General features: G+C 37.1%; 4 protein-coding genes and 1 pseudogene across 12 annotated transcripts in view; 2 read left to right on the top strand and 3 right to left on the bottom strand.

Annotated features, from left to right (window-relative positions):
- GPAT3 (glycerol-3-phosphate acyltransferase 3) overlaps window positions 1–41,380 on the bottom strand; it is a 54,760-nt gene extending 13,380 nt beyond the window's left edge. Inside the window, exons 1-6 of one of the 2 annotated variants that reach the window (XM_019731307.3) lie at window positions 41,257–41,380; window positions 40,151–40,440; window positions 32,766–32,832; window positions 5,648–5,918; window positions 1,551–1,625; window positions 930–1,019 (exon numbers count right to left, since the gene is read on the bottom strand). In XM_019731307.3, coding sequence (XP_019586866.2) covers window positions 930–1,019; window positions 1,551–1,625; window positions 5,648–5,918; window positions 32,766–32,832; window positions 40,151–40,291 — 644 coding nt within the window. In that variant the 5' untranslated portion in view covers window positions 40,292–40,440; window positions 41,257–41,380. Of the gene's footprint in view, window positions 1–929; window positions 1,020–1,550; window positions 1,626–5,647; window positions 5,919–32,765; window positions 32,833–40,150; window positions 40,441–41,036; window positions 41,176–41,256 lie in introns of those variants that run through there. The other variant, XM_019731306.3, reaches the window with a different exon arrangement.
- Window positions 41,381–54,197: 12,817 nt separating this feature from the next.
- On the bottom strand, window positions 54,198–54,594 carry LOC109447186 (guanine nucleotide-binding protein G(I)/G(S)/G(O) subunit gamma-5 pseudogene; annotated as a pseudogene).
- Window positions 54,595–62,931: 8,337 nt separating this feature from the next.
- Window positions 62,932–81,357, top strand: ABRAXAS1 (abraxas 1, BRCA1 A complex subunit). 2 transcript variants are annotated; one of them, XM_019731318.3, is made up of 9 exons: window positions 62,932–63,085; window positions 64,986–65,076; window positions 66,805–66,841; window positions 69,292–69,358; window positions 70,656–70,849; window positions 71,602–71,721; window positions 72,467–72,551; window positions 74,824–74,938; window positions 75,320–81,357. In XM_019731318.3, the coding sequence occupies exons 1-9, from the start codon at window positions 62,999–63,001 to the stop codon at window positions 75,751–75,753; spliced, it is 1,230 nt and encodes a 409-aa protein (XP_019586877.3). In that variant the 5' UTR covers window positions 62,932–62,998; the 3' UTR covers window positions 75,754–81,357. The 2 variants fall into 2 exon arrangements, with proteins under 2 accessions (XP_019586877.3, XP_019586878.3); XM_019731319.3 differs by having other exon boundaries at window positions 62,959–63,085; window positions 64,990–65,076.
- Window positions 77,874–82,455, bottom strand: MRPS18C (mitochondrial ribosomal protein S18C). Of its 2 annotated transcripts, XM_019731320.3 has the most exons (6): window positions 82,223–82,441; window positions 81,381–81,433; window positions 79,728–79,811; window positions 78,657–78,714; window positions 78,074–78,133; window positions 77,874–77,989 (listed from the first exon to the last, which is right to left on the bottom strand). In XM_019731320.3, exons 1-6 carry the CDS (start codon window positions 82,320–82,322, stop codon window positions 77,913–77,915), a joined length of 432 nt encoding a protein of 143 aa, XP_019586879.2. In that variant the 5' UTR covers window positions 82,323–82,441; the 3' UTR covers window positions 77,874–77,912. The 2 variants fall into 2 exon arrangements, with proteins under 2 accessions (XP_019586879.2, XP_019586881.2); XM_019731322.3 differs by lacking the exon at window positions 79,728–79,811 and having other exon boundaries at window positions 82,223–82,455.
- Window positions 82,456–82,484: 29 nt separating this feature from the next.
- HELQ (helicase, POLQ like) lies at window positions 82,485–132,753 on the top strand. Of its 6 annotated transcripts, none has more exons than XM_074324035.2 (19): window positions 82,486–82,915; window positions 84,004–84,718; window positions 86,679–86,857; window positions 87,414–87,614; window positions 88,034–88,106; window positions 91,089–91,186; window positions 92,329–92,427; window positions 93,699–93,844; window positions 97,223–97,462; window positions 100,629–100,770; window positions 101,125–101,229; window positions 108,434–108,692; window positions 109,954–110,111; window positions 111,088–111,186; window positions 119,169–119,342; window positions 121,961–122,074; window positions 122,948–123,082; window positions 126,468–126,543; window positions 131,039–132,745. In XM_074324035.2, exons 1-19 carry the CDS (start codon window positions 82,730–82,732, stop codon window positions 131,131–131,133), a joined length of 3,294 nt encoding a protein of 1,097 aa, XP_074180136.2. In that variant the 5' UTR covers window positions 82,486–82,729; the 3' UTR covers window positions 131,134–132,745. The 6 variants fall into 6 exon arrangements, with proteins under 6 accessions (XP_088647839.1, XP_074180136.2, XP_074180150.2 ...); XM_074324049.2 differs by lacking the exon at window positions 131,039–132,745 and adding an exon at window positions 129,067–131,031 and having other exon boundaries at window positions 82,487–82,915; XM_088791713.1 differs by lacking the exon at window positions 111,088–111,186 and having other exon boundaries at window positions 82,485–82,915; window positions 131,039–132,753.
- Window positions 132,754–144,179: the final 11,426 nt, after the last annotated feature.

The following is a 144,179-nucleotide window of genomic DNA, read 5'->3' as shown; positions in this document are numbered from 1 at the left end:
AAAAATGTGTAACAACTTTAGAACTATTCCTTAAAATTAGAAGCAATTCTATAAAAAGTTATGAATTCCTCTCTATGAAATTAAAGCACTTTTCTGTAAAAGGTATCTCCTCAGCTCACACTTCTACCAAAGCATTTTCTTCTACTCCTCACCCCCAAACTCATAGCTCAATCACAAAATCATATAATTTTAGAAACGTAAGGGGTCTTTGATGTTGGTAACACATGAGAAAGCCAAATGATAAAATGTTTGCCTTCTACAAATGAGACAGAAAGATCCAGGAAAAAATAGGCCTGTCCTATAACTTTTAAAACAATGATGTTAAATGTAAAAATAATAATAAATTTTTTTAACAGAAAATAATTCAAAAGCAATCAAAATTACTTAGGTAATAATTTCACTTAGCTACCTTTATCCTCTATGATTAGGGGTGAGGGAAGCAGAATGTCATGTTCTGTTTTAAGGCTCTGTTACAGAATTTCAGAAGTGGCAGGACTGAGACCAGAAACCAGGCCTCTAGTCTCTGGGGCTAGACCTCCTTCCACCACGCTACAGGCCTGTCACCTTCATCACTGTCTAAGCAAGATAGGCCCAGTTCAAAATCTGCTCCATGTTAGCTATGTGACCCTAGACAACCAATTCCAGAGCCTCCATTTCTTCATTTGTAAATCATCTCTTATAGGCCTGGCCTGCACACCATAAATGCCCAATGACTAAGTGTCATTTCATGTTTATTAGTATGTTCCTTCCCTAAATGGACTGTTTTCTAAAAGTTGTTTTTGTACATTGCTATGTCTATGACGGTCTAAGCAGTAGAGATGAACACACAGGAAGTCCTCTTATTTCATCTGCTTCCTGCCACCCACTGCTGTTGATCACACACTGGATTTACCCAGAGAAAGGCAGGCATGAAGCCAGCAGACACTCACTTGTTATGATAATGAATGGTACCAGAGAGGGCTCGCACACAGATCCGGCAGCAAGTCAGGTGGACTAGTTCACTCAACCAGTTTTTGAGGCTAAAGGAAAGAAAACATTTTATTGTGCAGTTCTGGGCACTCCTAAGAAACAATACAATAAAAGCCTCAATGTGCTCCTTCACAGCAGCATATTGTGTTCTGAAACAAAGGCACAGTTCAAATCTTATAGTCTCACTGAGGCATTTAGGACAAAACTCTAATGGAAAATAGCTCCCACCCTACTAGACTATCATGATAAAATCCTGACCAAGACAAGCTGAAGCTTCTTTGATCTCAGCCTTAAGAGCTTGACAATCCTAGAAGACGCTCTTGCTTTCCTTGAGTTCCTCAGTTCATTTTCTTCCTACTCTTTCTTTCCCCTTTGAAAAACACAAATTCTTACAATTTATAAGAAAGTATGATGGAAAATCAAAGAAAGACTACGAATATGGAGTGAGCAGGATTTTAACAATTGTGTTCAGGCCATAAATTTGATGTAATACATAGGAATCAGACAAATGTTCTCTTTGTGGACACAGCTAAGAAAAGGGACAATCCGATTTACGGCTGGGTGGAAGGAAACATTTTCACCTGCTGTCTGGCAGCTGGCCAACCAGTGTAGTTCCAATAACCAACAAACTGATCCCAATGAAAGCCAAGGTAACCCTGAAAAAGAAAAGGTAATGCAAAAGTTTAGTTGACTAGTAGGGGTAAAGGAAAATAACTGAAAAGTTCATAAAGAATGAAACTGTAAGGAAGTTGTGGAGCCCCCATGCTATGGAATATGGGCCAACCATTAAAAGAATTGAGTAACTCTATATATTCTGACATGGAAGAATGGTCCTTGGTACATTTTAAGAGCAAACAAGCAATGTTTCAAAATAATATATAGAAAATGATACCGTTTTGTAAATAACACCAAGCACATAACTAGTCTATAGATGCATAGAGAACACCTGGAAATTGGTTCACAAAACGGTCAAGTTCAATCTATATAATCATCAAAGGGTTAAGTAGGCTAGTGAAGGGAATTAATTAAAAGTCTCGCCCTTCTGCCTTTCTGAATTATTTTAATTGTTAAAGTATTCTGAATTATTTTAAATTCATACATATTAACTTCTTGTATGATACAAGAAAAAGTTTTATGTTGTGTTGTATTATATAAAGGAGTCATTTCAGGTTGAAAGTCATCTTTTTTTGTTCAGGATACTCTGGTATGGATGATATGGTTGTAAAAGGAAATATCTTGAAAAGGTCTGAAAATAACTTGTTTCTCTGTGTTTTTTTTAATGACAGGGAACAATAAGGTACAATTCAAATTTTTCTCAAAGGAATTTAAAACTTATAGCAAATGGAAAGAAAATTAGACGTAAAGGCTCTTTTATAATAAGAACATCAAATTGCATCACCATGTAGGAATTCCTTAGTGTACATCTAATTTGTCCCTTTGTGTGGTTCAAGATAACTTGGAAGTTAGTACACAAGATGCCTGACCATACCGCTAATCTCCACATAGACACTTCCTCATTTTTGAAAAGTGCTTTTAATATACCTTTCAATCACTTCAGAAAGAAAACACTCTCGTTTTTAGAAATGTAAATAGAACTACTCAACAACAAAAAAAGAAAAAGTTGAGATTTTACATCTTTCCAAATCGATAGGGCATCCTTATAAAAATGTTGCTAAGATTTTAAATTCTTGGTTTAAAATCTTTTGACACAGGAATTTCAAGGTCAGACTCAGATTTCTTTAGATGCCATATTTTCATGTCGGTCACTGATGTAATAACTAAGTCATTGTTTTAGTCTCATCCATCAATTATGCAAAAGTTTTAATATGTTTTACTTTCTTGCCTTAATGAGAATCATTTGTTCCTACACATTAAATCAGAAGGAGTTACATTTTATCATGTTCAACAATTGTGTTCAAAATGACTGAAAGTTTTTATTTGTTAGATTAACAGGCCAGAAAATTCTGTTTCCTAGTTTAAGGGAGTCAACATGAGAGCTCTCGTAGATGACACGGGTTTCAACAATCTGTTTTGTTTGTTTTTTTGTTTGTTTGTTTGTTGTTGTTGTATTTTTTATTGGGGAACAAGACTTTATTGGGGAACAGTGTGTACTTCTAGGCCTTTTTTCCAAGTCAAGCTATTGTCCTTCCAATCTTAGTTGTGGAGGGTGCCGTTCAGCTTCAAGTTGTCCTTTCAATCTTAGTTGTGGAGGGCGCAGCTCAGCTCCAGGTCCAGTTGCCATTTTCTAGTTGCAGGGGTGCTGCCCACCATCCCTTGCGGGAGTCGAGAAATCGAACTGGCAGCCTTGTGGTTGAGAGCCCACTGGCCCATGTGGGAATCGAACCAGCAGCCTTCAGAGTTAGGAGCACGGAGCTCTAACTGCCTGAGCCACCGGGCCAGCCCAACAATCTGTTTTTTTAGGAGCTTTACTGAGCTACAATTCACATACCATAAAACTCGCCCATTTAAAATCTACAACTAAGTGATTTTTGTCATATTCACAGAGTTGTGCAACCATCAACACAATCAATTTTAGCACAATCTGTTTTTTAAATGCTCACTTTGTAGCAACTCCTTCTTTTAAAAACCATTTACAAAGCAATTCTTTCATAATGAAGAGTGTGTACGAAAAGTAGGACTCTCAACTCTGCCATCTTGTTCTTGGGTGCTTACATTACTGGATTATCTTAAATCTGTTGTTTCTTTGCAAAAATCTTTTATGTCACTTATCTATTTTGTGAACATTAGTTTAGTGTAAACTAGATAATAGAATCATAATACCTTTCACTGGGCACCCATGGCAGGTGAAAGTTAACCAACGAATGAAGGATCTCACGTACTCTGTGTTGTAAAATCCTCACTCTTCCCTCAGGTTGCCTTGGATAAGGTGCCTGACCCATGGATGAAGTGAAGGTATAAGAGCTAATCTATATATTCAACTTTACTGAAGTTTCATTTCTTTTTAAGAATAAAAACAATAAATGGGAGCTGGGCCGGTCCGCTGGCTCAGGCAGTTGGAGCTCCATGCTCCTAACTCCAAAGGCTGCCAGTTCGATTCCCACATGGGCCAGTGGGCTCTCAACCACAAGGTTGCCAGTTCAATCCCTCGAGTCCTGCAAGGGATGATGGGCAGCGCCCCCTGCAACTAAGATTGAACACGGCACCTTGAGCTGAGCTGCCGCTGAGCTCCCGGATGGTTCAGTTGGTTGGAGCACATCCTCTCAACCACAAGGTTGCCAGCTCGATTCCTCGACTCCTGCAAGGGATGGTGGGCAGCACCCCCTGCAACTAGAAAATGGCAACTGGACCTGGAGCTGAGCTGCGCCCTCCACGACTAAGACTGAAAGGACAACAACTTGAAGCTGAACGGCACCCTCCACAACTAAGATTGAAAGGACAACAACTTGACTTGGGGAAAAAAAAAAAAAAAAGGCCTGGAAATACACTCTGTTCCCCAATAAAGTCTTGTTCCCCTTCCCCAATAAAATCTTTTAAAAAAAAAAAAGAATAAATGGGAGCTTTAATTATACATAGACTAGACACAGCCCATAAATAAAAGCTCAAATATTTCCTTCCTGTACACCAACGGATAGTCTTGTGTATGCCCAGAGTACACGATCTCCACTTCGGGAAGACTGGCATAAGGTTCGAGCAAAAGTATATGTGAAACCTTGAATTTCACTTTGTTATCACAGCTGAAATGAGTCCCAAAAGATGTACCATGCCCCAACATCTAGACACTGGCCCCATGAGCACAAGGAAACACAAAGAGCTTCTTAGAAATGTGCCTTTGCCTATACTTAAGCAATCTCCTCCGTTGTAGTAAACCTGAATGAGGCAAGTATAGACCACCCTAGGGACGGTAAAGAGGTTTCAACTAATGTGCCAATTTTGTTGGCTGGTAGCCACTGCCTGGAAAGCTCTACTGAGAGGATGCCAAGTCCATGTCCAGGGAAATGAAGCAAGATAATCAACAGAAATGCTGTGATTGGCACACATACTTTTTACCTATTACCATGGTGCTAAAAAGACCTTGATCACTTGCACTTCATCCCACTGCCCAGTGTCACCTCTTCTAGTCTTGTGTTCCATACCACAGTTCCAGTCAACTGGGCTTAAGGGTACCTCCTCATCAAGTGGCACTCAAAGTTAGAACCAGAAGGAGACCCAGCTGTGGAACTTTTAATAAGAAAAGTGAATGATCATAATGGAATTGGATGAAACAAATTTACTCTTCTGAATGGTTCTCTCCCATGTGGTAAACACTCTCAGGAATGTTTTCTCTTCTCTGCAGCTATGAGCTGCTACAGACCAGCAAAGAGAGGCAGTTATAGTTTGGTTGACACACAAGTGAATGAAAAATTGTAAATCATCCTCTCTCTCCTTTTTTCTCACTTCTCTTTTCTATCCATCATCAAATTATCTGTGACTGAAAGAGTAACATAGTTCCAGACTGACATACATTGGATTCTGAATACTTATACACACCTTCATTTGGGGAAAAATGTGAAAGAACAGATACTCAATACTTTCGTATGGAGGTAACATTTGGTGGTGTTTTCTAAGTGGAAAGGAGTGCGATTAGTATCATAATAGTCTCATGTGGTGAATACATAACATGATTTTAAAAGAAAGGTGAACCAATTATACCTTCAAAAATACGGGGCAGGAGACATACCTCAGAGGTAGTAGGAAACAGTAGCGTACTATGACACCCAGCACCCACACCAAGGTGAGCCGCAGACTGATGTACTGGAAATTTATATTGGTCCTTGTAAGGAGATTCCATGATACTAGCTCCTCTGAGGAGAACCTCTGGGTCACTTCATCTTCCACAATGGCTTCCAATCCCTTCTTGGAGAAATAAAACACGTCAGACAGCTCAAAGTCCCTTCCTCGCAGACCAGAGAGCCCTTTTTCCATGGGTGACTCATCTCTTTGGATAATACCTTAAAAGAAAGCATCAGGATATGAGAAAATGCCACAGGACATAAGAACAACTGACCAAAAGGAAAACTGTGCAGAAGACATGTAAATAAATGTAATAGGTAGCATAAAGCAGAATTCAGAAATAAAAAACAAGCAACTATAGTGGGAAAGAGGTGAAATTATTGAGTCCGCATGAAATGGCCTCTACTCAATGATTTCAGTTCATTCCAGAGGAATTTGGATCCTCAATAACCCTCTTGCTTGTATTTCCTCCCTACACTCCATTAGGGAAAGAACTCACAGAAAGAAAAAACAAACTCTCCCCAAGTATAGATCTAGACTGTAAAAATAAAGAGTTCTGTTTTCCCCTGATAAAAACAATAAAGCCAAAAAGCAAGCAAAATGGCAAAAGATATGGCAAATGGCAAAAGGTACCACAAATGGCAAATGGTTGAAGTTTTTAGTATATAAAAATTATCTACTAAGAACAACACAGCCCCCTTAGAAAAGTAAGCAAAGTCAACTGAATTAATAGAAGCAACATAAATAGTTAATAAATATATTAAAATCTTTTTTCTAGTAATCAAAGAAATGTGAACTAGATAAAGACAGGCCTGTTTACATTATTAAATCAGCATTTTTCTTAATCATAAATTTCAATGACAGAAATAATACAAGTACTCTCATAATCAATTTGTATGAATATGGAACTATAAGAACTTTGTCAAAATCTGTTTGTCATGAAGAAACTATAGTTTTGCTGATTATTCAATAATTCCAATTCTAGGAATCTATCATAAGAAAATAATCAGAAATGTAGGCAAGAATATTCACTGTAGCATTTTCATTATTGTCAATCCAGACAATGAAATACAATACATCCATTAATAAATACTCTAATGTTAAGTGAAGAAGGCAGAATTTAAAACTATAGTTTAACTCTATGAAATATATATATTCATATATATATATGTATGCACACAGAAAAAATGTCAAGAAGGAAACATTCAGTGGTTATCTCCACAATTAGATTTTCCTCTTTATACTGTTATTCAATAAAGAAAATAATTCAAAGATTTTTAAAGTAGTATAAATTTTGTAAATTGAAAAATAACTACTGCCACCCAGTTCTAACTACTGAATAAGAATAATAGATGAGAAGAGCTTCGAAGAATAACTGAGTAGCTATATAAGGACTCTCCATTTGTCCCTCTGGGATCTGTCACAAAGGAATTCATTTCCTATATTAGAAAAGTCTTTTCTTTTAAGGTGACTAAAATGTTAAACTCCCTGACAAAAGATCCCCTTTGATTTTCTCACTTCCCAGTTTCCCAGGAAATGAATGAGGAAAGTGAAGAGTGCTATGTGATTTATTCTCTGGAGAACCTGTTTGTGCATCCATATAAGGAGCTGTAATATATCAGTTTTTTTAAGGAATTGGCAGCATAATGCACTGGAGTAGAAAGTTAAAGAGGACCTGGAGTCCAAAGTCAAGTTTTGTTTAGGACAACCACCAGCTCTATGACTGTGGCTAACAGATAAGTCACCTAATTTGGTGTCTTCCTTCATAAAATGGGGGAGTGGGGATGGGATAATCTCTATTTCCTCTCAGGGCTAAAGTTTTATGATGTTACTTTTCGGGTTTTGGGGTGGTTTTTGTTTGTTTTTGCCCATATACAAAGCTAATACCTAATAACCTTAAAAATTAGCGCAATAAAGGTCTTGAATGATCATTAGATTATCTTTTTCAGTAGTCAAGTCTAAGAGGTTTAATCTTTCTCCACAATCTCTGAAAAGGGTTTAATTTGTATTAGACAATGAACCAAGATAGTATCTCTACTGAAATACCATCTTGTTCTTAGGCACTGCCGTACCACTCAGAACAAGTTACTCAATCCAAGTAATGGTCAGTATTTAGCCGTGTACTTTCATTATTTAGCAATATAAGGATTTTTTTTTTTTTTTTTTTTTTTTTTTTTTTTTTTTAAGTCTAGACGAGGAGGGAAGAACAAGTTATTCAGCAAATCTCTGAATGAAATACACTTGAGATCTCGGACAGCCCTTCTAAAAATAACCTTTTTCAGAGGGGCCAGAGATAAAAATTCAAGTTCAAGTTGCCTCATATTATTTAACTGAGCCAGGAGAGAAAAGATCTCTAAATAGAATCCAGGCCCCTACCTCTTACACACTTGATGTGCAATATTTTCTCTGCCCCCTGACCTACTTTATTCTGGGTAACTCAAATAAAATATAGCTCAGTTTTATATTTTTGTTAAGCCTCTTTTAAAAGTATGGGGGTAACTGCAATGCATCTAATTGACAAAGGATTCATTTCCAGAACATATTAAGACATAGAAAAAATTAATAAGAAAAAGTCAAAGGACCCAGTAAAAAAATTAGCTAAGAATATGGCAAGCAATTCATAAAAAGAGTAAGCCTTAATGACTAAACATTTAAAAGATATTCAGCTTCACTATTATGAGAGAAATGTAAACTGAAACCTCAGTGAGATACTACTTCAGACCCATAAAGACTAATAAAAATATTAAATTGAATAATATCAAGTGTTGATAAAGATTTGGAGCAATGGGAATATAATTAGTACACCCACACTGGAAAACAATTTGGCACTGTCTAGTAAATTGAAAGATATCCATAGCCCAAGACCCAGCAATTCTACTCCCAGGTATACTTCAGGAAGATTTTTGTTCAGTAATTTCAAATATACAGAATGGCAACAATAGTCCACTTCACCCAGATTTACTAATTACCAACATTTTGACACATTTGCTTTATTGTTCTATCTCTATATGTATAAACAGATCCTTTTTTTCTGAAATACTTGAAAATAAATTACAAACATCATATCCTTTACCCCCAAATATTTCACCAGAGATTTCCTTAGGACACAGAACTTCACTTATTTAATCACAGTACAATGATCAAAATTAGGAAAATGTCAGTAAATGACAATACTGTAATACATGTATCATGATTGGTGACATTGAACTTATTCAGATTTTGACAATTAACCCAATAGTATCCCTCCATAGGATTTTTTTCTGGTCCAGGATTCAATCCTGGATCATACATTAATTACAGTTATAGATCAAGTCTCTGTAGTCTCTATAATATACAAAGGTTCCTCAGCCTTTCCTTGCTTTTCAAGATATTGGTATTATTTAAGAGTACAAGCCATTTATTTTGTAGAATGTCTCTTAATTTGGGTTAATTTTATGTCTCCTCATTATTAGAGGCAAGCTATATACACTTCTGACAGAAATAGTATGTAAGTGATGTTATATCCTTCTCAGTGCATCACATCGGGAGGCACATGATATCAGTCCCATGATTGGTGACATTGAACTTTGATCACTTGGTTTAAGGTAGTTAGTGCTTACCAGGTTTCCCCACTGTAAAGTTAGTGCTTTTCTCTTTTTGATTAATAAGTAGATACTTATTATCTACAACTATCTATAAAGGGGAGATGCTTTGAGATTATGGAAATATCCTGCTCCTCAAACTTTCACCCAATGGTATTAGGAACTATTGATTTTTGCCTGAATAAAGTGGGACTGTGTGTCTTTTAAAATAGTATTTTATCACTCCTTCATTCCTTTTTCATTTATTATTTTGCATTCCTAAGGAAGATCTTTTCCCCTTGTACTCTAGATTCTTATAAAATTGTGCACAAGTAGACATATATAAGAAAATTTTACTACATTGTTTGCAATAGCAAATTAATATAATCAAGTTAAAGATTCATTAGCGAGATGGACATATAACAATACATGCAAATATCCAATCATTATGTTGTACACTGAGACTAATTATGTTTATATCAATTATGTCTCAAATAATAAATGGCAGCTCATATGAAAAAAGATGGATATAGATAGTGCATACTACACAGGAGTTAAAAGAAATTAACTAGAACATTTATCAACTTAGATAATTTGTAAACATCAGAATGAACAAACAACTCAGAATGATAATATGAAAAGTGGTATTTTTACAGAGTTTGAATAATGCAAAACAATAAATACTATGTATTGTTTAAGGATACACACTTGTTTAGGGGAAGTGTGAAAATATGTACAAAAATAATAAACATCAAAATCAGAGTAATAGTTTGAGGGGTTGGCAGGGTAATGGAATCAGGGTGGGATACACAGGAGAATTTGATTGTTTCTGTCCAGTTTTATTTATTAAATTATGGGTGGGCAGCCAGATGGCTCAGTTGGTTAGAGCGTGAGCTCTGAATAACAGGGTTGCCGGTTCAATTCCCACATGTACCAGTGAGCTGCGCCCTCTACAACTAGATTGAAGACAATGAGCTGCTGCTACGCTTCGGAGGGGTGGCTGATGGCTCAGTTGGTTAGAGCTCGAGCTCTCAACAACAAGGTTTCTTGTTCAGTTACATGGGATGGTGGGCTGCACCCCCTGCAACTAAAGATTGAAAACGTCAACTGGACTTAGAGCTGAGCTGTGCCCTCCACAACTAGATTGAAGGACAATGACTTGGAGCTGATGGGCCTTGGAGAAACACACTGTTTCCCAATATTCCCCAATAAAATTTATTTAAAAAAAAAACAACCAAAAAAAACCTAAGGGATAGCTACGCATGTGCTATAAATAAATAAATAAATAAATAAATAAATAAATAAATAAATAAATAAATAACACAGAACTGAAAGTTGCCCCGAAGATGAAGATCTCTGTTGTGAGAAAGCAGGTACCATCTTAAGAGCTCTTTAATAAGGCATACGAAAATCTGAAAACGGGTATTATTATAAAATTAGATGTCAAAAGCGGCACTACTGACTATATAATGTTACTTCCTTCCTGAAATATATTGACTACTGAGGGTTAAAATGACTGATTCAATTCACCCTAAGTATAAACTTCTGATAGAAAACAAACATTCAATTCAATCACCATATACAGGACATATACCATGTTTTAGGCATCAAAGTGCAGGTTAGAAAGAGAGGAAATATTTCTTTTGGCCCCAAGAAATGTTCATAAGTGGCCAACAGTATTCAAAATGTAGATATAAATACATATCAGATTTAACTAGTACAGACACATTTTTATATTGGTTTTTATTGTCTTTAAGGAAACCCAATTATTAGCAGTTAATTAATCATGATCCTTCATGGTAAAACCCTGATTCTAGGAAACATTTCCTTTTGTTTCACAAGTCAGCTTAAAAAAGTAAAGCCATAATAAACATTTGAACTCTGTCCTTATACCAAATGCTCTGGCCAACATGACAAGGTCCATGCTTGGATGAAAATAAAATTAGAACAACCATCTCTATCTAATGCAAGAGATTAATTGCACAAGCTGCCCTGTGCCCCTGTGCCTTTAGCAAGTCACTGGTACATAAATAATACCAGCTATAAAAGTCCTGTTAAAAGAAATGGAGACTGAAGTTAAAACCATCTCAAATATAATTAACTCTAAATTAGCTGAGTGAACTCTGGGAGTAACTGCCCATTTATAAATCACACTAGTTTTTTCATACTCCAGTTATAAAAGCATGCTTTCTAGGTCAGCAATTAGGGAAAATCAGGGCCCACTACAGACCAAAAGTGGATATAATAGGCATATACAGAAGTTGCTCTTAAGCTACCAATGGGTTATATTCTAAAAGTCAAAAGCTCAGAGTTCAAAACACACTCTCTCATGGAAACTTTGTTTGAATTAGTCTGTTTGAGTTAGAATGTTATCTAGCCATAAGCCTGATTAACCCAAAACCATCGGTGATCTTAAAGTAGCAGTACTGTGAAATAGAAATCTTCTTCAGCACTTTTTCTATAGAGAATTTTAAAATTAAATCTAATTTGGAATTAACAAAAATATACTTCCTTGTCCTGTAGTGACTTAGATGGGGTATGAAGGGAACTTTCTGGAGTACTGGGAAATTTCACTTTAAGAAATTCATCAAGTTGTACATTTATAATTTTACACTCTTATCAATGTATGTTATGCTTCAATTCTTTAAAAAATTTTACTGTGCAATATTGCTTATAGTTAATAATACTGTATTGTACACTTAAAATGTGTTTAGAGGGTAGATCTCACATTGTGTTCTTATTACTTTTTTAAAAAAAAAGAATTGAAGTAGGCAATATCTGTGAATCTCCTATTTCAGTGATTTACCCATTACAGGATTCAATAAATACTACTTCCCTTTTTTTAAAAGAAGTTTACTTTATATCTCCGTACCCAATTTGTATTTTAATTTTTAAACATTTTGTTTTTTAATTTTATTGGGGAATATTGGGGAACAGTGTGTTTCTCCAGGGCCCATCAGCTACAAGTCATCATCCTTCAATCTAGCTGTAGGGGGGCACAACTCATTGGCTCATGTGGGAATCGAACCAGCAACCCTGTTGTACAGAGCTCACACTCTAACCAACCGAGCCATCCAGCCACCCTCCCTACCTAATTTTTAATTAAGTGATTGGTCAGGGGGAGTTCATCTCTCCCAGAACCTGCTCTTGATTGTGAGGGCTTTATCCTGGCATGAGGAGCTCTAGGAAGGAGTCTGGTCCTTTGCAAGGAAGCCAGGCCTACATTCTTCCCTCCCATGCCCCAATTACCTTTTTTATCCATACATGTGTTTGGCTGGATTAAAGAAGAGGCCAAGGTAAAATAGTTGTACAAATAAAAAATATGGTGATGGGGGCTGGGGAGTGAGGCAGACCAGTGCTGCTGGGATTAAAGAAGAGAAATATTCAATACCAAGCTCTGGAGATAATATTTAAGCAATTACTGGAGACCCATATTTAAGCAATTACTTAGTTGTAAATAGTTAAAGATTGGAAGGTCTTTATACAATTCCAATAAGCCAGAGCCAAGGACAGATCCCTGAAACATAGCACCAATCTCTGTCCACATTCTTCTCCAATTCATCACCACACACATTACGACATTAATCAGTACATCAACTACATAGTCACCCACTACACAGGTTTCCAGTCCACCTTTTGCCACAGTCATTTAGCTGTAACATTGCAAGGCTAAGCTCTCGATATACTACCAGTATGTCCAAAAACTTCCCTGGGCCATTAGTCAAGTTACAATTTCTAGCATATAAATTAGGCGATTTGACTATGCTTATGTCACAATGAATCCTTTGTGTTCCTAATTACCACTGTTTTCATTCCTATGTACTTTTTAAAAATCCATTTTATTGTTATTAACTTAGTTAAGTGTGATAATGGCATCAGGGTTGTGTTTTTTAAAAGTCCATTTTTTGAGATGCACACTGAAGTACTTAAAGTAAAATGACATAATATCTAGAATTAACTTTAAGATACTTCCATGAGAGGCCATACATGAAGGTGAGAATATGCTGTTTCTAATTGCTTACCTGTATTCTCTAATTTTCTACATTGCTCACATACTACATCTGTCATTAAAACTTTAATTTAAAAAATACTTCCACAAAGGTAAAACTGAAAAAAGGATACATGAAGCAAATTCTTGTTGAATTTGGGGGATGGGTATAAGGTGATTAATTGTACTCTTCTCTTTACTTTTAAAAAATGAATGCTATTTTTTAAAAAATCCATTTAAGAAATTCATTTGAAAAGTTAATTTAGTTGGGAATCAGTTTCTTCATCTAAATCAGAAACATTCATTCATTCAGTCAGTCATTCAGTCACCAGGCCAAGCACTAAAATATAAGGGGGTGGGGGAAAGGCATTGAAACAATTCGGTAGTTCTCAAGCATGGTTGTATATCAGAATATTTTTGGAATCTATAAAAATATAGATATCAGGGCCCAACTACTTAACTAAAATATCAACTACAGTTAAAAAATATATATGAATGGTAAAATACTTCAGAATATTAGGTCTTTTCTGGGTAATGCAATTTCATATGGATGACTTTTAATTTTCTTATTTATACTTCCTCAAACTCTAATTTTTCAATAAAGTATATATATTATTTTACATAGTAAGAAAAATGTACTTAAAATGCTATTTTTAAAACCAATATGAGGTACTATTACACACCCACCAGAATGGCTAAAAAGTCCCAAAACACCCAGTGTTGAAGAGGCTATGGAGCAAGCGAATGTAACTTGTACATGTTGCTCTGAGAGTGTACAATCATTTTGGAATGCCATTTAGTCATTTCTAACACACTTGCTTACCCTGTGACCTGGTAATCCCACTTCAAGGTATGTACCCAAGAAAACAAATAATTTCCCGAGAATCTGTTCAACAATGGTCATAGGAACTTTACTCCTAAAGGCTAAAAACTGGGAATAACTCAAATGTCAAACATAATAATGGATAAACAAATTGTTATGTATTTGTAAAAGGAATACTCCACAGCACTTTTTAAAAATCCACTGATTCACGCAACAGCATAAAGAAATCTCATAAACATTATACTGAGGGATAAAACAGATACAAAAAAACACATACTGTATGATTCCATTTATGTGAATTTCCAAGATAGGAAAAACCGTTCACGACAGAAATGAGAAGAGAGGTTACAACAGGGACTGAGGGATGTGTGATATACATTGGGCAGAGGCTTGAAAGAACTTTAAGATTGTGGATATGTTCTTTAGCTGGATCTGGGTGGTGGTCACATAGGTTTATAATATGGAAAAATTCATATAGTTGTGCATTTTAATGTATGTAAATTATACCACAATTTTTTTTTGTTTTGTTTTAGATACTGATTCTTTTAAAACCATTTGTATTTTACTATTGAAAGTTGAAACAGTACAGAAAATTTAACACCACCCAAATCAACAAATGTTAACGTGTTTTTGCTTAGTGTATTTTCTCATATCAAAGTTTGTATTTTAATATACTTGACTTAAGCCATGTATTTCAGATGTTTTCTTTTTCTCTTTTTTTTTTTTTTGTTTGGTATGCCACAATTTTTAAATATCAGAAAAATATTACTTTTAAAAATCTCCCCCAATTTCTACCTATAATCCCAATAAGAGGCTCTAGCCAACCTTCCTGTGAATATTTTTAAATCTTCCTTCCTAAAGTAGAAGCCAGTTGACATTTACTGAATGTTTCCTGATGCCAGACCGACTGTTAAACCCTTGACATATATACTTGTGTAATCCCCATAATCCTATTATCACATTTACAGATAAGGAAACAGTCTCCAGGGGTGGAGTCATTTGCCCAGGGCCACAAAGAAAATTAACAACAGAGCCAGGATTTGAAACTAAGTCTGGCTGTGACTCCAAAACTAAATGCTTCCTCATATCCTAAAGCCTCAAATTCCATGTCACTCTATCCAACACTTGCCCTTGGACAAACCCCAAATAACTCAGATCTTTCCCATCAACTCCACATCAGCTCCCATTCTTCCTTGCTAAACAGAAAGCACTAAATAGTAGGTCTTCCTAGTATTTCTCTTACCTTTGAGGGAAGACATGGAACTTTAATTGATGCAGGAAAACTTACATGTGGTCTCCATCTATCATTAATCTGTATGTGTACTTGTCACTAATTGACTTAGGCTTGATCATTCTTCCCAGAAAACTGTAACTCACGTCACTATATATGTATATTTTACCAGGGCAAGAATCTTTTTTTCTCATTTTATTGAGATAATTGACATATAATACTGTTTTAGTTTTAGGTTTACAATATAATGATTTGATATATGTATACATTGCCAAATGGTCACCACAGTAAGTTTAGTTAACGTCCATCACCTTACAGAGTTACAACTTTTTCCTGTGGGAAGAATGTTTAAGATCTACTCTCTTAGCAACTTCCAAATATATAAAACAGTATCATTAACTGTAGTCACCGTGTTGCACATTACATCGCCAGGACTTGTTAATCTTACAACTGGAATTTCACCCATTTCTCTGACACCCCCACCCGCATCCCCTGCTTCTGGCAACCACCAACCTATTCTTTGTTTCTATGAGTTTGACTTTTTTTAGATTCCACATAGAAATCAGACCATATATTTGTCTTTCTGCGTCTGACTTACTTTGTCTGACTGACTTAGCATAATGTGGGGCAGGAATCTTTTATAGCTTAGAACCCATCTGATTTCCATTTGGTAAGGTCTCTGGGCCTTCCCACAATAAGCCTAACAAAAAACAGCCGGTCCACTCAATGTTCTCCCAGTTCTGTAGTCCAGCCAAATCTGAGTTCTCCGAGGAGGCTGTTCTGTCCAACTTATGACTCTGCAACCTCAGCACACATATCCTGCTAGTGCCTTACGCATGCTTCCAAGTCCTCTCTGAGACAGAAGCAGCTTCCTCATGCATCTTGAGGTTACTCAAGATTTACAAAGGATAATCACTCTTGATGCTTTATTATTATTGCTATTAAGAAACATGGAGGAAAAACTGAGGGTTGCTAGAGGGGCGGGGGGTGGGGATAAGGGGAAGGTGAGAGGTTTAGAAAATAGTCGGTAACCACAAGATGACCACGGGGTTTTGAAAATTAATTTGGGGAACGTACAGAGGGATAGTGGATGGGGGGAGGGGGCTTCACACAGTATGAGGGATATAAATGATAAACGTGTAAGTTTTGCTTTGTCTTGTGCACCTGAAACTAATAATAAATAAATAAATAAATAAATAAATAAATAAATAAATAAATAAATAAGAAATATTCTAAAACCTTCTACCTCTTGTTGATCTTCATTAACCTGGACCACCACCCAGCCAAAGTTTGTAGAAAACAACCTCTATCTCTTTTGGACTCAAAGGCTGAGAAACCCTGCTACGTCCTCAGCCATGACTCCAGGTTTGAGTTCAAGTCTCTGAGCCAAAGATAGATTGATCATGAAGCTAATAAGGTTAAGCTTCAGTCTCCTCACCTGCACGGCCCCTTCCAAGGTCGCGCACTAATTTTGTGTATATGTTTTCTTAATGAAGGCCTCCAAATTAACTTCAGGCTCCCACAATACCTGAATTTGCCTGTACCTCTGAATCTCATTAATATTTTGTTGCTACAAGCAACAGATCTATGTTAAACTATTCACCTTACAAATAAAAATAATTTAGAAGGAAAAATACTTAGGATGAAAGAACCAATTATTACCAATAAGTAGTAGAACATTGAGAGTTCACAGACACTATTAACATCTGTTGGCTTATTTCACCTATTATTAATTATATTTTATCTATTTGATGGCCAAATTAGCAATGTACTCATAGGAGGAGTTTCTGATGGCCAAATCATTTTTTTTGTTTTGTTTTTAAGGTTTGAAGTTTCTCTATTCTTGGAAGTGGAGGGATTGGAGAGGATGAGAAACAAAGAATTAGAATATCATGCACGATGAAAACAATTCACTGCATAAAAGTTTCATGAGTGTCCCTGTAGCAGCAAAACTGCTTTAGAAGAACTAGATTATTATGCAGCATATAACAGGTCCAAAAAAGAAAAAGGGGCAAAATCATGACAATCACAACTTGTCATATACGTGAAATGTGCTCAAAATAAATGCTAACTTAGCATCTCCACTCGTTTTCCTAAGAGCTACTCAATCATGATTGCCTAGTTTTTTTTTAAAAAAGCATTAGAGTTATGAAACTGTTCCTCATATGAAACTACTCCTCAGTAGTTATGAAACTATTACTCATGCTCCCCACCCCACCAGTAATGTTTCCCCACTTGGCACATTTTAAGACTTACAACCAACTTTTTTATTTTATTTTTTTACATGAAAAAGGGTAAAGTTTACTTAAACATCTATATACCCCACTACAATCGGCACTCCATATCTGGCATCTACAGATTCAACCAACCGTGGATCAAAAATATTCGGAAAAAAATTGTTACATTGTTATTGATGAGTACTACGCAGTTAGGTCTATGATGGTTGTGTCTGTACTAAACATGTACAGACTTTTTTATTGTCATTATTCCCTTAACAATACAGTGTAACAGCTATTTATGCTGCATTTACATTGTTGTAAGTATTGTATATAATCTAGCGATGACTTAAAGTATACAGAGGATATGCGTAAATTATATGCAAGTACTATGCCATTAATTTATGTAAGGGACTTGAGCATCTGAAGATTTTGGTATCTGAGGGGGTTCCTGGAACCAATCCCCCAGGGATACTGAGAGTTTACTTAATCCAACTAAGAAAAAACAAAGGTGGGAGAAAGCCCGCATATAATAAAAATAAGAATTTACAAAAAAGAAATAACAAACAGAAAATTATAAGAATCCTAAGAAACAACTTTGCACGAAGTCCTGTGCAAATGAATTAAATAAAAATCTGGGGAAAATAGACAGTTTTCTACTAAAATAACTTTACTAATACTGACATCAAGAGATGAACGCTTTATAGAGATACATTGGCACAAATGAAATAATGTGGGGAGTAAAAAAACTTTACCCAAGGGAAGAAAGTAGGTAGGTAGATAATATACTAATCTCAAGTAAAAAGACCAATTGCAAAAAGCCTAACTCCAGCAGCACATTATAATCAGGCAATGTTCAATCCATAAATGCAAAGATGACTCAAATATTAAGCTATTAATGAATGCAATTTACCATAATTTGTCTAAGGGGAAAATACATATTCATCACCAATGATGCTGAAAATACATGAAAAATTCAACATTCTTTTTTTTTTTAAATTAAAGTTTATTGAAGTGACAATGGTTAGCAAAGTTACATAAGTTTCAGGTGTACAATTCAGTAATATATCATCTATATATCACATTGTGTGGTCACCACTCAGAGTCAGTTCTCCTTCCACCACCATATATTTGATCCCGTTTTGGTTTAAAATAACAAAACAAGAATCAACAATTATTTAACATAAGATGGAGAGCTAGATCAAATCCAACATGATGCTTCCTGGGAGGATACTGAAGGCACTATGGCTCATCCCCAACAGGAATGACAACTAGCATCACTGCCACTCAACACTGTACTGAAGTAGCAGCCAACATAATTAGACAAGTGAGAGAAATGAAGTAAAAACTAGAAAATAAAATACAAACAAAAGTTGACTAAGAAGTGATAAAACTATCACTATTTGAAATAAAATAATGGCATACCTGAAAAAAGAGAACCAAGGACATCTGAGAAAACCTACATACATTATGAGAATTCTTACTTCTATATCCTTCTACCTTATTAAAATCAAAAGTTTTCCAATATATGAACAACAATCAGTTACCAATATGATGGAAGAAGACACTCTATTTTAAAAAGCAACCGGAAATATAAACTTAAGAGGAAATGTACAAAACTTATCTGAGAAAAACTTTAAAACATCTCTGAAGGATATAAAAGAACACCTAAACAAATGGAAGGACAGAATGTCCTTGGAGAGTAAGACTCAACATAGGTAATATCAAGCCTCTCTCGGTATATTTACAAAGTTCATACAACTCCAATAAACATAGGTAGTTCTATTTCCTCTGGATCAGAGACAAGGTGAATGTCAAGATCATATGAAAAAATAAGCTGGCAAGAATAAAGAAGAAAATTTTGTAAGGGAAAAGCAAACAAGAACAACTATCCCCACCAGATATTAAAACAATGTACTAAGATGTCAATAACTAAAACAACATGAAACCCGTGCCTGAGAAGACAAGTAAACAAACGAAACAGAATAGAAAGTTCCGAAAGAGATCCAAACACATATACCAAAATTCAGGAAATTATTAAAGATGCACCGCAAACAAGTCTGGTGAAGATGAATGTTTTCATACAGAGTGCTGCAACAACTGGGTAGTCATACGGGCACATACACCAGAATAAATGAATCAAAGAATTAAATATAAAAAAAAAAACCATAAACGTAATCAAAGAAAACACTGAAGATTCCCCTAAAATGGGCAGAGGGAAAATCTTTCTACTACAAAACTCAAAATCCAGAAACTATAAAAAGAAAATATTGATAAATTTGACAACATAAAAACGAAAATTATCTGCATAGGAAGAAGCATGATAAGCAAAGGAAAAAAATACAAATCACAAACTGAAAGAAATATTTGTATCTCAGTACCGACAAAAGCTTATTAATTTAACACATGAAAAGGTCTTAGAAATCAAAGAGAAATGGACAAATGGTCAAAAGACATGAGTAGATAATTCCCAGAAAAAGAAATGCCCTTAAACATGAACCGTGTACAAATGCCCTTAAACACGAACTGTTTATAAGAGAAATGCAGATTAAGACTAAACTGAGTTTCAACTTCTCACCTATCAGACTGGCACAAATCCAAAAGTTTGACATATGTTTACACCACTGGTGAAGCAATGGGGAAATAGCCACTTGCATACACTCCAAATGGAAGTACAAATAGTACAATCATTAATGAAGGGCAATTTGGCAATGTCAATCAAAATTACAAATTCTCTTTTACAGAGCAATCCCATATAAGTCACAGATTATGTTATGTGGAATTCATGTTACAGATATATATATTTTGGCTTTTTTTTAATAGCAAAAGGTCGAGAACTACCGGTAAAAGTCACCATTTGCATTCAGACAATACAATTTCTTATTAGTTGTTTAAAAAGAAGAAATTTTTTAAGTAATAATTCAGAAAGGACTATAGGATATATTACAAGGGAAAAACACAAGGCTCAGAATAGTGTTTAGCGTACGTTATCTTTGGTGTTAGCAAGTCAAGGAAATAATAAGTATTTGCATTATAATACCATGTTTGTAATAGCTAACAAAATACTGGAAAGATCCATAAGAAACTAACATGGGTAGAGGTAGACAGTAACAGGGGTTGAAGCTACACTTATCAAAGCATATGTTTTTAAATTGCTACAAGTTTTGAACTATGAGAATGTATTACTTATGAAAAAACAAAAATGTTTGAAAGATGCATAAAGACAAATTTAAAATGTTCAAAAACTTGTACACATATGTCCTTTGTGAGTTCATCTGCTAGAACTCCAAGAATCACATTGGCCTGATGGCTCAGTATGTCGTCAGAATTGTAAAGATGGAACAATGTGAAACGGTGTTATGATCACTTTCCACATGACTAGTGACACCCTTGTACTTCCAGTCTTACCCAAAAATACTTAATTTCTTAAGTTAACTTTAGACGTCCCGAGTAATCCCTTATCTCATATGTGTATACACTCACAGAAAAGCAGTTTACAGATAAGGTATTCAATGTTTCTACTTCGGAAAAGGAGTTGATAGACAACGTCTATTATTCCTGGGAGAAAAACATAGCACAAAAGAGTATCAGTGGGCAGAGGAATGAGGAGAAAGAGAAAACATCAAGTTAGAACTCTCCTCTTAGTTTCCATTACCTCTGCTCTTATTCTCTTTCCTGGTTGATCTTTGTGTGGTTCATTTATCTCCTCCTTCCCCTTTCCTATGATGATTTTTCTATAGCCTTTGTAAATGTCTTTCACTCTCTGTGAGTTCATTAAATCCATCATTTCAACTTTCACCTTCTGCAAATAACTCCCAAATGTGTATCTATTGTCCTGAGCTCTTCCCCAAGGCTCACATTTTTACACGTCTGCCTGGATACTCCAGCTCTCCACCAACCCCACTGCTCTGAGTCAGGTCCCAATACCTTCCAGAATGCCTTCCTGTCTCCCATCACTACTTCCCTCAACCCCTTCCTGTCTTACCTCACTCCCCAAAGCTACCAGTTCGGTCTTCCCAAAATTTTGAGATCCCTTCATCTAAGAAAGTAATTTCATAGTCTGGCATTCAAAGCTTTTTAGGATTTGACTTAAAACTAAATATTCAATCTCAGTTGCTTCCACCTCAACTCACCTTCATTGATCCTGGCTCCCGCCACACCAAATCAGTTCTTGGGTCCCTAATATGTCCTAGGCTCTCCTGCACTCCTGCTTTTGCTTACAATTTCTTCCACATGACACCCCTTTTCCTAAAATCATTCAAAATTTTTCACATCAGCAGAACTCCATTGTTTCTTTTTTGTTGTTTTCCTTGAGCCCATGAACCACTAACTCCATTCATTATAAGATGCAGGGTATGTCTTAACTGATTATACGCAAATAAATAAATAAATAAATAAATAAATAAATAAGACCAAGTTACATCAAACTTATGAAATTCAAAGTTGCTAAAATTAAATCCGGCATGTGCTAAATGGCACAATGGCTGGCTTGTCCTATGGGGGTAAGGGGGGAATGGCAAGGGAACGTCCTCCCCCTTTTTTTTAACCCTAAAAGGGGGGTGGAAAGTTAGTTCCTTTTGCCGATTACAAAACGCCTGTTTTTCTCTCTCCTTGCACACATACCCTTACACGAATGCTTTATTGATTAGCAACCTTGAGCACATGCTTATCGTGTATGACAGATGAGCACTGTCACACGCTGGGGTTTTGCAATGCCTGCAGCATCACGTACTTGACATCTGTGTGAAGGCTTCATGTGGGTTGCCCACTGATTGGAAAGTAAACTGTGTTTGGACATGAGTCATTGAAAATGCGGATGTTCATTCATTTGAGTACATCTGTGCCAACGTCATTGCAGAGGCAGGAAGAGGAAGGGAAGTATACGAATATGCATGACACACTAATAGATGCTTAACACTAACTTAACACTAACTTAAACAAAAAGCTTACCACTCTTGGAAAAAAGGAACATGCACTTACCTTTGCAAAGACTTTTAAGTACTTTACATAGCCTACCAAGCAGGGGCATGTTATTAATTATGCAAACTCTGTACTCTCTGGTCTTCATCTTTTTTTTTTTTTTAAGGGATGGTCTCTGGAATTCATTATTAATGCCCTCTCTGCTTAAACCACGAGAACGCCACTGCTTGCAAAGGGGCACCACTGTTTCCTCTTTAACTTGCAGAAGGTTGTCATTTGCTACTCATATGCACTGTCTCCAAAGTACTTTAACGTTTTGAAAAGACCTGAAGCCAGTGTTCCTCCAAGTTGCTACCCTCTGCAAACAGTGTGTTTTTCCAGATACTAAGGTAACAGGGTCAAATTATCCTACCCACAAAGTTTGTCTGTGGTGTCCCCTGCATCCTCTGGCTCCAGGGTCCAATTAGCCCTATTTCCCAGGTGAAATGAGCAGGTGCGGGCTGCCCAGCGCTCAGCCCCAGAGAAGCATGGAGGCAAGGCCCATCAATTCCAGAGAGAAGCACCGACACTAGATACAGTGAAGGCTCTAACAGAAAAGCAGGCCACATCCCATTCTTTCCTGTTGTTCACCAGGTGTCCCCAAAAGTTACAGGAGACACATGGGGTCTACTGGTTCTGGTCCCAGAGGAACCTTCAGAAAACTGAATAGGATTTCAGGGAATTAAAGTTCTTCTGTAGACCGCCCAAGCTTCGGGAAAAACAGGGTTTTGAGGACGAGAAGCAGGGAAACCAAGCACCTGACCTAGAAAAGTTAGTGCAGAGGGGACAGAGTAGAACTTTCATTACGCTGTCTGAGGCTGGCACACAAAGGGGAAGGTCCCTGCCTAAAGGTTTTGCCCACATCCAGGGCCGCCAGACATTACTGGCTTCTTCTCACCCTAACCCAAGAATGGACACTAACCACAAGTCCAATGGGCTCTCTCCCTTCCCTGACCAAAAGAGCCTAGCTTCACCAAACATGGGACCACCACTATCTGCCCCCACCTCCCCAGCCTTCTGTGTACAAAGCGCCCTGGCTCCTCCCCTTCTTGTTCAGTGGAGAATTTATGCTGCCCCAGAGCTTCACACACACACACACACACACACACACACACACACATACACACAAAGGCAGACAAAATTGGGAAGTGCCTTTACAAAACCTCTCAGAGAAAGGAGAAAATGTGAAAAGGCCTTGAAAAGTTGTTGCTTCTTTGCTGGCAGAAAAAAAGAAATGAAGAATGTTACTGCTTTCTCTGCCTACAGAGCCAGTAGCCCACAAGCAGATACCATTTTTACAGAGACAAACACTACATAAAGACAGATTGAACACTGGATAGACACTCAGAATTATATAGGGAATTTATTACAGCCAAGATGACAAGCATTGCTAAAAAATGAAAAGACTTGTTGTATTATTTCATACCTCTCCCAGAATTCTGTCTATCCTAGTTGTCAAAAATCTCTCTGTAATCTACCTACTAGCCTGGTCCAGTTTTCTGATAATTTTTGCTAACAAGAAGTTTTTTCTTACATACAACTTAATTCTTTTACTTCAATTTAAGCCAATCTTTTTGTTCCATCTTTTATGGATATGGAGGAAAAAGTTTCTTTCCTAATAATTAACCATCTTTAATATGTCATCCTTCGGTATTTTTCTAAATTCAATAATCAACCTTCACAAATCTCATTTACCACTGTATTAACCCTTTTTACAGCCTTCAGAATTACAGTAAACCTGGGCTTATCTCTGCCTTTACATTCCATCTAAACTGCTCTGCTTTTGAGGCCCTTCATAACCTATTGTTACCCTCTTGGTCAACCTCATTTCTATCTTTTGTCCCATCTGTAAACTAAGATCACTCCTCTTGCTAATTAAGCTATTTCCTTATCCCCCCAGTTCAGAAAGTCCTGTCTGAATAGATAATCTCCATCTACCTCCACAAGGCCAGTTCAACACTATCCACAAAACAACACTTTCAGATGTCCCCTATCCAAATGATCTTTCATTCTACATTTTTTCACTTTTCTTTCTCAAATTAATTAAATGTATGTTTGTGGAATCCAATACCACTAACACTGTCTAGTTCTCAGTTGCCCCACAGGTATATGAATATTGGTGATATCTCCTTAACTAGGCTAAGAGTTATGTGCATAGTTCAGCATATAACCTAGGGACACAGAAGACAGTAAGTAACCCATGGCAGAGACCAGGGTTAGTGACTCAACGCAGCTTGTCACTGTGTAAGCTGAACATACTGGTTCTGTTATGCCCTGCCGTACCATGTTAGCTTCTACCCTTTGCTTTCTACTGCCTGGTTGTCTAATGAAATTCTGCCTCTCGCCTTTCTATTGCGGCAAGCCTTTTCCTATCATGTAACCAAGCCTGGTTTTTCTATCCCATTTCAGAGCATCCTCCTTAGGTAAAGGATGTTGAATGTCATCTCTCTCTCTCTGATGGTTCATTCATCAAAACCATCAAGATTACTTGAAATTCTATGTCTGTTTCCTAGGTAGTTTGTAAGAACATTCAATCAACTATACTGTCCTTTCAATTATGTCAAAGTCATCAATACAATCTCAATCAATAAAACCAAATCTGTGCCAAAACCCAGTTACACAGCAGGTTCCTCTCCTTTTAGTTAGTGATCCTCTGGTACACAGAGAAACCCTGTCTATTCTCTAGATCAGGGATGGTAACAAAATTTCATCAGGAAGGCCAACTCTAAATCAGTTGGTAGTGAGAAGCTATCTGTAGGAATGTGGTAAGGAATCTGAGGCCACATCTTGTGCAGATGTAGTTTTATTCTTTTGAGAAAAGCATATGAGAAAAATCTACCTGCTTTTTCAAATCTACTCTCTTATTGAATCTATGCCCGGTAGTTCCCCAGAAATTTATAAAATAATCAATGCTGATTATAAAATGAGAAGATTTTAACCCCCGATGTAAATATTAATCATGGAATTAACCATGTGTTTATACTTATTTTAAAGCATAAACGGGGTAGAAGTGTAGATACCGCAATCAGTTGTCAGTCAACACTTCAGAGAAACCAACAGGCATTTAGGATAACAGGCAGAATTTCATTTTAACAACTAATATTTTAACCTCTTATTCAATATACTGTTGACCCATATCTTGACTGACAGCCTATATTAATTTGTTGATTTGGACATAACTAATCTGATTTAACAAGAAATCACATAACACAGAAGCACCCATAAAACTCCATCATCAAATGAGTTACCAATTCAATTAAAATGTGAACCTTATGGTTTGACATTTATGCATGGTGTCTTTGATTGTAATGCTAAGCTAGATTTGTTTCTTCAGCAAAAATGGTTCTGGTGATGTGAGATTCAAATGTTATGTATTTCCTAGTATGTGACAAAGCCAACACTCAGCATAGAAGTTTCTGTTTGTGAGTCACCTCAGCCTTCAAAGGGAGAATTAGAAAGCACTGACCAGAGGAGCTGGTAAGGAAGACACGATTTAGGGCGGGAGACATCGACATGATCTGAAGCAAGTTACTTGACTTTCTTCACCTGTAGTTTCCTTACCAGTAAAATGAGGATTAACAAGACCTTCCTCATGTAAATAACTGCACAGTGGAGTCAGTGTTTAACAAATGGCGATGACGATGATTATTATTGATAGGTTCTTGTCTAAAAGGTACAAACAAATTAAGAAGCTCTGGAGTTTTGATTGGAGTTTTCTCTGGGGGGTAGGGTGGCCAGAAGGGGTGTGGTGGGTGGGGAGGTTGGTTTTGGGAACACTTCTAAAATAACAAGCTGGATTTTGTATTTGATGGGTCCCTGATGAGATGTCTGTTTCTCCCAACAGTAAAGAGAATGTCTCTAAGTAAACAGGGGACGTATTCTTAAGTTGACTGTCCTATCGTCCGATCCTATTATCTTCTCACTCTCAAAAAATCCTTAAGTATCAGTTTCACCAGCTGTTTCAAACTTCCATAATTCTAAGATGTCAGTACTCTCTTCTAAACTGCTGAGGGATTTGGGACTAAGAGAGCTAAATCTCCAACAAGATCTCCAAAGGCTAGGTAGCTAGAAAGGCTGGAGATAGAAAGACTTAAAAGCTGCTTGTATTAGTTATGCTTTAAAAAAAAAAAGCTAATATCACAAAATAGGGATAGGGCACTGGGCAAGTCATCCACTTTGTTACTGCTATGTGAAAAGAAAAACAATCTGAAAAACAAGAGAGAGTATGTTTTATGAACTTCTTAACTGGTTTCTTAAAATGGGAATGAACCTTCCTTTCTGTAATTTAGGGCTTAAATCACCCTTCCCACCCATCACTTCGCAATGCAGTTAAGCTCATAAGTCTGATCTGACCTCTACCTTCTCCTTCCTGCCAGAACCATTCCATTCTGCTTACTCATTGTTAGCCAGAATTAAATGCTAAGTCATCTACTTTAAGAGGTTAGAGCACAGGGTTATACGCAGGTCTCTAATCAACTCTAAAGGTCCTTCCAAAACAGACAGTATATTTTCATTGGATTATGAGGCGAAATTTGAAGGAAGATTCCCTTGGCTTGCCTCTACCTTTCCTGAGGAACACGCCTCCTCTCCCACCATCCCGGGTTCTCTGCTAACACTGTTGTTCATGCTATCACTCTCCAAACCAGCCAGCAGAAACTGCAGAAATCAAGTTCTGCTCTTTCAAGGGCCTATTCGTTAGAAAACTAAAATAAATTATGCTAATGTAGTGGAAACCAATAGATTAATGCATTATTCTCTAAGAGCAGTGGTTCACAAAGCAGTGGAAGGAGGGATGGGAGAGGGAAGAGGAGGAATTTACCCCCCAGGATTTGGCGATGTTTAGGGACACTGTTGGTTGTCACATTAGGGGTGTGCTACTGTCAGCTAGTGGGTAGCGGCCAGAGGTACTGCTACACATCTTACAATGCAAAGGACTGCTCCCCATGACAAAGAATTATTCAGCCCAAAATGTCAGTAGTGCTGAGGCTGAGAAACCTCAAGAGGTAATATATTTTGATTAACAATTCCTTTGTTCCACCAGTTTAAGTTTAAATTCCAGGCACTGGTAGGCTGAATGGAGATGTGTTTTGGAGCAGGTAACCATCAATCACATCCATGAGACAGGTACCTATTTTCTACTCATATAAAACTAGTTCCATTCATCAAACTCTAGCTGAATGATTATTTACTATTTTATTTGGTTGGGCTTTTTTTAATTTTTATGTTTAAAATATAATTTGAACAAAAAATACGAGAACAAAAAAACGACACCTATTGCTATATTTTTTTCAGATATTTTTTAAAGAAAAAAATTATAGATACAATTAAAACCTATCTCCCCATTTTTCTTCTCCCTCCCAGAAGATAACCATTATCCTGTAGTATATGTTTTTCCACATATTTTTATACTTATCTACAAATATCTACATAAACATATAATATCTGTTTATGGTACTAAATTTGAAGTAAATGTTATTATACTATACATTTTCTTTTCTCTCAACATTGCTTTACATTTGTCTGCTTTGTTCTCTTCATGTAAATCCATTTAATTCATTTTGACGCTGTACAGTATAAATAAACCAGAGTACATATTAATGTTCCTCCTGATGAGTGACTGGGTTGTCTTCACTCTTTCACTATTTGTGTACACTTGTAACTTGTCTCCTAATATACTAAGAGTTTGGGTAGGCTTGATATCTTAGGAAAGGTGGAATTGTGGGGTTATAGTATAATAGATCTTCAACTTTGTAGGAATTGCCAAATTGCTCTCCAAAGTGGTTGAACTAAGTTTTCATGATATTGCATTTAGAAACATAGATGACTAATCTCATGGCTTTAGAGCAAACAAGCAAAAGAATCAAATCGTTGTCGTCAGAGCTATATTAAGATGTGAGGATAAAAATGTATGGCATGCTTGTGAATATTTTCAGAATCACCTGCTATTAAGTTACTGCTATTAAGTTCTTAGAACAAAAATTATACTCCATATGTCCAATAAAGCAGTATCATTAAATAAACACACAAGCATATTTGTGGACCATGACTGAATCTTGATTCAAACAAATCAATTATAAAAACATTTTGAAATTGTCAAGAAAATTTTTATACAGGCTGTGTATTAGATGATATTAAGAAATTATTAAGTTTGTTAAAGGCATAATAGCACTATTGTTCTTTTTTAAAGTCCCTTTTTTAAAATGCATGGAAAGACATGAAATCTTGTGTCTGCATTGAATACATTAGCAAAAAATGAGGATTGAATCAAGTGTGGCAAAATCTTGACAAATGCTGGTTACATTATACTATTTCCCTATTTTTGTACATGTTTGAAAATTGTCGTTTTCATCATCATCATCACCAACAGGCATAAGACTTACCAATAAAGACTAGTAAAAGCAGGTAGACATTTAGCTGTCATAAAGAAAATCTCAACCTGTAATCCTTCCATATCCCATAAGTGGATTATTTTTCTCTCTACAAACAGCTAGACAAGTTGCAGTATTATATCAGTACGATAACCCCATTGATTGCATTATAGTCCATATTCTTGAGGACAACAGATACTGATTTGTATATTCAGAGAGTTTACACCAAGACAATAGTGCTAAATCAACTTAGCTGATTTAAACAGATTATCAGAAATGGTCTCCCCAAGATAAAAGAAGATAGAAAAATGATAACTCCTTACACATCTGTCACAAAATATTACCCCGCATTTTCTGTGACTTCAATATTTTTTATTAATGTTGATGTAACCAGTGTTGTACAGGTATCAACATGGTTAGTCAAGTCTCACAGAAAGAATTCCAAAAGTAAAATTAAAGGGAAATGATAGGCATCGTTTTCTCTCTGAATAGGTAAAACATCAGGTGCTTCACCATAGTATCTTGTCCTGTGGGAGGTGGGGAGGAAGCCAGGGCTGGGGGGCAAGAGATATAGGGCAGAAGAGAAATCTAGCACAGGGGCCTAATTAACAGTAGGCCACATAACCCAAAATCCTTACATGTGGTGCCTGCAGAGATAGGGCAACGGGAGGGCCTGAGGAGGCAGCATGCTTTGCCCACTGCCCACAGTGTTGAGTCAGACCAGCAAAACACTCCAGGGTACAGTGTCAAAATGACCAAGCCACAGCCTCTATTTATTTGTATTCTTTGTGACTCACACTCCCTCGGCAAGGGCAAATGCAGGCCTTTATTCGTGCCTGTTGACTTTTGGTTGGTAATCATTCAAAATGTCCTAGAATCATTATGCAATTATAGTGAAATGAATCTTGAGTCATGGAAAGGACATAATTATTAATAATTATACTAATTACAATTACAATCAAAATTACTAACTGATCAATTCTGATAGCATAATACGTCCTGGAAATCAGTCAGGTACCCAACGATTGAGGCTGGTGGCACTTAATAGTCAAATGGTCTCTGGCATGAATTACAATGGAGTAAAGTGAAAGTTGCTAAAATCTCAGTCAGACCATGTCCCAGGGTCAAAGGATATGCATTTGTCCTATGGCTGGAGTGGTGAAGGCATAACTGATGCAAAGAAGCAAAGGAGGCAATACCCTTCCGTACATCAGCTCTCCAGGAACAAAAACGAGGGTAGAGGGTAATTCTATAGTCTCCACTGAAGTTCTGCTCAGTATAAGATAGCTACTTGAAGTAGGGAAGTAGGGGGGATTTTCTTCATCATTGTATTAACAATGAGAAAAAGTCCTTAAACCTAGAAGAGGAAGGTGTAATAACTGAGCTTCTTAAAGAGATTTTACTCATGATCAAATTAGACAGTTTTTTAAAATAGGAGACACAGGAGAATACAGCTAAATACAGAAGAGAATTATTTAACCACAAAGATAATATTTCCCTAGGTTCAGCTTTCAGTTAGCTTATTCAATAAAAGCACAGAAGAAATACAATGTAAGAGGGGTTTAACTGGAGAGGGAGACTTGAAAATTGTTTCCAAAACTATGCTTCACCAAGTAAAAGAGCAGCAGAAGGAATAAATATAACTGTTTTCCCTGTTTAGCTAATCTCTCCCTCTCAGCTCCCCAAACCTATTGTCAGTGCTCTATCATTTAGACATCTCAAATTCACACCCTCACTCCCCGAAGCTTTGGTTGGCCTGCCTGTGACCCTGGTCTAAACTTTGACTGGCTCAACACAGCCTATGCTATTGTTGGCTGCAGTACAGAGACATGATGCTCTGAAGGCAGAAGATTGCACCAGCCCGCACACAAGTGCTCAGTGTGTTTCATCACCCTCTGCCAGTCTGTCTAGGATTGAGATAATACCTCTCTGCTGATTCCAAACACCAGAATGTATCAACAGGGCACACACCCTGCAACAGGGCTACCCAAGAGGGACTTAAGTCCGGATGGAATGGAGATGCATACCATGCACAGCTGTGGCATTACAAGAGATAAAAGCAGCACATATCAGAGCCTAAATTAGATCTCATATTGTCCTTTGCTTATGCACCTATTTTAGCATTTATCACAATGGCCTGTCAGATGCCTGTCTCGCCACAGGAACCATGTCTTAATCATCTTTGGTTCCCTTAAGATGACAGTGTAAGGATCCCCCCTACAGGGAGCAAATGCTTAACACTGCCACAGTCAATTCCCTATTTCACAGGCTAAAAGGAAGGGCAGCCACCCTGAATATGACAAATTTTAGGTACCAGATTTACTCTAAACCATTATGATTTATATTCCCTCCTCCTGTTCATTTCTATACTTCCCTGGAGGTACCATGGAAAAGACAAAGACCAAAAATAGAAAAGACAGACGTATGACAAAAAAAAAAAAAAAAAAAAAAAATCTAACAATTGAAAATATTCATTTCCACATAGGCTAAAAAAACTAAGCAAATGCTACTGGCCATCCTCACCTTGCAATTTTTTTAATCCTCTTCACCTACCAAATTGAAACACCTTGTGCCCTTTTAAATTCACAGCCCAAAACATGCATCATCATTATCATCACCATCATCATCACCACCACCACCACCACCACCACCCCAGTCTATAAGACCCCATAGACTGTCACTCAAGATCAATGACAGCCCCAAATCTCACCAAGTACAACAGAAAACAAGAAACAAAATTTGTTCTCTCCTTAAAACATAGACATGAAAGAGTGTGCCCAATCCAGAAAAATACAAAATTAATAGATCTGTTATAACTGAGAGAAAGGTATCCAGTACTAAAAAGAGGATCGAGTATAGCCAAAAATATCCAATCTTAGTAAAAATGTTATCGGTGATAATACTTTGGTGTTTAAGTAGATACCATGAAAGTCTACGAGTTGCTTCAGTCATTTCAACACAACAGTTACACCAAAATGCAGATGTTTTCACTCAGATATGTTATTTCCAAAATGCACAACAGTATACAATTTCTACAATTCCTCTTAGACAAGCCTCTAGAAGATAAATCCCTTCTAGTGAAGTGTTTGACATTTTGACCTTTTTAATCCCAAATTAGATGGGCACAAAATTGTTTCAATGATTAATTTTGAAAAGCACATAAAAGCTTCGTCTTTTAACTAAATCTAGTGATTCGTTTCTTCCTAAGTTCATAGCCATCGCTCCCATAGAATTCTACTTCCCTATGAACCTGGTGTCTTAAACGGTTCTTACTCCAAGTGACAGGGTTTTTTGGGATAAAAGCAAAGCACACAAATGGAAGCAGGGACTGGTTAGTTCAGTTGATTTGTTAATTCACTTCTAACAAAAATTAAACAAGTTTCTTTACCGCAAGACTTTTCTGAACCTTTGTTACTGCGCAATATTACTCTCTAAAAGAAAGGTGTAGTGTGTGGTGATTTCCAAGCTTATTTCACGGGGGAGTTACTTTTTATTTCATGTATTACCAATTAGCCTTTAGCAGGAAAGAGGAACATACTTTGAGAACCACAAATTAGAATAAAGTGCTAAGAAAACCTCAAAAATAGGTTTAACTCCTAGGTAGTTCAGTTACCTTTTTTTTTTAAGCTATTGATTGCATCTTTAAAACCATGAATAACCTTTAAATGCATGCCTTTTGCAATATCCTGTGTAAGAACACATAGATAAACTAGCAAATATGACCTCCTTTGTAATAACAATTCATTCAAAACTCAGACAGCTGTTATTTTGCACAAAGGACAGAATTATGAGCAATCCAAGGCCTATGGAATGCACTACTTTATGCATATTTCAAGTTCAAATTGAGTAGATATAAATGGGATATTTTACATCATCATATTTTGGATATTTTAACCATCGTAATGAAAAGGAAGACTTACCAACAGAAGCTGAGTTTTTAAGAACAGACTCCTTTGGGACTCCTCTTTCAATTCGTAATGTGGCCCACTGTTCAAAAACAAGAAGTATTAACTTAAATTGTTCCACAGATAAATGTAGAATACTTTAACCACGCTTATACAGAAGTCACATTAAACATTAAGCCCTAGTGCTACTTGAATTAAAGAGATCCTCCAGTGAATCTCTGATGTAGCAGTATCCCAAGCCCCAGGTATACTCCTGTATTCATTACTAATAAAGCTCTAATGGGGGAAAAGATCACAGTTACTCTATTTAAACTCCTCACACACACCTGGTATCCCAATAAATTACTCCTTGAAAAGGTCGTGAAACATGCCAGACAAGAGCACAGTTTATGGCATCAAGACTGTCTGGGTTTAAAATTACTTAATCCCTTTAGTCCTTAATTTCCTCATCTGAAAATGAGGCTAATCATTCCTATCCCATAGGGTTGCTATGAGGATGAAAGTAGATTAACACATGTGAAAACCCACGGCCCAGAGAACAACTATTATTTTCATAGCAAATTAGGCATTCAAGTATGAGTCACATTCAAAGAGGCCCAAATGCCTGCATCAAAGATAAGCTTGCAGATCTGGAAAGCTGAAAAGGAATCGGTGAAGTTAATAACTAAAGAAATCATACGCCCACCTGGTCACTTATGTTTTAAGATGCATAGGGGACATGTTAGGATTATGAGGAACCACAGGTTTGAGAGAAGTTAAAAACAGGAAAAATCAACTCCCATTTTGTCTTGAATGTATGTAAGAGTGTAAATAAATATATTAAGATCGGACTTATTGTTTTATTCTTTATACTTCTTTTATGCATTTCCAAAATTTTCTAACATTAACATCATAGTTCAAAACCTGTAAGTGAACTTTGTTGACAGCACTCTAGAAAATCTGAATGGCTATTTTTCCAGTTTAAAAAAGGAGACTTTAAAATATTACTTAGGTGATTACAATCCCAGAAGCTAATAATAGTTAAATTGACTGATTTGGGGTTAGGGGGAGAGCAAAATAAGAGGCAAAAATGCATTGTAATAATTATTAGAACTTAAGCACCCTTGAAGAGGCAAAAAGACAGAATTTATTAAATATGTCAAGGCAAAAACATCTCAGTGATTGCTAAACTCAAAGGGATTGAACGCAGAGGCGAAAAAACAATTTCAGATAAATAAGAAAATAACTGATAGAAAATAAATAACTTAAAACACATACATGAAGGTCAAAGAGTAAGGCATGATCCGATTACGTCAGGACCCCTGCACAATATCCCAAAGAGCCAAGTAGGAACATGCCATTTGTGCTTAGAAAACAGGCTATAAATAGAGGCCTAATCTTTGAGGCTTCATGTGGCAAGTCACAAATGATAATAAGACTCAATCTTAATCTGGTTGTGTCTTTTTCTCTTCCTTGCTGACTTAATGCAGGAGTTCTCAAACTCTAAACCTCCCCACCTTTGCTCAATAGAGGTAAAGGTTTATTTCTATAGTTTTTCAATTGAAAACTTTGCTACCTATTATCATTTGTAAGTAGACCAAAGATATGATTAAAATAAAATCTTGTAAACAATCATTATTAATCTTGGAGCTCAGTTTCTTTATTTTTATTGCAGGCATGTGATTTTATATAAATAGTAATTAACTTCAACTAGGACAATTATTCCATGCTCACCTGATGGAAAATATTAATATTTTGTGGTTGCTATGGTCTGAATTATGTCCCCCCAAAATTCATATGTTAAAGCCCTAACCCCCAGTACATCCGAATGTAACTGTATTTAGAGAGATGACTAAATAGATGACTATGTTAAAGTGAGGTCTTTAGGGTGGGTCCTAACACAATCTGCCCAGTGTATTTATAAGAAGAGGAAGGGATGCACAGATGAAAGGCCAGGTGAGGACACAGCAAGAAGGTGGCCATCTGCAAGCTAAGGAGAGAGGCCTCAGGAGAGACCTACCTGCCAACACCTTGACCTTGGACTTCTAGCCTTCATAATTATGAGAAAATAAATTTCTGTTGTTTAAGCCACCCATCTGTGGTACTTTGTTAAGACGGCCTAGAAAACTAATACAGGGGCATTGCTCAAATAGCACGGTATGTTACAAAGAGTCCTGTGTTCTGTCACCAGACAAGTTTCAGAACACATAACTTCTCCTGATACTGCAAAAGTCTATCCTACAAAATACAGTGACAGTGTTTGAGACCAGCAAATTTTAAGGTTGGAGGAGAAGTCATTTAATGCAATTAAATGTATACTGGAAAACCATTTTCTTCTTTGGGCTTCCTCTCCAGTGAAAATGAAAACGTGCCTATGCTCTATAGTCAGACAGATGCACATATGCATATGAATTGCAATTCTGCCATTTTCAGGCTGTAATCTTCTTGGGCAAAATATATTAACCTCCTGGGGCCCCATTTTCATCATCTCTAAACCAGGGACAATTACCAAGTTTGTTGTAAAGATTCAAGAAGATAATCTATCCAATGATCACAACATAATAGGCCACAAAGTAGAAAAATGTTGGCTTCTTCCTGTCTCCCCACACCCCCCACTATAGGTACCAAAATGATCAGGGTTTTTTTTTCAGACCATCCAGTGCATCTCCCAATAAATAGCTATTTATCTTTTATCATGCTGGCTTCTTCTAGCTGATCACATAAGCCCAAATACAGAGGTAAAAGGTCTCTGTAGAGGTTCTGAATCTCTTCCATAGGTAACTCAGAACACACTGCCTCAAGACAACACGAAAGGTGCAGCTCTGTCAGCAAGATGGCCCCGAAGTACAGTAGGGGCATCTAACAATCCCCATTTCTCTTCCCCATCTCATGCCCCATCTCCACCAAAGAAGGTTGAAAGACACGTTCAATCAGGTTGTCACCCCACTTAATTTCAAAATCCTCTTGAGGGCAAAAGGTAGCTGTCCACAATGTATCAAAAAGAAGGGATTAAGTCTAATTTTTAAAGGTTAGGCCAAAAACTTGCAAAAATGTGACACTGTCACCTAGACAATTACAACTTTCAGTTTTTATACTAAAAACACATTTAAGAATTAACTAAAGAGACTAGGGAAAATGCATAAAATTATATAAACATTCAAAATATTAGGCTTACTCGAATAATGGCAGGCCACCATCTGTAGCATAATAAAACAGTTTCTTGGCAGAGACTGTCATCTTGGTAGAGTACGAACTCAGGCTCTAGATTCAAATTAAAATTCTGATTCTACCACTTTATGATATTTATCTACCACTGATAACAAATTATCTCTCTGAACCTCCATTCTCCAATCCACAAATGGGAGTAATAATAGACCCTTTCTCAGAGTTGTTGTGGAATTAAGTTAAATGAAAAGCACATTGCCTTGATAGCTTTTATTATTACTTTCTGTCGTGCCATTCTAGCACATTTGTTTTATTTCAAACATCAGTTATAATAACTGAGTATTATAATAACAGAGGTGTCATAACCACCTGAGAATTATTGACATGCCTTTTTAAAAATATGGAAAACTAATTGGTAGATGGTAAAGAAGGTAACGGGAAAGAATAATAAGTGAAATAAAAGTCAGGAATTGTTTGCTCTGAGAATGTATGTTGACCCATCAAAGATATAAAGGTAGATTAAATCTTAGCCACATAGGACCAGAAAGAAAGAAAAAACTAAAAAAGATTTGAATTCAAACTCCACCAAGAATTGAGTACCTACTATGTATCAAATGCTTTCATTCACCTGTCCTCATGACTCTGCACAATAACTCTAGCAGGTGTATTCCTATACACACATGCAGATACTAAGTTTGAGATATTAAGTGTCCTGCCCAAGGTTACAAGGCCAGAACTTTGGAAGAAATTGTTCATTCTTCCATCTTATTCCTCAAAAGTTGAGGGGAAAATTAGTCCATTGATATTTATCATCTGTCCATTGCCTATACTATCTAGTTAGATTAGATTATTTAATATCATCCCCCTAACTTCTCCTCCATCAATTCTATATTCTCTTCCCATTCTTTATTTCCCTTGAATCTTAGGCCAATGAATAGAAATCCTTCACCACCACACCCACATCATTAACCTAACAATTAACTTTCACTATTGAGAACAGCATTTTTCAACCTTTAATCCATGCTTTTCTCTGATAAACATAAAAAAACTTCACACACACCCTCCTAGAGATTCAGATACCTACATCCTACCACCCAGATGAATCATTCTCTACACATCGAGGCTAAAGTTTTATTTTCCATAGTTTGTATTTCTAAAACAATTTTCTCAATATAGTTATAATATTCTTTAGAAATTATTATATAGCCCTTGAAAATCACTGGTTTAGAGAATCACTAAACTTATTCTAAGAATTCAAGCCTTGTCCTCAAGTAGTTTGCCATATCCGGGGCTAATGCACACATCTAGAGATACTCAGAGATGCAGAAGGCAGCATACAGTAGGTCCTCAATAAATCATGATGACCTGAAATGATGGGCAGCTAAGGAGTCAAAGAAGAACATACAGCTGGGTCAGTTACTTGACAATTAGCAATTACCACAGTCAGCTATTCAGAAGGCATTCCACACACATTTCAACTTCCAGAATTTGAATTTATGGTCATGAAAAAGCCACCTATTGTCAATAAAACTTATAAAGGTAAACACATAATGTACAAAACTAAGTGACCTTTTTAAATGGTATGTAAATTGTAACATTTTGAGAAATTTGAAAAATCTCCAATTCCAATCAAAGAGACCAAAGAATGCTTTTGTGACTAGAATACAAAAGAGAGAAAGAAACAACCAAATCACTTGAGAACATACAAAGGATTAGTGAGTAACAGAAGGGCTAGGCCATCAATGGAATCTACACAAAGGCAGGGTATTTGTCAAGAACTAAAGATGTTCCTATACTAAATACTAATAAAGATTTCCTAAAACTAAATAGCACAATTTTTATAAGAACTATCCCTGTAGTCGGGAAAAGCAATCTATTGTACTAACCCCCACCTAACAGAAATGTCTTTGAAACATCTACTGCTGTTCTAGTTGAAAGATGAAAACCCTTGAGTTGTCATTTCCCTTTCCTGTGCCCAAAGCAGGTATCACTGTGGGATCACAACTCTTTCCTGATGAACCCAGCTGCTCCCAAATGCAGGCACTCCAGGCAGCTACGACCAGCAAGTCAGAGTTGGCTCACAAAATGAATCCCCATTCTAGTGCCATATATGCCAAGATCTCTCTGATCTCTGAATTAGTCTTAGCAAAGAGGATGGTTCCTTATGCTGCCACTACCTGGTTTCCAAGTTAAGTGGTGTCTCTCCCACTACAGTTCAAACATTGATTAACAAAGACTCTAAAAGTCTCTTCAACGCTAGATGGACAAAAATGAAAACTTGAGGCCCTGCCAAGTTGAAGGCCAGAAGCTGGACCAGAGATATCCCTTCAAAGTACAGTAGTTATTTGCCAGGCTGACAGCAACTAGCAGGCCTCTCTCCTTGAGGCCTTTAGTTGTACCTTGAATTACTAAAGCAAGAAATATGGGAGTCAGCACCTGCAAGGCAGCGTGTGTGATTTATCCTCACTCCATTCTCACTTGGGGTAAAAATTCCAAAAGACACTGCAGTGTGGGAGAACAGTGCCATCATTTCAGAGTTGTAAGAAAGGGTGAACACCAGCTGAAGAGGATCATGTACTACCGTTGTTTCCCCGCAAATAAGACCTAGCTGGACCATCGCTCTAATGTGTCTTTTGGAGCAAAAATTAATATAAGACCCGGTATTGTATTGTATTGTATTGTATTGTATTGTATTGTATTGTACCCAGTCTTATAGTAAAATAAAACCGGGTCTTATATTAATTTTTGCTCCAAAAGACGCATTAGAGCTGATGGTCCGGCTGGATCTTATTTTGGGGGAAAGACAGTATGGGGAGAATATTCTGAAGAAATCTAACAGTTTAAAGGCAGCTACAACATTCACAGCACTGTGACCAAGTTCAAAGTGTAAAGTCAGCAAGAAATGTCCAAAACTGCGAAATACGTCCCAAGTAGAAACAACAGAACTTTCAGAACATGAGGGCTGAGGATGAAGAATCAAATATAACTTAAAAGACTAGACAGAAAAATGACCACAATGAGAAAGCGCAACAAAAATCTGGGGTAAAACAGGAGATTAGTAGCAGGTAGAAGAGATTTGCAGATTAGTAGGTGGGAGATTAGCAGGTAATCTCCAGGTGGGAGATTGTATATATCTCCCTCTAAAGTTTTCACCAGGATCTTCATGTAGATCTCAGAGAGGCCCAAAGACACTCTCCCACCTGGAAGCCACCCACTAGCTGAGAGAGAAGAGCACATGATGTTTGACATATTTTAACTTGCTTAAACAAACTTATGGAAATTGTTATTGTACTTCTAGCTTATAAATGAGGAAAATGAGGAACATGAAGTAGATGACTTCCCTAAGGTCAATATTGACAAGCAGAGCTGGGATTTGAGTATCAAATCTAAGCAAATCTGTACCCAATCTGTACTCCTAACCACTAGGCAAACACACCCTCTCCTCAGTGAAGACCACTTCATTCAAGCAAACTGCTGTACTTCTTTGAGTCTGTTTGCTTATCTGCCTAAGTGTTATCCCTTCCAAGGCTCTGGGGAGCAGGTAACGAGATAGCAAACGGGAAAGCCCTTTGCAATTTAATTAAAGCCCTGTATAAGGGTAACCTGCAGTTGCCCCCCCCTCCCCCGCCAGGCCCACTTCCAACTAACACCTTTCTTTGCAGAATTTGGAAACAGGAGTGCAGGGAGAGCTGAGGTCAAAGAAGAGATATTTTCAATGACATTTCAAGTGTCATTGTTTAGATAAAAATCTCCATGACTCCATTAAAACATAATCAGATTTTTTTATATCATCCAGCAATTGGTTTCTTATCATGAGCATAAACGAGAATATGATGTCTTTCTGGACAGGATGGCTTAGTACACGAAAGGACCTCTGAAACCTGGGGCTGTAAAAGCTAAGGAGATTGAAGTGACAGTTGCACTACATAATGGATATAAAGAAATCCAATGACATGATAGTGTGTCGCACTGTTATTCTAATCAGTACAAATTGTAATAATCCCAACAGAACAGAGGGTGGGGTGGTTCAGCCTTCAACCACGGGAACAATAGGGTGGACAAGGGGTCTCAGCCCGGATGCTTTGGCTGTCTTCGCACTATTGCGGAGGATAAACCGAAACGCACACCCCTGCGGACCACTGACCTTCGGAACTGGTCCCCTCGCGTCAACTTGGCTCTACCCTCGGCCCACACCTCCCCGAGTTCCCCTTCAAGCCCTCCGAGGTGCGGGACGCCACATCCCTGCGGACACTCACCTCTAGAGTTTTCACCAGGATCTTCATGTAAATCTCAGAGATGCCCAAAGACACTCCGAAGGCCGAAGGCAGGAGGATGAGGCCGAGCACCCCCGTCAGCCAGGTGAAAAGGATCTTCCCCACCAGCTCTGCGCCCTCCATGGCTCGGCGCACCCTTTCCGAACGGGTCCCGGAGGAGGTTCGAGCGAGACAGCTGTCCCTGTCCCCAGGTAGTCAGGTGGCAGCCCAGGGAGCAGAGGCGCGGAGCCCGGCTCTGAAAAGGCAGCGCCACCGCCTCCCGGCACTCACCTCTGCAGGGAAAAAAAGGGAGGAAGAAAAAACTTTCAGAACGGCCGCAGTTTCCTTCCTTCCTCTACCGGCTCCTCCTCGCCCGGGAGGGTTAACTCTTTCTCCGCTGGAGGCTCAGGCCAGCGCGGAAGCCACCGCAGCGCTCGCAGACCTGGTAGCACCGGCCAGATGATGGGAGTTCGGGTGAGCGAAGGGACACCAAGGCTCGGGTAGGGCGCGCGAGTGCAGCCGGGAATGCGCCCCACCCTGTGCCTGACGTCCTCTGGGTGGCGATAGCGACAGCTCAGCGGGTGACTCACGGAGGCCCTCCGGGAGCGAGGATCCCTGCTAGCACACCGGCCGCCGGCGAAACTGGCGGCAGGCCGAGGACTGTGCTGGCGGCTGGCTGGGCTCGGCCGTCGGACGCCCTATTTCTGGTCTTTGCCCTCGCCCCACCTCCTCCGCCACCCAACCCGGAGCATCCAGGCGGGACCTGCACCCCGAGCTCCGCAGCCTCCTTGGCGTTCTCCGTTCGTCCCCATGCCCGCCTCCCCCAGCCTTCTCAGCAAAAGTCCCTTAGGGAGCAGAGTTTTCATCTGCAAAATGTTAGTATCTTTACCCGTAAAATGACCTATTGGCGTATCCAGGAAGCCTGAGAAGATCTTGTTTGTTTGGGTGTAAAACGACCTCTGGGAAGGGCTTTCAGGAAGAGGGAAATGCACAGAGCGCTGCTGAGCTGCCGCTGACGCCGCCTCCAGGTCTCCCACACTTTTTTCTCCCTCCCGTAGGGAGCTGAGCTTATCAGGGGGGTTGAAAAGCTCTCTCCACGAGTTACCTACTCCACTCAGCAGCCGTCTCCCTGGCAAAGAACTCTTTCGGCTGAGGGTCGCTCCCTTCCTGGGGTAAGACTCCAACCACAGCGTCCCCTAACCATTCACCCAACACTCTCAAGCTCACCAAAGCTGCAGAAAAACGCCAGGCCGGCGCAAGCCTTCGCCAAGCTGACAGCGCCTCCTGGGTATTCAATCGCCGCACTGCTGCCTCACTAGCGCTGATTAGAACAATGAAGGGCAAAGCCCTACATGGGTATTTACTTAAATGCAGTTATTGTGTCTTTTAGAGATCTGATCTGATTTTAAGAATGAGCAGGAGAAGGGATGTTGAGAAAGGTAGATAAGACAATCATGCTGCCCGGGGTTTCCAGATCGTCACTGAATGGAACCAAAATCTCATTCAGGTCTCTTTCGAGTGTTATTTCAAGCTGGAAAAACTGGGAGAGCCAGCAAACTGAGCAGAAACAGAGTCGATGGCAAATACTGCAAGGGAAGCCGCCCTTGTCCAGGGTGTGGGGGAAGTGAGAAGCAGAAGGGAAGAGAGAAGCCCCATTGCAAAGAATGTAAATGTTTGTCCTCTTCACCTCCTGTAAGGAAGGTATCACAACCTCTCACCCTACTAAGGAGGGAAAAAATGATAACATAATGGTCATAAAAACCAAGTTATGAATGAAGATGTTTCAGGCATTTGGTTTCTCAAAATTTGACCTCTTTATGGTCTGCTAGTTTACAAAAATTGCCAAAATCTTTCCAAAATCCTTGCTGAAAACATATACAGATTTAGTATAAAACCTAAAAGATTACACTGACTCAACCCTATATGGTCAGGAAAAATTCTTACTCTCCTTTCATTTCCTAAGGAATGCGGAATGATAGTACCAAAGGCTACCCAACAAAGTCGGTGCGTGCAACCTCGTGTAAGGACAGCCTTTTTCTGCCCATCCAGAAAGAGATGCTGAGTGTCCACAATCGCCAATGATTTCTGTTGCTCACGACCAAACTCCATGAACTGGTTTGGGGTTTGTTTGTGGTTCTTCACTGCTGTGGAAAAATTATTGTCCCACAGAATAATGGAATGGTACTAACAGAATTTGGAGTCTTGGATTGACTCCAGCACAAACACTTATAAATTTGAGCAAATAATTTAGTCCTTCTGTGCTCCGGCTTCCTCATCAGTAAAATGAACTCTTTTTATGGTCAAAAGTGAAACTGCTTTGTGAAAAACAAAGCTCTATGCAGTGATCAGTAGGCAACCTGCTGCAAGAGCAAAAGCTCTCCTCCAACTTTTTCTCGCCTAAAACACAGGAGAACCAAGACAGACTCACCTTTACAGTGATAAAGGGGGGAAAGGGAAGAGAAGAAATCGGGGAGGTCCCACAGCTCCCTTTCATCCCCTCCCTTTTACTCAGCTTGCCCCTCTCCTGCTCTGCTTGAAGCTCTTTCAATTAAACCTGGATAGGACCCTCCTTCCCTTCCTGCAGTTAGGACTCCCTTCATTTATGGATTAGTTTCCTAGGGCTGCCTTAACAAATTACCACAAATTTGGTGACTTCAAACAACAGAAATTTATTCTCTCGGTTTTGAAGGCCAGAAGTCTGAAATCAAGATGTCTGCTGAGTTGCCCTCCCTCCAAAAGTTCTAGGGGAGAAGCTTTCCTTGCTTCTTCCAGCTTCTAGGGGTTCCCAGCATTCCTTGGCCTGGGCCTGCATAACTGTATCACTGCCTCACTCTTCACATATGGCCTTCTTCCTACATCTTTTCTTCCCTTCTTTTTAAAGACATTTACCTTTTTTGATTTAGCGTCCTCCCTAATCCAGGATGATCTCATTTTGAGATTTTGCTTACTCTGAAAAAAACTTTTTTCCAAATTCAGTTACAGTCACAGGTACAAGCATTAGTATTTGGGCATATCTTTTGGGAGGCCACAATTCAACCCACTACAATTACCATCTCTGTAAACTGGGATTACATAATATACCTACCTGGAGAGGTTGTTATTTGAGTTGGAGATTCTATCTTTCAAGTTTAGCTGATCGTAAATGTTCAATAATGAGGTTTTTCAGTACAATCCTGTTTTTCACCTGTTGTCCTGCCATATACTTTAATAACACTTCCTTTCACTCTCAAAAATGTCCTGGTTTGAGTGATAAATCACATGGTTCCTTTATGCCTGCATAATTTCTAAGATCCCTTCCAGTCCTAAAATATTAGATTCTTTGACAAAACTTACTGTCAAGTCCATGCATGACCCCTTGTCAATATCTGAGGCCAAATGTACTTGTATTGAAGAATGAAGAAAAGGGATTAGCATCTAGTCCAGAGCTTCTCAGACTTTACTTTGGGTAGGAATCCCTGGGGCTTTTGTTAAAACAAAAGTTCTTAGTAGGGCTGGGAGGGGGCCTGAGATTCTACATTTCAGTGAGCTCCCAGGTGATGCTGATGTGTTGGTCTACCGACCACACTTTGAGTAGCAAGCCCTTAGAGTACGGCCAGGCAAAGAGGGGAGAGTTACATTTAACAGATAACAAAAGGCCCTGAGGTCCAGGTAAGTCTCTGGGAGCCAAGGTAAAAAAGAATTGATTCTGAAGAGCCAGCCCTTACCTGAGGACTCATATTATTTGTATCTTCATACCCTTGCTTTGACAGCAATTGTAGGTAATGGGAACAGAGGAGATTAGGCTACAAAGCTCTCAGTAAATATCAATACTCTCATGAAAAGATGTCTATGGTAAATAAGATGTCATAGTTGGAGCCCAATGACAAATACTGATTTAATTTAAGAGGTAGGGTAGAACGGAGAAATCTGGGGGTAAAGCAGATTGCTGAAGCATTTTATTAAACAGACAAGCTTTGGGGCCGGCCCGGTGGCTCAGGCGGTTGGAGCTCCGTGCTCCTAACTCTGAAGGATGCCGGTTCGATTCCCACATGGGCCAGTGGGCTCTAAACCACAAGGTTGCAGGTTCAATTCCTCGAGTCCCGCAAGGGATGGTGGGCTCCGCCCCCTGCAACTAAGATTGAACACAGCACCTTGAGCTGAGCTGCCGCTGAGCTCCCAGATGGCTGTTGGTTGGAGCACGGCCTCTCAACCACAAGGTTACTGGTTCAACTCCCGCAAGGGATGGTGGGCTGCGCCCCCTGCAACTAACAACAGCAACTGGACCTGGAGCTGAGCTGTGATCACAACTTAGTCTTTCACAACTAAGACTGAAAGGACAACAACTTGAAGCTGAATGGCACCCTCCACAATAAAATCGAAAGGACAACAACTTAACTTGGAAAAAAGGCCTGGAAGTACACACTGTTCCCCAATAAAGTCCTGTTCCGCTTCCCCAATAAAATCTTTAAAAAAAAAAAAAAAATACAGACAAGCTTTACATTTCTTGTCTCCAGTCCTTGAGACCTCTCTTTTCGCTGATTTCACATCTTTCTTGGGGCCTTCATCATATCCTACCTTGACTTGTATATTTGTTTCATTGGCCCACTGTAAAGTGCGTAATATCAGCACCCACATATTCATCTGTAACCCCTGTCCATTATTCTACCCTTTCTCCACCAGCACAGAATTTTACTTCATGCCATACACTAGTTCAAAGCCAGCAGTGACTCCCCTAAATAGTCACAAATTGAAGTCCAAATATTGATCATCTTAGGTTAAATTCTCGAAGCACTGCAACTTTAACTTCCATCCCATTCCAGCAAAACCTTCCTCTCCTTCCCCTGGTTTCTGCAGGATTTCTTCTACTCTGGGTCTTTGATCACATCACAATGCTCTGCCCACAACCCCACTTCCTGTACACCTCTCTCCTGATCGCTCATCCAAATATTACTCACTACACAGGTTAGGAATCCAACATGGGGATCCTGCCAGTTGCTGAACATGTCTATTCTAATTATGCATTCCAGAACTGGAGAAATAACCACAGGGTGGATTCAGGGACTCATTGGGCCCACTGTTAAGTGGACCTGAGCTAAAACTTGATTGTTCACCATAAGTTCCTATTTTCCCCGTAGATCAGAGTGACATTTTGGGCCTCTAGGAGTTAGTGTCAGTTCAGAAACAATGTCCATTAGTCCCGGAAAAGTCTGATTATCTCCCTTTCTTCATCCTGTACAGTCATCCTGGCAAACAGCCATAGGTCCCTTTAAGGAAGACTAGGAGACAGATTAACAGTCTAAAACTTCAGCAGTCCTCATAGGGACCCAGCCTCCCCTTCTTCCAAATCGTTCCGGGTCTGTAAACTGGCTCAAGTTTGGCAATTAATTGAGGGACTGTGGCTATCTGTTTTGTAATTCAAGTTAGATTTCTGCTGACTAAACCTAGACCTCTTCTATTTCTACAGAATACAAATGAGAATTCAGTAGACTGACATCTATTTCTTTTGACCACCTAGTGGACACCATAGGTTTCTTTGAGTCAGACAATTCTGATTACTTCTTTGACTCTGCTGTCCATTACAATCATCATACTCACCTTGTCTTTGGCAGTTACGTGCAGCCACTTGGCACCTGCTTTCCTGGAGGCTCATTATCCCAACTGCATTTAGGGATCCCAGTTCAATGGGAGAAGTTCCCACTGTAAATTCTTACCTACAGAGAATAGCAACCACAGAACTCTTCAAGGATGCTTGGGGTCTCCTCACAAATTTATTTTTCACAGAAGAGGTAAAGGTATGTCTTTGGACCTCCCCAGGTTGGTGATCGAGTCTTTCATGACACTATATCCACTCTATCATTCCAATCACCCTAAGCCGTTGGCTGTTTTCCTCTACAGTAAACCAGAGCAGTTCTGGCATTCCAACTATTTAGTGTAGATCCATGTTTCAGACAACAAAACAAACTATTAGAGGCCTTTTAATCCCTTGAGCTAAAACACCAAATCCATGATTTCGGCTTAGTGGACTCATCTCAATAAATTTCACCTTATCCAACATTATATCCTTCCACCATCCTTAATATCCATCCTCACACATATTCCCCAGATTTCTCCCTGTAGAAATTGGAAAAATCATGCAGTTTTTTGAAGCCTAGCATACCTCCTCATGGGTCACACTTTGTACCTCACCTTTCGAAGTCTGCTGGGACTTAAATTTAGTTACAGGTCTAGAAGCAAAGAGTGATAGACGCAGGGCAAGTACCTCAGGGGAGGTCATTGCAGGTTCTTCAGGCAGAGGTAGAAAGCTGCTTCTATTGGCAAAGATGACTCAGCAGAATTTAGGGGTTCAATGTCCTCAGTTTCATCAAAAACTGTCCATATGTCCCCATGACAATGTTCAGGATCCTGTTCCTTCCCAATCAATGCACTCACTTTTGTGTTGTAATTCGGCCATACACAGGTTGAGGCTCTAGGTTTGGTTTTCAGAAATCTTGGCCCATGGCTATAGAAGATAAGGGTTTATTGCAAAGCAGATATAGAAGCTTTCAGATCATTTATGTGGAGCTCAACCTGAGACTCTGAAGCCCTGAGTTTCCCCTTTCCTTTCCCTACGACTGAAGTGCAGTAAAGGCAACCGGCCAACCTTATTATAGTTCTCAGTTTGACTAAAACATTCTAAAATAGCAAATACTTGGTCACCCAGAAACTTGCCTTCTATTGATATTGATTAGGAGTATCCAATGACCATATTTTGCATATCTCTTACCACCTCCTGACATGGACTACCAGTGCCCTCTTTGTCACTGAAAATAAAGGCATTGGTGCCTTTAAGTCTAATCAGATTAGAACACCAACTCCAAAAATCTCATCCTTAAGATTCTGTTCCTCTATTAACCACTTCTGCTACCACAGTCTCTGTCAGGGTTAAGCCAGAGAAGCAGAGCAGCGAAAGATATATATTAAGAGATTATCTGCATGGAATCATTTATGCACTTGTATCTGAAATCCACAGGGCAAGATATCAGGAAGGGCAGCCTGAAACTCTCAGGCACAAGAAGCAACAGTCCACAGGTGCAATTTCTTCTTCAGAGAAGTCTCTCAGCTCTGCTTTTAAGGCTTTTGGAAACTCATTGACTCAGGTCCATGCAGGTTATCTAGAATAATCTCCCTTACTTAAAGTCAACGGACTGTGGACTTTAATCACATCTATAAAATAACTTCACAGCAACACCTAGATTAGTGTTTGATTGAGCAACTGAGTACTGTAGTCTGGACAAGTGCACACATCAGAAAGACCATCAATCACGTGTGAGAGAATAAGGGTAGGAAAGGAAAAGAACAACTTAGTATTATTATAAAATGAGTTGCAATGTCATGCACCCTCTGAAAGGGTCTCAAGACCTCCAGGAGTCCCGGGACTATACTTTGAGAACTACTGACCTATATAAAAGGTCTGCGTAAAAGTATTTCTCAAAAAAAAATAATAATAATAATAGTGCATGGAGGCACATTATTTATGGTAGTTGCCTAATACCTCATGCCTCATACCTCACGCCTCATTTAACTTACGTGAATTAAATTGTATAACTAAAAAAATAAAAAGAGCAAAAATGAAATGGTGGCCATTCCACTCAGGGAACATTTTGAGATGGGGAACAGAAATCTGCTTTTCCTTCTAGAGGTCTCAGTTGTTTTTTTTAGAAAATTTAATAGATTGCCCACATATTAAATATCCACACTAAAATTAGAATTTCTGGATTCTCTTATAATTAGGCAGCACTGAGCTCACATTCCTATAGGATATAACCTCTCCAGTGTACTCTGTCTCCCTCCATCCCTCTTGTGGTCTTTTGTCATCACTATAGCATTGATGTATTTTTTATAGGAGAATAGTTACGAGGAAAATGACATGTACTTTGTACTTAAGTACTTATCAAAACTTTCCTTAATCCCAACCTGCTTCCTCATTTTTATTACCAGCCCACACTCTTTCAATAATATTCGGCTGTGAATGTAGATAAACCTCAGCAAGCCCCAGTTAGTCAGAATTTCTTCTACCAGAAATTCTATTACCCCATCACCACCAATACTTTAGATTTTCAGTATTCCTAAGAACTGGACTTTATGAAAAAGTAAGTTTTCTTTTTCTTTTCTCTTTTTTCTCCCCTTCCTTCCCTCCTTCCTTCCTTCCTTCCGTCCTTCCTTCCTTTACTTTTTATTTTTGTTAAAAAGATTAGAATAGGAGTCTGATGGCCAAGTTCCCTGTGTCGCCAGGACAGTACTAAGACAACAGACCCCACCACACAGTTTGGCACCTCTAGGGAAGGAGAGAGAGATGATGACAAAGGAGAATCAATTGGAGGATAATAAAAATGTTGGCAAAAATGTTCATTAGGGAACTGCTCACTTAGGGAGGGTCTTCTTCCTCAGGTAGTTGCAATCACTTTATCCCCAGTAATGTCTACTTTTACATAATTTACCAATCTTCCCAAAATATTTCTCCAATTTTGGAATAATCTTTACATTGTTATAATAACCAATAAAACCGTTAACAGATTGTTTAAACTGACTTTATATTCAAATTTTCTGGATAATAGCAACATTTTGCTCAGATGCTGATACTATATCTAACCTTCTGACCTTACCTGAAAGTGGGCAAAGTCTTTACCTCTCTAGTGAAAGTAATGCACATATCTACACAAACACACACACACACACACACACACACACACACACACACACACGTGTGCGCATCTATATGTCTTGGTGGTTTGTGATTCCAGGCATGATTTCATCATTTATACTTTTCTAATGGTATAATCAATCACACACCAAAATTCATTCATGATTGGAAAACTTGTCATAGAGAATGATTTTCTGTCTACTGTCCTTAAAATATTCACTTTTCAGGGAAAATGAAAAAAAAACTTTTAAAAATAAAAAATTTTAAAGAGCAAATGCAGCTCTGAATTGTATATTAGGACAAGTGGTAATAAGTGGAAACTGGGATTTTAAGCATTATTTAGGGGCATACCTTCCCTTCAGTAAAGCAGAATAAAAATAAGAAGATTAATAGTTAAAGAGAACAGTCAAATTTATCCCAGGATTAGTTTTGAACTCTTTCATTCTGCAAGTTCATAAGTTAAAAACCTTTCCAAGTCAGGAGACTTGCCTTTATTTAATGGATTGCTGTCACCACCCTGTAATATATAGTGCTAAAGTTCACTTCATTTTGAGCAGAGAGCAAGTAGCTGACAACAACAATTAAAAAGAAAACAACCTGCTGACTAATTAGTAGCTTCAGTGTACTCTGGCCTCTGTAAAAAATAAAATCTCTTCAACTACGATGATGACGATTATAGCACACTCCTACTATTCTTTGTTTGTCCCCTCCCAGTAACTCCTCCCTGAAGTCCTGAGGAAAAACACTCCCTTCCTCAAACCAAGGTTTAGCTGAGCAAAGCTTGAAATATGTAATGGTGTCAAGTACTTCCCAGAGTGATTTTTAGGCTTCAGTTATTTCCACTATTCTTTTTGTTTTTTTAACAAACAAAAACTTTTTTGTTTTACTTACATTGAAATCCATCAGGTATTGTTCTCAGTAGAAGAAAACCAACAACATTTTGGGTGGAACCTCAACATAAATGCAAAGAAAACTGGTAACCCAACCTTGTCCATGAATAAATAGTCGGGTCCCTGGAACCACAGGGGACACAGATATGCTTTGGGGATCCATAAGTGCTCTGTGAGTAAGTATACTCTTTAAATTCAATATTACTTAAGTTAGAGTATTTAGATTTCTTAAGTTAGAATAGAGTACATCTCTTTAGAAATCTAACAATTCTCTGGGTTGAGCATCCCAGGAAGTTGGCGATATGGTTCAGAATCTGAGGAACTTTAAGCTAGAGGAAATGATCTTTGGAGCCAGGAAAATCCCAGGCTGAGTCTGTCACTGAAGACCTTACAAAACAGATGGTTCACCTACATATGTGCATTGAATGAATAAAGAACATCAGCTTTCTTACTGTCGACTGAAGTCTCAGCCTCTTAGATTTTCCTATCGACCTACCTTTACAAAAGTGTGTCTGGAGGACCTTTTCTCTGTGACCCCTCCCTGGAAAACACTGATCCAGTGTCCCCAGCACTCCGAAAGCCAAAGTCATGCAGGTGACTCCTCAGCAGAGATTCTGCAAGATTACCTAGGAATGAGCTACCCTAATGAGGCAGATTCCTCCTATAAAATTCCTATGGGGTTAGAGAAGGTGAGACAGAGTATAAAAAAGAATGGGAACCCACTATTTTCTTAGTGTGATCATCACCATTTGAGATAGCTAACATGGCCCTTGCTTTTAAGATCAAAGAACTTCATTTGGTCAAGCTTTTGTGACCAATTTATGCTAATCAAATTCACAGAAGACTGAGTTATAAATCAAAATGCCACGTGCCATATGTGATATTGTATATATTTTTCTAGTGACCAGAACATCTTTAAAATATTGTGCCTCCTTCTTCACTGTGCCTAAGGAATCGAAGGCCAAATTCACAAACAAAGGAAATGAGAGCAGGGAGCTGTACAGTGTCAAGGGTTCTTTCATCCAGGGCCAGGAGAAAGCTGGAGCAGGATGACTGCTGTGTGGCTAAAGGATTAGTGGCCACCACATGATAGTTGCCCAGGTCAGTCTCTCTGCCTTCTCTCTTTTCCCTGATTCTACCTGGAATCCCTGCCTTCCTTCTTTAAACAGGTTTCTACATAGTCAGTGAGATCACAGGTTCCTTTTGTGTTAATCATATTCTGGTCATTCTGGGAAATTTACTCTAGTCACCTTCGTGGGTGTTTTTTATGTCTCTTCAGTACACACATTTACTAGTCTTTTTGCTGATGGGGTTTTTTCACTAAAAATGACTCATTATGCAGTTTCATTCATCCCCTTAAATCATTTTTGGAAAAATGTGAGAAGAAGTTATTAAGAAAAAAAATGATGAGCAAGGAAATAAATATATACGTTATTCTAATTCTCCAAGAATGTTCTTATTTCCAAATTCTGGTGACTCAGGAATGTCTTACTCCATATTCTATATAATGTAATACTTAATAAGCAAATATATAGGACATACTATGTATATGCCAGATATTTTGATACATTTTGGGGATTGAAAGAAGAATAAAATTATGTAGTGCATGTGAAGAAATTAACCAAAGAAGCCCATAAATTCAGAATAACCTAGAATGAATCCACTTTTGCCCCTTCCAATCCATTTTTCTCTCTGCTATTGGAGCAATCATTTTGAAAGCAAGCATTGGTGCATTTTGGTTTATTCAGCCGTATAGTCATCTGTAAGATCCCAACAATCCAGGATAGATTGGTGTGCCAAGCCCAGTCCCATTTCTCGTTACTGTCTCTTCTAGAATGGTGAAGACTCTCTGTGCTCTGCTTTGGGAAAAATGTCTGGGACAAGGAATTCTTGAATAAGTCCACACCCACCTCCCCAAGGGTAAGCCTCTTTTGTTGTACCATGCACTCCAGGATTAAATAAACTCAAGAAATGTTTCTCACCACAGAAGCTAATGAGTCTCGTGTAGTAATGATTCAACTGTACACAACTATTTAGACTCCAAACATAGCACTGATTAAGGCTTATGTCAAAAACACCTACATTCTTATTTTTCTTTCAGTTTTCTCCTAAAAACAAAGGGTAAGTAAATACTTGTTTCACATTTGTGTAATTTAAAGGGTCCCTTTAGGTGATTTCCCAGAACAAAAAAACAATTCACACTTGACTCAAAATAAGATTCCAAAATATATTTCAGTTTTCTCTCTCAGCTCAAGTAACCCCTATCCCAAGTTTTGGTCAGAGATTCCAGACAAGGTGTTCCTTTGGCTGGGCATTCATACTTTCCCCACCACTTTTCTTCTCAAGAATTTAGGTCCTTGAGAAGACATTCCCTGATCCCAACACTAGGGGGAGTAAGTACCTTAGTTATCCTTGCTTCTAGCTTTTTATATTTTTCCTACAAGGTGTTTATCAGAATTGTAATTGTCATCATAGAAGAGATTATGTCTTTAATGTTTCTGTTTCCAACTAGATTATAAATTCCATCAGAGGAGACACTATATCTGTTTTGTTATTCAATGTACCTTCAGTAGCTAGCATGGTACCTGAATTAAAGCAGATATTCAATAGTTGTGAATTCATGAATACAAGGAAAGTATAAGGCAGCATTCCTGCCCTCCAAGAACTCAGTCTTCCTAAGAAAAGAAAAAAAAAGAAAAAAAGAACTCCAAGAAACACCTAACTATGCCCAGTAGTCAATAATTTAAAACCGAAATGTTTCATTCCACAAATATTTACTGAATGTCAACTTTGATCTAGGCTCTCTTCTAGGGATTGAAAATAAAATGGGGGGGGGAGCAGATAAGCAATCTCTACTCATATGAAGCTCACATTGTGGCAAATTGGTTAATATTCATTTTTTTTCATTCTACAGGAATAAAAGTAACTTTCTACAATCGAGAAGGATTCAAAGAGAGACAGGAACTCTAATAGGTGGGATGGGGAGAGAAGACATGAAAGGGATTGCTATGGTCTGAGTATTTATGTGCCCCCCCACCACAAAATTTATATTTTGAAATTCTAATCCCCAGGTGATGGTATTAAGAGGTGGGGCCTTTGTGAGCTGATTAAGTCATGAGAGCACAGCCCTCAAGATTGAGAATAGCACCCTTATAAAAGAGATTCCAGAAAGTCAGCTCACCCTTCCATGTGAGTTTATGGTAAGAAGAAACCCTCATCACACATCAAATCTGTCAGTGTCGTGATCCTGGGTTTTTCAGCATGTAAAACTATGAGGAATGAATGTTTACTGTTAATAAGCCACCTTGTTTATGGTAGTTTTGTTATGGCAACCTGAACACACTAAAACAGAGATATAAAAAAAATAAAGTTCAGTAGAGAAAGAGCATAATCTTGGTGGGAAGTGGAGAAAAGTTTAGGGCAGTGGATTAGACAAGGAGGCATTTGTGGGGTTTTTTTTTGACAATTATAATTTATTTATTGAGGGCCTTCTATGTTAGGGAGGCTATCTCCTTGTATTCTTTTTACAATCTTCTAAGGTAGCCATTACTACTCATGCTTCCAAAATAATAATTAAAAAAATTAACAGTCAACAGCATAGAATAACCTGTCCAAAGTCAGATAACCAATACATGACAATTTGAGTATTTCCTGAAAGGTCTCACAGGTTGATTCTAAATGTTCTAAAATACTCTGAAAGAAAATGGCAATGTCCCTATAACCTCCCATTCTTTAATTGTCATGGGACACTTCAGAAATGATTGAAGTGTTCCGTTTGTTGTTGTTTTACTTTCAGGTGTACAAAGCAACGTAATAGTTAGAAGTTTACACCCCTCATAAAGTGATAACCCACCCCCCAAGCTACTAACCCTCTGATGTCTTATGTAGCTGTTACAATACCATTGACTATCTTCCCTATGTTGTACTCCACATCCCATGACTATGTATACCTATATATTTGACATTCCATACTATAGTTGACATTCAATATTATTCTACCTCAGCTCTTCAGGTGTACAGCGTATTGGTCAGGCATCTACACAGTCTATGACGTGATCCCCCTAATAAATCCAGTGCCCATCTGGCACCAACATGATCTTTATAACATTGTTGACGACAAGGGGGCTTTTAAGCAGCAAAGTAGTCTTCTCTTTTAGAAAACGTACTGAATTGCTAGGACTGCCTCAACAAAGTACAGCAGACTGGGCGGCTTAAACAGAAATTCCTTATCTCACAGTTCTGGAGCCTGGAAGTCCAAACTCAGCAGGGCAGGGCTCGTTCTTTCTGAGGGACGTGAGGGAAAATCTATTCTGTGCCTCTTTTCTAGCTCCTGGTAGTTCGTCTGCAGCCTGCGTTCCTTGGCTTGCAGCTGCATTACCCCATCTCTGCTTTCATGTTCAGGTGGTATTCTCCCCTGGTGTATGTCTTTTTTTTTTTTTTTAATACTAAGTAATTTATTGTATGCTGCGACCAGTGAATATAAAATAATTTCCCTTATGAAATAGAAATTCATGAAAATTCAGAGAGGTAGATTTTAAGGATTGGCAAAAGCAGAAGTTTGTATATAGTATGGCACATGTTATAGGCAGAAGCTTTTTGTACAGGCATCAGATGTAACTCTCCTTTCAGTTTTCACTGGTCCATGAAAAGTGGTTTACAAAACCTCCAAAGATTAGTTTCACTACAAAAAGGAACAGACTTTCTGGGGTCGAAAGGGATTTGTACTTGAAGATACTCCAGTCAGCAGAGAGTCATGTTGAGATTTCTGCAGACAGAATTGTTTCAAATCTGCAGCTGCCTGGGAAACCTTCACGCGGTTGAGCCCTCAGCTGTTGAACTACTTTCCTCATAGCGGTGACGCTGGAGGAACCAGACACGCGCACGCGAGAGCCGGCAGGTTAGTCGGTTTGTAGGTCGGCGGGTCCTGGGTCCGCGGGGCCAGTCCGCGGGACAGCGAGGCGAGGCTGTGCGTGTCTCTTTACGTGGCATGCTTTTATAAGAACACCAGTCATACTGGAGTAGGGGCCCACCCTATGAGGTAACTTCACTTTCCTCGTCTCTAAAGCTTGGGTAATGAAAGCACTTCTTTTATAATCTCCTGTAAAGCAATGGTTTCCAAACCTGAAGACTATCAGAACCACCTTTTTCAAACATGCCAATGTTTGGGCCTCATCTCTGATGATTCTGATTCATTAACTCTATCTTGAGGCCTCGGAAGCAGTTTAAAAAGGAGCTCCAGAGGTGATGGGGGACAGAGATGGTAGGGAGACATGTTACTGCATACCTACCTGATAAAATTTGTATCATATGATGGTATACATTATTTTAAAATAGTAAACCAAATCTAAATGAAATAAATATAAATTTTAAGTGATTTATAAGATTGTAGTTTGGGAACCAGTGATGTGGGAACCTCTTGGCAGTATGCCTCTCACACAGTGAGCTCTTTAAAACATCTATGGTTATGAATTATATATTGTATTTAAATGCATTTTTATAAAAACAAAGATTTGCATTTGTTTTCTCCCTACTTCATTTACTCATCAGTTTTGGTATATCTGTAGTATGAAATGGGTTCCCAGGAATGGAATTTGAATTTATGACATTCCATCTCTAACAAATAAGGATTGGAGAACTGCAAAAACTCTCAGCGTGAGCACTGCATTCAAATTCCTGCAGTAGGAAACTTGACTCAGCTTTTAACACAGCTTCTAGCAGCCTAAGGCGTGTCCCTGGGAAACTCCTGCCCCCTATTGAGTTACTGTCTAGAAAAGCTCAGGGCTGTCCAAAGAATTTACTCTTTGTTCTAACAATCCATGATGATAGGCCCTGACTTCTCTTTCCTACAGCATTTCCTTAAAAAAGACCTGTAAATCCTTCCTCTGTGCCATTGAGATGTTTGTGTATTTCCTACAACTTAGGAATGTCTTTTCTTTAGAATCTGAAGGCCATTCCTTTGAAATGTAATCATTGGGAAGGATAGGCCTCTATCTCCCAGTCTCTGTGGGAGGGTAGAAACCTAACTTCAGCTAATTCCAAACTAGCAGACACAGCTGGCCTGGTCACACGTACACTCACCAACCTTTTGTAATTTTTCACTTCCCTGGCTTTAATTGAGCCACCCTCCTTACGCCCTCCTTCTCCCTTTAAAGCACCCAGTGAGCTCTGCACAAATTAGAATGCAACTCAACTAACTCTTTCCACTGTCAATAGTTACTGAATAAAATCTATTATCACTGTTTTAATTAATGTCTGGCTTTGTTTATCTCTGATACCTTGACCTTAAGTTAGAAGTCAAAGGTTAAATGCAAATCATGAATTAAAACAACTAGTGTTACTAATGTAAAATAGTGTAGGTTCTGACGAAGACTGATTTGTCCAGGCCTACTTAAGCTCCCCAGGGATTGCACTTAAAATCTTAACTCCCTTGGTGGATCTAAGTTCTGACCAGCCTTCCTAGCATTTCCGAGGATTTTCCAATGCCTGATATATTTCCCGTGTATAAGGCAACTTCTCTCTCAGTCACCTCTTTATTCTTTTTGGCTTAGTGGAAAGGGCATGGCGCTGGGAGTCAGGACCCCAGGGTTTCTGTTCTGACTATGCTTTAAATTAGTATTTACAGTTCATTGCAGCAGCATCATTAGTCAAGATATAGAAATACCCTAAATGTCCATCAAAGGATGAATGGATAAAGAAAATGTGAGCTACACACACACACACACACACACACACACACACACACACACACACGACTATTATTCAGCCTTGAAAAAAGAAGGAAATCCTGCCATTTGTGACAACATGGATCAAACTGGAGAACATTATGGTAAGTAAAGGAAGCCCGATATAGAAAGACGAATACTGTAATGATCTATATAGTTGAACTCGTAGAAGCACAGGGTAGAATGGTGACTGACAAGGGTGGAGAGTGGAGAAAATGGGAAGATGTTAGTCAAAGGGTATAAATATAGTTATGCAAGGTGAATAAGTTCTGGAGACCTAATGTGCAACATGATGACCATAGTTAATAATACTGTATTGTATACTTGACATTGCCGTAGAAGGTATATTTTAAGTATTCTCAACACACACACAAAGGTAACTATGTGGGATGATGGATATTTTAACTAGCTTGATTGTCATGATCATTGCACAATGCATTCATACATCAGAACATCAAGTTATATACTATAAATATATACAATTATACATTGCTACTTGTCAATCATACCCCCAATAAAGCTGAAAAAGAAGACAAAAAAAATTGATGGATCTAAATAAATATTGAGCATATAAAATAATATTTTAAAAATTACTACTTACAAACTTGGATGGTTTAATTAATTGCTCTGGGCTTCAGTTTCTGTGTCCGTAAAATGAGAAGAATTGACCAAACGATGTCCAAGATTCCCTTTGACTCATATTGTTTGATGCCTGCAACAAGGAGAAATGTTTAGTAAATCTGTTTTTAGCATAAAATAAATAAGTTCAAAGACTTTAGAACAAACCACCCCCAAATATGCTGCTTTGGCACATTGATTATTTTGAGCTGAAGACATTTGAAAAACAGCAGAGACAGGAAGAGCATTCTGACTTCCCTCTTTCTACCAAAAAGCAGATAATAAAATTTCCCGTGAGAAAGATGCCCTCCCTGTACCAGGAAGAGAACCAACTTTTAGTTCTATTGACTTTTCTCTATTGTTTTTCTGTTTTCTATTTCATTTATCTGTGCTCTAATCTTCATGATTTCCTTCTTTCTACCAACTTTGGGTTTAACACATTCTTCTTTCTCTAGTTCCCTAAATTATAAAGTTAGGTTGTTGATTTCAGATCTTTCTTGGTTTTTTTTGTTTGTTTGTTTTTTGTGTGTGTGTTTTTTTTTGTAATGGAACTGTTTATAGCTATAAATTTCCCCCTTAGCACCACTTTCAATGTGTCCCATAAGTTTTGTTATGTTGGGTTTTCATTTTCATTCATCTCTAAGTGATTTCCTTTGTGATTTCTTCTTTGATTGGTTGTTTAAAAGTATGTCGTTTAATTTCCACAATTTTGTGAAATTTTCCTGCTTTTCTTGTTACTGATTGCTAACTGCATAGCACTGTGGTTAGCGAAGATATTTTGCATGATATCTATCTTTTTAAATCTTTTGAGACTTAATTGTAGCCTAACATATGGCCTATCCTGGAAAAATGTCCCATGTGAACTTGAGAATGTTTATTCTGCTGTTATTGGGTAGAGGGTTGTGTATGTCTGTTAGATCTAGTTGGTTTATTGTGTTAAGCCCTGTATTTCCTTACTTATATTCTGTCTAATTGTTTCATCTGTTATTGTGAGTGGGGTATTGAAGTCTCCAGCTATTACTGTAGAACTGTCTATTTCTCCCTTAAATTCTGTCAGTTTTTGTTTCATGTATTTTAATCGTCTGTCATTAAGCGTGTAAATGTTTATAATTGTTATATCTTCTTGCTGTATTGAACATTTTATTAATATATAAGGCCCTTTGTCTCTTATAACCTTTTTTTGAATTAAAGTCTATTTGGCTGATTTTTGTACAGTCACCTCTGCTCTCTTTTGTTTACTATTTGCATGTACTATCTTTTTCCATCCTGGCTTCTGTAAACTGTGTGCAAGCTACTCCAAGCACATCTGGCTGCCACTGGGCTAGAAACAGGGATGGGTAGCTGCTACTGTACTAAGAGCTGAAATTGACTGAAATTAACTCCAGATAGATAGTGTCAGAACTGAATTGAATTGTAGGACACCCAGCTGGTATCAGAGAATTGCTTGATATGTGGAAAACCCACACATCTGGTGACAGAAGTATTGTGTAGTAACAATATAAAAGGAGAAACACATAGAAGAGAGTGTTTTGTCTATATATGTAAATATTATGGGCTGAATTGTGTCCCTCAAATTCATATGTTAAATTCCTAACCTCCAGTACGTCAGAATGTGACTGTATTTAGAGAGTGGTAATTGAAGTTAAGCAAAGTCATTAGGATAGACCCTAATCTAATATGACTGGTGTCCCTATAAGAAGAAGAAACTAGAACACAGATACACAGATGAAGGACAATGTAAAGAAATAGGAAGAAGACAGCCATTTTAAGCCAAGGAGAGAGGTCTCAGAAAAAAAAAACAATTCTGCTGATACCCCCCTAGAATGGTGAGAAATAAATTTCTATTGTTTAAACCACCCAGTCTGTGGTATTTTGTTATGCCAGCCATAGCAAACTAACACAGCTAGAAAGCATCTTCCCACAAGAGAATGTGTTTGAGTTTAAGAAATGTATTTAAGACCTAAAATGTTTCATTCTAGTGTGTTCTAAGGCTGACTTCTATTGGTGTCTCTTCTTACATCTCCTGGTGGTTATGTCAAGGAAGGGTATGTCTGGTAATGTTCCTTTTGGAAGTGTATCTCATACTTGTTGAACATTTACTGTGAAAATGATATTTTGAAAATACTTGACAATATTTGAATGTACCAAAGAGGAATCTGTCATAGTAGGGATCAAAGCTTCATGAGCCTTCCTATAAAAATTTCACGTGGTGGGAGTTTATGGGGACTTTGAGGTAGAGACTGTGTTATCGTTACACTGGGGTAGAACTCTAGGTGAAGGGAGATTATGCTTTTTAGAAAATTTAGACTTTTTAATTTTATAATAAATAATCTCATTTTATCTTCTGAGAACTTGGGGAATGATATGGACAGTGACATTTCTGATTCATGAAATTATCTTGCATAGTTCCTTGAATATTTCACGTGTAAAATGCGGGTTTGTTTGTTTTTTTACATAGATCATATTAAAGGGATTCCTGAGGTTGGAAAAACAAAATCCACACTTTTTTTTAAAGTAAAGTTTAGAGCATGACAAGGAAAAGTTTCAATCTGGCCAGAAAACTTACAAATTATTATTCAAACATATTCAAAGCTTTGCAATTTGGGTAACTGAGGGAAATCTATTTGTAAATTTTTAAAGTACTTCTTGAAGTGGAGATTCCAGAGTTGCTTTATTTTTCAGGTTTTTCTGAGTTATATACTAATTATAGACAGATAAGGCAAAGTAAAAACGGGTAAAATTCTTTTCATCAATACTTCAGTATTATTTGAACCAATTTGTCCCTATCATTGTGGGTTATTCTACGCAGCATTTAGTTGTCCTGTTTCTTAAGTTTCCTTTCATCTAGAATAGTTCCTCAGTCTCTATGTTTCATGACATTGACATTCATGGAGTACAGGGCAGTTATTTTATAAAATGACCGTCAGTGTGAGTTTGTCTGATGTTTCCTCATGAGAAAATTCAGCTTATGCAAGAATATCACAGAACTAATGTTGTGGTCTTCTCAGAGCACTATATCAGGAGGAATCTGATGCCCACTTGTTTCTTCACTGGTGACGTTAACCTTCATTATATGGTTAAGGTGGTGTTTATGAAGTTATTTTTCCTCCTGTCATTCATAAATATCTTTTGGGGAGATACTTGGAGACTACATAAATAGCCCGTTACTAAAACATTACACACTAGTTTTAGCATCCATTGCCTGTATTGATTATTATGGTAATAATGATAGTTACCAAAAGAGATTTCTTCTACATTCATTAGTTGATATTCTACTGTAAGGAAGAGTTTTCTCTTACCCCATTTACTCATTTATTCATGCATTTATATCAGTATGGACTCAAAGATTCCTATTTTATTCAATGGGACAAAATCCATTACTACTGTTGTTTATTTGATACTTAGATTGCCTAAGATTTGGTCAGTATCAGCCCCTTCCATGTCAAGTTGATATGTTTACATCATTCTTTGAACCCATCTTTACTTTCTGGCACCAAAAAATTATTTCTAAAAAGTCTTCCTAAAACAATTCTGTTGTTTGTATGGATCCAGTATTCAGGCTTTTGGTAATCAATCTCTGTTATGGTTCCATTCAGCCAATGGCATTAGTCCACTAGTCTTAATTAGTAATTGCCTCCTATTCAAGAATAATGGTTATTATCATAAAACAGGGAAGTCTTCCTAAACATGATACCTTAGACAGAAAGATTAAGGACATGAATAAAAGTTTTAAATACAAAGTTTTAAAGCTTCTGTATTAAAAATAATTGCCTTAAACACAATTAAAAGTTAAAAACAATCTAGGGGAAAAAAGGCACTTTCAATATTTGACAGACAAAAGGTTAACACTTTTAATATATACTTTTAAATCAATAAGACATAAAAAGGGGAAAATATATAAATTGAGGTAATTCACAAGAGAATAAATACAAATGACCAAAAAATATGTCTCAGCTTCATGAACAAGCCAAGTAGTACCAATTACATCAAATGAAATTATCCCAAAGAAAATTTGTGATCCATAACATTGGCAAAGATTCTGTTTAATGACATTTCATTTTTTCAAGGCACACATTTCTTATGGAATTGTAAATTAAAATAGCTTTACTATAGGGCAATTAGATGATATAAATTAAAAGCCTTGGTAGGTTTTGGTTTTATGGTAGGTTTTAGATAGAGGATATGTCCCCTAGTCAGATATAAAATCTATTCCCTTAAAGCATTCAGATAAAGGAGACACGACCTCTTCACCTAAATCCTGTTTAAACATTACAAATTTCATTCAAACTTTTACCTTAATCCTATTATTAATTCTTACACATTTCTATGGTCACGCAAACAGGTGTTGATACAGTGCATGAGACTCCTCTGTCAAGGAAGCTCAGAAACTTCTCTTCTTTATCCTCTTACCACTTTACTCCTGTGCATTAGGTTTTGGGTCCTCACCCAGGGAACCAGGGCCTTTTGTCAGTTCTTTATCTCCATTAATCTCACTATGGCTCTAGACCAGGGGTGTCCAAACTTTTTTCAACGTTTTTTACCAAGGGCCATATGCGGTAAAATACACAAACAGCTGGGCCACTCACTCAAGGTGAAGTACGTATTACCTCACCTGGTTAAGTAAACTAAATGTATTTTTGGAATTTGCTGCCGGCCAATTAACAATGGATTGCAGACCACAGTTGGCCCGAGGGCCACAGTTTTGACACCCCTGTGACAATCCCAGGTTAGATTTCTCATTGTATTCTTTACTTTCCAGTTTTTAAAATTCCTCCAAACTGGGGTCAATAAAGCAGGACTTGTCTGGGGCATTTTAATGTTGGAGGACGAGTAAGGGGTCCATTGGCCCTTCCAAGCTTTGACAGTGCTGTATGAAGACCATTTTTCAACCCCATCAATATTTGTTTTATTCATCACTTAAGCTAGGCTAAGCTACAAAGTTTCGAAAGTTGGGTGTATTAAATGCATTTTTGCCCTAACATATTTTCAATTTACAACGGTTTTATCTGGATGTAACTCCATCGTTAAGTCGAGGAGCATCTGCAGTCTGATACTTTGCTGTCTTTCAATCATTTAAAAACCATAGTTTTGCATATCGTGTGTGGATAATTGTCAAGCTCTGGTTTTCCCACTCTTACCATTTATATCAAGTGATTCAACACAGTATGGTTATACCTTTCATTAAACTGTTAGAACAATGTTTAAAATCTATGTATTCTTTAAATTAATCTGAATCCTTAATTTTCTAAAAGCAAACAAAGAAACCCAACTCCTCTCCTGCTCCCCCCACCACCATGGAATATCGCTGGAGAGTTCTAGAAGAGAATCGCTGAAACTGCTATAACTAGTATGCTAGTAGTTTCAGTGGGTAAAAGGCAGCATCATCCAGTTTGGAAACCATATTAAAATGTCACTAAGCCATACTTCTGTCAGCAATGTTCATTTTTGATTTTTGCACTTATGCTACGGATCCCTTAGCAGCAGCTGGCCATCGAAGCGCGCTCCTTGCCCTCCGCAGAAATGCCCAACGCCGAGTGTAGTTTAGAGCCAAGTGGTCAGGGAAGTCAGGGAGGCAACGGGAAAAACAAGCCTCGAGACACACGGCCAGCCCCGGCCGCCACAGCCGCCTAGACGCGCCCATCCCACCAGAGAGGTCCAGTACCTCCGCGGCCTAGTACCTCCGCGGCCTGTGCGCTGGCGCGGGCCCCGCCTCCTCGCTCGGCCCCGCCTCCTCGCTCGGCCCCGCCTCCTCGCTCGGCCCCGCCTCCTCGCTCGGCCCCGCCTCCTCGCTCGGCCCCGCCTCCTCGCTCGGCCCCGCCTCCTCGCTCGGCCCCGCCTCCTCGCTCGGCCCCGCCTCCTCGCTCGGCCCCGCCTCCTCGCTCGGCCCCGCCTTTGCCGGTGATAGCTTGGGATCCTGCACGTCCCGCCCCGCCCCCTCGTGCGTCGCAGCGGCGGCCAAAGTATGGAGGGTGAGAGTACGTCGGCGGTGCTCTCGGGCTTTGTGCTCGGCGCGCTGTCCTTCCAGCACCTCAATACGGACTCGGACACGGTGAGCCGAGGGGCGGGGCGGGATCCTGCTTCGCCTTGAAAGAGGCCCCGTGTCGGTTACCTCCCCGCCGCTGCTGCCCGGGACCCCGCCTGCGAGCTCCGCGCCGCAGCGCCGGCCTCAGTCCTCCGGGCTCTGCCTCCTCCTGCTCCTGGACGGCAAGAGATGTGCCTCCCGCCCGCTAAATCTTTTCCAGGCTTAGCCCTCCCTCTTCTGACCAGTGTTTATTTACGTGTCCCTACCCGGCTATCCCACTCTCCCCCATTTCTTTCAACAGTCCCCCTTTTTTTCTGGTTCAACTTGACTGTGAAAGGATAGAAAGTTCACCCAGCGTTCTCCCGCTATCGCTGTAAAGTTAGCGAGTTAACTTTCCGTTTTTCCTAACTACCGACAGACGTTTTCAAAGACAACTGAATTTTTTATACAGACCAGCTACTGTGCATGTTTGTCAAAATGGTGGGGTGTAAGGGAATAAGAGATGTTGCATCCAGTGGCTGTTTTCTGGGAAACTTCTGTGAATGAAAAAGCTTAATTTGGTCTCAGATATCTGACTTTTGTTTGCATTGATATTAAATTGTACGGTCTCACCTAGTTCCTTTTCTGATGCTTTCAGTTATAATTTTCCTCAAATACTAGATACTTAAATGCTTATTTCATATTAATTGCCCAGGTTTAAAACCTCTGGATAGTGAAATAGTTTTTTAAATACAGTGCCTATTTTATACTTTTATTTTTATGAAATTTTAAAAAACACTGTAAAATTTTGAGCTCAAGTAGTGTCTTAGAGTAAATGCTTAGTAACTTGCTAATATAGTTTAGAGAATACCGTTCTGAACAAAGTCTAGTTATTTAACCTTGTAGATTAACACCTAGCAAAGAGCAAATATATGACAATTTAAAATGTATGTAGCTGTGGAAATTATTTTGCAATGTCTTAGTGTAAATAGAAACAGAATGGGACCTTAAGTCCTCTGTAGCTTAAAATGTTAGCCCTTGGAAAGTACCTACTTACTTTTAGGCCCTTGTTTCTTAGATCTTTTTCCTAAGGTCTTTAAAGAGTGATTTTCTGAATAGTTTTACTTGCATTGTCCCTGCTTCCTTTCTCAGGGTTTGTCTAGAACACGACAGTATAGAGTTCTGGATTGTTCCTCCTTGATTCCAATAAAGACATTGTGAAAACATTCCTTTTGTGCTCCTCTTTTAATGAAATGGGAAAAAAAATTCTTATTTATAGAGATGACAAGATCTTCATTGTCAAGCACAATGGGTCTTTAAATGTGCCAAGAGAAATAACTAAATTCTCCACAATTCAAAGAAATCACCACTGTTGTGGCAAAATGCATGTATTTTTAAAAGAATCAGGACTCACAGCTCCCCTTTTGGAAAGCAGGCTCTGATACTGAATTCCAAATCTTTAATATTTTGCACAATTTTTAATCTAAAAACATCGATCATTGTGTCATTTCATAGCTCAGAAGCCTCCACTGGCTCCCAGAAGTACATGTCATTAATTCAGAGTCCTTGGCTAGTCACTCAGGATGTTCCATTATTGGTGTTATTCCTACCTGTCTATGATTTTCTTACAAAAGGGAGCCTTTAGTTCCAAGACAAACTGTTCTGCTCCTGGTTCCTCAAGTATCAGGTTCTCATTTCTGGCTTTAAGCCTCTTATGCTTCCAGGTGTGCTAAAATAACAGTGATATTTCCGATCTCTTTTACTCAGTTTTATTTAACTGTTCATTGTCTCCCACCTAACATGGTAGTGCACCTGGTCTTTCTTTTCTGTGCCCCCAGGGTAGCACATACTGTATACATTGTAAAATACTTGAGAACTATTGGTTAGTTAAGTGACTAAATAATTCTACCAGTGTATTCCATATACTTACTGCTTCTTTTATCCATAGGAAGGTTTTCTCCTTGGGGAAGTGAAAGGTGAAGCCAAGAATAGCATTACTGATTCCCAAATGGATGATGTTGAAGTTATTTATACAATTGGTGAGTCACTTATTTCTATGTCTCCTAGTTTTGATGGTTTATGCTGAAAGGGATAAGCATACGTTACTTTTAAAATGTTAGAAAAAGAAAATACAAATTTTTTAAAAGCAGATTTTCAAATTCTCAAAATTCTCAAAATTATGGTCATGGCGTAGTCTAAAGCAGGAAACAGCATGGGACATAAGCAGGTAAGATTATTGTGGGGAAATGAGGATGAAACAGCTCCTACATAGATTCAAATGGCAGGAAGATGACCCAGCAAAAGAAGAAGGAACCAATAAGAAGGAACCAAAACCAAGAAAAAAAGATAAAAGTTTGGACAAAAACACTGAATGCTGCAGAAAGTTAGAAGATGAGAACTAAAAAAACTTAGTGATTACATAATTAAAAATCTTATGTAATTTCTGGAGTGTATGGGGAAAAGACCAGACTGCAAGGGTTTGAGGAATGTGTGGTGAAGCAGCTGTAGCTGGTGGCAGCTGTTCTTTCAGGGGAAAAAAAGGAAAAGGGAGCTTTAAAATATAGGGAGTTTTCTGATTAACATATACAGTTCTTTCTACGCATATTTTCACAAAATTAGTGGTGTACTTTATTAATATTTGGCATCATGACATGTTGTAACATGACTATTTTCCCATGTCAAATAATCCTCTAAATATCCATTTTTACAACTGCATTGTATTCTTTATGGCTTTACTTAATCTTATGGCTCTATGTAATTTCGGCCGTCCTTTAAGTAAATCATAATCAGATTTATTTCCAATAGTTCATTATATAAGTTATACTATAGTGAACATCCTTGTACGTAAATATTTTTCTACGTCTATTACAGAAATTTTCCTGGGAATGGTATTACAATGTCAAAGGGTATGAACATTTTTAAGGTTCTTGATCTGTAGGGCAAATTGCTTTCCAGAAAGATTATATCAGTTTATACTCACACTATTTAGATGCCATTTTTTGTTTGCCACTTTAAAAGGTTAAAAATGAAAGTACGTGTGTGTGTGTATATATATATATATATATATGTATATCCGTATATACATTTATGTATATAGATTACATATATACATAAATGTATACACATATACATTTATATATGTATAAATGTAAGATATATGTGTAAATATGTAAACTCACTGATTAGTCTCCTGTTGCAACCACTTTTGGTTTCATGAGTATTATTTTTACTCATTTACAATGTCTAAAGAGGATGATTGATCACTCTTCTATTTAGATGTATTTCTATTGACAAGAGAATAAAACTCACCTCTTAAAAGATGTTGGGGATTTTTTTCTTGATAGTCTATAGTTAACATTGATAAATCCTTTGTGAAACTACTTGGAATAACAAGATGATCCAATTAACAGTTCTTTTAATCAACTGAGTGACATTAGAGCACCACCTTTTTAGAACTCAATGAAAATATAGCAACTTTGAATTTATCTTTTGTGTTGTCTTTGTTAGACCTTTAGAAAGAATATAGCATTCTAGGTAAGAGTGAGGATCTGGGTTTGAATAATGGCCCTATGGCTGGCTTGGGAATGGCCACTTATTCTCTGTGCCTGTTACCTCATCATTAAATGGAAGAAATGATATCATCTGTCTCATAGGTTTGTTGTGAGGATTAAATGAGATTATGGTAAAGTACTTCATGGCATGAAATGCTCAATATGTTATTCAAATGGCAATTAATGTAATCATAACTAAAAATTCTTTTCTTCCAGACATTCAGAAATATATTCCATGCTATCAGCTTTTCAGGTGAGTAGTAGAGCAAGTAAATGATCCACTGTGAAAATTATTCTGTGTAAATGAAGTAACTTTTAAAACTAACAAAATATCTTAGTTACCAGTTATACATGATGGTACTGATTAAAATGAAAAGACTGTTCTTTAAATATATGAAAATTCATTTGTTCGTTTTAACTGTCTAATAATTCTTTCTCTGTAAATATATACTTGCTTTAGTTGATCTCCACAGCCTTTCCCAGGTACCAGTTATCTTGAGGATTGTTTTCCTTCTCACACCCACTCACCTCGTTGCGAACTATAAACTCAGTGACACATTCTCATATATCCATAGCAGCTCTTTTTCCTACCCTTTATTCCAGCTTATGATCTGTTTCTTCACTTACCATATTTTTTAATGTTATCTTTTGCCCATTAATTGGTTAGATTCTTTAACCTACTTCCTGTTGCTTTTCTAGGATGAAAATTTGTGCTTTTAGTCCTACAGATAGTAGTGGTACTGTTAGCCCTAATATAAGCTTTGCTATTTTAAAAAACTTTTTATTGAGGTATTTAAAATCTATTATTACATACATACAGAAAAGTACACAAATACATGAAGTTTCATAAGTAAACAGCTGTAACCACAACATGGTGGTTTTAATGAAATAGCTTTATGATTTATATAAACTGTACAGGAAAAATCAGATTATCGCATAGTCACATTGTATGTACACATCACTAAGGTTGTGTAAGTTGCAGTGGAGCCAATGGTTAGGGTGAGAAAGATCTGTGGTAAGGGATGATAGAAATACAGGTTGTGTAGTCTTAAACTACTGTACCAAGAAGAGGAACAGCTCCTATAGTGCCGATATACAATGGACATACAAAATATTTGTTGATGATTAAGGGATTCTTGGTGGAGACTCATAAAAAGTACTTCCTTGAAGGGACTCTGGACCAGCAAAGGATTAAGAGAAAGTAAAAAAAAAAAAAAAAAAAAAGGTGATTCAATGTCTTCTGGTAACTACCTTAAATAAATAGACCAATTTAATAGAGTCTTAAAGCTGAGGATACAATCTGATCCAGTGATGAGAAACCCATGCCCCAGCCTTTTACCTTTATAAAATTAAGGGGTTGGGAGGTGGTCATAAGGAGAACCACCTGAATGGCTCTCTTTCAAAAAGTTTTCTACACACTTCATTTTCCCTTAACAACAAAATAATAGGCTGAAAAATTGCATGATGTAACCAATGCCACAGAGCTGGTTAATGGTAGAGGAATCAGGATTTCTTGTGTTCTAATCCAATAGCATATCACATTGTTTTTTCTTTGTTTTAAATAACATAGGTGATCATGTTAAAAACAGAGTCTTGTAATACCATACTTCTTGGAGTCCGAGCTGGATAAGTTTTAATATCCAGTTTTATGTTCTAATACAGAGGGAGACAAAGTATAGCCCCATGGCCTATTTTTATATGGCACATAGCACTCTATCTATGAATAGTTAATATAATTTTAAAGGGTTGTAAACAAAAAAAGGAATATGCAACAGAGACTATGTGTCCAGGAAAGACTGAAATATTTACTTTCTGGCCCTTTGCAGAAAAAGTTTGCCAACCCTACTGTAATATATTGCTTCTCAGTTTTCCACAAAAATACACTGGCTTACCTCAGGAAGTTCCTGGAAAACAGTCCATTGAAGCCTAAAACTTAAAGCCACTTAAAAAAATGCAATTTAACATGAATTCTATTGCACAATATATCTACTTCTATATTAAAATGCCCCCTCTTCCCAGAAACCTCACGTTTATTTCAGTTAATGTTAAAGGAGGAAAATATTGCTTGCAATCCTTGTTATTGGAAGGGAAAAAAGGGGCAGTAAACACTTTAGAATCTTTTTGAATTATCTTTTCATTCTCCCTGAGTCTTTTGACATTCCAACTACAGAACAAAGACCACTAAACTAAATCAGTACCTATTTCTTGCTCCCCCACCCCCTGCACTCAAAACCCCCGAAACCAACCAACTCCTAAAACACTTCTCTTCATGTGATGCAAGTATGGCTTTTGGATAAATTGTGTTTTTATTATTATGCTTCATTTCATATATTATTTTGTATGTAGCAATATATTTTTTTTAATTTTTACTAAGTAAATTGTGAATGAATTGTGAACTGGCTATGTACCTGTATTCAATGAGTAGTTTTTGTTTTAGGTTTTGAAAAAATGTGGTGCCTAAACTTGTCTCTTGAAGCTTCTTCACTCCTTTTCCTTTTTCACTGCTTATGGACCTCATATTTCTGCCACTCTTAACTCTGTTAATTTGAGAGCTTTCTCTATTTATTTTAGAACTTCATCTGACAGGCAAGTAGGTATACGGGTTTTGGTTGGGTAGTTGGGTTAGTGACTAAAATTAAAGGTGCTGATAAAATCCTTCATATTTTAGCTTATTTGAAATGCCTTTAATTTTGGCTTTTACAGCTTTTACAATTCTTCTGGTGAGTTAAATGAGCAAGCTCTGAAGAAAATACTATCAAGTGTCAAAAAGGTATTCCCTGATTAACTTTGTCTTTTATTTTCTTGGTATTATAAGTATTACTTTCAGTTCCTAAAAATATATTTTGACAGAACTTTTAAGCAGCATTTATCCTATAAAGCAGATGAGGAAAGGCTTGTTCTTTCCAGAAATTTAAAGGGGTTACTCTGAAAGCAAATTAGTCATTAAAAGTATTAATCGCGTTCTCATCCTTCCTTTGACTGTCCTAATTGATCTCTTCCTCTTCTACAGTCCCACCATACCCTTTCCCAGAACCATTTATTCTAGCACTTAGTCCCTGACTATGTTTACTTAGCCATTTACAAGTTTTTATAGTGCAAGAACGGTGTCCTATACCAACACCTAATTTGGATCCTCCATAGCATACTTGCTGTTTAGTTAAAATTTGTTGAATGATCAAAATAAATTTATTTTCTTCCCAAAATACAAAATATTTTCTGGGTATTTTTTTTCCTCTTAAAACTTTTTGATCTCTGAGTTGACAAGTGAATTCAGTAAAAGAATTTTCTTTCAAAAAATCCTTTGTTGAAAATGCTTGAGCTTTTCCCCTAATTATATTTAGGTATTTTAAAATGTACCTGCAAAATGTTTTGGTTTTAAAAAGAAGTAATTTTAATTTCCTCAAATTAAATGAGCAAATATAAAACTTACTTGCTGAAACCGTCACAGACAGATCTTTAAGCATAGTTGTTTTTCTTTTTTATACTTACTAAGTTTTCAGCAAATGAGGTCTATTTTTCCAGTTTAAAAAGTAAAGGTTTAGCAATACAACACATTTGGTTAGCATGTTAACAGTTTACAAAACCCTTTCACATAATCTTATTCAATATCGAAACCAACTCTGGGGGGATAAGTGACACTCCCATATAAATATCAAATTTGAAAGCTACTGGGTTCAGCTTACTTATTTTCAAACCAAGTATCCATGCAGGAAATTAACTTGTTTTCATTGATATTTTCTTCACTTAAATTTTTACCAAAGATTAAGATTTTATGATAGCAAATGTCATAAAGAAACTAAAGTTAGTTAAAAATCTTTTTTTTTCTCTATACTGAGTAAAATTGTTCCCCTGTAACTGAATAGAAAATAATTTAACTACAGGTCAGTTTTCATATTTTACAAAAATGTAAAGTATATGTTTAAGTGTATGCTTTGTTTACATATACTTAAAATCTTGCTAAATACTAATAAAGCCATTTTTTTAAGGCTGTCAATTTTATTGACAGTAAAACAATAATTATAACCATTAAGGTATACTCCTGACATTTTTTCTGCATTTTCTTTCAGGATGTGGTTGGTTGGTATAAATTCCGACGTCATTCAGACCAGATCATGACATTTAGAGAGAGACTGCTTCACAAAAACTTACAGAAACATCTTTCAAGCCAGGAACTTGTATTTCTGCTGTTAACACCGAGTGTAACAACAGAAAGCTGCTCTACTCATCGGTTGGAGCATGCCTTATATAAACCTCAGAAAGGGTGAATGTTGGCCAGGCACTGGCTATCTTCAGCTAATAGAAAAATTATACCCAGTATTTTTATAGTACTTTTTGCAGCTTATCATTTTCATATATTGTTGCATTAGATTGTCATATCAATGCTCTGAAGTCTGTCTTACCATCTGTTCTTGATTTATGGGAAAATGAAAGTCAGATAAGGAAATTAGAAGCCCAGTATGGAATGTTGACTTGTTTCTGGCACCAAGGGTTTTCTGTTATTTACCATAAGGTGGAAAAAAATGTGTGCTTTAGATATTAATTGCTAACGGATATAATGGAGAACTTAAGCCTGGGTATTTGAACAGCTTTTCTATAACCTCTGCAAGGAAGCAAGGTAGTTCTTAATGATCTACCAATGTGAGTTAACAGGACTCCCCAAAGTTTGTATCAACATTTCCATGGAGTATGAGAATTAAGTTAAAAGAGTACCAACTAAGGTTAATTTTATTATTTATGGAAGATAGGATAAATCTCAACAGGCTTATTTTCATATGTGCCAATCAGTTAAAATAGCCGTTAAAGTTTTTTTTTGTCCTACATAATTATCTTACACGATGTACATTTCACAACTTTTAAAAGCTATTTTCCTCAAGTCAGTAAATTCTATCTTGGGTCAGTAGTAAGGAATGGGTTGTTTTTTCATCTTGTAAGGGAAAGGTAGTCTATACTAATAAGTAGATGCTAATTTTTCACTTTATTCTAAATCCATGTTTTCAAATTTTATTTCTTCAGACTTTTTCATAGGATACCTTTAGTGGTGGCCAATCTGGGCATGTCTGAACAACTGGGTTATAAAACTGTATCAGGTTCCTGTATGTCCGCTGGTTTTAGCCGAGCAGTAAAAACACACAGGTGAGATTCCTCAGTTGCTTCCCCACTAAACTGAATCCTATTCATTTTTTGAAATTAATTTTTTTGTTATACAACAGAATAAAAAGGAAAATTGACTAATGACCACGTCACTCAAATAAACCAGACTGTTTCTACTTTCTCCATTTTTCCTTCTAGCATTTGTCCATTTATAAAAAGTAAAAAGGGGGTTGTTGCATATCCTGCATATTTTAACATATTTTATAAGAATAAGTAGCTAGCCTCAAAATGATTTTCTAAGGCAGCAGTTCAGATTAAAGGCATGAAATTCACTGGATATTAAATAAAGACAAAAAAAGGCCTTTAGCCAAGACTCACGCATACTATAAGCTGCTAATCTTTTTGTGGTCGTTAGGGAATAATATCAGAAATAACATTGGTTCTACAGGATACTTACTAGCGTGTGAACTTTATGAGAAAAGGGACTAGATTTTATTTAGTTTTGTGTTCCCATAGTACTTAACAGTGTCTTACAGAAATTTACCACCACATTTCATTGATTCTAAGATGCAGTTTTAAATTTATCTCAAATTGGGATGTTTTACAAACCATGCCTTAGCATTCTTTCATGATATATAAAATAATATTGCCTCTTGCAATCAATGATGACTTAAAATCAATGAAATATGATGTATGATTCTTCTGTTGCTCAACCACAAAGGAGTTTTTCATCGTATCATTAAATGAGTTCTGTATACTTGCCTGAGGAAATTGTAATTTTTTACAGCCCTGAATTTTTTGAAGAAGATGGATCTTTAAAGGAGGTACACAAGATAAATGAGATGTATGCTTCTTTACAAGAGGAGTTAAAGGTAAGGTAACTTATCCGACACTTAAAGACCACTTCCAGAGTTCATACCAAATTGATTACTGAAATTTTTTAGGGATAACATGATTAGATTTATATTTTAGTTTATTTTAGCTTCAGTAAAAAGACTTCAATCTCAGTGGCCTGTAAATACAAGTTTAGTCTCACATTATATCTTGTCTGCAGCTCTGCTGCCATTCTACATGTCATCTTCATTCTAGGATCCAGACTGAAGGAGCAGCCTTTATGTGGGATAGGCTCGTCTCACAACAAAAGGAAAAAAGAACAAGAAAGCTAATGAAAAGTCACAATAGCCCCTAAATCTGCTGAGCTGGCATATGACTTCCACTCATATTTCAATGGCCAAAGGACATCACATGACATTAGGCAAGGATATGTAATCCTCTTACAAGGTGAAAAGAAGCAAATATTTTGGAACAAAACAATCTACTACAGTACCCAGTTCTATCTTACTGGGGAAGGTCAGGTCCATTGAGAAGTAGACATCAAGATAAGGATTGGACAAGTAAGAGATTAGGCCTGAGAAGGATAAAGGGGAAGGAGCACCTGAATTAGGAGACGGAAGGGAAGACGATTGGATATGTAGGAAATGCTTTAGACTGTAGGGCCAGAAAAGTTTCAGCCAGACTGATGGTAAGTCTTGGAGCAAAGCTGTCCAATAGAAATGGACTTATAATAATAACCTCCAGTGTGCTCATTGACTAAGAGCAGCCTAGGGGAAGCCTGGCCTATACACAGACACAGTAGTGGACCCCAGAAGATGGTAGCTGGGGCTGTCAGTCAACTCTGCTTCCTTCCTTCAAACGGGGATCTGAGTAGTGTATGCCTATGGTCACCATACTCGTCAGTGTAGCACACTAAGAGAAATGAGGTTAATAGTTTTTACACGCTACTAATATGAATACAGGAATTTTAGAAAATAAAACATCCAGAATCCCACCATTGTAACATAACCATTTGCACTTTGCCATATTCTCCAGTGTTTCCCTAATGTATATGTCCTTTTACATAGTTGACAGTCATGGGGGCATATAAATTTGTGCCATGATTTTTATTTGTTATTATTAAACATATTTCATGTTGTTACATATTCTTTTGTTCTTTTTAACAGCAGTGTATATCACAGAGTAGTATATTAGAACTCTTATTTTAAAAGTACCAACTTGGGCTAAAATAGAAAATGTAGAGGTATGTTACAGGAACTGTCGGCAGGAGGCAGCTAAGCTCCAGGAAGGAATTGGAACCAGGAGCTGGAGTGCCATCAGAATTCTTTTTCCCTTTGTGTGTGCATATTGGTTTCCTTCAAAGTATCAATAGATCTGTCTATGTATTCATCCACTAGCCAATGAGAGAATGGCCAGCCCACAGCTCGTGCATTTAGATCTCTTCAAGAGCTTCGGGTTTGCCAATTTGCTATGTAGTATGTCTGCTTTGGTCAGCTAAGGTGAAGTTGGTGAAGGGATTACTGGTGAACTCTTATGACAGCGTGAACAATAGAAATGAGCTGAGCAGACATCCTAAAAAGTATCCACAATAATTGACTATAACAACCTACCATGTTTCCCCGAAAATAAGACCTAGCCGGACAATCAGCTCTAAGGCGTCTTTTGGAGCAAAAATATTAATTTTTGCTCGAAAAGATGCATTAGAGCTGCTTGTCCGGCTAGGTCTTATTTTCGGGGAAACACGGTATTACCCTATAATTGGATAGTTACTTTTGATTTGCTATACTAAGAAACATCCTATATAAATAGTTTTGATACATACCCAAAGTGAAATCACTGAGTCAAAGGGTGTTAGTACTTCAAACTGATGACACATGTGGCTAGTCTGCTTTTCAAAAGTAGTTTCTTTTACAGGAATTCAATGAAATTCCTGTATGAAAATTCTTTCATAACAGTAAAATGTAGTCACTGTTTTTTAATGTTCAATGTTTGCAGTAACTATGCACCTCTCAAAATAGTACAGTATTCTTTGTTTCAAGATGAGTTAAATATTTATTTCTCTGTGTTATCAAGGAAATAACTAGTATGATAAAGCTATGTATAATGTGCAGTTAATATAGCTGGAAAGCATTTTATAACCTATAAAGCACCATATAGGTGCTTGTTGAGTTCCTCCAAAAATAGCAAAATTAAAATTTTTATAGAGGCAATATTTGATATTATGTACCATGAAGAATTTTATATTATTTGTGAACCTAGACTGTAGTACACAACTTGGAATTTTATCCATGCCCTTATTTTATTTTGCAGAGTATATGCAAAAAAGTAGAACACAGTGAGCAAGCAGTAGAGAAACTACTAAAGGATGTAAACAGATTAAAACAAGAAATTAAAAAAAGAAAACATGCACAGATTCAGGCAGCACGTAAGTAAAAAATTCATACATCACTACTTTCTTTGCTTAAAAAATTCTGATTTGAATTATAGATGAGCCAGCTGCACTAGCTGATGAATTTGTCCACTTTAAGATTAGAAGTAATTGTTTTATTGATACTCTTAAATCCCACTGAACAAAGAACATGGTACTATTATAGCTATACTATATTGTTGATATTAAAGAATATAACTTTTAGTTTTCTCAGAATGTTGTGGTATATGAGTTGGAATTTGGGATTATGCATGTCATTTTTCTCACTTTAGATAATTTGTTAAAATTGTTAGTGTTTTTGACTCAACTTTACTAATAGATTATAAAAGCTTTGTTGAACAAATATTGTATGTTGAACTGTTATTTTATTTTGTTTAGGAGAGAAGAATGTCCAAAAAGACCCTCAGGAGAACATTTTTCTTTGCCAAGCTTTACAGACCTTTTTTCCAGACTGTGAATTTCTTCATTCATGTGTTATCTCCTTGAAAAACAGGCATATTTCTAAAAGTAGGTGTAATACCAACCACCACCTCAATGTGGTAGACGACCTGACCTTAATGATAGAATACACTGACATTCCTGAAGCTAGTCCAGCTAGTAGTGCACTGCAGATGCTGAAGCGTAAAGCTTTAGATACAGATGACAGGTGGCAATTCAAGAAGTCACGGCTGTTAGAGACACAAAACAAGCCATCTAAAACAGATATTGAAAGTAGTAACCAAGAAAAAGCATCCAGGAGCAGCCCAGAAACAGATGAAGAGATTGAAACAATGAAGGGTTCTGGTGAATATCCACAGTCTCCTACATTTTGAACCTTTTAGCTCCAAAGATTTTTGATTCGCTGAAGGATAAAAACCATTGTTTTTGCTATGTTCAGCCTACATAAAAAAGTTCTAGTACATTTTATAAAGTACTTCTAAAAATATCAGATGCTTTTATTTTAAAACCAAAACCTTTTTTTGCTCCTTTTACTAAACTGTTGAGGGAAAAGCTTAACTAGATATTTTAAACTTGTACAGCATTCTTTAGAATTGGGAAAGACTAGCCTTATTTTCAGAAAAGAAGTCTAAAGTTAGTATGAAAATGTATTTAATTTTTTTTGAGTCATTACAATTCCTACTCCTTAAGTTATGATAAATAGTACATTATGGCTAGGGTTGCCAGATGCTAAACATCTAATTAACCTCCTACTCCCAAACTTACTCAGTTGTCCTAACCACACCTAATTTAACAACTAATTTTTTAAAGCTATTTTTGTTGTCGTTCCAAAGCATTTAGTTTTTATTGCAACAGGAACTTTCTTTTTAATGATTATTCTTCATCAATACAATAACAAATACAACTAACAGGTTAGGGTACAAAATAGCTGGCAATGCAGAACTCAACAGGTAGGAGAGTCACGGGCTTCAGTACAATTTTTAGGAACGATGTAAAACCCATTTGGTTAAGTGGAGGTTGGTTAAGTGGAGGTTGGCTAAAAGAGCTTTTGCTGTATTTCTTGTATTTGTCTTTTCTGTAATAGAATTTTCCATGAAGTGTACATATCACACGAAACCTTCATATTTCACTCACTGGATGAAATGCTGAACACACACTTTGACCACTGCTCTTCCATCTGTTATTTCCTAAGTGATAGAGCAAATTCAGAGCCAGCATCAAACTATCATCTGTGTGTTAACATGCATTAGTTACACAATGGGGTGCATATGAATCCCACATAATACCAGGGATGATTTGTGCAAATAATGAGTTTCTGCTGGGATTTTTACTAGTTACATAAGAAGCACTGTGGTATTAGACAAAGAGCAGAAGGAGAGGAAATAGGTTGTCAGTCTAAACCCTAATTTTCAAATAACCCCAAACATCACCAGAGCACATAGAACTTACTACATAATGACTATATGTAACCAACAAACGAAAACGGTACACAGGCTAAACTAGGAATGGCAGAAGCAATAAGCAGCCAACATATACAAATGTCTTCTCTACCTAATAGCTTGGGATTTTTCAAAGATGCTTACCTACTTACTCAAACTGAAGTCATGCCTTCCATATAAAGTTCAATTTGCTAAAATGCTATAGAGGTACAAAAATATTTAGCTCATACTTTTTGAGCATAATGATCCATCTCCTTTGAAGAAATCAATACTAAACTTTCAATTATAGGAAGCTAGTTCAGGTTATTAGTGCACAGCTGAACTTCCATGATTGAGTTTGATGCCCAACTTTCAGGTATTCAATAAAAAGGAGGAAAAGAGTCCTTATAGGACATTTCCCCCAGTTTCCATCTTTTGGCAGTTTTATCACTGGAGTAAGATAAGATGACATAATAGATTGCCTATGGATCAGTTTATTTAAAGTATATTACCAGTTTCAGGACAGATAAGGTCCTGTGACAGCACCACTCTCCATCCAGTATAACATTTCTACAAAGAAGACCCACAATCGTAGCAAGGAATACCTTATTTGCTAGTTAGAAAATCTCCCTGAGCAGTTTCAAGTTCATAGCCTATCTTGTAGATTTTTACATTATACAAGCATTCCACTTTCCTGCATCCATGTCCCTAAAATACCATTTATAGAACAGTCTGTACCTAAAGTTAAATCCCAATACAAGTCACCCAATATTTTATATCCCACTATCAGTGGTCTATTATTGTATGGCCTATTAGTGGACTAGATGTAAGTGACAATCCTACAGCACCAATTTTTACATTCATCTATGTAAAATGTAATGAGTGTCAACATTTCAAATAATCTGGTTTTATTTCATGAACATTCAGTGGTATGGATAAGAAACACTACTTTTTCACTCCTGAAACACTCTCTTCATAAGATTTCATATTAAGAATTAAAAACTTTATGGTTTGATAATATTCAGTCTATTAATTTTCTAAAGGTTGTTAAATCTTACAATTTGAGTCAGCAACGATTTATTGTAAAAATAAGTTTATTGATAACATTAGATAATTTACTCCCGATATCTGATGTTACAAACTTTAGGGTCTTTGAGATACACGGGATCCTTGTATGTAACTGGCATAAAACCTGTAAAGAGATAATTAAAGTTCTTAACAAAAGATAATGAGCAAAATTTTGATTAGCCCAAATCAGTTTTTCAAATGCTCTTACCCATTATTTGAGCTCTCTTAATCGCTTTTGTGATTTCTTTTTGTTTCTTCCCACAAAGCCCTACAAAAGAAAAGGCTTTCTTATTCATAAAAAGTGTCAGTATTTAAAATGCATAACAGTTGTCTAAGTCAAGGAACAGATGGCAAACCTGTAAAGAGCCAGACAGTAAATATTTTAAGCTTTGCAGGCCATACAGTTTGTTATAACTTCTCCACCGTTTTAGCTCACAAAGCAACCAACCATAGACACTAGCTACATAAACTATTTGCAAAAGTAAGGGGCAGATCCAATTTGGCTTATGGGCAATAGGCCCCTGTTTAAATAACAGTCTAGGTATGACTACAGGATACTCCAAAATAGCAACACAATTTTTTTAAGGCCAAGTTTTGTACATGTCATCTTATAGTTAGTTACCTCTAAGCATAAGACATGCAAAATACCCCTTTTGGCCTGAGATCCTTCCATAAATACTAAGCTTTCTAACTGATGTATAGCACAATTTGAAAATTTGCCGGTTTTAGTAAATAACAGATTTACATAATTCTTATCTATGTTTAAGTTGCTATAAGGGAGAACACAATACCTGTTAGGTGCCTTCCATAAATGCATCCAGTAAATGGAGAAATAAACTGGGACAAAAGCTGAGTTTTATTTGGAGAGGAAAAAAAAATTTGTATGAATTTGTTATTCAATCTTGACTGAATAAATTTCAAAAAAGCATACCTTATATGTCACCTTCAAGTTATGTAAAGGTTTATTAATGAATTTCAGACAAACTTCATAAAATATGAATAAAAATACTGAACTATGTTCATCTTATTAATAGGTCATCTTTTTTAAATAACTAATTAGAGTTAACATCTCTTATCCAGAGCATTCAAAAAGTCTATACAACAGATTAATGAGCATATTCTTTCAGTGCTAAAGCTATTGACTTTTTCAGAGGTACTTTTCTAAAATACTGCTGCTTACAAGGTACTAAACATTTCATCTAACATGATAGGCTATCACATAATACCAGACTACACTGAGTACAGGTACAGGTACATCGGGCCATTTGCTATAATTTATGCTTTATTAATTTAAATTCTTTAGCATTTTCCAGGTGCCAGGCAGTGTTCTTGGCACTATACATAATCCTAATATGTTGCATTTTAAAATTTCTTGGTTTTTCTCCCTCTATGGCAGTTATCACTTTATACTAGTGTCAAAATACTTAACCCCAACATCATTCTCTACCCCAGATTTGCCACTTAATTCACTGAGTGCTGGACAACCAATAAAATTACATTTGAAGCAATGATACTGGTGAATTACAGCGATCAACTTTACCAGAGGAGCTTTTCCAAACTACTCAACTCCAGCAACAGAATTATGGCCATAGTGAGCTACTGTTAAGACAGTGGAGCAGAGAGAAAAGAGGAAGAAATGCTGAGCTGAAATAATAGTAAATGAGGGAGAACCAAGGGGCTCTTATTAGAATAAAGATGCCTTATACAAAGAAGTATAACCAGCTTTGAAATTATGAAGTTGCTCAAACAGTTGCCCCTACACAAAATCTGTTATAAAACTGACTTGATTCTCTTTAATTAGGACTAGTAACGAAGCAGAATCCTAAAATCAAGTATCACAGTGAAGTAAAACCAGATCTCACCTGCACATTCTTATAATCTACACGTTTTCCACATAAGATACACTTTTTAAGAGGTTCCTTATAAGGATTTTCCATTGGAGTGGGCTAGAATAAAGTTTAAAAAAATATGATAATATAGTTTAATGTGTTAATTTTGAATTAAATCCTAGATTTAAACATTTAAATCTATCCCAAGAATTAATCATACCTTTCTTACTGTGAAAAGGAATAAATACAAAAGCTTGGCTTATAAAGGAAAAATCAAGTAATTCTGAAAAGGATTCACCATTATAAATATTTCAGTGTGCTTGTCCATATTTTGTATGAGTTCTTTATTTTGTTTTCGTTTGACTAGGGAGGAATTAAGTCATGAAGGATTCTGGGATAAAATACAATCTTTGGAGAAAAAAGGGTTTATGGGAGAACAACATTCAAATCTGCAATAGATGATTCTCTCAAATGTTTTGTGCAGACTGTAGGTGACTAAAAATTCTTAACTTAGATTTAAATTAAGAAAAACTTATAGCACAACAGATATCATATGTAATGCTTAAATTAATATAATCCCTAAATCCACCCCCATATTTCTCTCAAATGTTTTACCACTATTTAGACAGTAAGACAATGCCCCAATGGCTTACTGTAAATACATAGTGCTTTGACTATAATTTTATAGCTCCCAGACTGCTTTATAAGTTTGTGTCAGCCTTTTTGTTTCTTTCTTCACTACTGCCTCTAATGCTTCTGTCACAATTCCTTCCGCCTACAATTAGTATAAGCATTTCCATATAGAGATTCTTAATGTAGAAATGGCTTTGAAGTCCTTGAACTCTTATAGTTGTATGTAAAATTTCAAATGAGTGGAACTGTGTCCTTTTTCTGAGAGCGCCCATAGTTTTCATTAGAGTCTCAGTGGGGTTTATGACCTAAAAAGGCACACAGTTCCTTTACTCTCTTGAACTATGGTGTGAATTAGATGACCAAGACAGATGGCTGAGAGGGACTAGGAGTTCTTTTGTTTTTTCCAACTCATCAAAGTTTCTTTATCCAATTTACATTCAGCTCACATGTAATGACTATATTCCTTCCTTATACTTTACTAAGAAGTGCTTTGTATGGTCTGACTGGTGTCAAATTATCTTTTGCAATGTAGCAAGAAAACCTATACTGCCTAAGTCCAATGCTGGTACTTAAAACCGATTAAAAATACATCTACAGGTGAGAAGAAACTATTTAATGTCCTGGTATAAAACTTTCATTTTAATCCCTCATTTATTAAGACAGTCTCCCCTCCCCCCCACCCAAAAAATGATGAATGAGACAAAGAATTTGAAATGGGGAAGAGAGCCAACCTATAGAGGTAAGCTTTGTTGGATTATCTGCAATTAATCCATCCACCTTAACTACCTGATTAAATTCCCAAAGCACATATCCTTCAATTTAAGATCTAGGAAGAAAAATATGGTATTATAGGAGCTATGCTTCTTGCTAGGAATCTAGAAATGCTCTTACTTCAAAACTCAAGTGACTACTCATCAATGAATTATAATTTTCAAACTCAGACTAATGATTATTGTTCTGTCCTCCAGTTGAACTGTATTCAAATAGATAAAATATAAGAATTTGGTCATATTTGCACATGTCTTATAAAAAGGAAGAAAAAAAAATTCTTACCAGGTCCTCATTGCTGGTTACCTGTTTATATTGTGAACAACTTCTCCACAGCACTGCAATTAAACAGAAACAGCAACAAGCCAATTCTTTTTGTTAGGTACTCGAGTAGCTGAAGAAATTGTTTTTAAGGAGGCAAGATGAGTCAAGGGACACAATATAAAAGACAAATTTTATATTATACTCACATTGACTGGATAAAAACTTTTCGATTTGAGACAGAGTTAGGCTTAATATTGATGTGCCTTCCAGGGCTTTGGGAAAGGCACATACACTTTCCTCACCCATACAACTTTTCACCCCTCCCCCTTTTCCGAAATTTATTTTCCCTTCACTCCATGGTTAGAGACACTTTTAATGTGAATACTTAGGGGAGAAGCAACAGAAAGGCATTCGTTGTACCAAAGGGGAAATGAGTAACAGAACCCCTACAGAGAGTAGTTATCGATAGAGAAGCATACAGAACATGAAAATGCAGAAATGATAAATTTGAGGGCCTATGTCACAATTTCGCCCAGCTTTGGGACCCCAGACCTCTGGAATTCAACGGTGGATGACTCTGCAAATGTCCCTTCCTTACCAAGTTTACCCGGACGGAGATCTTAGGCAAATAAGTCCCTTCTCCTCGTATATTAAAAAGAAAAAAATACTGGGGAAAAAATCTCACTTCCCTTTCAGCTTTAAAATACTAGTCATGGGCCATTACAGATTCCCATCTATCTCGAAGACACACTTAAATCGCCTAGAAACCGGCGTCGTTTCGTTAACTTGGCGATTCCACCGACCTATTATGGTTAAGGCAACGGCTGCAATGCTAAAACTAGCATAGGATATGGAGACTTTACCCGCGTGATTTCCGGGATTTGGGATGCAGACAGTAGCCGTTACGAAGAGGGTCAACTTTTTCCTCCCTAGACCACTGCCAACAGCAACCAGAGCGGCCATGGTTCTTCGCTCCTTTTCCTAAATCGTCCCCACAAGTCCCTTCCGGTGCTCCTCCCCCGTTAGCCCGAGAGCTCCACTCAAAGGTTCCGCAAGCAAACCGGGGGTACTCCGGCCGGCTCGTGTAGGTGTGGTTTTCAATGTGCCTGCGCAGCACGTTCACGTTCTCACCTTCACTACGCCGCAAGCCCGCGACACTTAGGATTGGATGAGAAGAAGGCGGGCTCCTGCGCCTGGTCTCCGCTTCCGGTCCGAGAGCAATTAACTTGGTGTTTCCCAAAGGTGGATGGAGAGGCGAGCGGTTTTTTCTCCTTTTACTGCTGGCGCCCTGTCCTCCACTCACCCCTCCACTGGGGTTTGGCGGCTGGGTCCCGGGGGACGGCTTTCGGGCAGGGCCCTTGGCCCCTGCCATGGATGAAGGTGGTTCCCGCATCCGCCGGCGAGTGTGTGTCCACAAAAGGAACCGGCGTAGTCTAGAGATCATTTTTGCCGCTCCCACCGCGGCCGAGCTCATGCCGCGCGATGACGAAGAGGAGGAGGAGGAGATGGTGGCTGGGAGCCCGCGGCGGAAAACGGGGGGCGTGCAGCCAGTCGAGGTACAGCCCCATCAGCTCTCAAGTTCCCCCGAGTTCCCGGTTCCATTTGCCACCTTTGGGCAATGTACAAACCCAGGTCTCCTAGTGCGCGTAGCCACTGAAAGAGTGGGAGACCGAACTATAGAAGGCATGGTACTTGAAACTACAAAGTTTTGGCCTTTCGCTTCTCGGATGCAAACAGTTTACCAGTTACTCACTAGTCTTCATGTGCTTACCCTGGCTTTGTTACCACTGTGAATTCTCACTTGAGGGGTATTGTTTGGTTATCCTCGTTTTTATATAGGTATGAAACATAGATCCGAGACATAAAAGTTGTACGTGCAGCAAGGAAGTGGCATGACTGAGCCGCAAAGTTAGAGTTCGAAGTTATTGCTGCTTCTGCTGTACTAATAAAATCTACCATTTACTTGTTGCACACTCATTATTGGCTGGGTACTTGAAGCTATTTACATTATCTAGATTTTACAACTAAGTAAAATCTCAGGTCCTAAGTAGTAGTTTTCTTAGCTACTCAGGTCCTAAGTAGTCAAGAAACTACACTTCTCACTCCACATCTTGTGTTTTTAATCACTGACTATGTTGCTATCTCCAAATTTACAACTCTTCTGTTTAGCAGACCACCCTAAGTCAGTGTGCAGATTCCCTCTCAAGTCCAGATTCCGAGGAACAGAATCTCTTTGGAGTGCCCAGTAGTACAAGCATGTTTTTGTCACCGGTCACTCTGTAGGATGGAGTCTGGGAGGGGAAGGATAGTGCAGTTATCAGAACTTACAGTGAGATGACATCTCAATGGTTGCCTATCAGTCTTGCTACTGCTTTAAGGATTTAGCACTAGCTTAAGAATTAGGATCCCAGCATCACCATACACGAGGAGTGTAATTTTAGGCAAATCACGGTATTACCCTCTCTGAGCCTCCATTTCTTCATCCGAAAATGCAGATAATAGTATCTATTTTATAGGATGATTTACATTTAGGTTTATGATCTATATGTGGCCATTTAATTATATGCCTGGTATAGTTCTAGGCTGAAACTTTTATCCTTAATGAAGCTATAATTGACTGTAAATATTTTTGTTTTCTTTCCAGAATAATGATAGCGAAGAGGACATGTTTGGTGACTATGATAGTTTTGCTGAAAACTCGTTTTTAGCTCAAGTTGATGACCTGGAACAAAAATATATGCAACTTCCTGAAAACAGGAACCATGATACAGATTTTGCCACTGAAAATCTTTGCTCAGAAAGCAGCGAACAGAAACGCAGCATTACTACTGTGGGCAGCTTTACTGAATTAAAAACAGATGAGCACACAAAGAACCAGAGTGGGCATGAAGATGTCTCTGTTGAACGTGGAGCCGATCTTTTGTGTGAATTCCCTTCTTCACAGGTTTTATACTTTGAAAATTTGCAGAACTCTTCAAATGATTTTGGAGATCAGTCTGCTAAAGAGAGGAATTGGAACACATCCTCTCACAAGACGGTGAATGAGGAATTGCCCCATAATAGCATAGAGCAATTCCAGCAAATTGATCAGGCGTCTTCTCAAGTCAGAACTAGTTCAAATGTGAATAGGAGAAAAAGTCTTAAAGATCATCTAAAACGTACCATGACTGGAAATGCCAAGGCCCAAACACCAATATTTTCTAGGACTAAACAGCTCAAAGAGACTCTCCTATCTGAAGAAATTAATGTTGCTAAGAAAACAATTGAGTCATCATCAGATGACCTTGGTCCTTTTTATTCATTACCCAGCAGAGTGAGAGACCTTTATGCTCAGTTCAAGGGAATTGAAAAACTATATGGTAATGCTTTTTGCTGTAATTAAAAAAAACTTTACCTTCATTAACATAGTATTAGTGCAAAGCAATAGAAAGCAGATACTTCCATGGTCATGCATCTTATCTTAAAAACAAATCAAAATGTCAGTCCTCTCTCCACCTATCCCTATCTGGCTACTGCTGAACCTCTTTCCTTCCCTTTGTGGTCACACTTCTCAAATCTTGCTATCTCCCTTTTCTCACTCAAATAATTCCCAGCCCACTCCAATGCTGGCTTCTGTGCTCTCAGTTGAGATTAAATGACTGGAGTGTCTAAACCCAATGATGCTTTTAGTTCTAATCATCTTACCTGATTTCTCAGTATCTGGCAGAATTGACCAGACCCTTTTATTGGGGAAGGGGAACAGGACTTTATTGGGGAACAGTGTATACTTCCAGGCCTTTTTTCCAAGTCAAGTTGTTGTCCTTTCAATCTTAGTTGTGGAGGGTGCCGTTCAGCTTCAAGCTGTCCTTTCAATCTTAGTTGTGGAGGGTGCAGCTCAGCTCCAGGTCCAGTTGCCATTTCTAGTTGCAGGGGCATAGCCCACCATCCCTTGCGGGAGTTGAAACCAGCAACCTTGTGGTTGAGAGCCCGTGCTCCAACCAACTGAGCCATCCGGGAGCTCAGCGGCAGCTCAGCTCAAGGTGCCGTGTTCAATCTTAGTTGCAGGGGGCGGAGCGCACCATCCCTTGCTGGACTCGAGGAGTTTAACTGACAACCTTGTGGTTGAGTGGCCCATGTGGGAATCGAACCGGCAGCCTTCAGAGTTAGCACGGAGCTCTAACTGCCTGAGCCACCGGGCCGGCCCGACCAGACCCATTTTGAAACACTTGTTTTTTGACTTCTTGATACTCCACGCCTGTGTTTTTCGATTGTCTTGCTGCTCCTCAGTTTTCTTAGCTGGTGTTTCGTTGGCTGGCTCTGTCTTCTCTACCGAAACTTGACTTCAAATTCCTTTGACTACGAGATGTCTGAAGTGAAATACATCAGTAGTACTAATACCATTGATTAAAACTAAACATATTTAAAGACAGCTGAAGTTAAGATTTAAGTACAAAGAATACTGATAACAATGTATCGTGTAAGGTTTTTTTAAAAATCCTGGGTTCTTGCATATATTTCAAATATGTGTCATTTTGGACAAAGAAGGGACAGTTTTTGCCTTTCTGGAGGATCAGCCTATCAACCAATCACTTCATACGTATTTCTGAAATTCGTTTGTTAGTATCTTACGAATCATATGAAAACATGGGTTCTCATCTCAGGGAAAGGACGATCAGGTTGGAGAAGTAGGACTACAGGAAACAAAGTCTAATATAAGACTACAAGAGATTAATTCTAAATTGTGAGGTTTATAGTTTAAGAGCTAATGAATGGTGTGGATTGCTCTTGAAGTAGATGTTAACTTTCTGCCCTGTGCTTTTCTCCCAGCACCTTTTTCGTTTAATCTGCATCTCCTACCAGAATGAGTACCCTGAGGGCAGGGTTCTAACTCATCTTTTTATCTGTAACTAGTGCTATGCCTGGTACACTGGTATGTTCTCAACTACTGGAGGTTGTCGGCTTAGTTATGAATTCTGGCCTTGTCACTTAAACACAAGTTTAGCACTCTGAGCCTTCGTTCCGGATTTGTTAAAAAGGGATGATGATAAAAATAATAGTTGTCTTGCAAGCTATATTCTGTGTCAAGGACATGCCAAATTATACTTTAGTAGTAAGTAGTAGCTTTGAAGCATGAACTTTGGTAAATAACAATTTTTTAAGTTTTTACCTGTAAATCTGGCTTAATGACATGATGTGTGCTACTTTTCATTGAGCTAAAGCAATGGTTCTCAAAGTGCAGTTCTTGGACTTTGAAGGATTTTTCCTTCTTAGAAAACTTTCTTGAGATTGAAATTGTAGAAGGGGAAAATAATGTTTGTTGTTGTTTTTTTAATTCTACAGAATGGCAGCATACTTGTTTAACATTGAATTCTGTGCAAGAAAGAAAAAATTTAATATATTCCTTGCCAACGAGTGGTGGAAAAACCCTCGTGGCTGAAATTTTAATGCTACAAGAACTGCTTTGCCGGCACAAAGATGTTTTAATGATCCTACCATATGTGGCAATTGTCCAAGAAAAGGTGTGATTGTTTTTTTTAACAAGTGGTATTTGCTAATGTTATTTTGATGTTAAGATATAAAAAGTAGGATAAATATAACAACTTTATTGCCTGAAAAGAGGTACCTCTATTAATGATGCAGAATTAATATTTTTAGAATGTACAAAAGCAGTATGGAGGTACGTAACTGAAAATTTCTTCTGATACTGATTACCTATTGCAGAAAAAGGTATTTTTTCCTAAACTGGTAGATTAAACTCCATTGTAAATGTACTATTGATATTTAGTTTGGTTTCAATTATTTCATCAAAGTAAATGAGTTATTCTGATTTTTTTTACATCTGAGGAGACAGTTGAGTTATATTTTCTCATGTAGTTTAGAAGTTGTGTTCATTTTGCAGAGATCAACACATTAGTTCTGGCATTTCTTAGATATATATGTCTTATTTGTGATCTTGTTCCCACTGATTGGTGTTAAACACAGTTTTAGATTTTTTGAATCCCTGTGTGCACTTAATATTTAGAGTTGTTATTTATCTGGGATTTTTTTGTTTCTTTGTTTCGACTAATATTCTAGATTTCAGGTTTGTCAAGTTTTGGTATAGAACTGGGTTTCTTTGTTGAAGAATATGCAGGAAGCAAAGGCAAATTTCCTCCAATTAAAAGAAGGGAAAAGAAATCACTATATATTGCCACTATTGAAAAAGGACACGGTCTGGTCAACTCGTTGATTGAAACTGGAAGGATTAGCAGTCTGGGTCTGGTTGTTGTTGATGAGGTGGGTTGCTACCTTTATAACTTGCCAACATTTTTATTATACTAGCATTATTATGTGGATCTGCTTACTACCTCTATGAGAATAAATCATATATTTTAATACATAGACAGTACAGATGAAAACATTTCATGCTTGGTAATCTTAAAGTCAGTTTTGGGTCAAGTGTTTCTTGAGTAGTAAATATGTGTGTGTGTATTCAATTTTATAACAGTATTTATGAATTTCAGATGTGTCAAGATATTGCCCCCCCCAAATCTCATTAACTTAAAATACAAGTGAAATAATGTTTATATATTCTAGTTGCTATATCCAAAGTACTTAAGAGTTATAAAGATTACTTCATTTCATAAAATTTATGCACGTTTGATATAGGCAATGTATGCAGATTTACTTTTTTTCCTTTTTTTTTTAATCTGAAGTTGCACATGATTGGTGAAGGAAGCCGTGGGGCTGTACTGGAAATGACCCTAGCAAAAATACTCTACACTAGTAGTAAGTATTTTTTTTTAACATGGTCACTAATTGATTTATAATCAAGAGACCTATAAAAGACAATTCTACCACTAGCTAGATTTTGTAACTTAGAGTAAGATACTTAAACTTTCTGCCTTAGATTTTTTGTTTCTAAGGTAAGCTTATAAATGTTTGTTAGAAGAATGAAAGAATGAGGATAATTGTGAAGCTAAATGAAATTAATACTCGACGACGTCCCTGTCATTATCCTTCACTTACTAGGTATGTGTGCTTAGGCAGGTGACTCAACCTCTGTTTCTTCATCTGTAAAATGGTCCTGACTTGATGGGATTGTTGTGAGGGTTTTATGAATTAACTCATGAGAAGCATTCAGCAGTGCCTGGTACGTGGCACTGAATAAGAGTTTGTTGCTACTGCCACCATGAATATCATCATCATCATCATACCAATCATGCAGGATATTCAAATAGTCACTTTAAGGAACTATTTTTTAACATCAGACATTCTTTAAAAGTACACGAAATACTCGAAATGTTTTCTTTTACTATTTAATGATATACTGTTACAATAACTTAGCTTATATATGCAAAAATTATTTAAAGGTCAAATCTTAAGAATTATTTAAAAATTTTTAATAGCAAAGGCACTTAGACATATTTTAGCACTTTATAATCATTCATTCAAAAAATATTTACTGAGTGTGTGCCAGGCACTACTTTAAGTGCCAGGATGCAGCAGTGAATAAAATAAAGTGACTGCCTTCATCAAACATTTTAGTGAAAGTTTAGTGAACAGAGAATAAACAGATAAACAAGAAGATATATGATATATCAGATGGTGACAAGTTCTTTGGAAAAATACAAAGCAGGGATAGAGAGGAGAATGATCACCTACTTGTCAAATCTAGTATGTGCTGACTGTTCTTGTCTCAACTTTTCTTCAGCATTTGACTGTTTATCATTCTTTTTCCCTTCGGGTGCTGCAACATCATTCTATCTTGGTTTCCCTATTATCTCTGTAAGAGGGATCATGTGTTAGCATGGAAAAATAGCATAGCATAATGGCTGAGGATAGACTGTGGAAGTAGATTCAAATGCTGGCTCACTCTTAACTATGTACATGACCTTGGGCAAGTTATTGTAACTGCTTCTTTCCTTATGTCTCAAAAATGGATGATAGTAGTAGGACCTTCCTCACTGAATTGCTGTGAAGATGGCATGAGTTAATCTATGTCAAGAATCTAGCATAGTACCTACACGTAGTGGACATGTGTTTGCTATTGCTGTATACTTCTTTGTCTCACTATCACCAGTGCCTTACACTTAATAGATACTTAAATGAAATGAATCTCTCTAGTTTTTCCTTCTTGTCTCCTTTGTGACACCTTGTTCTAAGCATGCTCATTATGTACATTGTTGTTACCATAGATTCATCTTAGCCTCTTCTCTGGTTTCCTACTTCATACAGTTTCTGCTAATTCTCATCCACGCTCATGACTTCAAGTGTTTCCTGTGTGCAGATGGCTCCTGGTCTCTATTTCCAGCTTACAGTTCTCTTCTGAATAATATCATCTGCAAATTGGACACTCGACTTGAATATCCTGTGAACAGCTCAGTCACCATGTCCAAGTCTAACTCCTTTCCTTCAAACCCATTCTTCAGTCTGAATTCCCTGCCACCATTTGCCAGCCAGCCAAGCCAGAATCTTACAGTCTTCACTCTTGCATATTCTGTCGGCAACCAAATCCTATCTGGGCTACCTCATAAATACATTTTTAAATTCTCTCCCTCCTGTCCCTTTTTAACTACTAAATCTTTAGCTCAGTACCTCATCCTTTCTTACCTAGATCACCACAGAAATGATGAAATCAATAAGCTCTTTCATCTGCCTTCACTCATGATCACTGCCCTCTCTCCGACCAAATCTATCTTATCTAGTGCAGTTAGAATATTTCCCAAATGCAAATTCCATTACCGTGTTTCCCCGAAAATAAGACCTAGCTGGATAATCAGCTCTAATGCGTCTTTTGGAGCAAAAATTAATGTAAGACCTGGTATATTATATTAATTTATACCCAGTCATGTAGTAAAATAAGACCGGGTCTTATATTATGCTGTATACTGTACATTAATTTTTGCTCCAAAAGATGCATTAGAGCTTATTGTCCAGCTAGATCTTATTCCCGGGGAAACACGGTAGTTTATTTTACTATTTACAGTCCTTTCACAGCTTCCCTTTGTTTCTGCATAAATCCCAAATTTCTAAGGACAGCCTTTCTTTATTTGGCCCCATGTTCACCTCTTCAGCTTTATAGTCTACCCTCATGGAGTGAGAAGGGACAACACTTACTTCTCTTTCAGATAATATCTTGAGTGATAAAATTTCAAGACAAAAGACAGCAACAATGAAAAAGCATTTGCTAAGAAGGCTTCTTTGTTCTTTGATTCAACAGCTAAGTCTGTAGAAAGCAGCAATTATGTCTTTTGCCTAAGCAGTCATGCAGCTTCATGAATGTTACTCCACCTTTATTTTAAAATAAAGAAAAATTAACCTGATAGCAAGATTGCATAAAGGAGTTTTCATGTGGCAAGAGCTCAGGACCCATTCAGCCCTGCATCCTACACTGTACATCTCTATATAACTGTACCTGTGGAACCTGTTTTAACTCTTCATAACGATGGTCCAGAGAGCAACAAGCATATTTATACTCATTGTCGTTTAGAAGTCTTAATAAAGATGCTACTTCTTGCCAAGTTTGAAATTTTATATAATTCTAAATAGTAACTTTCAGGATATAAGGGAGTTTTCATTCTTGGATTGCTAGATTAATGCTCTCATAATATGCTTGCATTTTTCTTACCTCCTCCTTCCACCTTTCTCAAATCACTCAGGAAGAATTTAGAACACAAAAAGGTTGCTAAAATTACTATGATATACTAAAATTACTATGATATACTAAGTAACAAATTTTTCTCAATACTTTGGTTTTTTTTCTTTTAGAAACAACTCAAATTATTGGTATGAGTGCAACGTTAAACAATGTTGAAGATCTACAGAAGTTCCTTCAAGCAGAATATTACACCGATCAATTCAGACCAGTATGTACCTGAGGTTTGCACTGTATTGATTTGTTATGTATCATCTTACTTAGAAACAAAAGTAGCAAATGTACCATGTAAAAAAATTCTATGGAGTGGTGAAGAGCCATAATTCCGCTCACCACTGTGGCTATATGCTAATAAGAGTTTCTGTATAGAGAATGTAAACTCTGTGGGGTCAGGGATCTTGCCTTGGGTCACAACTATATCGGTAGCACCTAGAACAGTGCCTGGCCCATCGGCCTTTAGTGAATGTTTATTGAATGAAATTTTCCAGACCCACTCTATTTTTCCACTTCTTATTCTCTGAGGTGAAATTTTCCATTCAATCAAAATTTAGTGACTTACGTTTTGAGTTATTGGCACATTAAAAAAGTTATCTTAAAGTTAAAATATTTATGCTTTGGTAATTGTAAAGCTTTTAAAATAAGTTTAGACTTCATGTGGATTTAAATTTAAACTCCCCAATGATAGCATTCCCAAAATTCTCAAAGAAAATAAATAAATGTATCTGTCTACAGTATTAGTACGCATGTTCTCTCTGTAGATGTATTTGTTGAAATGATTTTTGAGAATCACCAAATTTTAATTTGAAAGTTGATGTTTTTACGTTTATGTCAAATATGAAAAATCTTAAGGATACTTTCTAACCTTAATTGTCAAATTAGACACTATTCTTTTAAAAATATGAACTATATTTACAAACACTTTTTGTCTACAGATACTTAAATTAAAAATAATATGATGGTACTTAGAATGAAAACTGGTGACTAATAAAACAGTTTTAGGTCTTGAGGAATAATACAGGTAACTCAATAAAAGATAAAGAGTGTAAATACTTAACTCATTTGTACTTCTTGTGAAAAATAAGAAAGTGTATGGCTTCCATTTAGATATTGTGGCTATTCAATTCAAAAGTACTTTTTAAAAGGATATTAATCTGTTTTCATTTAAGGGAGAAAAGAGGTTTAAAATAAAAGAAATGGTAAAGAAAATACTTTTAATTAAAGCATGTTTACATACCTTAAAAAAACTAAAATTTTTGTGTAGGTGTCCTTTTTTACAACATATTTTATAAAATTTATAACTCTGGGTAAAGGATTTATATGTGTTATTAATTGCAAATGTCCTTTTAATTCAAGGTTGAATTAAAAGAGTATCTGAAAATAAATGATGCAATATATGAGGTTGACAGCAAAGCTGAGAATGGCATAACTTTTTCACGTCTCCTTAATTATAAGGTAACAGTAATAACCCTTGAACCCGATGTTCCCAGACTTTGTGCCCAAGTGCCTTGGGGCACATAGAAGATTCACATGGGTGCCATGGAATTGTTTAGATTTTTGAGAGAAACCTCTCATGTTTGACATCGGTTGGACACCACACAAACTACTGGTTCATGGGAGTTTCCAGTTCAACTACATTCCTTTCTATGACATAATATCTTTGTGAAGTAGGGTTTTTTGTGTTTTGTTTTTTTTTTTGCTGTTACTGTAAGCAAATACCATGTGAAAATCAATGTGGGACAGGAAATGAGGGTAGCTATGTCCAGTCTTAATTCCAAGGTTTGAAAGACTGCAGTGCCCAGCTATACATACATCCCATTAGTGGGCTGTTGTGGTTGTTTAAGAATGAAATAAAAACATTTTTCATTCAATTGAGGTATATTACTTATGCAGACAGCTACCTAGTTGTGAGGAAATATGCACTTATTAAATTGTTTAGACCTAACTGCCCAATAAATAAAACTGTTAGTTCTTTTGGCCTTGGGACTCCATGAACCAAAAAAATTTTGGGACCTCTCCCTAAAATGTTATTCGTTTGTCAAGAACGGCAAAAACAAACATTTGTGGGCTGTGTAATTCAGATATTGGTGTGTGCAAATGTTAACGTCTACTATGTTAATATTCTGTGACATGGAAGATATTAAAAAGGACAGAAAGGGATTTTACAACACTTTTAGAATTCTACAACACTTTTCTAATTCTAATTCATAGTTTCAGAAAGTTGGAGGAAGTGAGATTTTAAATACATTTTTCTTCATGTTCTTTGAGTTCCTTGTGTCTGCTTGGTAAGTATATTTCTTATTTTTGAAACTACGTCTTGTAGTACGATTGAATATATGTTTTTTAAAACTATTAGTGATAGTCAAAGGTATATCTTATTTACACAGCCCTTTGACTATTATTAGGATCAATCTGTGTTTCTCTCTGTGGTCTTTTTTGTACTGCTTTGGTGGAGATGGGCATGTAGTGAAGTTATTAATAACATTACGTATTTTCACTTCTTTAATTTAAAGCTAAATATACCTAACAAAATCCTAATAACCGAATAGAACAGTAAGACTTAACATTTTGATGTTTAGTATAGGTTTAATTTTTTTTTAAATGATCAGATGCATTAAATCAGAAATTTAAAAGTATGGATGATTTGCTTACTTTTCAAAGCACACTGGTTAAACGACAGGCTTTTATGGTTGCTAACTACCTTGTTGCTACATCTTGTTGTGCAGTATTCTGATACTCTGAAAAAGATGGATCCTGATCGATTGGTAGCATTGGTGACAGAAGTTATTCCCAACTATTCCTGCTTAGTTTTTTGTCCCACTAAGAAGAACTGTGAAAACGTAGCAGAAATGATATGCAAATTTTTAAGCAAGTATGTTTATCTTTTAAAAGTATTCTGTTCTACTTTTGTCATCATATACATGCTGTGTATTCTGTTTATTTAACAAGCACTAATTACTTCTTGCAGAGCATTATATTACATTGTTATACTAGATTCTAAAGGCCTTAACCTTGAAGAAAGTTTAACAGTGAAAGTCACACATGTGAAATAGCCAGAGAAAATTTCTAAGGCTACATGTAAGAAAATGCTAATATAATGGCTTAGATCAATGGTTCTCCACATTGGCTGCACAGTGAATCAGGGCTTTTAAAAATGCCAGTGCCCAAGCTACATCCTAGACAAATCGGAATCTGTGGGAGTGGGACCCAAGCTTCATTCTGTGAAGCTCCCTAGGCAAGTCCAGCCTGCATCCAAGGTCAACCACTGGCTTAGATGGTCAAAGGACTAATCATTGGGGATAAATCATATCTTCAGCTTAATTTTCTATTTAATTAAATATTGTTGCCATACAACACTTAAGTTGTGTGGACATTTGAATTGAATTTCCTAAGTAATTTAGAAATATATTGATTTGTAATTTTACACTATTTTAATATTGGCTCAGATAAGTATAACATTATTTTAAGTATGAACAGTTCAGTTTTTCCTGCACCTATTTGTCCCATGTATAGTTTTATCATTTTTTTCAGACTTCGTTTTGACCCCTTAGCCAGTCCTATATCACTATTCATAGACCATTACCCTGGATTCTATCTCATCATCTTCCACCTCCCCCCCAATTCTGCTGTCATGGATTGATCTAAAATGGAGTTAAATTAATGTCTAACTGTTACATTGTTTTGTACACCTGAAACTAATAAAAAGTAATAATAATAAAATAGAGTTAAATTTATTGAATTAGCATAAAGACACAGATATTTGGGATAAAATGTAGGAGTTTCCCATTTTAGTAACTAATAGTGTACCTTTACAGTGATGATGCTGATTACAAAAGCCTAAGGAAATTAAATTATCACTGAAATATTCTCAGTAAATTGCTCATTTTCTTAGAATAATTTAAGATAATATAACACTGTCTAAGTTATATGGAAATTTTCAGACTAACAGTTGACTGGAAGAGATGAGATTTATAAGTTATACCCTTGGTTTATTTTGCTTTTTGATTATACCGTGTTTCCCCGAAAATAAGACCTAGCCAGACCATCAGCTCTACTGCGTCTTTTGGAGCAAAAATTAATATAAGACCCGGTCTTATATTATATTATGTTAGATAAAACCCAGTCTTATATTATAGTAAAATAAGACAAGGTCTTATACTAATTTTTACTCCAAAAGATACATTAGAGCTGATGGTCTGGTTACATCTTATTTTTGGGGAAACACGATAATAGTTTATTTGGGTCATAAATGTTTGTGTTTAATATTGAAGCATTTAAAAATGTTGTTCTCCAGAGCCCTTAGTTAATAAATTGTAATGGATACTTAATACTTTTTTAAAGAGATAGGAGTTAATACTTTCTTTCCAAAGGAAAATTTTCTCTAAGATATATTTTCCATATTACTTGCTGCTTTTGTAAGCTGAATGTTCTGAGTATAGTGTAGTCCCTGTTTTGTGACTGTTGACTAAAATGCTGAGTCATATTTAGAGAACACCTTTTTTATATTATTCTGTAATTTAGATGTAGATGAGTAAAATCTAGGGCTAAATGGGTTCTGATCTCAGTGGCTTTAAAACATGATTTCTTGAAAGTGCTGGGATATCAGCTTGTATCTTAATTATTTTGCCTCCTTATCGTAAATTTTGTGGGAAGCAGGTACAATAAAATCACATGGGGAGTAGAATATGGCTTTATGTCTATTTAAATACAAAGACCAAAGCAGATTTTTCTGAAGTGATTGTATCAGTCTCAAGAATATTATCTTTTTTGTAGCTGTTACTCCCTTTGACTTTTAGTCAAGAATTTCTTTTAAACACTATTTGCTGACAACTGCCAAAGTTCTGGTCACACCACTTTCCTAAAAATCTCCCTAAAAATGATACCTTAGTGCTTCTTAGCCTAGAATTCAGGCTCATGTATGACTCAGCTTACTTTTCCATCCTTATTTCTTCTACTCTTCATTCACCCTGCAGTGCATTCAGTCTCAACTCCTTCTCTTCTTTGTGCCTTGGACTTCCCATTTTTGTGCTTCAGATCATGCTTTACCCTCTACCAAGCTATACTGCCCTGAATCTTCATTGTCACCTCTCTAACACCTGTTCTTCAAGACCAGCTCAGATCCCAAGCTCCCACGAAAACCCTTCTCCATACAACCACATCTTATCTGGTCACTTCTAAATAATGTCGCCCTTCTCTAAAATTCTATGGTGATTATCCATATTCTCATTGCATATAAGACTTAATTCCTTGAGAAGGGTTCATCCTATATGCGTACATCCCTTTCAGGACCTTGTACACTGGCTGGGAAATCGTAAAAGAAAGTCTACTGCTCCCTTACTCAGCTGTCAATTCTGATTCTTGCACTGATGAGTCTTGACCACTTTCTTCCCAATTCTTCATTGTTCTTTTGTCTCCTTGCCTCCCATTTCTCAACTTCTTATGAAATTCTTGGCCTTCTTTGGTGAACACCAGCCAGAGCTCTATTCTTTCCGTGAAGTAGACCAAAACGGAAGGCGGTGTGTGTCATATCCTGGACGATGTTTGTTTGCTACTGGTACTCAGAAGGTGTTGCTTTACACTCAATTGGTAATTAATTATAGTCTTTCTTTTTTTTTTCTAAATAGAATTTAAAATAGGTGCTTCTTGATACAGAGACATAATAGAATATTGTTGAGGCTTCTAAATTACTAGTGTTTAGACAGTCTTTTACAGATAATACATATGATTTAATAATATGTATGTTTCCATCTTAAGAGAAGAACATTTATGATTTAAAATCATCTTCAATAAAGATATATGATCTAGTAAAAAAAATAATTGTAACATCTAGAGTGGGGGTCTAAACCTGGTGTCCATGGATTCATAGGAAGTGCAGGAATGAACTTTGGGAAGTCCACGGACCCTCTGAAATTAAAGTGTTTATTTATGTGAGTATTTGTTTCTTTTCCTGAGCTTTAATCAAATTTTCAGTGCTCCGTGATCCACAGAAAGGTTGAGAGAGACTCCCTAATAGTTAATGAAATCAGAATCAAAATTCTAAGGACTTTTTATGTACTTATATTGATAACATTAATACTTTTTTTTTAATTAAAGTTTATTGGGGTGACAATTCTTAGTAAAGTTATGTAAAGTTCAGGTGTACAATTCTGTAACATTTTTTAAAAGAATGTTTACATGCATGTACTAATAATGATATGCACTTTGCTACTGTAAGATCAGGGTTCATAATTCTAACAGATCTTTTTCCTAGGGAATATCTGAAACACAGGGAGAAAGAAAAACAGGAGTTGATTAAGAACTTGAAGAATATCAACAGTGGCAACTTGTGTCCTATTTTAAAGCGCACAATCCCACTAGGAATTGCTTATCACCATAGTGGTTTGACAAGTGATGAAAAGAAGCTCTTGGAGGAGGCCTATTCCACAGGAGTTCTCTGCCTTTTAACCTGCACTTCTACCCTAGCAGCAGGTGTTAACCTACCAGCTCGAAGGTGAGATAAGACATAAGGAACTGTTGGCCAGGTTCCAAACCTCAATTTCTAGCTTGCGAGGAGTTTTGTTGATTTATTCTTTCTCAGTAGTGGGTGAGAATTTATCAGATATTTTTTTCAGTATTTGCTGAGTTGATTGTTTGGTTTATTTCCTTGATATTTTTATGAAAAATAACATAGTAGATTTCCTGGTAGTAGAATCCCTTCTTTATTGTGTGTTCTCTCTATCTGGTTTTCATGTCAGGGTTTATTATCAGACTTGTGTAGAAACAGTTAGGAAGCTTTCCACCTTTATAAAAGTCATCTGAAAGAGTTTATTTGACTAGGGCTTTCCTTGAAAATTTAGGGAACTCATCCATAAAGACTTTTGAGTCTAGTATCATTTTTTTGAATAATAGATCCTGGATTACCTTCTCAGTTGTTATCAAAGCTATAAGCCTGCATAATTGATTTCTGTTCTTTATAATTTGTGGCAGTTTTTCAAATAAATGGTCAATTTTTATAAATCATCCATGAGTGTTAAAAAAAGACATGTATTTTCTGTTTGGTATGCAGTTTTCTGTGTCTCAATGAGATCACTGCTATTAATCATGCCATCAGCTCCTATTTTCTTATTACTTGTGATTCCTTGATCTGTCAATTTCAGAGGTGTGTTAGTCTCTCACTGTAATTATGAAGTTGTCAGTTTCTCGTTTTTGCATTTCTAGACATTTTTGCTTTGTATTTCAAAACTAGGTATACAAAGGTTTACTCCAAATATTGCTGAATTATATCTTCTATCAATATAAGTCCTTGTTTTTCTACTTTAGTGATTTTACTTGGAATAGTAGGACTTTTTTTTGCCAAATACATCTTTTCCATTCTTTTATTTTCAGCCTCTGTCATTGATTAATTTTCCATTTTCCAGACAATTGGAGGGGGAGAAATAGGAAGTTACATATCCTATTTCTCTTATTCCAATTGTTACTCTTAAATTTTTTGTTGTTTAAATGGACACTTTTTTATATCCATAGGCAATAAAATCCCATAGCTTTTCCAGGACCCATCAGCCCCAAGTCAAGTAGTTGTTTCAATCTAGTTGTGGAGAGCCCCAGCTCACAGTGGCCCATGTGGGGATCGAACCGGCAACACCTGGCCACCCCACTCTTAAAATTTTAACAATTGTAACCAAACATGTTTTTTATCATTGTAGAATTAATCAATAATTATATTCTTCCCTGAACATAAGAGTCTTAGCATTTGTATATCCTCCTACACTGCCTCATATATATATGTTGCAATTACCTAGAATCTTAGTTCCAGGTTTTTAATTTTCTTTCATCTTATAATCAATAACTGGTTAAACTAACCTGTGTATTATACGTGTGTTTTTCTTTGGGTTTTTTTTTTGTTTACCCACTACCTCTTGTATCACACATCTTCTGTGATTCATTTTTTATTTTGCCATTCTTGAGTAATTATTGTTTAAATGCTGCATTAGGGATAAAAATTTTTTGAGTCTTTGCATAGCAGAAGATGTCTTTATTTTCACCTCATACCTTAACACCTTGCTAGGAAAATAATTCAATTTTTTTTCCTTTGGGGACTTGATAGTATTGTTTTATGTCTTTCAAGAGCCAGTGTTGCTCAGTTTTGTTTTTGCATAGGTTTGCTGTTTTTTCTTCTCCAGAAGCTTTTAGACTTTTCTCTTCAACCTTAAAATGTCATCATAGTGTATAATAGTAATTGCAGCTATTACACTCCCTCCCCCATGTCATAACAGCTTTACATGCATTGGCTTAATAGAGCCTCACAACAACTTTGTAAGGAAGGTCATATTTTATTAATCACATTTTATAGAAGGGAGAACTGAGACACTGAACAATTAAAATAACTTGCCCAACTTCGCACCCAACAAATGAGTTTCAAAGCCAAGGTTTGAACCTGGGAAACTAATTCTACAATCCCAACTGTTCCAATTTAGCTACTTTTCATACATAGGGCTTAACACTTGGGATACGCTTTCAATTTCAAATTTTATGCCTTTCTTCATCTTAAAGTATTTGTTTGGGTTATTTCTTTTATTATTTCTTTCCTGCCATTATCTCTGTTCTCTGCTCTTGTAACTTCATGTAGACAGAGTTGGAACTTCTTAGATTGAACTTTTGTATCTCTTTTCTTACACATTTTTCAGTCTCTGAGCTATGTAATTTCTTCAACTATACCTTTGATATAACGAAATCAGTTTTCAGTTGTATCCCATTGACTGTGTGCATTCATTATTCAATTCTTCTATTGAATTTTTGGAATGAATTTAAGTTTTTTTCTTAATTTCGAAGAACTGTCTTTTATTGCTTTTTTTTTTATAGGAGTCTGCTCTCATATTGTGAATACAATACCCTCTAGAATTCTCTGTGGATACTAATTAGAATTTTTTTAAGTTCATTTCTGTTCCCTGTGTTATCTGTTTCTGTCAGACATTTTTTTTTTATGTTCTTGTTGTTTTTCTGTTATGTCTTTAGTTATCTTCAAGTGTTTGGTGATCTTGGCTGTCCAGTGAGATTTATAAATAAAGGAATAGGTTGATCAGTGTGGGTAAATGACAGGTTTTTTTTCTCACCTTTGAACAGGAAAACTGGATACAGACTTATATATACATGAGCAGGATTGAAATCACCATATTTGTCGGTCAAAAACACTTGAAATCTGCAATTTTATATAATGGACAATAATACAAATACAAGTACATAAACAAATAGATATGTGTTGGTGGTGCATGATTAGATGTTTCATTTGTGGAATATAAAATCAGAAATCTTTGGAAACTATTGCTATGATGGATTGGTCCTAAACTTTGCAGCTAGGCAGACTTAAGTTCAAATCATGGTGCTGGTAATTACTAATTTTGTGAGTTGAGATGAACCACTTGTCTATTCTTTAGTTAGCCGCTTTGTAAAAAACTAAAATTTGATTTAAGAGAATATTATTACAAAGAGTTTTGTAAGAATGATAGATAATGTACATAAAGAACGTAGAACATCATAGATTCTTGGTGAATAGTAGCTACCTATTATTTTAAGTCACTATGTCATTAAATTTAATATTACATAGATAGAATAAAATTAAGAATTTAAAAAATAGGTGCTGTTGTTATAATCACTTTTAATTAATTTTATCAATTCCATAGAGTTATTTTGAGAGCCCCCTATGTTGCTAAGGACTTTTTAAAGAGGAATCAATATAAACAGATGATTGGTAGAGCTGGCCGTGCTGGAATAGACTCTACTGGGGAGAGTATCCTTATATTGCAAGAAAAAGACAAGCAACAGGTAATACTCAATCTGGTTGTTGGTTGGTGGTTTTGTCTTCTTTCTTAGGTCTTTGGTCTAGCCCTTTTATGAGCTCATCTTTTAAAAATTCATTCTTAATATTCCTTTAAATAATATTTCCTTCTCTATGATTAAGAAATAGAATAGTTTGAATACTTTTGTATTTCAGACAAACAATGAAAAGTGTTATCCTGTTTATCTTCCATTTTCACGAACACATTTGCTAAATTCCTTATTTTGTCTTTGTGTTTGTCTCCCCCTGCCTACGCAAGATCTACGCAAAATACAAAATTTTATATAAAACACCATTTTTTTATAACAACACAAAACATAATACTGCTTTAACTTTTATAGGTATTGGAATTAATAAGCAGACCGTTGGAAAACTGTTATAGCCATCTTGTTCAAGAACCCTCCAAAGGAATCCAAACTTTGTTTCTCTCTTTGATTGGTTTAAAGGTATTTTTTAATATTTTTAAATCTTATTACTGTTACATGAGATAACAGAGGTTAAAAAATTGTGAAAACTGAAAAAATATTTAAAAATTGTAAATGTTAATTTCTAACCTAATGTGGAAAAGAACAGTCTGACATAAATCTGAATCTGGATTTATATGTGCATTTTTAATCTTCGAGTTATAAGGAATATGAGAAATCATCAAATCGTAACTGGGCCTCATCTAGAAGAAAGAGACTTTGGTGGATACCATGGGGAGACAAGGAGCTGTAAAGACGTGGTTCTGATGTGTAATGATCCATAATCTCTGCCCTTGATGAAGAATAAGGTTCACCTATCGTCTCATGAACATTCTAGGATATTATAAATATTTGTGAGATCAGTGTAGCCTTTATCAGGCAGAAAATTAAAAAAAAAAAAAAAACAATAGGAAAACTTGCTTTTTCCTAAGATTAGAAATTAGCTCTCTTTTTTAGGTTACGCTTGAGTTAAACTTCTTTTTTAAGATTATTCTTAAGTAAAATTTAACTTTGTGCCCAAGGTCACCCTGCCACAAAGTGGCAAAGCCAGTTTGAATTCAGCTTTGTCTAACTACAAAACCAGTGCTCTTAACCTTTCATGCAGCCTACCTTCATTAACCCGAACAGTTTAAGTGAAAACACAAAAGGTGATTGATAAATAAAAGATATCATGAGAAAAGTTTTGATTACCTTGCAAATGAATGATTTATAACATCCCCTAGCAATTTGGAAGACTGAAAGGCTATGAGGAAGCAGAGGAATTAGTGTTGGATATTGAAGGTGACAGAGGTTTTAGATAAGCAGAGGGAAGGAATAAGTCATTCCAGGTGCTGCAAATAGAATGAAAGATGTGTCCCGGCCCCAGCTCTGTCTCTTATTACCCGGGGTAAGTTACTAACTCTGTCTTCAACCTCACTCAGTTGCCTGATCTGGAAAATGGGGATAACAGCATGCAGAAGTATTGCAATTGTGGTAACCCATGTGTAATGTAATAAAGACCTACAATAGGAGGGTTGCCAAGGAATTAATGAAGGAGGGAGAGAGATCATGAAGATCAAGTCTTACACATTTATGTATTGGATAAAGTAACAGATTCAGAGAATTAGTGATAAGTTGAAGGTCGTTCAGTGAGTTATGGTTTAGATGAGACTATAATTCAGTTTCTTGCCGTGTCGGCCTACATTGTTTCCAGTGTGTCCTTGTGTATGTGGAACATTCACCAAGTGCAGATGAAACTTCAACAAAGTAGACCATATTCTGGGCCATAAAACGAGTCTGAATACATTTAGGACTGAAACCATATAGAGGATGGTATCTAATGACAACAGAATTGTAGTACATCAATAAGATACAAGAGAAATACCCAAATATTCGGAAACTAAATAGCATACTTTGACTGTGGTCAAAGTGAAAATCACAAGGGACATTACAAAATATTTTGAGTGTAATAAAAATGAAAATAAATATATCAAAATTAGTGGCATGTGGCTGAAGAACCGCTTAAGGGGACATTTACAGGCTTTAAATACTTACTAGAATATAAGAAATATCCAAAGTCAGTGATCTAAGTTTCACCTTAGGAAGCTAAAAACAAAACAAACAAAACCCCAAAGTAAGTAGAAAGAAGGAAATAGTGCAAATAAAAGCAGAAATCAATGAAATAAAAAATAGACAAATGAGAAAAAAATTAATTAAACCACAAGCTAGTTCTTTGAAAAGGTCAGTAAGATTATTGGTTGAATTGATCAGGAGGAAAAGAGAGAACACATAAATTACCAATATCTGTAATGAGAGGAGGGTCATTACTAAAGATCCTAGAGATAGTAATAGGATAGTAAGGGATTATCCTTGAATAACTGTCCTTGAAAAGTGAATTCAACAATTTAGATGAAATGGGGAAAATTCTTGAAGGACACAGTTCCCAAATTGACTGACGTAGAAAATCTAAAAAATCCTGTATCAAAGAAATTGAATTTGTAATTAAAACCTTCCCGCAAAGAAAACTCCAGGCCCAACTGACTTCACTGGTGATTTCTGTCAAATATTTAAGGAAGGAATAATACCAATCATACACATATTCTTCCAGAAATTAGAGGACGAGGGAAGGAACACTGTTCATCTTATGAGACCAGCATAATTACTCTGATAACAAAACCAGGCAAAGATATTGCAAGAATTTCTCTGGTAAACATAGATGCAAAAATCGTTATCAAAGTATTAGTAATCCAGCAATACATTATAAAAACAATATATCATGATCAATTTGAGTTTATTTCAGTCATGCAAAACGATGCAAAGTTGGTTTAACATTCAAAATTCAATCTGTAATTACCCAGAATTCAACATTCATTCATGATGAAAACTCAGCATACTAGGAGTAGAAGAGAACTTCTTCAACCTGATAAAGAGTATTTATTTTAAAAACAACAACACAAAAAAACCTACAGGTAACATCACATTTAATGGTGAAAGGCTACATGTTTTCCGCCTAAGATCAGGAAAAGAAAAAATGTCTGCTCTCACCTAACTAGTCAACATATGTTAGAAGTTGTGGCCAGTACAATACGAAAAGGAATAAAAATAAAGACATACAGATAGGAAAGGAAGAAGTAAAGCTATCTTATTTGCTATAATAACATTAAGTTCAAGCAAAATCCAAAAGACTGTACAGAAAAACTAGAGTATAATTAGCAGTGTCACAGGACACGGTCAATGTACCAAACGCAACTGTATTTCTATAAACTCACTACAGTATAATTGGGAAAACATTGCTATTTATAATACCATCAAAAAACATGGAACACTTAGGGATATATTTAACTAATAGGAGTCAGATCTGCACACTGAAAACGATAAAACACTGCTAAGAGAAATTAAAGAGGACTTAAATGGAGAGAGACACTATGTTCATGAATTGGAGCCCTCAGTTTTGTTCAGATGTACTTCTTGCCAAATTGGTCTATAAATTCAGTGCAATCACAATACAGATCTCAACAAGAGTAGAAATTGCAGGCCAATACTAGAATTTATTTGGATATGCAAAGGAATAGAATAACCAAAAATAATTTTGTAAATGAAGAACAAAGTTAGAGATTTCACACTACTTGACTGTAAAACTTACTGTAAAATTTCAGTCATCAAGACATCGTGATATTGGTGCAAGAATAGACATACAGTGAGTCCACATCAGTGAGTCCAGAATTAGACCCACATATGTATGATCAATTAATTTTCGACAAAGGTGCCAAGATATTTAAAAGAGAAAAAGGATAATTTGAAACCGTGCAAAATCTGGCACTCCTCTTGCATCCCTGCATGGTGTGCAATGCCTTTCCTCTCTAAGGGGAACTGTGAGTACTTTGCGCATTTTTGTTTTGTTTTGTTTTGTTTTGTTTTGTTTTGTTTTGTTTTGTTTTGAGAGGCATTAACCTCTGTATTGCTATTCAGTCACCTTTGTAAATTAAGACTCAGGCTTAGCCAAGTATTAACGTTTCTGAACTCAGCCAAGTCTGAAGACAACAGATTTTTATTATGTTTTCCAAGAATTTGATCATTTCACTTACAAAAGGCGTACCCATGCAATTTCTAGTGCATATCTTGGTGACATTTCTCATGGTTAAGATGATGTTATTTTTGCCAGAGGAATTAATAACATATCTATCTAAAGGACGAGTCGACAACACACATAAAACCCACATGTACCTAAATAATTGAAATTATTCTTATGTTCCTAATGAGAATGATTGCTGCTGCTGTGCAAAAATGCTTCATTGTGAACACTGAAAAAATTGCATATTTCTTTAACAAGGAGCAGCTTCGTGAACCAATGTATGCAGATACGGTTTAAGGAAATTAAATACCTATAATTACATTTCTCTACACTGGAAATGATCAACTTAATTATCACCATAAGTTGAAAATATCCATACTTCTGCAACAATATACTAAGGTAACATCAATGGCTGTTGATGGAGGATGAAATATGAAAATAAATAATAAACATTTAACCCCTCCCACCCCAAAAAAGAAAAAGGACAATTTTTTTTCAATAAATGGTGCTGGCACAACAAGCTAACCATATGGAACAGAAAAATTAACCTCTACTCTTTTACTGTCCAAAAAAATTAATTCAAAGTGGATCACTGACCTAAACTTAAATGCTGAAAAAGAAGCTTCTAGAAGAAAATATAGGAGAAGAAATTGTGTTACCTTGGGTTAGGCAAAGATTTCTTATAAGGGAAACAAAAAACATGAACCATGGAAGAAAAATAATTAAATAGGCTTCATCATAATTTAAAAGCTCACTTCAAAAAACACTGATAAAATAAGTGAAAAGGCTGGGAAAATATTCATAATGCATACATCTGACATACATAGTATATATCGTGAGTTAGGACTGAGCTAAAGGCAATGGAATTGAGAGGGAGTGGGGAATTCACTTAAAACCAGATCATAACAGAGAGACTGTGGGAACTAGACCACACAGGTTTGGTTTTTATGGGCCTGGTAACAACGCAAGATTGCAGAGCACAATAGTTTCATTTAAATTCTGTTTTAACAATTGGTGTACAGTAACAAGAAGTCCAGGCAGCAGTCGGGTCAGATGAGCAGGTAGGCAGCTGTTCCAAGCCTGTCCATAGGAGACAACTCAAGCTCCTCGGCCCAGTCCTGAGGAGATCAAGCCATGAGGGTTACTTCTACAGCTCGGGGTAAGGATTCACACCAGGGCTGTAGTTGTGGAAGGAGGCTGGAATATAGATGGAGTAGAGAACCAAGAAAATCTGCAGTTAGAGTTGAAGCAGAAGCCAAGTCCTTTGGACAGAAACAACCGGGTGGAATAGAAGTGAGGGGCAAGAAAAGCAAGATCCGTGATTTGGACAAAGTGAGGTCAGGAGGCAGAAGGGTAGAAGTGAGCATCCCTGGAGGGCTAGGTCCATGCTTTGGTGGAAGAGAAGGAAATTCCAAGAATTAGTAAAACAACAGCCGTTGGGGCCATAGCATTCAGGGAGCGTCCAATTTTAGTTTATTTATCACAGCGGTGTTTCAGACACCCTGCTAGACACTTTATATGTTTTATCTCTGACCTTTGCATACCTTTGAATTAAGTAATAGAACTCTCCTTTTAGAAAAAAAGAATCTGAGACAAAGAGAGGTAGGTTGTGCAGTCAGCTTTCCACCCTGTCTGTGCACACGCTGGTCCGTGCTCCTGCAATCTCGTGCCTGGATCAGTTATTGTTTCCTGCCAGGTCTCCTTGCATTCATTCACTCTACCCTGCCTTCCCACGTCCCCTCCAAGTAATACTTCTTGTAGATCTGCTCAGACTAAAATCTGCATGTGGGACCCCTTTCTGCTTAATATTTGTCAGCGGTTGTTTCCCATTGCTTTTAGGATTAAGCCCAAATTCCTCATCATGGTCTACCACAATAGATTTGTCCTCTGCCTCCTCCTCTCTCAACCAGCATTCTCACACCCTGCCCTCCAGACATACTGGCCTTCTGTTTACATTTCTCAAACATACTATGCCCTCTCCTAGTCCAGGGCTCCCTATCCCTGGGACCCACCCATTTTACCTCTCCATCTGCAGTTTCACTCTAACCCACAACTTCGTCTAGTTAATTCCCACTGAACCTTCAGATTTTCACTTAACTATCACTTCCTCAGGGAAATCTCCCTATACCTCTGAGTCCAGTCTATTGTTGTATGCTTTGTAGAACCACACTCCTTTCCTTTAATAACACCTATCAATTTGTAATTGTATTCTTGTTAGTACAGTTATTTGGCCAATAACTTTAGCTCACTGGAATGTAAGCCCTGAAAGCAGGGCCCACACTTATTTTCCTTTATCATTGAATCCCAGTGCCTGGCATGTGGTTGGCACTCAGTATATACTTGAATTAATTAATGGATTGGCTTTGGAGTTGGGCATGGGTGAACTTGCAGGTTGGGGGCATAGTGGAGAATCCAGCTTTGAGAAGCTATAGCTGCCAGAGGCAGAGTCTGGTCCAGTGGGTTTAAATCACTGTCTAAAAGTTTTTCACAGAGCGGGCAGAAGAGTAACATGATAGTAGCTAGAAGGATGAAGTAAATGTTTGTTTGTTTTCACCCCCCAGTGTTAACTGTAATTAACCAAGTAGAAAACAATATAAAAACTAAGTACATTGATAATTTACAAACTGAATATCAGTTCTTGAATACCTAAAAAGTGAAATTTTAGCCCAATAGCATACTATATTAAAGAATGATTTGTATTAAAAGGAGAAGCAGTAGGAAATGTGTCTACTCCATAATATTTTTTGTTATCCCTTATGTTGGTTTAATATGAAATGACTACTTAAGTTTTCCAGTTGAAATATCCCAATTGTGTGAGAGAGAAATATGCTTACCGATTGGCTGTATTTTAGTGTACTGATGATTTCATTGAAATTGGCTAATATAAAATTATTCTAATTCAGTCAACTCTACATATGTATACCAAATGGAAAAAGAATAAAAAAGAGAATAAACAAAAAAGAAAGAAAAAGAATACCAAATGGAGGGGTAATTATTACTTATGATTGCCATTATATGTTTTAAATAGTAAATGAGGGGAAGAGAAAAAGGCATAAAAGCAGAAAAAGGAAATGGGAATGAGAGAGACAGAGAGGTAGAAAACTGCTATTTATTTTTAGGTAATATATCGGGGAAAGTATTGCCTGATCCTGTTTCAGTGGAGACTTTCAGTTGTGTTTTCCATGTGTGTGTGTGGTTTTTTTTTTAATACCATTTTTAGAACTAAGGAATGCTATCACAGGTGGCTGGAAAGGGGTGAAGGGAAGATTTCTGAAGGAGGCATAGTGGGAATTAGTGATAATTGGTTAAGGAGTAAGCAGTGCACAGCTTTGGAGACACTGTGAAAAATTGTTCAAAAACCTAAGGAATTTTTAAATGAAAAATGTGTAGACGTTTTCACAAAAAGTATGAATACGATAACTATGATAACTGTCTTCCCCCTTAAAATGTTTTTTCTTCATTTTAAAATGCTGTTATCAAATTACGTTTATATATGCAACTATGTAGATTTTATACTAACTTTTTTGTTTAAATAGCTTTGAGGTATAGAAAAGAATCATCATCTTGATTAATGTACATTCAAAATGATGTCTTGAATTAAGGAAAATGCTCCAATCGTGTCCTGAATTGTTTCAGATTGCAACAAATCTTGGTGACATATATCGCTTTATGAGTGGTACATTTTTGGGTGTTCAGCAAAAGATTTTGTTGAAAGAAAAAAGTCTCTGGGAAATAACTGTTGAATCACTTCGATACTTGACAGAAAAAGGACTCCTACAAAAAGACACTATTTTGACAGAAAATGGACTTATACAAAAAGATGTTATTTGTAAATCTGAAGAAGAGTTCCGATATAGTTTTCATATTACAAAGTTGGGAAAAGCTTCTTTCAAGGGTAAGCATTTACCTAATTGTCATTATTAGTATGAGGAAATGCGCTGGAAAAAAATAGAAATTAAATTATTCTGTTACTTTAAATTGGATTTGTATTTCATAGTAATAACATTAATCTTATTTTATAAACTCTAGACTACTTCAACTTTAAAAACATGAAAAATGTTTTTAATTACAAATAATTTAGAATACTGCAGAAGTATGTAGAGAAAAAGATGTTCATCCCTCCTTCACACTCCCCTCCCTCAGCAATCACACAAAGTTTAATATCCTACCAAGAATAGCAGTTTGGTTTATATCTTTCCAGATATTTTCTGTACATTTCATTTCAATGCATAAAACATACATATAGAGAGGTTTAAGGTTTTTTTTAAGCTTTTTTTTAAAAAAAACAACATTTTTTTTTATTAGTTTCAGGTGCACAAAACAATGTAATAGACATTTATCATCTAGGCTTTTGTTTTTAAATAATCATTTATATTATTCTTGAACTTGCTTTATTTTTTATTTATTTATTTATTTATTTTTTTGCTTAATAAATCACAATAGAGATTGCTCCATGACAGGGAATAGTTTCTTTCTTAATGGCTACATCATCATTTATTTAATGAAAAATAATACATGTCTGTTGCTAAAAGAAATCCTTAGAACTCAGAATTACGTAAAGGAAAATCCAATACTCCTGTCCCGTTTCCACTTTCCCAGCTACCACTGTTAACAATTTGATATAGTATTAATCTATATCCTTCCATATATTTGTGTGTGCATATGCACATAGTTTATTATTTTAAATGGAATCATAGCATAAGTATGTTTTAGCAGCTTGCTCTTCTCATGTATAAAATATCATGAACAGCTTAACATGTCAATCTCTTTCCATCTATTTCATTTTTTCTAGTACTTTAGTCATCCATAATATGGGTACCTTATTTTATTTAACCATTCCCCTATTAGTGGGCATTTGCACTGTCTCTGATTATTCTCCAGTATAAACAAGGCTGCATGGGCATCTCTATTCATGTATTTTTGGACATGTGTGGAAATGTTTCCCTGGATTAACTTCTCCAAAATAGAGTAGTTGGGTCAGAAGGTAAATGTTGATACTCTCAAAATGACCTACAAAATAGCTGTGCTAAATTACATAATAAAAGATTTTGAAGACTTTTTGCTATATTTAGGTAACTTATAAACAAGACTTTCTTTAAAATCACCTCTTTCCCCCTTTGGTAACTATGAAAAATGGAATTATATCTTTCTTTTAGGAACTATAGATTTGGCTTATTGTGACATTCTCTACAAAGACTTGAAGAAAGGTCTTGAAGGCCTTGTGCTTGAAAGCCTTCTTCATCTAATTTACCTAACCACTCCCTATGATATGGCTTCTCAGTGTGACCCTGATTGGATGATATACTTCAGACAGGTGAGAATATACGATTCTTCAGTACAGGCTACTTAAGTCTATTAATGATGATGTGATTTTTGTCGAGTGATTATTTACTCTTATTCCTATTAAAATATAGTATATGAAATTGGGCCTTTAGTTCTTTCCGTTTTTAAAATAATAATATGACAATAGCATTTTTGGTTTGTGTAACTTAAATATTACTTTTCCATTAAGTATAAACATGTTCATTATCAAAAAATATAAAGGTACAAAAAAGAAAAATGGGATCCTTGGTCCCATTCCCCCAAAGATAGTTACCGTTCTGATTTTTGTAACCACTACATTTTGTAGTACCTAGAATATAAAGAAAACTGTAAAGGCCATCTCTGATGATTGGGAGTTGAATTACATGAAAGCTCTATCAGAGCCAAGCATGATGATACACCAAACCTAGTAATATTAATACCTGAAAAGGAATATCAGTTTTATTGCCCGTAGCAGGGTGGAACTGGCCCTTCTTGTTATAAAAGCAAGTGTTAGAGTTTAGTCTATTATGATTTTACTGTGAACGGAGAGATGCATAAACACATAGTAGGAAAAAGCAGTATGCAGCTTTTAATTGCAAGAAATTAACTTTTTTAAATATCATATTTTTAAATTATTACTGTAAGTTTTCTTACGTAATACTGTATAACGCAGTTACTTTCAGAAGCTTTCTCTCTTCTCCCTCTCCACAGACATCTCCAATATTAAACATAATCACAGTCAATGGAAACCATACTCTCTGGTCACAGTACTTGTGACCATATCTTTGAGTAATTCTACTAAAGTATGTTATATTTTAGTAATATTTTTTAAATTCTCAATATTTGTAAATAAAATTTGTTGTTTTTTCATATCCTTTAAAATCATGAAAATGTGATATCACAGGAAATACTAGATTTGGTTCATATGGCAGTTTTTTTAAAGTTACTATTTGATTTTTCTGTATATTTATTATTTTTCTATATAGTTTAACCAGCTCAGCCCAGCAGAACAAAATGCAGCTAATCTTATTGGAGTCTCGGAAAACTATATTGGGAAAAAAGCATCAGGTCAAGCTATCAAGAAGGTACCATAGTCTTGTTTTCCTTCCTGAATAACTAAGTTCATTTAACAAAATTAATGCTGTTGTATCATCTCCTTTGTTGACCTTTTTTGTTTAATTTTTTCTTTAAATTAATTCCCATTTTACTACTTAAAACATCTGAGGACCAGAAATTTGGGAATTTTTAAAAACTGTGTTGATTTCTGGGTGGGGTGATGGCTGTTTTTTTGTACCTTTGTATTTCTGAAATATTCTGTCAGGCACATCTAAGGCTTTTATTGTAGGAAGAGGTAAACCTTATTAATCTATTTTTCTTCTGCTACTTATGATGTACATTATAAAAATTGTAAAATGTTTCATCATAGTATGTAATCCTGAAATAAGTTCAATTCAAGGGAGAAAAAGATATATATACATATTTTTTTTAATTAAAGTTTATTGGGTGGGTGATGAACACACAATGGGATTTATAGATGATGTAATACAGAATTGTACACCTGAAATCTATGTAATTTTACTAACAATTGTCACCCCAATAAATTTAATAAAATAAAAAAATAAAAAGTTTATTGGGGTGACAATTGTTAGTAAAGTTATATAGATTTCAGGTATACAATTCTGTAATACATCATCTATATATCACATTGTGTGTTCACCACCCAGAGTCAGTTCTCTTTCCATCACCATGTATTGGATCACCTTTACCCTCATCTCTCCGCTTACCCTCTGGTAACCACTAAACTATTGTCTGTGTCTGAGAGTTTTTGTTTCTCATTTCCTTGTCTTGTTCTTTTGTTGTTTTGGGTTTATATACCACATATCAGTGAAATCATATGGTTCTCTGCTTTTTCTGTCTGACTTATTTCGCTTAGCATTCTAATCTAAAGATCCATCCATGTTGTCACAAATGGTCCTGTTTCATATTTTTACCACTGAATAGTATTCCATTGCGTATATATACCACAACTTCCATTTCTTTTAAAAATGTCTTATAGTTTTCCGTATATAGGTCTTTTATGTCCTTGGTTAAGTTTATTCCCAGGTATTTTGTTCTGTCTGTTGCAATTGCAAAAGCAATTGTGTTTTTTATTTCTTTTTCTGAGATTTCATTGTTAGTATATAGGAGTGCAATAGACTTGTATGTTGATTTTGTAGCGGCAACTTTACTGTATTTGTTTATTGTTTCTAGTAGCTTTTTTGGGAGTCTTTAGGGTTTTCTATATATAGCATCATGTCATCTGCAGAGAGTGACAATTTAACTTCTTTATTCCAATTTGGATGCCTTTTATTTCTTTCTCTTGCCTGATTGCTCTGGCGAGGACTTCCAACACTATATTGAAAAGCAGAGGTGATAGGGGACAGCCCTGTCGTTCCTGAACGCCCAGCAAAGGGCTTCAGTTTTTCACCATTAATTATGATACTAGCTGAGGTGTTTGTCACATATGGCCTTTATTATGTTAAGGTATTTTCCCTCTATACCTATTTTATTATGCATTTTAATCATAAATGGATGTTGTATCTTGTCAAATGCTTTTTCTGCATCTATTGATGTAATCATACAATTTTTGTCCTTTATTTTGTTTATATGGTATCACATTGATGGATTTGCGTATGTTGAACCATCCTTGTGCCCCTGGAATGAATCCACTTGGTCATGGTGTATAATCTTTTTAATGCATTGTTGCATTCGATTTGCTAGAATTTTGTTTAGGATTTTTGCATCTGTATTAATCAGAAGTGTTGGTCTGTAATTTTCTTTTTTTGTGTTAATCCATACTTGTTTTGGTATCAGGGTAATGTTGGCCTTATAAAATGAGTTAGGGAATATTGTCTCTCTTCAGTTTTTTGAAAGAGTTTGAGTAGGACTGATATTAGATCCTCTTTGAATGTTTGGTAGAATTCACTAGTGAAGCCATTTTGTCCCAACTTATGCTTTTGGGAAGGTTTCAGATGACTGATTCAATTTCCTTACTGGTGATCAGTCTATTTAGATTTTCCAGTTCTTCATGATTCAGCCTAGGAAGGCTATATTTTTCTAATAACTTTTCCGTTTCTTCTAGGTTATTGAATTTGGTGTCATATAGTCCTTCATAGTATTCTTGGATGATCCTTTGTATTTCTGTGGCATCCATGGTAATTTCCCCTTTTTCATTTCTGATTTTGTTTATTTGTGCCTTTTCTCTTTTTATCAGTAAGTGTAGCCAAGGGTTTGTCAATTTTATTAATCTTTTCAAAGAGTCAGCTCTGTCACATTAATTTTTTCTATTCTCTTTTTGTTTTCTATTTCATTTAGTTCTGCCTGATTTTTATTATTTACTTTCTTCTGCTGACCTTTGGTATCATTTATTCTTCTTTTTCTAGTTCTTTAAGGTGTAATGTGAGGTTATTTATGTGGGATTTTTCTTGTTTCTTGAGATAGGCCTGTAATGATATAAATTTCCCTCTTAAAACTGCTTTTGCTGCATCCCAAAAATTTTGGTAGGATGTATTTTCATTCTCATTTGTTTCTATGTATGTTTTGATCTCTCCTCTTAACTTCTTCTTTGACCCAGTTGTTCTTTAAAAGTATGTTATTTAATATCCACATATTTGTGGTTTTCCTGCTTACTTTTTGCAGTTGATATCCAATGTCTAAGCCTTGTGATCAGAGAATATGCTTGGTATGATTTCAATCTTCTTAAATTTGCTGAGGCTAGTTTTATGTGCCAATATATGGTCTATCCTTGTACACTAGAAAAGAGTCTGTAGTCTGGTGTTCTAAGATGAAGTGCTCTATTAATGTCAGTTGTGTCTATTTCATCTAATGTGTCATTTAGGGCTGCTATTTCTTTATTTATTTTCTGTTTGGATGATCTATACATAGTTGTCAATGATGTAGGTCCCAGACCTACATCAATTGTGTTTTGGTCAATTGTTTCCTTTGGTTCTGTTAGTAGTTGCTTGGTATATTTCAGTGCTCCCTGATTGGGGGCATAAATATTGATGACATGTAGTGCATGTCTTCTTGTTGTATAATCCCCTTTATGATTATGAAATGTCCATCTTTGTCTCTTGTTACCTTTTTTATCCTGAAGACTTTTTCATCTGATATCAGTATAGCTAAACCTGCTTTTCTCTGGATACCATTTGCTTGGAGTGTCAATTTCCACCCTTTCACTTTGAGTCTATGTTTGTCCTTATAGCTGAGATGTGTCTGTTGGAGGCAGCATTTGGTTGGATTTAGTTTTTTGATCCAATCTGCTACTCTGTGCCTTTTTATTGGTGAGTTCAGTCCATTTACATTTAGGGTGATTATTGATATATAAGGATTTCCTATCATTCTGTCTTTGGTAGGACTGTGTCTCTATTCTTTCTTTGTCTCTTTGTTGTTGTCTGTTATTTCTGTGTGGTGGTATTCTATGATTTTTCCCTCTGTTTCTTCTTTTATGTTATATATTTCAGTTCTGGATGTTTTTTGAGTGGTTACCATTAAGTTTATGTAAAAGAAAGTTTCATATTTAGAGTATTCTATTTTCTTCAGCATGCTTACCTTCTCCATTCGCTTATGCCAGTTCAGACCTTTACTCTCCCCCCTTTTATGTTTTTGTTGTGACAGATTATCTCTATTTATGCTGGTTGAATAGCCTCTTTCAGTATTTCTTGTAGTGCAGGTCATGTGTTAGAAAATTCCCTCAGCTTCTGTGTGTCTGGAAAGGTCTTCATGCCTCCTTCATATCTAAAGGATATCTTCGCTGGATATATTATTCTTGGCTCATAATTTCTCTCTTTCAATAGTTTGAATGTTTGAGTCCACTCCCTCCTGGCTTTAGAGTTTCTGCTGAAAAATCTGATGATAACCTAATGGGCTTTCCTTTGTTAACGTCTTCTTTTCCTTGGCTGCCTTGAAGATTCTTTCTTTGTGTTTGATTTTAGACAGCTTCGATACAATGTACCTTGGAGAAGGCCTGTTGGAATTGAGGTAATTAGGTGTTCTATCTGCTTCTTGGATTCGAGGATCCAGTTCTTTCCACAAATTTGGGAAGTTCTTGTCGACTATTTGTTTGAATATACTCTGTGTTCCTTTCTCCCTTTCTTCTCCTTCTGGTATGCCCATTATTCTTATATTGCTCTTTCTGATATGTCAGAAAGTTCTTCTGGAGTTCTTTCATTTCTTTCAACTCTTAAGTCTCTCTCTTCTTCGACCTGTGTCATTTCCAGATTTCTGTCTTCGATGTCACTGATTCTTTCCTCCATCTGGTCAAATCTATTACCTACGTTGGCTATTTCATTCTTCATTTCTTTTATCGAGTTCATAATCTCCAGAAGTTCTATTTGGTTCTTTTTAAAAACTTCAATCTCTTTGATAAAATGTTCATTTTGTTTTTTGATTGTGTTTCTGAGTTCATTAAATTGTCTGTCTGTGTTTTCTTGCATCTCGTTTAGTTTTTTCAGAACTGTAATCTTGAATTATCTGTCATTTAAGTCGCATGTTTCTATGTCTTTAAGTTCATTTTCTGGAGACTTTTCATTTTCTTTCTGAACTCCCTTGTTACCTTGGTTATTCATGGCAATCAGTGAATTATTATTTCTCTACCTAGGCACCTACAGGAGTGGGTTCTGCAACAGGTTGGTAGGAAGAGGTCTTTCCTTTGCTTTCCAGTAGGTGTTGGTAGAATGTTTATTTTCTTTCCAACTGTAGCCTTTTATTCTCTATCACGCTGTAGTGTTATATTTTCACTGCACTGTTCTGGTTTCTTACACAATGGGGGGATTCCCTGGAAGGTGGTCTTCTCCTCTGTGAGTAGGTTGCCTGTGTCTCGGCACCACCTCCATAGGGGGATGTGGAGAGCTGCTGAAGTTTTAAAGCTCTTTCTGTACCAGATTCAGGTCTGTGTGTTTCAGTGGCTCTATTTACTCCTGCAGGGATCCACCCAGATAGGTAGGGGTGGTGGCAGAGTGGGTCGTGAGAGGTGGTGCAGAGCAATGGCGGCGACGACCACCACAGCCAGTCTTGCACCCAAGGCTTCATCCCCTTTGCAGGAACCAGTTGGGCTGCAAGTCCGTGTCTGCAGACCACAGTTCTCAGAACTGCAAATATTCTGTCTTTTTGATCTGACACTGCTGCTGTTCCACTTCTAGCACTGGGCATGTGGGGGCGGGGCGAGCTCTGGGAGGGTGGGAGTACCCAGCTATGCTCCATGCCTAAGCCTTCTATCCTCTGCTTGGCGGTGAGGGCTTAAACTGCCATTTTCACCCTTCTTCCCTCAGTCTTTGCTCTGAGGTCTCTGCCATGAGCGTCGGGTTCAGCGTATTATATGCTGATCCCTCAGACCGGACTGTGGGCCATAAGGGGAGTGCTAGCAGTCCGAATTGTTCCCTCTTCCGCAACTGCAGTAGCTCCGGAATGCAGGGAGCTCAGAGTTCCGAGCTCCAGTCTGCATCCTGCACCCTCCAGGCCCGTGTAGCTATACTTTCCGCTTCCCTCCTCCCCTGCTTGCCCAATTTGCCCACCTTTAGATGATTTCAGTTGCACGACTCTTAGTCTTGCCCGTCTGCTGCGCAAGGAGTCCTTTGTGGAATTATAGCTGTTCAATTTCTTGTAAATTCCAGAGGAGAGTTCAAGAGGCTCACTTCACACTGCCATTTCTATTACGTTTCCAATTTTTTTTTCTAGAAACTTTTTATTAGGCGTTCTGCTTGGTATCAGGGATTCTAAGATAGGAGGGGTTTGGGGGTTTTATTGTGCTGTTTGTTGTCCTCAAAGAACTCCCAGTCTAGTACTTGACATACACAAAGCATTCTAGAAGGTTGAAGTGGAGAGGTTAATACTCTTTTGTGTGATATCTTATATTTTGGTTTTTTAACGTTCAGTCAATAAGCATGAAGCAAGTGTCTAATGTATACACTAACACTAAGAGAAGTGGACATAATTCTTTGGTTAACATGCCTTAAAATTCCTTAAGTTAATATCATTTTCCTCCTCATAATTCCTTTTTTTTCATTTCTAATTTTCTTTGGTAATCTAATCTTCATTGAAACCTAATTATCTTACCTACTATTTCCCCCTATATCTTTTAAACTTGCATACATATTACTGATTCCATTTTGAAAAATGGAAGATAGTGTTTACTTTCATTTGAATTTGAATGGTGCAACTGTCCCATGATTGCTATATCACAGTTATCAATATCTATATTCAGCATTCATGTTATCACAATATTTAGAATGGGTCTTTTACCTCAGAAATGGCTATGCTGTTTAGGCCTTCAAAATGCTGAATAAAAATATTTCTTAAAACAAACTTTTTATATCAAACTCTAAAATATAAAATATAACCAAAATCATATTTTTAAAAAAATCGTATTAATTTGGAACTCATTACGAAATAATAAACACTTATAAAATCTTATTAGAATAATGCATCTTTTTAAACTTGAATCAGAATTTAGTTTTGTTACATTTTGTGAAATATAGTCAATAAATGTTTGTTCAGTTGATAGTTAAATATTTAAAATAGTATGATCATGAATTTATCTTAACTACAAATGTCACTAGTTTAATGTTTGGAAGTATCTTTTTTTGTAATTCTAGAGAACATGATATTTACTTAAAATCTAATTGATTTATCCACGTTGAAAATGACCCCCCACCTTTTCTTTAAACATTTCTTGTAAAAGATCTTGAAATTGGCATAAAGCATCTTATCTTACCATGTAATGTAATTATGTCATTTTTCTTGGCTTAGAAAATACATTCTAAGCAAAGTCTACCTTGACTTAAAAATTAAGGTACACTAAAATGGGGAAATTAAAAAGTGATATTTTCCTGCATGTTATTCAACTATCATGCTGTTTAGCTTAATGCTTTTAAAAAGGTAAATCTTAACATGCAGTATCAACATGCAGAAGGATGTAATTCATACATCTTTCAATATGTCAAAGTTCACAAACATTCTTTTACTGTAGTAGAGGATATAATTGTATATTTTATATCTACTTTTTCTCTTTCAAGTGCATCCTTTTTCCCCCTGATTTTAAGCATGAGTACTGAGTTTTTAAGTTAGCTTTATATTAACTATGAAATACTTTACATAAAAAATAGTCACTCGATATCACAGGGAAAAGCAGGTATACATGATAGAAATTGTCAATTACAGGAAGCATTTTTCTCTTTCAGTGTTTTAACTTTGGAAACATTGATTACTTATCATGATCATGTGGAAATCACAGAATCTAATATTTACTCTTTGTTTACAATATAGACAAGCTTATTAACAAATTTATCTAAATAAATGCATTTGTCTAATTTATAATCACATTCATATCACATTCATATGTATAGAAACTATAAATACCACAGGAAATGTAAAGGTCTCCCAACTCCTTCCCTTCCTGTATTCTTTTCCTAGGGCTGCGGTCACAAATTACCACAAACTGGGTGTTTTAAAACAGCCGAAATTTATTTTCTCACAGTTCAGGAGACCAGAAGTCTGCAATCAAGATGTTGGCAGGGTTGGTTCCTTCTGGAGGCTCTGAGGAAGAAACCATCTTGCCTGTCACCTAGCTTTCAGTGGTTGCTGAAATCCTTGGTTTTCCTTTGCTTGTAAATGCCTCCATCTTCATGTTGCCTTCTCATCTGTGTCACTCTGTGTTCTCTCCTTAACTAATTATATCTGCAAAGATCCTATCCCTAAATAAGGTCACATTCACAGGTACCGAGGTTAGGACTTGAACATACCTTTTTCAGGAAGGACACAATTCAACCTTCTACACTCTCTAATAGAAAGAAGTTTAATTTACACTTCTTTAAACAATTTGTCATATTTCTTTCTTATATTTTGAAAAATGATAATCAATATGAATTAATCTAAGGTACTTATGTTAGAACATAGTTTTATTTCTCTGGAATCATTCTCTCCTTGCTCTCCTGTAGTACAACTTCATTCACTTTACCTTTTGTCCAATTTGAATATAATGTACATTTTTAGCAGGTTTAATACATAAATTTATTTTATTGTATCTTTCTAGAAGGTGGACAAGGACATTATCAACAGACTCTACCTGTCCTTTGTTCTTTATACCTTACTCAAAGAGACCAACGTTTGGACTGTGTCTGAAAAATTTAATATGCCTCGAGGATATATACAGAATCTTCTCACTGCAGCTGCCACATTCTCATCTTGTGTGTTACATTTCTGTGAGGTAATTCCATTAAATAGATGATATATGCTTTGTGCATTAATTTTAACTGTTTCTAAACTCATAAACAAGTTGGTATTTTCTCATCATTGATTTATTACATTGTTATAAACCACTCAAAATTTATTTAAAATATATTTTTGTTTTTATCTGCTTACAAAAATACTATATACATATTTACGGTAAAGGTACAAAAATGACAGAATCAACTAAAATATGCAATGAACAAGTAAAAAGCACCTAGTTATCCCTACTTCTTAGAATCACCATTAATAGTTTCAAATATTTGGAATAAACTCTTAAAATGACATTTCTCCATTGATGTAGATTCTGTGTGAGGGTCTTTCTCATGAGTGATAACCATGTGAAGTGTTTGGTTAGTATGTTACCAATATCCAACAGCTACTTTGTAACTACTTAGTACCATGTTCTTTTTTTTTTTTTTTTTTTTTTTTTTTAAGATTTTATTGGGGAAGGGGAACAGGACTTTATTGGGGAACAGGGTGCACTTTCAGGACTTTTTCTCCAAGTCAAGTTGTCCTTTCAATGTTAGTTGTGGAGGGTTCTGTTCAGCTTCAAGTTGTTCTTTCAGTCTTAGTTGTGGAGGGCGCAGCTCAGCTCCAGGTCCAGTTGCCATTGCTAGTTGCAGGAGGCACAGCCCACCTTCCCTTGCGGGAGTCGAACCAGCAACCTTGTGGTTGAGAGGACATGCTCCAACCAACTGAGCCATCCGGGAGCTCAGCTGCAGCTCAGCTCAAGGTGCCATGTTCAATTTTAGTTGCAGGGGGCGCTGCCCACCATCCCTTGCGGGACTCGAGGAATTGAACTGGCAACCTTGTGGTGGAGAGCCCACTGGCCCATGTGGGAATCGAACCGGCAGCCTTCAGAGTTAGAAGCACAGTGCTCTAACCGCCTGAGCCACCGGGTCGGCCCAGCACCATGTTCTTTTGATTGCCTCAGTAATTTACCATGTTTGCTTCCAGTGTTAAGCAGCTACTTTAGGTTTCTATAACAAATGTTCATTTTGTAAAATAATTCAAGGAGAAAACTTTATTTTGACCATATGCATTTGGGCATATGGCAAACAAAATTTGTTTGTTTGAGACTTTATGAAAAGAAGCTTTCAGAATTTCCTTAAATAACACAACAAATCTTACCAGACTTTTCTACTCAGATAATGTTTTGATAAATGTATAAGCCATTTTTGCTGCATTTAAATTTATTATTGGGTGGCAATGTAATCCTTTCCATATTTGTTTCAATACTCAATATTTAAAAAAATTTTTCCCCATGAATTTTATTTTTAAACTTAAAATCTATTTCATATTCTATGTATGTATACAGCAATTAATTCTGTCATATGTACTAATGAGTAAATAATCCAAATACTTGATTTTAGATTAAATGATAATTATTTTAGCAAATTTACCTTTCTAAATATCTCCTATTTCTGCTGATTTTCTAACATTAACTTACATTCCTTAATCACACACTAGCTAAGCAGTAGACAAAAATTATGAGTAATAAGAAGGTAGCCTTTAGAATATATTTTCTTAAGTTTTTTGTTTATTGCTCTTCATATTTAAAGATGCTTTCCCTAATAGTCTGTGCTTTTGTTTTAATTAAGGCTATAAGGACTTCAGCCTTGGAGAATAATTCAAGTAAAAGAATCTCGATGTTGAACTTGAAAAACAACTACTATAATTTAATGTTTGATCCTAGAAAAAAATCTCTATTTGACAACTTGTGCTTTCATGAATGTACTATTTTCAATATTTTAAAGTGTTCTTTCTCTTTAAATATTTGCTAAGTGGTATAAAATAGTACACAATCATATTAAGATGCTTTTAACTACAAGTAAAAAAACAAGACGTTTAAACAATAGGAAAAAAGATTATCTTATGTAACAGGAAAGCTAGAGCCAAGGCAGTTCCAGGGGTGATTGCTTCAGTAGTTTTATTCAAGGTTATCTTCTTTTTACTTTGCTGTTTTTAGTGCATGAACTACTTTCCTAGCAGCCACAAAAATGGCTAACTAATGGTATCCCATGCATCACATAGTCTCGCAATGATACTGAAAGTTTATAAAGGGGCTTAAAAAAAATAAACTATTATAGAAAATTTCAAACTTATATAAAAGAAGACAAAACAATATAACAAATACCCATTCACCCTCCCAACTAACAATTACTGACTCATGGCTTCCCGTGTTTTTTTTAAATATTGTTCTGAGCATCATCTTGCACTTGAATCCTTCCATATTTAATATTTTGTCTTCTGGATAGATTCCCAGAGATAAGAATTGTGTTCAGGCATTTGGGAAAGAAAAACTACGCATTCACTTGCTGGTGTTTTGATAAAAATGAATAGAACTCTTCCTATTGACTTTAGTTTTCAGTTTTCAATCTATTTCCTCATCCCAAAACCACTTCATCAAATTCGTCAGAGTCTCTGCCATGTTTCCTCATAATAATTCTGCTTGGAATTATTGTTCAGCACTGGCTTAACCCAAATCCCAGAACTTACATACGGGAACATCCTCTCTGAGCCCCCTACCACGCAAACTAAACTTTGAAATAACTTACCAGATTTAACTTCTGTATATTTCTTTGTGTTCTGCAGGAACTTGAGGAGTTTTGGGTTTACAAAGCCCTTTTGGTAGAACTTACCAAGAAGCTGACTTACTGTGTGAAGGCAGAGCTAATTCCTCTCATGGAAGTGACTGGAGTTTTAGAGGTTAGTAGCTTCCCAGTTTCCCAACTGAGATGATTTCAATTAACTGAAGTCTTGTTACAGGGTACATGACAAAGCAGTCTTATTGCTTATTTGTCATGGCAGTCATTTTTTTTTTTTTTTTAATAAATTGCTGCCCTAGCCTCCTAAAAATCCCATATTAATCCAGAAACACAAATATGAAAAAAAATAACAGTGATGACACTTCCCAAGTATATGGTGCTGCCACTCATCCCTAGTATCTCTCCCTTCATCCACAGTTTAGACACAATACTTGTTTAAGGTATTGGTGATTTGATGGTAAGACAGCTTATTTACGTTTTTTAAGAGTGAGAAGAAGGTATCTTCACCTGGTTTTTCAGCTTTCTGTTCTGATCAACCCTTAAGTTAATTCTCTGTTACTCAGTTCTTGAATTTGAAGGAGTTCTGCTTGGGAACACACATGCTCTTCTCTCTCTCCGTGTCCCCCCACCCCACTCCAGTAGATGGTGAGAACATTTTAAGGATATTGGACTAGAACTTTTTGATATGAATAATGCACCTAGCCTAAGTGCCTTGATGGATTTCTCATTGCTGCTTGCAACACACAGTTGACTTAAGCTGCACCAAAGGCTATTTTTGCAGTCAGATTGGAACCACCCAAATGCCTCTTTTAAAATTCCTCAGGATTCTGATGTGTTATCTTTTCACTTTTACTTTATTTTAGTTTATTCTTCTCTTTCGCATGTGAAATTTTTAATTAAGATTAAGATATTTAATTTATTTAAGATATTTAATTTAAAAAATAAGATATTTAATTTTTTTTAAAAAAAGGTATTTAGTTATTTTTTCCTAATCCCAAATTCTGATCCTACTGATTTTTGTAATACTTTTCAGGGTCGAGCAAAACAGTTATACAATGCAGGTTATAAAAGTCTAACGCACTTAGCTAATGCAAATCCTGAAGTGCTAATAAAAACAATTGATCATTTATCAAGACGGCAGGCCAAGCAAATTGTTTCATCTGCAAAGGTAAGCAAACCATTTTTTAACCTTTATGATATTTTGTAGTGTGATCTCCTTATACCTTAGACATAAAAACAAAAACATTTAATCATAGACACAAAAGACACAATATGTGGATAAAAATAGTGCATCTCTTCTGACACAAGGCTTGCTAAAAAGAGAAAAAGGACCTCCTAAAAAATAGATAATTTCAAGAGTTTATTGAAGTATAGAGAACTCTGAAACTCATTCTCCCTCATCACATCCTCTTCACAAAAGGCATCTCCAACATCTGGTCTTCCCACCTTTGCACACCTTCATTGACAGTAGCTTACAACTTCAAAAATTAGGTAGTTCTATTTTTGGATGCCCTTAGTACTACAAAAAGCATCCCAATACAATGAAACTCAATTTTGCCTTCTTCAAATGTTGACCATTACATGGTAGTACTACCCTCTGGAACTATTCTATCCCTTTGTTCATCATTGTAGTTTTTCTCATGTTTGAAAAACAGCTCTCATTGCCTCCAAGGGTTTCTCTTTTCTGATTCTTTCATCCATGTTAAATCGTCTGTCATTGTCCTACTTACCGTTGGCTAGATGCAATCCTGTTTGTCCTTACCCTCCTGCTCCATGTGGGTGAAGCCATTATGCAGCAGTTTGGGATTATTTCCTTCTGGGTTTCAACTATAGTTCCATTCTTTTTTTTTTTTTTTTTTTTTTTAATTAAATTTATTGCGGTGACAATTGTCAGTAAAATTACATAGATTTCAGGTGCACAATTCTGCATCACATCATCTATAAATCCCATTGTGTGTTCTTCACCCAGATTCAGTTCTCCTTCCATCACCATATATTCGATACCCCCACCCTCATCTCCCTATAGTTCCATTCTTGTAGCCTGAAATTGCTTAGCTTTTTTAAAAATTTCATTGTTAACTATTGTCATACACAGATCGGCATTAGCTAAAAAGTAAATTTCCACCTTATTTTTTTGAATGATGCTCACATTGTTTATATTACCTTCATTGATCTTTACAATAATCCTGGGCAGTGGTATGCTTTAACCGTTCTAAAATTATTTTCAACGTATTCTAGAATTCAACAAAATAGATAAATATATTGATGGAAATAGGAGTCAGGTTTTATTTACAGCTCTTTGTCTTTAGTCCGAGTATATATAATTAAAAATGTGTTCAATTGTTACTTTTTAAAAAATCTGCTTCAGTGTGGTTATGTTATTCACTTGAAACACAAATTCTGTTTGTTTTCAACTTCAGTTCTCTACCCCAATCTTCATGGGTTAGGGTTTTTTGTTGTTGTTTTTGAGTATATAAAACATGCACCTATTTTCTTTAGCTTTAAATTCAAATAGTTTTACTAGGATATATCTTCATTTTCTTTTATTTCTGGAAGTTTCCTTAGGTTATAGTTTTAAATATTAGCTCTGATGTTTTGCTTGGTTTTTTTTTTTAAGCAACTCAAGTTATGTGAATGTTGGATTTTTTTTGCCCATCTTCCATTTCAATTTCTCTGACTCTTTTTACTTCTTTCTTTATCTCATTTTCATTATCTGATCGTTTTCCTACTTCTTCTGCCATGACCCTAATTAGGTTTTTATTCAAATCTATGCTTCCTTGGACAACTCATTATTTAGTTTTTATTTCTGATATAATTTTGCCTTTTTCTTCTATTTCCTTTCTGAGCTTATTCAACTTTTGTTTCATTTTTTTTCCTGTTTTTGGTCCATTTCCATTCTTAATTTTTAGACTTCTTATTCAGTATGTGTTTCTTTGAGACTATTTAATTCTATCTGGAGTATCGAGTTACAGTTTTTCTGCTTCACGGTTAGCTTTTCAGGGAAGGAAATTTTTATAAACCAAAGTACTTTTATTGTCATTTCCTATTTTCTTTTTATAGTGTGCTCTTGTATAATGAGAACTGTGTAGGCCTCTGCATCGTAGACAGGGATGGCCACCTGGAGTGGTTTATGAGAAACCTAGTTCAAGAGTCTCTTTTTTGTCAGTACAACAAAAAGTCTAGTTTCTTTAATGGATGGCTTGAGGTGGGAGAGGAATGCAAGGAAGAATTGTATTCTTTGATGATTTTAACTTTCTTTAATTTTCCTACACACTCCTAAAATTTGCCCTCATTGTTTTTTTCTTCACTGCTCAGCTTCCAAAGGGCACCTCTCCCTTTTTACCCGTTCTCTCCCCTTGAAATACTGCCTTCCAAGACTGCCTTCTAGAGTACCACACACTTTAAGTCCCTTTCTATAAACAGTGCTTTAATCTACCAAGATTGTTTTCTCAGTATTTTTGTGCTTAGGGTAGCCTTTCTCTCTCTGGAGGTGATTTTATTTAATCTGAGACCATCTGTTTTCCTCTTCTCCTTTTCATGTAGCTTTTTCTCAACCTCACCTAGATCTCTACAGACTCTTGGATTGGGAGCTTGAGAAATGGTTCCGCTGGAAATTGGTGGATTTTTTTTAACTCCAAGTAATTTGAGGTTGATGGTATTCTCTGTATTCTAGTAATGCTGACACGTGAGCTTTGTGTGATTTACTTGTTGATCTGTATAGTTTTAGAGGATGTGTTCAGAGATTCATTTCACATGGTCACCATTACCTCAGCTCCTGGAAAGCTTACTGAATTACATTTTAGTCTTTTTTATATATAATGCTATGTAGTGCTATGCTTTATATCAAATTGGTAGAGAGTGGGTTTTTCACTTTGTATCATGATTTTTTTCTTCTATGTGATTTTGCTAAACTTTTTATTGTAAAAATTTGTAAGAGAAGTACAAATACTTCAACCCAATATACATAAAACCCAGCTGCAACAAATACCAACGTTTTTATTTCTGGTTTTTAAAAGAAGGGAAAATCATTATTCAGCAAATATTAATGTACATCTACTATGTGCCATGTTTAGAAATATTTTCTTCGCTCATTATGTTTCTTTTGAAATTAACCATGTTAATTTTAGGAGCTTGAATAAAACTTTTCTTTGAAACAGTGATAGGGTTTTAAAAGATAGCATATTTAATTTTGAGAAATAATAAAATACATATATAAAGAATAATATTTTCAAGAGCTAATTAAATTTTTGCAAAATTGTCTTAGATTTTATAGATTAAAAGTTAATTTTTAAGTGGCTGAGTCTTTAATAATGCAAATCTTTGAGAGTATTACAGCTCCTTTAATTTTGGTACACCAAAAGGAGTGATCAGCTATAATGGCTTTAACTAAATGCTTCAGTTTCATTTACTATAATTTCTTAAGTGACCATTTTTCAATCTCGTTATTACTTTTAATGTCTAGGTTGCTGACGTGTAAGGATTCAGGGTGGTAAAATGTTAGCAGTTCTCTAGCAATGCACAGTTTGGCCTCATGTCTTAATTTTTTATTGTAGATGCTCTTGCATGAAAAAGCAGATGCTCTGCAAGAAGAAGTAGAAGAGCTATTGAGATTGCCTTCTGACTTCCCTGGTATTGTGGCCTCCCCCATTGAAAAAGCATGAAGCTATCTAATGAACGTTCTCATATATGAATTATTTATTGTACATATGTTTTATTAAAGATTCCATATAATTTATAAATGAAAAAATACATTTTAATTATGCATTCAGAACTATGGATGGTGTTTGAATATTCCTCTCACCCATAATTTCAGTAACTTTCCCAGTAATAATCCATCTTCTTCAGAATCACACATTATTGCTCTGCTCAAAGATCTAGTGTCCACCACAAGAAGAAATCCAATTTCCTCAACATCTCTGCAGCCTACGTTTGTAGCCAGATCTTCCATTATTCTCTTACCCATTTCTTTCATCAAACTGGACTATTTGAAATTCCAGAATTTTCCCTGATTTCTAAACCCTTCATTTCCTAACTGCTTTATTCTGTTCCCTAGGCATGGAGAATTACCTTTAAAATGTACCCTATACTCTAAATGTCAACTGAAAATACTCAAATACTGTCTCCTCTATGAAATTGTCCAAAGTTCATTCTCATCCCCGTCCCATACATGGGTTCTTTCCCTCCTGTAAGTATTGTGAGCCCCTCGTTTATGCCCCTGTCTCTTTTCATGCTACTAGTTTGAAGTCTGGAAGGCTGAGACCTTTTTTTTTATCACTTTTGTATGCTACCCAACACCTACTACAGTTCACTGCACAAAGTAGAAACCTCTGTGAAGAAGGAACACTACCCAAATTAAACAATTTAAAGATTCTCTTTAAACACAAATATTGCCTCTCTTCCCTCCCTTTTCAGATGTATAGCTCAAATGTAGGTGACTGGTTACCTATAGGAAAAAAGGGTAATAACTAGCAATATTTATCAGTACTAAGCTGATTTAGTTCAAGTTTTACTCACCTGTCTGAGACAGCCATTGGGACTTTGCAAATAGATCCACTAAGTTCTTTGTGACTTGACATTTTAGACCATTATAATGTAGCAGTTGTTTACCTAGTAATTTCTATGTGCCAGGCACTGTTTTAAGTGCTTTATTGACTAATCCTTACAACAACACTATAAGGCAGGTACTAGTATCCCTATTTTACAGATGAGTAAACTGAGACACAGAGAAATGAAAGTAGCTTGCCCAAGGTCATGTGCTAGTTAGTTCCAGGGCAGGGATTCAGTCCCAGGCAGTTTCAAACTAAAGTCTGTGCACTTAACCATTGTACAATATTGTCTTGGTAGAATTTGCCCAATTTATCCCTTCCTAAGTATTCTTTTTCGCCTGGCCTTGATTTTATCCCTAGCATTACATTTCATTCACACCCACCCCTTCATATGAGTCAGAGGAGTCAAAGTATGGCATCCTAATGTCTTAGTAGAACCGTGGGCGTCATTGCAAATATTCCATTTGTTGTAGCTAAAAAGACTGTACAAGAGCAGCTGGCTAGCCTGCTGGCTACTTGGCCCAGCCACTGAGATGTATGCACAATGGTCCATAATCCAGTCTTCAGAGTTTTTTTGAAATCTAGAAACCCCAGTATTACCATGTTTCCCCGAAAATAAGACCTGGCCGGACAATCAGCTCTAATGTGTCCTTTGGAGCAAAAATTAATATAAGACCCGGTATTATTATATTATATTATATTATATTATATTATATTATATTATATTATATTATATTATTATATTATATCATATTATGACCGGGTCTTATATTAATTTTTGCTCCAAAAGATGCATTATAGCTGATAGTCTGGCTAGGTCTTATTTTCACGAAAACAGGGTAGCAGTTTGCCCAAATAAGTAAGGTTGTAAATGAGCCCCGGTTCTTGCAAACCAATTTATAAAAGCCTGTTAATAATCCCAATTTAGGGCCGGCCTGGTGGCTCAGGCGGTTAGAGCTCCATGCTCCTAACTCCGAAGGCTGCTGGTTCGATTCCCACATGGGCCATTAGGCTCTCAACCACAAGGTTGCCAGTTCAATTCCTCGAGTCCCGCAAGGGATGGTAGCCTGCGCCCCCTGCAACTAGAAATGGCAACTGGACCTGGAGCTGAGCTGCACCCTCCACAACTAAGACTGAAAGGATAACTTGAAGTTGAATGGCACCCTCCACAACTAAGAGTGAAAGAACAACTTGACTTGGAGAAAACTCCTGGAAGTACACACTGTTCCCCAATAAAGTCCTGTTCCCCTTCCCCAATAAAATCTTAAAAAAATAATAAATAAAAATAATCCCAATTTATTAGTTTAAGATTAGAGGTGGCAAGGTTGGGGGTGGTGAGTATCTTTATAGAAATTAGAATAGCTGTGTCTGTAGCCCACGACAGTGTCCCATTGCCCCCAATCAGTGTTTCTCTAGGTCAGTTCAACTGAAAGGCTGTGTCAAGTGTAATGGGGAATTAGCCCTAAAAGATACTAAAATGTAAAGAAAAAAGCAGTTTAGCTCTAGAGAAGAAGAGAAAAGTAGATCAGTGGGAAAAGAGTGGAGAATAAACATATACTCAAATACATGTAAGAATTGAATATATGTATGGTTTTTCTGTTTGAAGTGATGCAAACACAAGGATATCTGGCTTAAACAAAAAGGAATGTTTCATGGCCACATTTTCAAACCACAGCAGCAATAGGACAGCTTCAAGATCAAAGCAAAAAAGAGCTCTCTACTGCCAACTCCAGGTAGAAAAATCTGGGACGGATTCTAATTAGTCTGATTTGTCCTTTGCCTGCTGCTGGGGTTTTGTTTTAGTTTTTTCAGAAAAAGTCGGGGAGAAGGGGTGGCAGGCAGTGGAACTGATGGATAATTCAGTGAATGAGTTTGAACAAATGGCTACCTCATGTTTTAGAAAAATTGAAAACTGAATTTCGAAACTATCTCCTTAAAATTAAAATTTAGGTAAATGAAAAAATTTGAATGTGGAATTTCTGATGGTGTCATCTGACTACACTGAAGCCTCAAGAAAAGTACCTGCAGTTCCTTCATATCCGGCTTCAAAACATTAAAATTTCAGAAATTCCAATGGGATATCAGGTTTCCCCCCCCTTTTTTTTTCCCAAGCTCTGAGCCCTATTTTGCCCATTTCTAGGATGCTTCACCAACCTCTTTCTAATGTCCTAGCTTCTTTTGATTTGCACCATGAGTTTAAGCCTTTCAAACTCCACTGCCCTCTCAATGAATTTCCAAACTGATATTTTTTCAGGAAGGACTAATGTAAACCCTCCTTTGCCTTATGCTTCCATTTATAAGAACCTTCTCACACAAGAATCACTACAGGTTTTGAACTCCATCCCATTATAACAAAAAGTAACACCAAGGGTATGTAAACATTATTACACTTTTAAAAATAATTTCCAGTAATTTATAATCATATTGTTAAATGTTTATTTTCTTTTGTTACTTTCAATGATAAATAGTAAGGATAACGATATACTCCTATTCATTGAGGGCTCACCACATACCAGCACTCTGCTAAACATTTAATGTTTAGCATAATCTGGATGATTCCTTACATCCATCTGAGGTATGCGTTATATTTCACTCTGTTACCAATGAAGAAAATGTGGCTTACCTGGGATTACCCCATTAATGAGTGACAGAGCCCAGATTCACACCTGGATCACATTAATGCCTTTTTTTATTGTGTTTCTTTGCATTACGAGGTTCCTTATGTGTGTTTGGAAAGGAATCAATCAATATGGCAAACTGAGTATATGTACATGTTTCCCCCAAAATAAGACCTAGCCAGACAATCAGCTCGAATGTGTCTTTTGGAGCAAAAATTAATATATAATAATTTTTGCTTATAATAAAATAAGACTGGGTCTTTGATATGATGTGATATGATAGGATATGATATGATATGAAATAAATATAATATAATACCAGGTCTTATTTTACTATCATGTAAGACCAGGTCTTACATTAATTTTTGCTCCAAAAGATGCATTAGAGCTGATTGTCCGGCTAGGTCTTATTTTCGAGAAAACACGGTATTAACCTTTGCTCCTGCCTAAAATCCTATGAAATGATTAAAAATAATAATTTGATGCAGTGAATTAGCATGCTTCATTTCCTTCACTTTTCATTTTTAAATTAGCCTTTTCATCCTTTTCTTCCCAAAACAGTTTCCCAAGTGATATGAGGCCATTTGGAGTACTTGAAGATCTGATCATTGTCTTTCAGAACATAAGCATGTAGCATGTAAAAGTTTTGTTGTTTAGAATTATAACTGTCACTCTGGAGGAAATGAGTGGTTTTGCTCTAGCTGAACGAAATGTATTAGATGACTAAGCCTCCCCAAAATGAGATATGTGCACAGAGATGGCAGTAGAAGTGTAAGGTGCAACTCGGTAGGTCAATATAATTAGACTTGCCAGTTTACAGTTTGATTTATCCTAATATTCAGCTGTTTTCTCTTTGTTTCTCCCCTCACTAATTAACTCCATTTGTTTCCTTTCTCAAAGCAACCCATACCTTACTAATTAACATCCTAACCTGAAAAAAAGTGCTTCTTTAATCTTCAGGCCCCAGGACTCGGATCTCAACTCTCAACTCCGCAGTAGTGATAACTTTCTGCCTGTGGACGGTAAGATTTAAGATAACACTGAGACGGACCTGAGGCCTCTGAAGATGCCAGGGGAGGACATCTCAACTATCAGCCCTGAAGCCTGCTGTCCTTTGTTCTTTCCCATTTACCTGCCTATAAAACCCCTTAATCATTTTGGCTCCGGGAAGGTGGTTTTTTTAGACAGGAGTCTGCCATCTTCCCTAGCTGCTGGCATCTAGAATGAAGGACGCTTTTTCTCCTCACCAACCCCCTTGTCACTCTAGTGTTTTGGACTCTTTGGGCGGCAAGTGACACTGAACCTGAGTTCGGTAACAAGTTCGAAGCTGTAGTCTAAAGTCTGCACTAAAACAAATAAACTTGGTAGCCCACGTTAATACACTGGTGGTATTTGCTGTTTAAAATGTGGTACGTTATGCATTCAAGTGTATGTTTTGTTTCTTCTGAATATTTTAAATAATTTACCTGTTTTTGTTGTTTTAAGAATTTCTGACTCAAAGACAGAGTGTACTCATTTGTATGTGGAATCTAAATAAAACAAAGTCATAGAAACAAGGAGTAGATTGATGGTTGCCGAGGGAGGTGGGGTGTAAATGTTGGTCAAAGGGTATAAACTTCCAGTTATAAGATGAGTAAGTTCTGGGGATCTGTTTACAGCATGGTGACTATAATTAACAGTACTATATTGTATACTTGAAAGTTCATAAGAGAGCAGATCTTAAATTGTATCACCACAGACACAAGAAAGTGATTATGTGAGGTAATAGGTGTTAATCTTATTATGGTAATCATTTTGCAATATATACGAATCATCATTGGTGCACCTTAAACTTACATCTGTTGTATGTTAACATCTCAAAGCTAGAAAAGAAAGGAATTTTAACTCAATGATGTATGATACCTGGTGTGGTAGACAGAATAATTAAAACCTCCCCCCCAAAGAGATCCACCTCCTAATTTCTGGAAACTATAACTGTGTCATGTTACATGGAAGGGGGGAATTAGGGTTGAAGATGGAATTAAGGTTGCCAATCAGCTGACCTTGAGACGGAGAGATTATCCTGAATTATCTGGGTGGGCCCAATGTAATCACAGGGGCGCTTATATGGGAAAGAAGGAGCCTGGAATGTCAAAGTCATGATGTAACATGAGAGACTCAACCAGCCATTGCGGGCTTTGAAGCTGGAAGGGGGCCTATGCCAAGGAATGCAGACATCCTCCCGAAGTTGGAAAATACTAGGTAACTGTCTCACCTGGAGACTCCAGAAAAGAATTCAGCTCTGTTGACGTTTTTAGCCCGTTGAGACCTTGTGATACTTCTGACCTCCAGGACTGTAAAATAATCTACTTGTATTGTTTTAAGCTACTAAATTTGTGGTAATTTGTCACAACATCAATAGGAAACTGATACATCTGAAGATAGCATGGAACACAATTGGAAAATTACCATTCTGGAGGACCCTTTCTGGATCTAAGCATATGAGCAATCTACATTAAATGTGTTATGCCCATTGAAAGGATTATATTGTATTCCTGAAAATATAAAATACTTTAAATGGGTATAAAGTATATATCCTGATAAAGAGATGCATAAAGCTATGAAAATGTAGGCTAACAGTAATGTGAGTATAAAGAACTAGCTATTATAATGCTACGTGCTAAATAATTTTCCTTTGGAAAAATATATTACTGTGTGATCACACATAAAATTGGGAAAAAAATCCACTGGCAAGAGTCTATTCACTCTGTACAAAGTACAGTAACACTGGTTTGACACTATAAGTTTGTAAGCTCTTTGAGAGTTATAATAACACAATCTACTGCCCATCCTACAAACGATGAAGGAATTCAACATTTTGCTGGAATTTGCCAAAGCCATTTGAAAGCTCACTGAAAATATTTAAATGCATTTTACTGAATAGTTTCAATGTGTTTAAACTGATGAAACAAAAGAGGTGGACTATTTGGTCCTTGTTTCTTTTAGGAGTAGTAAAGCATAAATACATAAACCATGAGCCACCGGTGGGAACACAATGAAACATACTGTACAGAAGATAAATATTTGTAGGCACTGGCAAGCGAGAAGTGGGAGGTGGCGTCTTTGAGAAAGAACAGGTGGAGGAGAATGACCATGAGCTAGGTGCTAAAAGGACAGGAGAATTGGCAATGTCTGAGACAAAGAAGGGGAAGGGTGTTGGGCGGGGAGAGCATGAGAGATGACACAAAGTTTCTCTTCTAGCTGAGGTTACAAACTGAAGGCCAAAAGCCACACCATCTGTATATTTGAGCTCTTAAAGCAGTAATGAGAAACGAAAAAAAGCAGCAGCAAATGGTTTGTGCTGAGCCATCTCTACTTTCTCATCTGGTGTCCCTTGTGATCATTGAACGGCACTTGTGAAACACCTGACAGAGCTATACACATGTGACATGGGCAGAGCCATATGGAGCTCAACCTCATCACCTTGGCCTTGTTAGCACTGCAATCTGTCTGTCCAACCCTCCCTGGGGCAGATACAAATGTAGATCTGACCTTTGTCAAAGACAAGCTGGACACTAGTGAAAGTGTTATGGGTAGAATTTCTTCAGCAGTAACCATTGCCCTGGGAAGAGGGTCCAATGTGAACTGCTGCACTCAACTCTGACTAGTGCAGAGGTGATGGGTGTTTTGAAAGGAGAATGAGGAAAGACGTGAGGGCTCCAACAGAGCCGGGTTGGTCAATTGGTGCTTATCTGGAGGAGAAACCAACTTCTCATCTCTATAGCAGGAGGTGCGGTAGAGGTACAAGTTAGAGCCAGCTGCCCACAGCACAGGAGAGAGAGCAGGAGGTGTTTCCCTGAATGTTTGCATTTCAAATAGAGGCTCTCAGGTTCCTGAGAAGGCAGTTGTGTGTGGTGGAAGATTCGCATCTCAAAGCAGGGGAGAAAAGGTTTACAACTGCTAAGTTTTCTTTTTTGTTTTTCTTTTGTTTTTTTTTAAGATTTTATTGGGGAAGGGGAACAGGACTTTATTGGGGAACAGTGTGTACTTCAGGACTTTTTTCCAAGTCAAGTTGTTGTCATTTCAATCTTAGTTGTGGAGAGTGCAGCTCAGCTCCAGGTCCAGTTGCTGTTTTCTAGTTGCAGGGGGCGCAGCCCACCATCCCTTGCGGGAGACGAGGAATTGAACTGGCAACCTTGTGGTTGAGAGCCCACTGGCCCATGTGGGAATCGAACCGGCAGCCTTAGGAGTTAGGAGCATGGAGCTCTAACTGCCTGAGCCTCCCGGCCGGCCCTACAACTGCTAAGTTTTCTAAAGTAACTGCTCACAGGGGTGGGGAGTGGGGATTATGTGGAGGTGATTCAGGGCCTATCTGTCTAGTACCATGCTTTGGCTGGAACAAATAGTGATTCTCCTGGCACTTTTCTCAGGCAGACACTTTAAGAGTGGATGGGGTCGTACTAGGGGTGCAGCCTTGGGTTGTTAAAAACTGTGTTAGTGCTTGTTAGTGGGGGTTTAAGGAGTGGTGGATGAAACCATTTGTGCTGAGAGTGTGCCTTTTTTTTTTTTACAGGCCCAAGTTAAGGCCTGGTTAAAAAGAGGGCTCACCTCGGAGCCTCTCTGAAGTTTGGTCAAGAAGAGAATCTTTGTCACTTTCTAGTATTTGTTTAAAATGCATCCTTTAGCTCACTTTTTAAAATGCCATCACTAAGAATGATGTTTGGTTTCTTCGATCTGTATTATAACACCTATGTTTTGGTCTTTAATTTAATTTTAGTTCTTGGCTTTTTTTCTCAGCATGATCAAGGGGACTAGGAAAAGGGTTTTCTGTAAGTTATCCTAGCTCTTTATATAGCTCTTAAGTTCATCTTGCACGACTCCTGCAGCAGGAGGAAACCTTTGGAAACTGGGCCGACCTGCAAAGCTTCCTCTACCCATCAGTGGCGCCTGAGCAGGTGCAGTTCAAAATGACCTTAACAGGACTTGAACTTCTACAGGCTGTACTTTAGCTGATCCAGCCTGTGCAGACATACTAAATCCAAATTAAATGTTAATGATGGGGAGACTGCAATGCAGAGAAGCAAGGCTCTAACAGCTGTCTGTAACTGGGTCACAGCCTTCCCCTGTGCCCTGGCTTCCTAGATTTATGCCAGCACCTACTATCATGAATGGCCCTGCTGGCAGAAAGACTCACCTTTGCCCCAACGCTGGACTGAAGGAAGACGTGTTCTTGCAGGAGAAGCTGAAAGTCCTTGAGAGAAGTGAAAATGGAAGACGTGAGTCCACACATAGGAAAAGGTAAGAATGACAGGCTGCCTCACTAAAAAGTACCACATGCAGAAGGCAAGCTCAGCAATGGCTGAGTCTCTGCCCTTCTCTTCCTGGAGGAACCTCAGAGCACAGGTGGAAGCACAGGGCTGAGGGAGATTCGGAGAGGATGCTAAGAGTGCAAAGCTCTTCCACCTCCACTTCCCAGATCCATTTGGGAAGAAAGGAAAGCATGGAGTCTGTGCGTGCTGCGTGCCAGTTGTGTGCCAAATTCCCAGCCATGGCTTTGATGACTCACATTAACAAACTGAATTCAGAAGCAAAGCTTTCAGGCAGGGATAGAGCCAAGACTCGAATTTTCTCCCCAGGATACTGTCTCCTTTTATCTGAATTCTGCTTCTCCCTGAATTTCTTCCATTCTCAGTTAGGCTCCCTCCCCCATGATGGTGGCCAGATGGCTGCCTTCAGGATCCCATCCTCACAGCTAAGAAAACCATTCAAAAAGAATTCTTTTTTCATCCTTTTCAGGGTTGCTAGAAGGATGGATTATGGTGACTGCCACGGCCCTGGATACAAAACAACCCCTTGAGCTACAATGATTTGGGTCATAACCCTCCTTCCCACATCACAAGCACTGAGAAAGGTAACCACGGTGTTGTTACCAAAAACAAAAACGAAGCAGACCGGCTGCTGGGCTGGTACAAACAGATGTCTTCCCCTAAGAGGACTGACTGAAAGTTCCTCTGAGAATAATAGTGTCCAATCCGGCATCAGCCAACGTCACTGCCACAGGCATCAGACAAGCCTGGCTCAGGTAGTGGGAGCAGAGGGCTGATTGGCATCCCAGCCCAGTCGCGGCTCAACTCTCTGTGTGGGCTGTGTGTTCTGATCATTTGTCTATGCCAATGGTTTTCAACAGAGGGTGATTCCCACCCCCATCCTCCTGGGGTCATTTGGTAATGTCTGGACACATTTCAGGTTGTCACAGGTTGGGGGGAATTCCTACTGGTATCTAGTGGGTAGAGGCCAGAGATGCTGCTAAATATCCTGCAATGCACAGGACAGCCCTCACCACCATTATCTGGCCCCCGAAATGTTAACAGCCACGGTTAAAAAACCTACACAATCAGAAATGAGTATGTTTTCTGCTGTTTTGCCAAAAAGGAAAAACTGTATACTTGATATTTACCGTAGTACTTTCTCCCCTCATTCTCTGACACAAATCGAGTACCAGTTGATAGGTTATTACCCCACAGGATGTTTAAAGGCAAGTAAGAGGCTTAATTCTTCTTGTTTGGAAATAAGGGGCAAGACCCTCCCTCTCCCTTTTCTTTCAGAATTTCTTTCTCTGTCTTTTTCAAATGTATGTAAATCTTTTTAATGGCTAGCTAAGCATTTTGGCCAGTCTTACAACTCCGAAATGTTTCCTAAGGACCTGGGAGCCATTTCTAAGAAATCTAATCATCAAGGTAGATAGCGCCCTGTCCTGTTTCCTGGAAGGAGATGCGCCTAACTTCAGCTATCACGTGACTTCAACTGGCAAAACCCACCTAATGTCCTGGATTGCATCCAATCAGCTATAAGTGAGTGAGATTTTCTGTCTTTGCCATCTCTTTAGCTGATTGCCTGCGATATACATCACATTCTGGTTTGACGCTTATTCAATTATAAAATTGTTTTCTTTGTAGAGAGGTTTTATGTGTTGTGAAGAGATTTTGTTATTTTGTTTTTATATTCCCCCAACAAAAGCCAATTCATTAAAGTGCTTAAATCCAAAATCTATCGGAGATGTGGACACACGCATTTTTCCATGGTTTCCTATTAAGGCCATTTGACACTAATTTATTTTTATTTTTCCATTCATCTTGATTCAGTTCAACATTAAGTTGTCTGTTGTTTAAATAATCTTATAACTTGTCCTTAACCAAATTATAATAAACATTAGTAATGTTATTTTCAAATAACTTGTATGTGATCTTAAAATCGCCTTTATTTCAAAAGGAAATTTTGCTGTTTCATATTCCTTTCCAAAAAAACGTTCTATTCATTTTTATAAAATTTTTTACTCTCCTATTAATAGGCTTTTTTTTTTTCAGTTACAGTTGACATTCGATATTTATATTAGTTTTAGGTGTGCAGCGTAGTGATCGGGCATTTATATAATTTATGCAGTGATCCCCCAATTAGTCTAGTACACCCCTCCACTGTCATAGTTGTTGCAACTACGACTGTTGTTGCAATTATTGACTATATTTTCTATGCTGTCCTTTATATCCCCCTATTTTGTAACTACAATTTGTACTTTATCCTTTCATCTTTCTCACCCAGCCCTCTAAACCCCTCCATCTAGCAACCATCAGTTTGTTCTCTGTATCTATGAGTCTGTTTCTGTTTTGTTTGTTCATTGTTTTTTGTTCGTTTTGTTTTTAGATTCCACATATAAGTGAAATCATATGGTGTTTGTCTTTCTCAGTCTGACTTATTTCACTTAGCATTATACCCTCTAGGTCCATCCATGCTGTCACTGGAACTATGTTTAATAAAAATAATTCCCATAGCTGAGCCCTAGTAAGAAGTAGTGTTTAACTGGGGTATTTTTTGCAAAAAAAAAAAAAGTAAATAAAATAAAATGAGTTCTGCTCTCGCAGATTGCAAAATCCCAGAGGAAATGAGTTACCTTCTGCTCCCTCTATAACTGTGCAAAAAGAAAGGAGTGCTGAATATTTAGTAAATGCCTAAAAAGCAATGTCAAATCTGGATTGAAGGAAAAAAGAAAAACCCAGAAAACAAGAATAATATAGAGGATATTGCCTATCTTGTATTTTTAAGGTTTTTTTAAATAACATTTATTGTGGAAGAAAGAACTTTTTTATTTTAAAACTAATGTTCACTGCTGAAAATTTAGAAAACAAAAAAAGCCCAAAAAGGAAATTTTTAAATGTCCCCACCAGAAATAATGCATGGTGACACTTTGCTATGTATTTTTTCCTTCTGCCCTGGCAAACATACATTTTAACAATATAATTGAATGTCATGTTGCCTATTAGTCCTGCGTAAGGGAGAGAAGGGTTGCTGTGGACATTTGTGGTTCAGATAGAGTTCAGCAGTTGCCAGAAGCTGATGAGAGCAGTGGTGATATCACGCCTTTTTTGGCAGAATCATCCATCCTTGTTCAGATAATGTTCCAGGATGTTGTATTTGTACATAGTCAAGTCATAGCCATAAATGGGGGGGAAAATAGCTCTTTTTGTAAAGCCTTTGTAAGAGAGGAAAAACTTTTTCCTCTACCCTCTTAGATTTAGTGCCTGTAGCCTGTGAATTAAACTAGCAAAAGACAGATAGATTAACAGGAGAAAAAGGTTTATTGGTATATACACATGAGCCAGTAAAAGAAGCAGTTGGCTAGTTAAATGGTGAAAGTTAAAGGCTTATATGTCTAATAGCTTCTATGGGAAGAACAAATACATTTATTTAGGAAAGGGTAATAGATTTTTAGGAGAACAAATGGGAGATAAGAAAGTTTGTCATAATGCTTGTTTATGCAGATGACAGTGGTCTTTCCATGAAACACCCCTGGAGAGGAGATAATATGGTAGTTTATTTTTCTGTTGGTCTCCTGGGAGAAGAAACCACCCCACAGAGAATTTATGGCAGCCTCATTTCTCAGAAGTTTCTGCTTTTAATCAGATAAGGGAAGCTCCAAGAAAGCTTTCGTTCTTTTGAATCTGTTGAATCTCAAATGTTTTCATCTTAAAATAATCTTTATACTAACTCTGGGGATTCCAAGTGGGTCCCCACACCTTCGAAGAAGGAAAAGCAACAAAAAGGATGAAAGCTAACACTTTTTGAATCAGGGCGCTGGGCTGAGTCTTTTACTCATATCAATTCCACTGGGCTCGTTTTTATTAATCCCATCTTACCAGTAGCAAACGAAAGGCTCAGAGTGATACAGGAGAGTTAGCATGTCCCTAGGTAATACAGGGAGGTCCCTGGTAGAATAAACAAAGACAGTCATATCCTAAAACTTCAGGTTTTGAAATCACTCCTTCATTCCAGGACATAATGTAACAAGGCCTTGAGGCTAATCATAAAATTCATTTTAGCCTGACAAATGGAGCAGATCTGACAGATAAGAGTGGGTTATTTCGCTAATTCCTTTAGGATGGGCAAGCAGAACAAACCTGGTAGATGAATTTCATTAGAAGGCACCAGTTCCCTTCTTCAAACAGCTCCCCTTCCCCAAGCAGGCAAGAGAAGGTATAAAAGTAAGAGCTTTTGCCTCAGTCATGGGGCACCCCCCATTCAGGACCCTCTCCTGCTCAGGAGCTGCAACCTCTTCTCCTGTCTCTAATAAACTATCCTCTTTTTAAAACTCTTTGCTTCTCCCTGGTCTGTGTTTCCATTCTTCGGCTTCACAAGACACGATCCCGGCCCACACTCAGAAACTGCCGGCAAATCCAACATCACCTACATCAAGAGGAGTTAAGTAATGGACCCAATAATCTGAACCAAATTGTATTTGAGGATCTAGAACCATTCTACTTTTATTCAACAAACATTTGATGAGGAAATTCAATCTGGCAGATGTTATGCCAGACTCTGAGGACATCATATAATAAATAGCTCCTACCTTCAAGGCATTTGCAGTCTAAGGAAATCAAAGCAGTGATGATTATTGTACAACACAGCAGGTGCTGTGATAGAGACCGGAGCTCTCACACAGGTAGAGGCAGGTGTTGTGCAAGCACAGAGGAGCAACTCTGCATCAGCCAGCTGACTGCCCTTTGGCTGAACCTGGTTCTCCCATGGATCTTATCTGAGCCGTACGTGTTATGGGATGAATTATGTCCTCCAAAGAGATATGTTGAAGTCCTAACCCCAGTACCCAGAAGTAATTAATGAAAATGAGGTCACAGTGGAGTAGTGTGGGCCTTAAGTCTAATATGACTGAAGTCCTTATAAGACACAGGGGAGAGGCCAGAACAAAGGCAGAGATTGGAGTGGTGCATCCACAAGCCAAGGATGGCCCTGCTGACACCTAGATTTCAGACTTCTAGTGTCCAGGATCATAAGATAATGAACTTCTGTTGGTTTAAGCCCCCAGTGGTACTTTGTTCCAGCAGTCCTGGGGAGCGAATACAACAGTATAACATTTGAAAAATAATAATTTGATGATGTCAGTGGTGAGGCTTCTTCCCACTCCCGGTCTTCTCTTTGTGTGGGTGGAGGGAGCTCTGCAATTCTAATTCTCCTGAATATGCCTGGCTCCTCTACCCCTTCACTCATGTGGCTGCTGAGTTTGGGATAAGGAACAGAGCTGGTATCCCAGGTCTGTCTTCTCTCAGTTTCCTCTTTGGAATGATCCTGCCCTCCGAAGGCCTCCATCCTGTTCAGCTCTTTCTTTTTTCTTTTTTCTTTTTAATTGAAGTTTATTGGGGTGACAATTGTTAGTAAAGTTATATAGATTTCAGGTGCACAATTCTGTAATACATCATCTATATATCACATTGTGTGTTCACCACCCAGAGTCAGTTCTCTTTCCATCACTGTATATTGGATCCCCCTTCACCCTCATCTACCACCCCACTCTGTTCAGCTCTTTCATGCTATGAACGTTATTGAGCTGACCTCCCTTTGGGGTGGGCCTTTGGTTGGGTTCCCCAGAAGCAGAATTCATGTTCAGGTGCTTTATTGGGGAGCATTCTCAGGAGAAGCAGAATGAGGGGAGCCGGACAGGAGAGTGGAACAAAGTGAAGCAAGCACGTGGGCTCCCTGCAGCCCAGCTCAGTCTGATCCCATGGAGAAGCTCTGGAGTGCAAACTGCAACACAGAGTTAGTCTCCTTACCCTCCTTCATCAGTCAGCCATTCGACAACTCAGGCGTGGGTGAGAGGGTGGCAGAGCCTCCTGGGCAGGAAAGGTAAGGCAGTACCTATGTGGCTGAGAGCAACTGTCCAGCAAAGGCAGCAACTGTGGGATGTGATGTGCCCCATTCACAGCAGCTGGAGGGTGGGTGCTCCCACTGGCGAAGGGCATCTGTCCCCCTTAACCTTCCCCCGTCCAACAACCACCTGCACCACAGGGAGCCTGCTGTGTCTGGTGCTACTTCTGCCTGGCTCAGCAAATGTGTCTAATCCTGGGGAATGCATAGAAGAACCAGAACCAGAAGGCGAAGCCCCTTCCTCTTGCAGTGTCCTTCTGGAGCCTTCTATTGACAAAGTCTAACAAAGCGTTCGTTGCAAACGAGAAGTGCTTGAAGGGTCTGGCCCATCATCATGGAGCAGATAATAAAGGGTAGATTTTGAGCTGAGCAGCAATACATTGATAACTGGCGCATCTACTAAGATCACGTTTAGACAGTAAACCTTCCTTGCATTTCTTCTTTGTCTCCATGCTTTTGGGGTATTTATAATAGCCACCAAAAAATTAGCAAAAAGCCTGTGCTGCCTCACTCTTTTGCTCAGGCCAGCGGTGCTAGAAGGATGGGCAAGTGTCACAGTGTTCATCCTGCCAGGAAGCTCTGAGCCACTGACAGGACCAGAAGTGGCATGATCGACTGTTAGAAGCAACCCCATTTGGCACAGCCCCGCCCTTTGCAGGGACGGGGGGGGGGGGGGGGGGGGGGAATAGGGTCAAAGGCAAACCGCCAGATCTGAGGAAGCTAACATGGTAGTAATACATTTTCCTAAAAAATGTTTATAATTATATTAAAATATATTTGAAAATAAAATTCCCCCCCCAAAAAAAGAATTAGCAAAAGAAAATAGAATTACATCGTATTTTCCAAATGCTGTCTTTTTCATCATCATAAAGAGAACACATTGTCATCATTATCCTCAGGAGACAGAGGAGACTGTGCAAAGTACTGTGTAAGGTTTCGTGCGGATTGACCTCCAAAGTTAATTTCAAATAATGTGCTCAGCCTTAACTTATGGCTTTGGAGCTGAGTGAGCCGTCAGGCACAGAGCACATTTGTACTCCCCAACTGGCAAAAAAATCCGACTTGCTCACCAGTATTACACACTTCCTGTTCCTATATATCAGAAAATAGCTTTATATTACTAGTGTTGCTGGAATTTTTTTAGTGTTTTAATTGTGCATTTACGTGTATCAGAAAAGCTATTCATTTTTCCCTGTGATCAATAAGAAAATGTCCTGAAAGTCAGTAAATGCCTTCATCTTTATGGGGTGGTTTTAGAAATTATGATAATGTTCTTCCAATTCTGGAAACATTACCATTTAGAGGATTAATGATAACTAGTGAAAACTATAATACAGTATATTTAATACAAGATGTTATTGATGTTATTCAATTTATTTATGTCTACTTCTGTGAATGAAACAAAGACTTTAATATATTTGTCAATTTGATGGTATAGCTGTCTGGTGAGTAGATTGGGGAACATTGTGGAGTGTTTGAATACTAGTGACTTCTCTTAGCCACATCCAATGGCCTGTTCTCAGTCCTCGTTCTGTTTACCTTCTTAAAATGTGCCTAGTTCTGTCAGTCGCTCCCATGCTCTTATTTAGTCCCAGGTGTTGTAAAGACACTGATTGTCTTCTCTGTGCACGACTCCATACCCTCTGTTTGCACCTCTTGCCCCTTTGAGCCGGTATACATCAGATAGTCCTTACTTTCCTCCTCTCCACTATAATCATAGTATTAAAATGCATGTTGCTAGTCATAAGTTCCACATTCCTGCCCCCGCATTACCTTTCCCCAAAGGTTTCCATGAACACCCAATGAAACTCTCATTTATCTGCAAGCTTATAGCCAGGGCTCTAGGAAAGCTGGACCATGAATCAGAAAACCTGAACTTAATCCCCACATTTACTCATTTCTTGTGTTTGCTCGAGGGCGTCACCTTGCCTCCCTGCACCTCAGTTTCCAAACCTGTAAAATGGGGACCTCCACCCTGCCCTGTGTAAAGCTAACATGAGATTCTGAAAGCATTTTTTAAGAAAAGAATTCTTCTTTATCAAGATCCTACAAAATGCAGGTATTATTAAGGATATTTTACACTTATTGTATCATTTGAGTCTAACAACAACTCTGTAAGATATATATTCTTATTCTTATTTTACAAAATAAGAGAAATGGGGGCTTAGAATACTTAAGTTTCTTGTTCAAAGCCACAAAGCTACTACCAGGACTGAGATTAAAACCTGTGCTTAGTTCTAACGTCCACCTCCGAGCAACAGTCAGGGTTCTTAGTTGCAGGCGACAGAAACTGACACTAACAATTATAACAGGAGAGTGGAGGTATGCAATATTGGTCTGATGCCTGAGGACCAGACTTGGAAAATCAGCTGGAACCAAGGCAGCTCCAGGGAACAGAAAAAGAAGTATATACACTTTATCTTTTAGCCATAACGCTGGGACGGACGCTGGGACACCTGGCACTGCTGCCATCTCAACAGAACATCACTGCAGTTGCCAAGAAGGACTACTTGTTCCAGATTCAAAATCCCAGGTGAGCATCAGATTGAGGGAGCCTGGCGCATATGACCTGGCCCTGGTCCAAGGGGTGGGAGAGAGGCATCCTCCCATTTCCTTTCCACGAGAGGGAGGGCACTGTGACGTGTCAGGCAGGGACTCTTCCAGTTTCTGCCCACACCTCCTCCCCAATTCACACACACTCACTCACACACACACACACACATACACACACACACACTTTCTTTTCCTCCCTCCTCAGAAGGTGAAGTGTTTGTTCTCTCGTTCAAGACTAATTTTTTAAATCTCTTTTTGAAGCAGATATCTTCTCAGTTTCTCCATCTCGCCTCTGATTTCAGCCTCTCCACTCCTCTTTTCAATCCCCATGAAAAGGAATTCAGATCTCCCCAGTCTCTAC

Source organism: Rhinolophus sinicus, chromosome 1 (genome assembly GCF_057876585.1).
Source record: "Rhinolophus sinicus isolate RSI-liver-muscle chromosome 1, RSI-T2T, whole genome shotgun sequence".
NCBI lineage: Eukaryota > Metazoa > Chordata > Mammalia > Chiroptera > Rhinolophidae > Rhinolophus > Rhinolophus sinicus.
Note: the sequence above shows the minus strand (reverse complement) of the source record. Positions and strands in the feature narration are given on the sequence as shown.

What these genes read in the sequence shown, in the direction of transcription:
- ABRAXAS1 (XM_019731318.3), top strand. Translation starts at nt 62,999, where the DNA reads ATGGAGGGTGAGAGTACGTCGGCGGTGCTCTCGGGCTTTGTGCTCGGC. An exon ending in TTATATAAACCTCAGAAAGG is followed by an intron (nt 70,850 to 71,601) that starts GTGAATGTTGGC and finishes TTATTTCTTCAG; the next exon opens with ACTTTTTCATAGGATACCTT. An exon ending in TGCACAGATTCAGGCAGCAC is followed by an intron (nt 74,939 to 75,319) that starts GTAAGTAAAAAA and finishes TATTTTGTTTAG; the next exon opens with GAGAGAAGAATGTCCAAAAA.
- MRPS18C (XM_019731320.3), bottom strand. Translation starts at nt 82,322, where the DNA reads ATGGCCGCTCTGGTTGCTGTTGGCAGTGGTCTAGGGAGGAAAAAGTTG. An exon ending in AAATCCCGGAAATCACGCGG is followed by an intron (nt 81,434 to 82,222) that starts GTAAAGTCTCCA and finishes GTTTAATTGCAG; the next exon opens with TGCTGTGGAGAAGTTGTTCA. An exon ending in TTATGGAAGGCACCTAACAG is followed by an intron (nt 78,134 to 78,656) that starts GTATTGTGTTCT and finishes TTTCTTTTGTAG; the next exon opens with GGCTTTGTGGGAAGAAACAA.
- HELQ (XM_074324035.2), top strand. Translation starts at nt 82,730, where the DNA reads ATGGATGAAGGTGGTTCCCGCATCCGCCGGCGAGTGTGTGTCCACAAA. An exon ending in GGGAATTGAAAAACTATATG is followed by an intron (nt 84,719 to 86,678) that starts GTAATGCTTTTT and finishes TTAATTCTACAG; the next exon opens with AATGGCAGCATACTTGTTTA. An exon ending in ATATGCAAATTTTTAAGCAA is followed by an intron (nt 93,845 to 97,222) that starts GTATGTTTATCT and finishes TCTTTTTCCTAG; the next exon opens with GGAATATCTGAAACACAGGG.